General features: G+C 41.7%; 2 protein-coding genes across 18 annotated transcripts; one reads left to right on the top strand and one right to left on the bottom strand.

Moving 5' to 3' along the window:
• Nucleotides 1-31,378: 31,378 nt before the first annotated feature.
• Nucleotides 31,379-103,304, bottom strand: LOC106607303 (transcription factor COE3). 16 transcript variants are annotated; one of them, XM_014204193.2, is made up of 16 exons: nucleotides 102,617-103,304; nucleotides 102,196-102,352; nucleotides 101,770-101,833; nucleotides 101,310-101,365; nucleotides 99,438-99,511; nucleotides 97,606-97,674; nucleotides 64,201-64,282; nucleotides 60,469-60,610; nucleotides 55,997-56,127; nucleotides 55,641-55,767; nucleotides 40,212-40,300; nucleotides 35,458-35,523; nucleotides 35,060-35,231; nucleotides 34,764-34,949; nucleotides 34,372-34,539; nucleotides 31,379-33,128 (listed from the first exon to the last, which is right to left on the bottom strand). In XM_014204193.2, the coding sequence occupies exons 1-16, from the start codon at nucleotides 102,745-102,747 to the stop codon at nucleotides 33,097-33,099; spliced, it is 1,746 nt and encodes a 581-aa protein (XP_014059668.1). In that variant the 5' UTR covers nucleotides 102,748-103,304; the 3' UTR covers nucleotides 31,379-33,096. The 16 variants fall into 16 exon arrangements, with proteins under 16 accessions (XP_014059668.1, XP_014059659.1, XP_014059756.1 ...); XM_014204184.2 differs by having other exon boundaries at nucleotides 55,997-56,130; nucleotides 102,617-103,303; XM_014204281.2 differs by having other exon boundaries at nucleotides 34,450-34,539; nucleotides 55,997-56,130; nucleotides 102,617-103,303.
• Nucleotides 103,305-129,772: 26,468 nt separating this feature from the next.
• LOC106607298 (serine/threonine-protein phosphatase 2A 55 kDa regulatory subunit B delta isoform) lies at nucleotides 129,773-136,050 on the top strand. 2 transcript variants are annotated; one of them, XM_014204125.2, is made up of 10 exons: nucleotides 129,773-129,964; nucleotides 130,133-130,207; nucleotides 131,669-131,766; nucleotides 132,437-132,602; nucleotides 132,684-132,796; nucleotides 132,909-133,086; nucleotides 133,227-133,391; nucleotides 133,504-133,673; nucleotides 134,187-134,278; nucleotides 134,396-136,050. In XM_014204125.2, the coding sequence occupies exons 1-10, from the start codon at nucleotides 129,958-129,960 to the stop codon at nucleotides 134,673-134,675; spliced, it is 1,344 nt and encodes a 447-aa protein (XP_014059600.1). In that variant the 5' UTR covers nucleotides 129,773-129,957; the 3' UTR covers nucleotides 134,676-136,050. The 2 variants fall into 2 exon arrangements, with proteins under 2 accessions (XP_014059600.1, XP_045576996.1); XM_045721040.1 differs by lacking the exons at nucleotides 129,773-129,964; nucleotides 130,133-130,207 and adding an exon at nucleotides 130,884-131,137.
• Nucleotides 136,051-144,179: the final 8,129 nt, after the last annotated feature.

The raw sequence follows: 144,179 nt of genomic DNA, 5'->3' as shown, positions 1-144,179 counted from the left end.
GAATAAGATTCTATCAACTGTGCACAACTCTTAGGGCAACATACTCTGAGTATTCTAAACATTAGGAACACCTTCTTTATATTAAGTTGCACCCCCCCATTCTTGCCCTCAGAACAGCCTTAATTCGTTCGGGCACGGACTCTACAAGGTGTCGAAAGCATTCCACAGGGATGCTGGCCAATGTTGACTCCAATGCTTTCCACAGATGTGTCACGTTGGCTGGATGTCCTTTGGGTGGTGGACCATTCTTGATACATACAAGAAACTGTTGAGCGTGAAAAACCCAGCAGCTTTGCAGTTCTTGACACAAACCGGTGCGCCCGGCACCTACTATCATATTCCAATCAAAGGCACTTAAATATTTTGTCTTGCCCATTCACCCTCTGAATGGGACGCATACAGAATCCATGTCTCAATTGTCTCAAGGCTTAAAAATCCTTCTTTAACCTGTCTTCTCCCCTTCATATACACTGATTCAAGTTGCTTTCACAAGTGACATCAATAAGGGATCATAGCTTTCACCTGGATTCACCTGGTCAGTCTATGTCATGGAAAATACAGGCATTCTTAATGTTTTGTACATTCAGTGTATAGCCATTGTTTCAGTAAATTTGGTTGGGAATCATTGATACACAGCAATATTGAAACCTTGTCTCTGGTTTAAGTCAGGACTGAGACCATTACGGAACACTCAACATCTTTTGGAAATCCATTCTGGTGTGTCTTTTGCATTCAATTTGTGTAATTGTCCTGGGGTTAGGAATTCAGAAGTTTGAGGTGGGTTTACCACTAACGTTTTACATTTAAGTCATTTAGCAGACACTCTTATCCAGAGCGACTTACAGTAGTGAATGCATACATTTCACACATTATTTTTTTCTTCTCTGTGCTGGCCCCCCGTGGGAATTGAACCCACAACCCTGGTGTTGCAAACACCATGCTCTACCAACTGAGCTACAGGGAAGGCTGTTACCTTGGCTTTTCTCCTTTCATATTTCTTTTGATACTGACAAATTCCCCAGTCCCTGGCAGTGACAAGCATACCCATAACATGATGCTTCCACCACTTGACAAGTGGTGGATTTACCCAAACCTGTAATTTTTTAACTCAGGTCAAAAAGGCAATTGCTTTGAGGTGTTGTCTTGCAGTATTACTTCACGGCCTTGTTGCAAACAGTAGTGTATTAGTGTATTTTGGCTCACAAAACTACCTCTAACTTCCTTCATACTGGACACAGAGACATAAGAATGGTATCCACGAGTTAATCTGACTCTGGGGAAGTAGACAAAGAGCCTCATTGACAAAATCCCAAAGTATCCCTTTAAGGCGGAAAAATGTGAAGACTGTGCAAGGGGTGTGTAGACTTTCAATAGCAACTGTAGGAATCATGCCTCTACCTTTAAATGTTGTCATGTTTATTTGCTCTGTTGTTCATAAGAAAATGGAACCCCGTTTAACATAAAGTTTCTCTAGAACTCGGTTGAGGTGACATGAAACATGACGTGAAACTTGTTTTCCTACACTCTGACTGTCATCATGCACCACATCACACACATCTTGGTTGGTAGAGGTGGGAAGAGAGGGAGAGGGAGAGAGTGAGTGTGTCTCCTTGAAAACACACACACCATGGGTTCTCAGAATGTGCATATTATTCTCTCATTAATTATACATCCATATGTAACAGACGAGAGGATCTTAGTCTGGGTAAGCGGCACGGGGAACGTGTGGGGAGGGGGGCTCTTCAAAGCCCAAATGACTGGGTTCCTGCAGGAGTCTGAACCTCCCTCTGTGCACAGTGCAGGGTGAGATGAGACTCACCAGGACTCGCCCCTGTGATGTGGAGAGGAATTAGGGAAATGAACGTTTTTAGAATATCGAATAATCAGAGAATCATCAACACCCCGTCAGCCTTCAAAAGTATGGATCCCCCAAGACTCAGGAGACACTTTGAATGTGAGCCAAAGTCTCTCCTCCCTGCCATTAGACACAAAGGATAATGAGGGGGCTGCATTTCCACTATTGTACTTTATGCTCACAACTACAGAGGGGTGGGTAGCAACTGGAAAATGATCTACCCAAATCTCATTATGTTAGTTAGCTTGGCTTATGTGGTGTCTGCAAATGTGACTCCTTGTGAATGTGTTTGTTCCATACAGTCACCTACACAAAATTATGAACAGCTAATAAACTACTAGATTTATTTTTTTAATGTACAGTATTATATTTAAAAAGAACAAAAACTTCAATAGACATAAAATCATTGAATCCATTCATCCCCATCGATTTTAGTCCCAGCTAATCTGGCCTCTCCGATGTCCCTGTCACCTGCCCTTATGGTAGGTAATGACCTGTGACATCATTATGGGAAGTCTGTAAAGCTGTAAGTGGTGCCCCTCAACTTTTATTTAAACAATTGACATCAGTGTGCCCCTATCTAAACAGGGCCTTGACCCCAGACACACCATATTAAGCCCTTTATGAAGTATGGGGCTAGGGGACCGCTCTTAAATCATTGCTGGTCACCTGAAATGACCCTCATGAAACTCTCTCTCCAACACTGTTGAGGCCAGAGTTGTTTTACCTCTAGACTAGTGGGTTTATGTCTGTGGATCCAGTGTAACCTTTTTCTTGTTGGACAAGGAAACTACAAGTGTAGACTTACATAAGGCAACATAGCCTTGCTCATGATGTACAGAGTCTGTCAATTTGACATTAACTATAGTTGTTTGTCAATAATAAGTACATAAACAGTTATTTATATCTGTAGTCAGGAAATGGTGCCGTTTAACCACCAGAGTTACAGAGGTATCAATATGTAACACACAAACCACCCATGTAAATCCATAATTCACAAGCAAGAATAATGTATTTAAAAATTGAGGATAAAGCTTCTTCTCTCCTCTTAACATTAAGTCTGCCTTCGTAAGAACCCATCAGCTCGTTGACAGCGTGATTATTACCTGAAAAATTATTAAACAGTACCTACGGGCCTCGCTGAGACAAAGAACTCACATGGGTAGGCATCAATCATATATATCCCCTTTAGGTTTTACACTTATTCCCCCCAGTTTAGGCAAATTGCCTTGTTCGTGTGGCTTTGTGTAGCGGAGAGTGACAATAAGGTGGAAGCCTGGGGAGTAAAGGATGTTCGCTCTGTAGAAGAGAGACAGGGGGGTGACATGTTTTCACACAATGCCAATTTAGAGTGATTTCCCATAGATCACTTGTCATGTGCTCTCTTAGACCAGAATGAGAGGGAATGCTAGATGGCTAATGGAATTTTCTCTAGGATGCATGAAGTAAGGGACTAACAAGCTCACTTTACAAAAGTACAGTTCACATGTACACAGCTAGAGTTAATGTTCAGAGTACAAATATAAGTCAGATTTGAATATCTTGCATTTCTACTGTAAGTAATCAGAGTAATCCAAACATGCTTGTGGAGAGGACGTCTCTCAGCCAGTCTGGTAGTACAGTTAAAGATAATGCTACCGCTAAAGCACTAATGAAATCAAAGCTGTTAATGTGGCCTCTTAAGCTGTGAATGATTTGTGAATTCCACCATTTAAGAGAACATGGTATAATGAATCTACTCTGAATAGAAAGCAATTAAAAGGACAAATTGGTCTTATTAACCTCAAAGTCATCCTACTGACACAAATGGTGTGCAACATTCAAATTATTTTTATTAAAAAAATTGGAGCAGATTTGGTGTCTATTTGGCCTCTCTTAATCCTTTTAAATGAAAGAGCAAACGTTTAATTGTAGCTGTGACCTTATCTAATATAACCTAGATTATCCTTCTTCAGAAATAATTTCCTTAATGTAAAATACATGTTAAACTGATGTTTTTAAGTTAAAAGTTAGGTATCTGTATCTCTTTGTCTATTGTTGTTTGCTGAATAAAAGAAAACAAACGTGAGAGCTGTGGGAGGGGCCATGAGGAGGAACCCGGTCAGTAGGGTTCTCTTTGATTGACACGTACAACAGTGGCAGTCGATACCATTTAAAATTAGGTTGCCAACCTAGCCTACAAATGAAAGTGTATGATGTAGATGCACAGGTAGAGAGACAAATTGGAGTCATCAAGGTGACATACAGTTCACTTTCATAGCAGCCACATACAGTATTATCACTTTGCTCATTGTATAATTCCTTCTCGCATCTACGCGCTCAAATACACTACAAGTTAAAATGTCCTGCATTGCAGGAAAGTTCTCCTGCACCAAGGGGATCAAATGAAGAGCCAACATACAGTGCCTTGCAAAGGTATTCATCCCCCTTGGCGTTTTTCCTATTTTGTTGCATTATAACCTGTAATTTAAATGGATTGTAATTTGGATTTCATATAATGGACATACATAAAATAGTCCAAATTGGTGAAGTGAAATGAAAAAAATTACTTGTTTCACAAAATTAAACAAAAGAAAAAAAAGAAAAAGGGGTGTGTGCATATGTATTCACCCCCTTTGCTATGAAGCCCCTAAATAAGATATGGTGCAACCAATTACCTTCAGAAGTTACATAATTAGTTAAATAAAGTCCACCTGTGTGCAATCAAAGTGTCACATGATCTGTCACATGATCTCAGTATATATTCACCTGCTCTGAAAGGCCCCAGAGCCCGCAACACCACTAAGCAAGGGGCACCACCAAGCAAGTGGCACCATGAAGACCAAGGAGCTCTCTAAACAGGTCAGGGATGAAGTTGTGGAGAAGTACAGATCAGGGTTGGGTTATAAAATAATATCCAAAACTTTGAACATCTCACGGAGCACCATTAAATCCATTATTAAAAAATGGAAAGAATATGGCACCACAACAAACCTGCCAAGAGAAGGCCGCCCACAAAAACTCACAGACCAGGCAAGGAAGGCATTAATTAGAGAGGCAACAAAGAGACCAAAGATAACCCTGAAGGAGCTGCAAAGCTCCACAGCGGAGATTGGAGTATCTGTCCATAGGATCACTTTAAGCTGTACACTCCACAGAGCTGGTTTTTACGGAAGAGTGGCCAGAAAAAAAGCCATTGCTTAAAGAAAAAAATAAGCAACCACGTTTGGTGTTCACCAAAAGGCATGTGGGAGACTCCACAAACATATGGAAGAAGGTACTCTGGTCAGATGAGACTAAAATTTAGCTTTATGGCCATCAAGGAAAACGCTATGTCTGGTGAAAACCCAACACCTCTCATCACCCCGAGAATACCATCACCACAGTGAAGCGTGGTGGTGGCAGCATCATGCTGTGGGGATGTTTTTCATAGGCAGGGACTGGGAAACATGTCAAAATTGAAGGAATGATGGATGGCGCTAAATACAGGGAAATTATTGAGGGAAACCTGTTTCAGTCTTCCAGAGATTTGAGACTGGGACGGAGGTTCACCATCCAGCAGGACAATGACCCTAAGCATACTGCTAAAGCAACACTCGAGTGGTTTAAGGGGAAACATTTAAATGTCTTGGAATGGCCTAGTCAAAGCCCAGACCTCAATCCAATTAAGAATCTGTGGTATGACTTAAAGATTGCTGTACACCAGCGGAACCCATCCAACTTGAAGGAGCTGGAGCAGTTTTTCCTTGAATAATGGGCAGAAATCCCAGTGGCTAGATGTGCCAAACTTATAGAGACATACCCCAAGAGACTTGCAGCTGTAATTGCTGAAAAATGTGGCTCTACAAAGTATTGACTTTAGGGGGGTGAATAGTTATGCACGCTCAAGTTCTGTTTTTTTGTCTTATTTCTTATTTGTTTCACAATAAAAAATATTTTGCATGTACAAAGTGGTAGGCATGTTGTGTAAATCAAATTATCCTTTCTGGCGCAGGCGTTCCGCTAGCGACCCACCTCGACAACATCCGGTGAAATTGCAGAGCGCCAAATTCAAAATACAGAAATAGTCATAATAGACATTCATAAAAAATACAAGTGTTATTCATCGGATTAAAGATGAACTTCTTGTTAATCCAGCCACTTTTTCAGATTTCAAAAAGGCTTTACGGCGAAAGCATACCATGCGATTATCTGAGGACAGCGCCCCACTTACAAAAGCATACAAACATTTTACAACCAAGTAAAGGAATTACAAAAGTCAGAAATAGCGATAAAATTAATCACTTACCTTTGAAGATCTTCATATGGTTGCAGTCACGACAGTCCCAGCTACACAATAAATGTTTGTTTTGTTCAATAAAGTCCCTCTTTTGTTCAGTAATTCACTAGCTCAAAGGCGGTCAAAACATGCAGACGAATACATCCGAATAGTACCGGTAAAGATCGTCGAAACATGTCAAACAATGTTTAGAATTAATCCTCAAGGTTGTCAATTGTCTAAATAATGGATAATATTTCAACCGGACAATAGCGTATTCAATAGAAAGGAAAAACAATGAAGGGTGTACACTCGGTCATGCGTGGAAACCAGCACTGCATCATTCCTCAGTCCACTGACAGAAAGGTCTCATTCTTCTTCATTTTTCAGAAAACAAGCCTGAAACAATTTATAAAGACTGTTGACATCTAGTGGAAGCCATAGGAACTGCAATCTGGGTCCTAACCCATGAGATACTCTATAGGCATTCAATTGAAAATACCCACATCAAAGAAATCCCACTTCCTGGATGGATTTTCCTCAGGTTTTTGCCTGCCATATCAGTTCTGTTACACTCACATACATTATTGTAACAGTTCTGGAAACTGTAGAGTGTTTTCTATCCAAATCTACCAATTACATGTATATCCTGGCTTCTGGGCCTGAGTAACAGGCAGTTTACTTTGGGCATGCTTCTCATCCAGACGTCGAAATACTGCCCACAAGCCATAAGATTTATTAAACAAACCCCCCAAAATCCATTTTAATTCCAGGTTGTAAGGCAACAAAATAGGAAAAATGTCAAGGGGGGTGAATACTTTCGCAAGCCACTGTACTTGTAAAAGCTTCACTAAGGCACAGACAGCTTAAGGTAGGCATCAGGTAGCTGAGCAGTTAATCTACTGTAGCAGTTAAGTGAATTTGGGCCAGTAACCGAAAGGTCACTGGTTCGAGTCCCCGAGCAGTCTAGGTGAAAAATCTGTGGATGCGCTCTTGAGCAAGGCACCTAACCCTAATTGCTCCTTTAATTTGCTTGGTAAAATGTTACTAAATTATTAATTATATTATACTAACCATAAACAATACAAATGTGGGCTCCAGTTTCTGCATTATTGTAGGAAACCAGCCCTACCCGCTATCTTTTTTGCTGGCGATGTTATTGAGTCTGTAGAAAATGAAAGCTAGAGGGCAAATGGTGTGTCTCCTTTTTATCAGAACCTTTGATCAAAGCCTGTTTAGCTCTCCCCATGTAGTGCTGTAGGCCTGTGTTAGAGGCACTGCACAGTAGTAGCAGTAGTAGTAGTTGTAGTAGTAGTAGTAGTAGTAGTAGTAGTAGTAGTAGTAGTAGTAGTTCTGTGAAAATACACACAATGTGCTTTTTTAAGGTAACCAATGTTTGTTTTGGTATTTGGTATTTATTAGGATCCCCACTACTCTTTCTGGGGTCCACATAAAACATGACATAATACATATCACAGAACATTATTGGTCAAGGACTGAACTACATCAATTTAAAATGTCACACATAGGCTACATATCAGTACATATACACAATGTTTAGGTATAATACATAATACAGTGCAAATTACAATACAAGATATATAAAACTGCTGTGTCTCTTCACAGTCTCCTTCGTGCAGTAAGGTGCTCTTTCATCTGGTTTTAATCTGGTTTTATTGCTAGCTTGAGTTACCTGGGGAGGCAGAGAGTTCCATGTAGTCATGGATCTATTTAATACTATGCATTTCCCAGCCTCTGTTCTGGACCAGGGGACTGTGACGAGACCTCTGGTTGATGTCTTGTCTTTAACGGTAAGTGTCCAAACTGTGTGCCAACTGCTTGAACAGACAGTTCGGTACTTCAACACGTCAATACCTTGTACAAAGACCAATAGTGACGCAATCAATCTCTCCTCAACTTTGAGCCAGGAGAGAACGACATGCCTGTTACTGACACTTGCCCTCTCTGTACATCTAAGTGCAATACGTGCTGCTTTGTTCTGGACCAACTGCAATTTACCTACAGTATCAGTCAAAAGTTTAGTCAAACCTACTCATTCAAGGGTTTTTCTTTATTTGTACTATTTTCTACATTGTAGAATAACAGTGAAAACATCAAATCTATGAAATAACGCATATGGAATCATGTAGTAACCAAAAAAGTGTTAAACAAATCAAAATATTTTTCAAAGTAGCCACCCTTTGCCTTGATGACGGCTTTGCACACTCTTGGCATTCTCTCAACCCGCTTCACCTGGAATGCTTTTCCAACAGTCTTGAAGGAGTTCCCACATATGCTGAGCACTTGTTGGCTGCTTTTCATTCACTCTGCGGTCCAACTCATCCCAACCCATCTCAATTGGGTTGAGGGGTGATTGTGGAGGCCAGGTGATCTGATGCAACACTCCATCACTCTCCTTCTTGGTCAAATAGCCCTTATACAGCCTGGAGGTGTGTTGGGTCATTGTCCTGTTGAAAAACAAATGACCGTCCCACTAAGCGCAAACCAGATTGGTGTCACACTCTGATTTGTTTCACCTGTCATTGTGCTTGTCTCCACCCTCCTCCAGGTGTCGCTCATCTTTCCCATTATCCCCAGTGTATTTATACCAGTGTTCTCTGCTTGTCTGTTGGCAGCTTCTTTTGTTCGTCAAGCCTACCAGCTCTTTTCCTCTCACTCCTGTTTGTTTCTACAGCAGTTCCTGTTTTCCAGTTTTCACAGTTTTGACCATTCCGCCTGCCCTGACCCTGAGACTGCCTGCTGTTCTGTACCTTTTGGACTCTGATCTGGATTACTGACCTCTGCCTGCCTTTGACCTATCATTTTGCCTGCCCCTGTTCTAGTAATAAACTTTTGTTACTTCGATGCTGTCTGCATCTGGGTCTTCGCTAAAACGTGATAGTAGGAACTGGCCATGACTGATCCTGCAGACTCGGACCAGCTCCACAACGCCATCTCCTCCCAAGGAGATACCATTGGAAGGCACAAGGAGTTGCTTCATGGTCTTATGGAAGGCTTCCAGACTTTGGCCGAACGCCATGTCTGAGCGTTGAACACATTGCTGGAGCAATTCCGCGGGTTGTCTGTTAGGCAGCCTACTACAACGGTAACCTCTCAGCCCCTCAGTAACCCGGCTGTTAGCAGCGCCGTCTCCCCGGCCACCCCAGTTTCCCGGGAACCCTGCTTACCTTCCACGGAACGCTTCAATGGAGAGTCGGGCACCTGTCAGGCCTTTTTTGCTCAGTGTTCCCTCATCATCGAGCTGCAGCCATCCTCCTTCCCTTAGGACCGCTCTAAGATAGTGTTCTTTATCATGCTGTTGTCCAGGAGGGCTCTCGCCTGGGCTACAGCAGTATGGGAACAACAGTCGTATGCTTCAGTCTGGAGGAGTTTGTGGCGGAGGCAAAGAAAGTTTTTGATGCTCCATTGTCCGGGAGAGAGGCTGCCCGGAAGTTACTCCAGCATCGGCAAGACTCCCGCAGTGTGGCAGACTATGCGGTGGATATCCACACGTTGGCAGCTGAGAGTGCCTGGAACTCAGAAGCGCTGTTCAACATGTTCCTGCACGTATCGGAGGAAGTAAAGGACGAGCTTGCAGCCCGGGAACTACCGACAGATCTCAACTCGCTCATCGCCTTGACCATTTGGATCAATGGGCGACTGCGGGAACGAAGGAAGAAGATTCGATTTCACTCACCCGCTAAGGATTCCACCTCGCCATCCCGGAAGTCCCCGATGGCTCCGTTGTGGAGAGTACCCGAGTTCCCCCGAGAGTCTCCGAAGTCTGCCATTTCACCTCTTGCCGAGCCAATGCAACAAGGCAGAGCAAGGCTGTCTCCAGCCGAACGGCTATAGTATCATGACGCCAGAGAAGATGGCTGATGTTTTACATGCTCCTAATCAACTGTGTTTTTTGTTTGTTTTTTTGCATTGTTTGTAACTTATTTTTTAAGTTATTTTGTGAATGATGTTGCTGCTACCGTCTCTTATGACTGAAAATAACTTCTGGACATCAGAACAGCGATTACTCACCACGAATTGGCGGCAGCTTTTTTTTCCTTTAACGAGTCCGACAAGCCCGACGTGAAGGACATACAGCTTTCCTAGGAACAGGACCAAATCCCCGTAATTTGCGGGAAGAGAAGAGGGAGAAAAAGAGGGCTGAGGTCGTATAAACCCCCACTGCCTTCCGTTCTACTAGTTAACCTGCAATCATTGGAAAATAAAATCGACGACCTACGAGGAAGATTAAACTACCAACGAGACATAAAAAACAATGATATCTTATGGTCCACAGAGTTGTGGCTGAACGACGACATTATCAACATACAGCTGGCTGGTTATACGCTGTATCGGCAGGATAGGACAGTGGCGTCTGATAAGACAATGGGTGGTGGACTACGTATATTTGTAAACAACAGCTGGTGCACGATATCTAAGGAAGTCTTAAGGTTTTGCTCGCCAGAGGTAGAGTATCTCATGATAAGTTGTAGACCACACTGTCTACCTAGAAAGTTTTCATCGATAGAGACAGATGCTGACACTCAGACTGCACTCAATGAGCTGTATTCCGCCATAAGCAAACAGGAAAACGCTCATCCAGAGACGGCGCTCCTAGTGGCCGGGGACTTTAACCTCTCTAGGGTATGTGGGACGCTAGCTTCCCACCTGCGGAACACACTATACAACAGCCAGTAAAATAGCAGGGCAGCAAATTCAAAACAACAAAAATCTGATAATTCAAATTTCTCAAACAAACAACTATTATATCCCATTTTAACCTGTTGGGGCTAGGGTGCAGTATTTTCACGGCCGGATAAAAAACGTACCCGATTTAAACTGTTATGGCTAGGGGGCAGTATTTTCACGGCCGGAAAAAAAACGTACCCGATTTAATCTGACTATTACTCCTGCCCAGAAACTAGAATATGCATATAATTATTAGCTTTGGATAGAAAACACTCCAAAGTTTCTAAAACTGTTTGAATGGTGTCTGTGAGTATAACAGAACTCATTTGGCAGGCCAAAACCTGAAAAGATTCCATGCAGGAAGTGCCCTGTCTGACAATTTCTTGCCCTTCTTGATTATCTCTATCCATTACAGGGGATCTCTGCTGTTACGTGACACTTCCTACGGCTCCCATGGGCTCTCAGAAGGCGGCAAAAAGCTGAATCGTGGCTTTGCAGGCTCTGGCTGAAAAAAAGTACCGCGTTTGGATAGTGGCTGGTCACAGTACTGTGAGACTCAGGCTCGTGCCCGAGTCGACCCCGTGCTTTATTTTCTTTCGTCTGTTTACCTAAACGCAGATTCCCGGTTGGAATATTATCACTTTTTTACGAGAAAAATGGCATAAAAATTGATTTAAAACAGCGGTTGACATGCTTCGAAGTACGGTAATGGAATATTTAGAAATCTTTTGTCACGAAATGCGCCATGCTCGTGACCCTTATTTACACTTCGGATAGTGTCTTGAACGCACGAACAAAACGCCGCTGTTTGGATATAACTATGGATTATTTTGAACCAAACCAACATTTGTTATTGAAGTAGCAGTCCTGGGAGTGCATTCTGACGAAGAACACCAAAGGTAATCAAACTTTTGTAATAGTAAATCAGAGTTTGGTCAGGGCTAAACTTGGTGGGTGTCAAAATAGCTAGCCGTGATGGCTGGGCTATCTACTCAGAATATTGCAAAATGTGCTTTCACCGAAAAGCTATTTTAAAATCGGACACCTCGATTGCACAAAGGAGTTCTGTATCTATAATTCTTAAAATAATTGTTATGTTTTTTGTGAACGTTTATCGTGAGTAATTTAGTAAATTCACCGGAGGTTTGCGGGGGGTATGCTAGTTCTGAACGTCACATGCTAATGTAAAAAGCAGTTTTTTGATATAAATATGAACTTGATTGAACAAAACATGCATGTATTGTATAACATAATGTCCTAGGTGTGTCATCTGATGAAGATCATCAAAGGTTAGTGCTGCATTTAGCTGTGGTTTTGTTTTTTGTGACATTATATGCTAGCTTGAAAAATGGGTGTCTGATTATTTCTGGCTGGGTACTCTGCTGACATAATCTAATGTTTTGCTTTCGCTGTAAAGCCTTTTTGAAATCAGACAATGTGGTTGGATTAACGAGAGTCTTATCTTTCAAATGGTGTACAATAGTCATATGTTTGAGAAATTGAAGTTATAGCATTTTTGGGGTATTTGTATTTCGCGCCACGTGATTCCACTGGCTGTTGACTAGGGTGGGACGCAAACGTCCCACTGGCCCAGAGAGGTTAAAGATACACTTCTCGCTAACCTCTCTAGAGTAGGTGGGACGAAATCGTCCCGCACTATTCAACAGCCAGTGACACATCAGAGCGCCAAATTTAAAACCACAAAATGTCATAATTCAAAGTTCACAAACATAGGACTATTTTACATCACTTGAAAGATAAGACTCTTGTTAATCTAACCACACTGTCCGATTTCAAAAAGGCTTTACAGCGAAAGCAAAACATTAGATTATGTTAGGAGAGTACATAGTCCGAAATAACCACACAGCCATTTTTCAAAGCAAGCATATATGTCACAAAAACCAAAAACACAGCTAAATGCAGCACTAACCTTTGATGATCTTCATCAGATGACATTCCTAGGACATTATGTTATACAATACATGCATGTTTTGTTCAATCAAGTTCATATTTATATCAAAAACCAGCTTTTCACATTAGCATGTGATGTTCAGAACTAGCAACTAGCATACACATCGGAAACTTCCGGTGAATTTACTTAATTACTCACGATTAACGTTCACAAAATACATAACAATTATTTTAAGAATTATAGATACAGAACTCCTTTATGCAATCGCGGTGTCAGATTTTAAAATAGCTTTTCGGCGAAAGCACATTTTGCAATATTCTGAGTAGATAGCCCGGCCATCACGGCTAGCTAATTTGACACCCACCAAGTTTGGCCCTTACCAAACTCAGATTTACTATAAGAAAAATTGGATTACCTTTGCTGTTCTTCGTCAGAATGCACTCACAGGACTTCTACTTCAACAACAAATGTTGTTTTGGTTCGAAATAATCCATAGTTATATTGAAATAGCTCCGTTTTGTTGGTGCGTTCAGGTCACAAGCCGAAGGGTGACGCGCAAGCGCATTTCGTGACAAAAAAATTCAAAATATTCCATTACCGTACTTCGAAGCATGTCAAACGCTGTTTAAAATCAATTTGTATGCGATTTTTCTCGTAAAATAGCAATAATATTCCAATCGGGCGACATTGTATTCCTTCAAAGACTGAAAGAACAAAATTGAGAATTCATATGAACGCGCATCTCCAGTGTCACTGTCCCCAGGCAGGCCAGTAACCAACTCTGCTGCTGTTCTTTGCCCAGAGACTGCAGACATCTCATTACACTTTCTGGCGCCTTCTGAGAGCCAATGGAAGCCTTAGAAAATGTCACGTTACAGTACAGATGCTGTATTTTCGATAGAGGCTACAGAAGGACAATAAATTGTCAGACAGGGCACTTCCTGTATGGAATCTTCTCAGGTTTTGGCCTGCCATATGAGTTTTGTTATACTCACAGACACCACTCAAACAGTTTTAGAAACTTCAGAGTGTTTTCTATCCAAATCTACTAATTATATGCATATTCTAGTTTCTGGGCAGGAGTAGTAACCAGATTAAATCGGGTTCGTTTTTTTATCCGGCCGTGCAAATACTGCCCCCTAGCCCCAACAGGTTAATCCAACCACATTGTCCGATTTCAAAAAGGGTTTACAGCGAAAGCATAACATTAGATTATGTTAGGACAGCGCCGAGACAAGAAAAACCACACAGCCATTTTCCAAGCAAGGAGAGGCGTCACAAAAACCAGAAATAAAGCTAAAATTAATCACTAACCTTTGATGATCTTCATCAGATGGCACTCATAGGACTTCATGTTACACAATACATGTATGTTTTGCTCGATAAAGTTCATATTTATATCCAAAACACCCATTTTACATTGGCGTGTAATGTTTTGAAATGTTTTGCCTCCCAAAACTTCCGGTGAATGAGCACATCAATTTACAGAAATACTCATCATAAACGTTGATAAAATATTCTACAGTTATTCAAAGAATTATAGATACACTTTTCCTTAATGCAACCGCTGTGTCAGATTTCAAAAAAGCTTTACGGCGAAAGCAAATTTTGCAATAATCTGAGTACAGCGCTCAGATATCAAAACAAGCCATACAGATCCCCGCCATTTTGGACTCAACAGAAATGACAAAAATTACATTATAAATATTCACTTACCTTTGATGATCTTCATCGGAATGCACTCTCAGGAATCCCAGTTCCAGAATAAATGTTCGTTTTGTTCGATAAAGTCCATCATTTATGTCCAAATACCTCCTTTTTGTTCGCACGTTAGGTTCACTATTCCAAATATAAGGCACGTGCTTACTAAGTCCAGAAGAAAAGTCAAAAAAGTTATACTACAGTTTGTAGAAACATGTCAAACGATGTACAGAATCAATCTTTAGGATGTTTTTATCATAAATATTCCATAATATTACAACTGGATGATTCCTTTGTATTCAAAAAAGAAAAGGAACACAGCTAACTCTCACGTGAGCCCGCACCACTGAGCTCATGTCATTTTCTCACTCATCTACTTCCAGTAGCACTTGTTCTCTCCCTATTCACAGTAGAAGCATGAAACAACGTTCTAAAGACTGTTGACATCTAGTGGAAGCCTTAGGAAGTGCAAAATGAACCCTAAGTCACTGTATACTGTATAGGCAATCACTTGAAAAACTACAACCTCAGATTTCCACACTTCCTGGTTGGATTTTTCTCTGGTTTTTGCCTGCCATATGAGTTCTATTATACTCACAGACATCATTCACAGTTTCAGAAACTTCAGAGTGTTGTCTATCCAAATCTACTAATTATATGCATATCCTACCTTCTGAGCCTGAGTAGCAGGCAGTTTACTACGGGCACGCCTTTCATCCGGACGTCAAAATACTGCCCCCTACCCTAGAGAAGTTAATGCAGGGAAACTTAAATCTGTTTTACCAAATTTCTATCAGCATGTGCAATATGCAAACTGAGGGAAAAATGCATACAAAGCTCTCCCTAGCCCTCATTATGGCAAATCTGAACATAATTATATCCTCCTGATTCCTGCTTACAAGCAAAAATGAAAGCAGGAAGCACCAGTGATTCAGTCAATAAAAAAAGTTGTCAGATGAAGCAGATGCTAAGCTACATGACTGTTTTGCTAGCACGGACTGGAATATGTTCCAGGATTCCTCCAATGGTATTGAGGAGTACACCACATCTGTCATTGGCTTCATCAATAAGTGCATCGATGATGTTGTCCCCACAGTGACCGTATGTACATACCCCAACCAGAAGCCATAGATTACAGGCAACATCCGCACTGAGCTAAAGGCTAGAGCTTCCACTTTCAAGTAGCAGGACTCTAACCCGGAAGCGTATAAGAAATCGCGCTATGCCCTTCGACAAACCATCAAACAGGCAAAATATCAGTCCGGAACTAAGATCGAATCGTGCTACACCGGATCCAACGCTCGTCGGTTGTGGCAGGGATTGCAAACTATTACAGACTACAAAGGGAAGCACAGCTGAGAGCTGCCCAGTGACACTAGCCTACCAAACGATCTAAACTACTTCTATGCTTGCTTCGAGGCCGTCTCAGGAGGTTCCGGACTGCGGGCCGTCTCAGGAGGTTCCGGACTGGGGACCGTCGCTGCAGGCTCCATGCCATGGATCATCACTGCAGGCTCCGCGCCATGGATCACCACTGGAGGCTTTGTGCCATTGATCATCACTGGAGGCTCCGGGCCATGGATTATCACTGGAGGCTTCGTGCCATGGATCATCCCTTAAGGCTCCGGGCCGTGGATCATCCCAACATGCTTCGGGCCATGGATCATCCCTATAGGCTTCTTGCCATAGATTATCACTGGAGGCTCCGGGCCATGGATCATCACTGGAGGCTTCTTACATGGAGCCGAAACAGGTCTCACCGGACTAGGGAACGTCACCGGAAGCTCTGGACTGGGAAGGCGCACTGGAGGCCTGATGCGTGGGGCTGGCACAGGTGGCGCCAGACTGGTAACACGCACCTTAGGGCGAGTGCGAGGAGCAGGAACTGGGCGTACCAGGCTGGATAGACTCACTGGAGGCCGGGTACGTGGAGCAGGCACAGGATATACTGGGCCGTGGAGGCGCACTGGAGGTCTCGATCGTAGAGCTGGCACAACCCGTCCTGGCTGGATGCTTACTTTCGCCCTGCAAATGCGGGGCGCTGGCACAGGATGCAATGGGCTGTGAATACGCACTGGCTACACAGTGCGCAGAGCCAGCGCAGAATATCCTGGATCGAGAAGGTGAACTGGAGACCAGGAGCGCTGAGCTGGCACCACCCTACCTGGCTGAATGCTCAACCTAGCTCGGCAAATGCGGGGCGCGAGCACAGATCGCACCGGGCTGTGAATGCGCACTGGCGACACAGTGCACATCACCGCATAACACGGTGCTTGCTTAGTCACTCACTCCCCACGGTAAGCATGGGGAGTTGGCTCAAGTCTCCACCCTGACTCTGCCAATCTCCCTGTGTGCCCCCCCCAAAAATGTTTTGGGGCTGCCTCTCGCACTTGCCTCGTGGTTGGTATAGTGCCTCGTAATATCGCCGCTCCGCTTTCGCTGCCTCAATCTCCTCTTTAGGACGGCGATACTCCCCACCCTGCCTCCAGGGTCCTTTCCCGTCTAGTATCTCCTCCCAAGTTCACTGGTCCATTCCACACTGCTTGGTCTTATTGTGGTGGGAGATTCTGTCATGGTTGTCGTAGGATGAAGGAGCGGAACAAAGCGCAGCGTGTGTATCGTTCCACATTTTCTTTATTAAACTGTGAAACTATGCAATACATACAAATAAACTGAATAAACAAAAACAACAAACCGTGACGAAGCGTTACTACATACACTTACTCAAAATAAATCTCCCACGAACCCAGGTGGGAAAAACACCTACTTAAGTATGATCTCCAATTAGAGACAACGATGACCAGCTGCCTCTAATTGGAGATCATCCAAACAAAGCCCAACATAGAAATACAAAATTGGAACATAACATCATAGAAAATCTAAACTAGAAAAAAAAAACGTCACGCCCTGACCTACTCAACCATAGAAAATAACAGCTTTCTATGGTCAGGACGTGACAGTGTAGGTCATACTCACCGAAAGGTACAGTTGAAGTTGGAAGTTTACATACACCTTAGCCAAATACATTTAAACTCAGTTTTTCACAATTCCTGACATTTAATCCTAGTAAAAATTCCCTGTCTTAGGTCAGTTAGGATCACCACTTTATTTTAAGAATGTGAAATGTCAGAATAATAGTAGAGAGGATGATTTATTTAATCTTTAATTTCTTTCATCACTTTCCCAGTGGGTCAGAAGTTTACATACACTCAATTAGTATTTGGTAGCATTGCCTTTAAAGTGTTTAACTTGGGTCAAACATTTCGGGTAGCCTTCCACAAGCTTCCCACAATAAGGTGGGTGAATTTTGGCCCATTCCTCCTGACAGAGCTGGTGTAACTGAGTCAGGTTTGTAGGCCTCCTTGCTCGCACGTGCTTTTTCAGTTCTGCCCAAACATTTTCTATAGGATTAAGGACAGGGCTTTGTGATGGTCACTCCAATACCTTGACTTTGTTGTCCTTAAGCCATTTTGCTACAACTTTGGAAGTATGCTTGGGGTCATTGTCCATTTGAAAGACCATTTGCGACCAAGCTTTAACTTCCTGACTGATGTCTGGAGATGTTACTTCAAAATATCCACATCATTTCCCTACCTCATGATGCCATCTATTTTGGGAAGTGCACCAGTCCCTCCTGCAGCAAATCACCACCACAACATCATGCTGCCACCCCAGTGCTTCACGGTTGGGATGGTGTTCTTCGGCTTGCAAGCCTCCCCCTTTTTCCTCCTAACATAACGATGGTCATTATGGCCAAACAGTTCTGTTTTTGTTTCATCAGACCAGAGGACATTTCTCCAAAAAGTACAATCTTTGTCCCCATGTGCAGTTGCAAACTGTCGTCTGGCTTTTTTATGGCAGTTTTGGAGTTGTGGCTTCTTCCTTGCTGAGCGGCCTTTCAGGTTATGTCGATATAGGACTCTTTTTACTGTGGATATAGATACTTTTGCACCTGTTTCCTCCAGCATCTTCACAAGGTCATTTGCTGTTGTTCTGGGATTGATTTGCACTTTTTGCACAAAAGTACGTTCATCTCTAGGAGACAGAACGCGTCTCCTTTCAGAACGCGTTTCCTGACGGCTGCGTGGTCCCATGGTGTTTCTACTTGCGTACTACGGTTTGTACAGATGAACGTGGTACCTTCAGGCGTTTGGAAATTGCTCGCAAGGATGAAACAGACTTGTGGAGGTCTACAATTTTTTTCTGAGGTCTTGGCTGATTTCTTTTGATTTTCCCATGATGTCAAGCAAAGAGGCACTGAGTTTGAAGGTAGGCCTTGAAATACATCCACAGGTACACTTCCATTTGACTCAAATAATGTCAATTAGCCTATCAGAAGCTTCTAAAGCCATGACATAATTTTCTGGAATTTCCTAAGCTGTTTAAAGGTACAGTCAACTTAGTGTATGTAATCTTCTGACCCACTGGGCATGTGATACAGTGAATTATAAGTGAAATAATCTGTCTGGAAAAATTACTTGTGTCATGCACAAAGTAGATGTCCTAACCGACTTGCTAAAACTAGTTTGTTAACAAGAAATTTGTGGAGTGGTTGAAAAATGAGTTTTAATGAATCTAACCTAAGTGTACGTAAACTTCCGACTTCAACTGTATGTCAGAAAGTAAGAAAGTATGTTGAGTGTTTTACGTATGGAAGTCTAAATGTATGGAAATATACTGTAAATACAATATTATGTATTATGTTACGCTGTTGCTCTGTAATATGCACAAAACATATCTTTACTCACGTTTACATTCTAGAGTAATACCTTCCAGTTGAAGTTTAACAATGATGAGTCTGGCCTTTTGGCTCATGATACAGATCTAGATCCAGATCCTCTCAATGTCAATTACTTGTCAGTACTGCTGATGCACTTGGGCATCAGCTGTGAAAATCTCTGCAAAGTATTGATTTTTGACTTTCTGTGGCACTTCTTTACCAGGATTTGAGTATTGATAAGCTTTACTGCTCTTTCCCCAAGTGAAGAGGCTGATCTAAAGGCCTTGAGAGTACCCTACCCTGACTGCTCTCCAAACCTGGGGAAACCAGTATCGATCCACACAGTGTTGCAGCATCCCTCTGACAGTAAGGTTAATCTGGGGTCTGAAAGTTTTATTGCTGTTGACATGGGAGTGGTTTTAATGATGAATTCAAACCACATAGGATTTCCTGCTGTTGTACAGTTACAGAAGGGCTAAAGGTACAACCATGAAGCCGTGACAACCAACCTTGAACTAGTGAACTAGTGCAATTACAGGGCTATGACAGCTAATAGGTAATTACTAATAACATACTTTTAATATTTGATCATGACAGCAATATGCAGGCAATATACAGGCCGAGTAAGAGCAAATTCATGTAAGCTAGGCTTATTTTTGAAAATACAACAACTGTTATAAAGTGCCAGCCCAATTGCCACTATTCTTGTTGTGAATCTACTTTGAATGAATTTATGTAAGCTTGTTTGTTTAATCTTTCTCCAGTCATTTAGTTTACAAAGAACTCCAGACCCCCTGGCAGTCGTCTGCAACAGAATAAACGCACCATCGACTTCCTCTTTTTAATGATCACAGGGTTATCAGATCTTAATGTTGACACCTTCTCCATTGAATATTCATCCTGCTGGTGTTTTGCCCATTAATTTCTGATTGCTGCTTTGCTTTATACTATTAAAGAGCCAAAAATAATTTATAACCAAAGACTGAGCGTTCACGTTCAATGTGGATCCATTCAGGATCAAACCAGACACTTTTGATGTGGCTTTTTTTACATGTTAAACGAATGGACAATTTTGTAGATTCATGTTTTCATATATGGCAAATCAGTGATGCCTCATTGGTTCTATGTTATCAAAGCATCAATCATTGTGCTGCATTCACAGTGTCTGTCCATGTCAACATGAGAATGCGGTCTCTGAATAGTCATCTCACTTGACTAAACGTTGTTATGACATGGACGTCAATCAGTCAATCAAATGTATTTATAAAGCACATCAGCTGATATCTCAAAGTGCTGTACAGAAATCCAGCCTAAAACCCCAAACAGCAAGCAATGCAGGTGTATTCTCTTCATAACTAATGGTGTGAAACACAAGGAGAGGCTGATTAACGAATTGTGCGGTCCCCAATATTGCCAAAAGATACTATTTTATTTACCAGCAGTGGTCAGAGTGGGATGTACATTGGGCGGCAAAGGTGACCTTCTGAAACAATAGCTGCTCACCCACGAGATGGTCAAAGAAGCACAATGGAGTGGTATAGTAAGACCAGGGTGGTATTACATTTAACAAAGCACGGCTGAAGTGTTATCCAGACAACGTTTTTAACCATCCTGAAACCACTGTACTTCCTGAAACAGTTCAATTAAACTTGAAAGGGACTTTTAGTAAATAATCTTAACTGGAGCTCCTGAGTGGTGCAGCTGTCTAAGGCACTACATCTCAGTGTTAGAGGCGTCACTACAGACCCTGGTGTGATTCCAGGCTGTAGCACAACTGGCCGTGATTGGGAGTCCCATAGGGTGGTTTGGCCGAGGTAGGCTGTCATTGTACATAAGGATTTGTTCTTAACTGACTTGCCTAGTTAAATAAATAAATAGTGTTCTGTGTGCTATGTGATTGAACACAAACTATTATTTCTGACTGTTTATGACAGTAAGCTAGCTAACTCCTCTATCCTGCTTTGTGAAATACAACAGTAAGCAAGATGCGATGTCAACAATGAACCACAGCTGAGGAAACCTGTACATAGTTGTGAGACGTGCACATGGGACTGCTTCACAAGTGAAATGTGTGTCAGCTGTGCCTTATTTAAAAAATGCTGTCTATAACCCAAGGGGGAGCTTTCATGTTTTTGTTTTTCTATTTGCTTCTGTTTTGCTTTGTCCTACTGTCCAGTCTGTGTTCTAATTTAATTCCTTTAAAGGAATAGAGGGTGTAGGATAAAGGGATGGGGGTGTTGGGAGGGTAACTGTAAAGGGCTCCTTCTACCCCCCTAGTGGGCCCTCAGTTTTAGAAGGGGGGTAACAACTCTCTCTACATTCCGGGGGTATGGTGAAATAGATACTAACTATACTGCAGCGGCACAAGACAAGACAATGAAACACCAGTAGACACACCCATAAAAACAACTACGTCAATGTTAATACTGTTTTACTAATCATACTGTATAGTTAATGTGACTTGGTCCGAAATTAGAAGGCACTAAAATAACTTTTCCAGCGAACAGTAGGAATTACAAATATATGTTCCCATGGGTGCCAGTTTGGGTTGCCAGTTATTGTTGGAATGGTATTTCTAAATAATTATTTCCCCAAAATATGTCTCTTGAATTGTTTTCCTTCCCATGTTAAATCACTCTTTGTACCTTTCATTGGTTGTTTTATTTCCTGCCAAGTTAATGCTTTGTTCAACATCCAGGAAAAAGGCTCTGAATTTTGTTGGTGAGTAATTTGTTTTTCTTCATTAAGATTTACCTGCAATGTCAATTTTCAACACTATCTTTAATTACATGTTTTTGTAAATATATTTCAAGAAGTTTCAAAAGCCTCATCTTACCTAACCAGTCACTTCATTATTTTAAATGTTGTAGTTATGCATGCACATACTGCAGAAATTGTTTGTAATAGATGTGTTATTGTGTTCAGTTACCCATCTCAAGTATGGCTGAAATTTGAAGCGCCATTCAAAGAATAATATTAGTGCTTCTTTCTTACTGAAAACGATACTTTCCAATAGAGGGCAGTGCAGAATGGGAAGCAAGCATTAACATTCAGCGTTAATTCTTCCTGGGACATTGCATCTGTCATTTAAGCAATCATGTATTTAGTTATTTTTTATCAATATCCAATTTGATCCCATTGAGATAAATAATAATAATAATTTTCTGAGAGCAATGGCTATGAAGGCAGCCAGGTAAAGATTGCATGGATATTTTACAGTGATGATTAGATTGACAGTCATTTAATCCAGGCGATATTATATGATTTCTGCTGTTCTATTTTTGCAAACCAGTATTTCACTGACTCACACTAATTAATACATTTCTACTGAACGGTAGTACATTTTGAAGCATATTTGAATACTGTTGGACTCACTTACAGCACTCTGCCATCATCAGAGCACAATTCCAGCCTCGATGTTGAAGCAGGCAGGCAGCAGGCAGGCAGCAGGCTGTCGACCGGCAGATGAAGAATGAGTTTCAGTGTGTGGTTTCACACAGGTCTAATGATGCCTGTGGCGACTACAGGCTACAGTTGACCCATAACCAAGGCTGCTGTGACAGAGCAACAAGGGGTCCTATTTAAAAGGAGCACACTGAAGTGCACTGTAAGCACCCTCTTTGATTGTGGCTAAGTCAAGTCTATGTAATATGCTACACCACGCAACAGAGAGACGTAGAAGGTAAAAGTTGCGTGCTCTAGGTGTTTAGTCAATGGCACAGCCCAAAATTATGGACACCATTAGATTACTACTATGTTATCATCCGCTCTGTTAATCTCTGTGAAACCTCACATTTTGCCGTAATATTTGCTTCTGTGTGTGTGTGTGTGTGTGGGGGGGGGGGGTAAAGTGGATGATATTGAGTCTGACTTCATAAATCACCCAGACACTGATAAACTCCCCACACACCCACCCACCGCTAATGGGCAACCCTTAAGGAGTGTGAGTGTCTCGTGCTGCGTTTGATTCAACATTTATTAACCCCCTCACACACACACAAACACACTCAAGTTAGCTTCTGAAGGACCGAGGAAGGGGTCGGTGGCATTCACATCATTATTACAAGGCTGTGACCAAGTCAGGCTGAATTAATCATTGCTGATAGTGTTAAAATGTATTTTGGCTTCTATAACTATTTCCCACCATTTCCATCTCATAAGTTATATCCTGTCTCTAATGTAACTCCCTATTTCCCATCTAATATCCAGCCATCCCTCCTCATAAAAATAGTAATTGTCTGCCTCCACATCAAACATAGACATTCTGTGCTCCCACCTCACACAGTCAAGTTGGTCCCCCCACTTAAACATAGTTACTCCCTTTTGCACTTCATCACGTACCAGTGTAGTCACAACTCACATTGGCAATTTTTATACAATTCTCTGCTTAGAGTACCTATCATACAATATGTACATTATTCCAGAAGCCTCATTTTACACTGTACTGTAGGCTTACACATACCATTTGGATGTAAATTCTGTGCCTTGGAGCAGGGATACTCAACTATTAAAAGCTTCTTAAAGTAATTATGTCATTTTAAAATCATCTAAAAAAACTAAGCATCTCAATAAATAAAACAAAGATATGTGAAATCAGGTAATGACAAATTCTACTCTGAAGGAATTATGCGTTGAATTCATTTCCTCAGTCATTAGGTGCGTTTTTTGGTCACACTCCCTTCTAACGAGTCCTTGTGAGCATCAGAGAGTCGTAGCTTTCAGGAATAGGTTAATCATATTTTGTAGCTTAAACTGTTCAAACACTAGAGCCAAATTCATATGAAGAAAAAAATATAACCGATAAAGAAGAAAGCACACTACTTGTCATTTTGGAAGTGAGCATCGGATTTTGGCAGGGATTTTTTGTAAACCTTTTATTAATGTTCAGAATTGATCAAAGGGCCAGTCTAAATAGATAAACGGGCCGCCAGTTGAAGAGCCCTGCCCCAAAATGTTAGTACAACTTTAAACAAAACAGCACCCAGCGAAGGAACGGTAACGCCTTTGCGATTCCAGAGTATTGCACACGCAGATAAGCATTGTCAAACAGACAGATATTAGACTGGGCTGAGACTGCGCTACCCTATCAGGTTCCCTCCCCCTCTGTCTGGACGGCTCTCTGAGACCCTGACACCTAGGCACCATGCAGCCAGACCAGCCTCCACAGCTGCTACAGTAGCTGCAGCATTCTAATACCAACACACGCAGCCACAGCCCAGCACTACAAAAACTAACATCATTTCAAACATAGCATGCTTTGATGCTATTGTAATGATCTTTGGGATCTTGAGAGAGGGGGGTTCGGATTTTGCTTTTGTTTAGTTTGAGAAAATAAACTCCCCAAAAAGAGCCAGTTGAGGAAGACAACGGCAAGGGAAAACTCTGCTTTAAATGAGAGCAAGGAAGAAACCTTGAGAGGAACCAGACCTCTAGAGGGAAGCCTGTATCTTCTCTGCCTTGTTGGCCAAAAGTTTAGATTTTATGACCGATGTAGTTATGCCATGTTGTGGAGGCATAACTGGACACAGCTAGGCAGGGGCAAGGCCATGCAGATGTGGAGTTTGGCAGTGGATACAGTGTATCATCTGCAATCTCACACTGTTAATGTTAATCTCCAATAGGTAACATATAGTCCAGAACACTCAGCCTTGTGTGTGTGTGTGTGTGTGTCCGTGTGAACTTGTGAACGTATGTGATGCTGCATGCACCGCGGTGAGTGATGTTCTGAGACTGAGTGTATGTATTCCTTCACGTATTAACCTATGACTACAGCTTAGTTGTCAGAGAGCGGGAACCAGAGTGTCTCAGGCTGGAGAAAGTGCAGGTCTAGCCTTGTTCTGTTGATGAAGGGGTGGCACTTCAGAGGCTCCAGGACCCCCTGGCACCAGTCTCCCCAGTCCCCCAGACAGACTGGGAGCATCTGGGCTCCGTCAGCACCTCTGGCCCCCGCAGACTATGATCTATATGACGAGTCCAGGAAAGAGGAGTGGACTGGATCAGGGAGAGGGAAAATAAGAGTCTTGGTGCCAAGTACTGTCTGCAGCCTTGTGCAAAATACTCTTTACCTATTAGCAGTTCTGTATGACTACAGAAGACGTACTGTAGATATTGGCCAATGTCTAGTATCTTGTTTGTCCGTAATTATATTAGTTTAATTCTATTCTAAATTGAAGTGGGGATATGTAAAACATCTGTCTCAATGGCCCAGTAGTAGTCAATGACATTAGTATAACGTATAGTATTAATTTATACTGCATTGCGAAGTGTGTTACAGATAGGATTCAATGTTCATACAAATAATCATATATGTGTCAAACCGATATAGTCTCATCCTTAGTTAGTTATATGTGTTTCGACGGGTGGAGATGGAGCATCATCTTACAGGAAAGCTTTCACTGACTTGCCATGATGAATTAATATTAATTGATTCCAAATACACCTAGCCCCAATCAAACATGAGAAAATGTAACAACTCACTATATTTAAAATGTTTGAGATACTGTATGTAAAATAGTGATTAATTTACTATGATTGATGATTTATAATTAAGTCGCACTACAAAAGCCTGTGTGTTGCAATTGGATCTGACACATACACAGTTCTGCGTGTTAGGTAATTCGTTGACGAGGGGCCAAATTCATTTATGGAACAGTGGTATTGGCAGGCGTGGACACTGCAAAAGCAACGATAATCACAGAGGTTTGGTGCGGTGTGACAAGGACTCTTCAGGGAAAAGCCCTTACAAGCTGGCTTTGGTTGGCCATCGCTCCATTAGGTAGAGGCTAGAGGGAGACGTCTTCCTTAGGTCATTTCTCAGGGAGGTTATAGATTATACTATTTAATATAAAACGTAGACAATTTATGGCACATGTTCTTTAGAGGACGTAAATGTAAAAAAAATATATAGTGCTCTTTTCTTTGCTATTGGGGGAAGATTACGTGCCGAGTGCTGAGAAACGTTTTCATGCTGAAAAGAATAATACATTTCTGTAGGGTACAAGATGAGGTAAGGGCCAAGACACATCCTCTTTGGGGAGTTCAGGGATATGGGGTGAGAGTAGCTTAACGTTTGTGAAACTTCATGTTGTTTGACAGAGGACCCTGTCTCAAGCTGCTAGCCCTCTCTTCAGGTTTCTTTAAAACACATTGTTAATGAGCCTCATTGACAATCAAACTGGTGCTGTCACCCCCCGAGGATGCACAGCTCTCAGACCATGCCTGTTTGTCACAGTGTCCCCCACTCAGTGTCGACTGTAAGACCATGGCTGGCAGACAGTTAGTGGTTTGCACAGCGGTGCTGACTCAAATGGCATGCTTCCTGTTGCTTTGCAGCTGCCACCTCTGCTACTTCCATTACTTTCTATAGCATGCAGATGTTCTATCAACATTCCCCGCCAAGGGGACTGCAATAACTGTGAGATTCATGCTATGTTTCACAGGCATGTCAAGTGGCACAATTAAAGGGAGAAATACAGTACCAGGTTTTCCGCAGGGGCTTAAATATGTGTATATACATATATATACACACTACCGTTCAAAAGTTTGTGGTCACTTAGAAATGTCCTTGTTTTTTGAAGGTAAAGCACATTTTTGTCCATTAAAATAACGTAAAATTTATCAGAAATACAGTGTAGACATTGTTAATGTTGTAAATGACTGTTGTGGCTGGAAACGGCAGATTGTTTTATGGAATATCTACATGGGCATACAGAGGCCCATTATCAGCAACCATCACTCCTGTGTTCCAGTGGCACATTGTGTTAGCTAATCCAAGTTGATCATTTTAAAAGGCTAATTGATCATTAGAAAACCCTTTGCTATTATGTTAGCACAGCAATACAACTGGCCTTCTTCAGACTAGCTGAGTATCTGGAGCATCAGTATTTGTGGGTTCGATTACAGGCTCAAAATGGCCAGAAACAAAAAACTTTCTTCTGAAACTCGTCAGTCTATTCTTGAAGGCCAGCATCCCAGAGTCGCCTCTTCGCTGTTGACACTGAGACTGGTGTTTTGCAGGTCCAATTTAATGAAGCTGCCAGTTGAGGACTTGCGAGGCGTCTGTTTCTCAAACTAGACACTCTAATGTACTTGTCCTCTTGCTCATTTGTGCACCGGGGCCTCCTACTCTTCTTTCTATTCTGGTTAGAGACTGTTTGCGCTGTTCTGTGAAGGGAGTAGTACACAACATTGTATGAGATCTTCAGTTTCTTGGCAATTTCTCACATGGAATATCCTTCATTTCTCAGAACAAGAATAGACAGACGAGCTTCAGAAGAAAGTTTTTTGTTTCGGGCCATTTGAGCCTGTAATCGAACCCACAAATTCTGATGCTCCAAATAGATACTCAACTAATCTGAAGAAGGACAGTTTTATTGATTCTTTAATCAGGACAACAGATTTCAGCTGTGCTAACATAATCGCAATAGGGTTTTCTAATGATCAATTAGCCTTTTAAAATGATAAACTTGGATTAGCCAACACAATGTGCCATTGGAACACAGGAGTGATGGTTGCTGATAATGGGCCTCTGTACACCTATGTAGATATTCCATAAAAAAGCAGCCGATTCCAGCTACAATAGTCATTATATCTATACAGCATATTATCTTTTTTTCTAGGGGGGCTGTTTCATAAGGGTTAAAGAATCCACACGATTTTAACAGCCATTTTCCTGAGTTGAGCTGTTCTGTGAATCTTTGTGTGGCGGACCTGTTGCGACCCTCAACGGATATGGAAATGGGGGTAAGGTTTTATGGGCCAAACGGATTGGACACAGTCAAGCTCAGGGGACATGAATATTGGATGTTATTTCTGCTCTCTTTTTTATGTAATCCTTTGCCAATACATTATTAATAGATGATATCATATCCAGAACTAGTGGATAAAGCACTACTGAGAGGAACTATGAAAGGAGCACTATGTGTCAGAGTGTGGCATAAAAATGCAGTTGAAGTGACATTACTTTATCACTGTAGTCTAACACTTTCTGACCAGGGGTTTTTGTACCTCCTGGTAGAGTGTGCCCTTGGGAAGACAAATATAGTCATAACTCTGCCAGAGTAAATCCTGCATCCGTGGATCTGAAATGCATTCAATCATTCATATAGTGTCAAATGATACCCAAGAACAAGTTGAATGGATTTTTTTGCATTAGGATACTTTTCTCAACCTTCTATTCCACAGTAAAATAAGTAGAGCTCTTAACACAGACCAAACTTTATCTACACTGAACTAAAATATAAATGCAACATGTAAAATGTTGGCCCCATGTTTCATGAGCTGCAATAAAAAAAAATCACAGAATTGTTCTATACACACAAAAATGTTGAGCATACATTTTTTGGTCCTTGTTAGTGAGCATTTCTCCTTTGCAAAAATCATCCATCTTCCTGACAGGCATGGTATATCAAGAAGTTATTGAAGAGCATGATCATTTCACAGGTGCACCTTGTGCTGGGGACAATAAGAGGCCACTTTATAATGTGCAGTTTTGTCAAACAACACAATGCCACAGATGTCTCAAGTTTTGAGGGAGAGTGCAATTGGCACACTGACTGCAGGAATTTCCACCAGAGCTTTTGCCAGAGAATTGACTGTTAATTTCTCTACCATAAGCCACCTCCAAAGTATTTTTTGAGAATTTGACAGTATGTCCAACCGGCCTCACAACCGCAGACCACGTGTAAACACACCAGCCCAGGACCTCCACATCTGGCTTCTTCACCTGTGGATCTTCTGAGGGGGGTGGGGGTGGTGCTGAGGAGTATTTCAGTCTTTAATAAAGCCCTTTTGTGGGGAAAAACTCAGTCTGATTGGCTGGACCTGGCTCCTCAGTTGCTCACCCATGACTGCACCCCTGCCCAGTCTTGTGAAATCTATAGATTAGGGCCTAATTTATTTCAATTGACTGATTTCCTTATATGAACTGTAACTCAGAAAAATCGTTGAAATTGTTGCATTTATATTTTTGTTCAGTATATATTTCCTAGCAGACTGTGGATTGCAGATACATGGACTAATGGTCAGTCTAACCAGAGAGAAGCAGAAGAAACAATTGTCCACCTTTTAAATTCATGGTCTGCACTATCTTGGTATTGTACACAAGGCAACAAAGCCATTACATCAGCACCCCTGAAAATGAACACATAAGCACCTGAATAAGTCTTACATAGGGAGTGGATTTGTAAGGTAATATTATCTTTTAAGGTCAATTTGAATTGTTTTTCCTCATGGGAAACTTTGTATTGATAAAGACCAAACAAAACCCCTTTTCTGAATGCTTGTCCTCCATGGCCTCAATGAGGGTTTCATTCCTTTATGTCATCCAGCCCAATTCCCAGCATGCACAGCCATTGTGACTCTTTCAACTGGAGCTCTCCATTGACTGGCTCATTGTGCAGCCAGGCTTTTGTGTGGCGCTATCACCAGAGCACAATCTTTCACCTGAACACCGTAGGAACATCATAGTGATATGGCCAGGTATAGCATCTGAGGCACCCACGTCCGAGAGGAATAAAGCAATGGTAGAGAGAAAATATCTCGAAAAACAGGAGCTATTTCAGTAATAGCAAATAAAATAGTCAGTCTGTAAACATTGATTAGAGATATTCAACATTACCTTCTTATGTGTGTGATGAAGTGGCAGTATTTTTTAAATATAACAATATGCAAGCAGATGTTTGAAGCTAGGGCCCCTTGGCAACACAAGGCTAGTTAAGATCGATATTGCTTTCAATATTTCTCTCCTTTGACAGATGACCACTACTGAGGAAAGTCTTGATAAGAGTAGCAACATATGGATGTGTTGAGCCTTGGCCTCCTTTGATTGCATGACCTCTTGACCCCAGCCTGTGTTGGAGAACGTGGCGGCCACATGGTCCGGGTGTCTATCAGGCTCTGGTTATGGGGCGTTATTGACTCAGGATTTATAAATATTTAATGCACACATTAAGATCATGGTGGAGGGCAGCCATTAGAGTTCTGCAATAAACAGGCTCTAACCACGATTGAGTGCTTTAGCTATAGGGTGGCTTTTGGTACAGGGAGAGCATGGTGTGATTTCCTAGCACTCGTATATTCCTGCCTGGCATTACTTGGCATGATCCAAAATACTTGCCTACTATGTTTGTTATCCTGCTATTAAAGGTCTCAGATGCACATGAAATCATTGTTCATTGATAGACAGTGCATAACACTTGATTTATGCTCACACTATAAATTATTAGAAGTGTTTATACAGAGTACATGGATTCAGGTTTTCCTTTCACAAGGTTTTGAATTTTTTTGGAAAAAAAAACACTGAGCAAGAAAATAGATCTAAAACTGTGTTGGTCTAAAACAGATAATGCTACGTCAGCAAGCAGGCATGTGACTATTGTTATCAGACACTACATATTATTGAGGGAATGTTTTGATGCACACAGCGATCGTAGTTGAAAATGTAATCGTTCTCTGGTGTATCTGACCTCACACTATCAGCATCACCTGCATTATCTTATGTGCCATGAGATCTATGCACGCCGCTGGCATAATAAGCTGTGATTTGCTGATTCCTGCTCATCTTGCATTCGCTTAATTGTGCATTATAGGGAGGGCTGTCCATGGGCACTGATGCCTTGATGAGAAATTGACATTTTGTGACCTGGTCTCCAGGACCACTCAGGAAGCCAGATAAGATGTTTAGTTGTTTTAACGGAGAGGTGCTATTCTTCCCCGTCGCTTCTCTATCTCTCCGTTTGACCCACTTGATGAGTATAGATTTCACAGGGCCCCCTTTCAGTGCTCAAACTATGAGTTTCAAAACAATACCAACCCCTTATAGACAGCGGATAACCTTGCTCTTTGAATGCATTGATTCTTTATTAACGAGGCGGCCTAATGCAATGAAATGAGGGATTTGAATGGGGCCTCTTTAGGTTGCTTTGAATAAAAGCTCACACATGAAAGGCTACAATACATTTAACAGGCCATTTTAAAGCACGGCTGTAGGGAGAGATGCAGATATAAAGATCAATATGAATGTGCCTCAAAGTCAGATTGCTGGGCCAATATCACAGAACAGAACTGAGCAGAGATTTGTTTTGACTATTTATGAGAGCGTAGAATTACGTTTAAAAATAAATACTTTTTAAAATGTTGCAACCTGTTTCTGAATCTTAAAGGCTAGAAGTCCCCATGGACAGTGTGGGCAATCAAGGGCAATCATGAACAAAAGTGTTCTGTGTAATTTATCAATAACAATTGAAGAAATCCACAGGCATCAGCAAGTTTTTGTAGTTTTTTACTCCAAATTTTTTATAAAACATCACTTATTAATTTCTGTTTTCATTCCAAATTTTTACATTTTGAATTTTTGTTCCCTGTAAACACATTTAAGCTATGTGGCAGAGTCATAAGTTCTGAGTAAAAATGACTTGTATACATTCTACAAAACAGAAAGAAAATACAACCACAAATGGAGTTCCTTCCTCCAAGGTTGTCCCTCATGCACATTGTTTCTATTGTATCTTAACAACTATCATATGGGTCACAAACTATTTATTTGACAATACAACCAACAAAGTTTTCTCTGTATAGATAATTTAAAATCAATATAAAAATAAACAATGAAGTTTGACTTCCCTTTAAAAAAAATGGACAGAGAGTCTTGACAGAGTAACAAAACTTTGAAGATATGTGAAATATATGGACATTGCATTTTATCAAATACAAAAAAAAACATGAATGCAACAGTTCTTGGCTAAAATTCTCTGTGCTGCATCACTATTAAGGGCATGATGATTAATACATACATAATGAAAAGCAATATACAAAATTTCAGAGATAAATACAATATTTATAGTTGATATGTTACAAAATGTCCCTCAAGTGAGCGCAAGTGTGTATTGGAATGGAAATATGACAATGAACTACTTTCGACTTTAGATGGAGTTAAATTTTGCTTTAAATGTTGTTGTTGATCTAAAAGAACATGGAAAAAAGACAGGTGTATAAATATTTAGCACAATTTTGGCAATATCACAATAGTCTACAAGTTTATAACCACATATAAAACACATAACGGGATTTGGAGCTAGAAGGAAGAGGATGGCGCTCGTCAACAAGAAACAGACTTCACAGTAGCCTAGGAATGCATTAATATACAGTGCTAGCAAAAAAGTTTTTAAAAAAGTTTAAAAAAAACATGGCAAAACACACTTGCTTAAAAGGAAGCTCTAAACATGGAACAGAGCCAGGTGTTCTACGTACGTCAGCATACTTGTAGAATCCAAGATCATTTTCACTTTCGAAGATAAACTTCTAGCTACAATAAATTACAAATTTTATTTAAGATGTATGATTGAAACATGATACAATCTTACCCAGTCCCACCCATTTACTTGCATTTGATGTATTTTATGATTGATTTCTACATTATATATCTCATATATTTTCCAGTTGAAAATCTTAAACCTTCTTGGCCCCACTGTATTTTCTCACACATAAAAATACAAAAGGACACATTATAAAGACACACAAATGTGAATCTATTGAAAGAGAGTCAAAACAAAAAACAATTTCTGAGGCAAACAAGTTCATAGGTAAATGTACATCAGTGTTTACATTAAAACCAAATGGTGAGTCCACAGAGATCCTTCCCATATGGTTCACTGGACATAGCCAAAGCGAAAGTTCCACCAGATAGGCATACAAAATAAACACCCCATCGTCCTTTGTCTTCTTCGAGGTTGATCAAATGGAAAAATATAAGCAAAAAAAGCTAAAATCATTCAGTTCTTCATGAAATGCTTTGTCCACATGTCCAAATCTTAACTCTTGAAATAGTCTTTTCAAAGAAAATCATGTTTTTATCTTCATTAAAAACAGAATAAGCTGTTGACTATATCCTCAGTATTATAGACTACACCAGTGTCTTGCTGTGTGATAAAGGGGTGTCCTGTAGCGTGGTGAGTAGACTGGTGCTTGAGACGATGAAAGTGCATTTACATTGGAGGTACAACCAGACCGGACATAGCTGGAAAAAAAATAGCGAAGGAGAAATTGCATTAAGCACGTTAATCTTACCCAATGTATTCAATTGGATAAGCAAAACATTCAGCTATTTACATCAAATAACTTTAAAAAGATGTGATGTTATGATATTGTGAGACTGTGTGTATGAGTGTGTGCGTGTGTGCCTGTGTGATGCATTTTTTTTGTGTATGTGTGGTGTGTCTGTGCATGTGTGAGTGCACACATCTCTAACAGGACAGTTTCAAAAGCCTCCCTCTTGCTCTGACATTTCAGGTCCCAGCAGGCCAGCGAGGCTACGTGTGATATTCCTCCTGGTGTTGAGGTAATGGCAAACAGTGAACCAGACTCCCAGGAGAGATGGCCCTGGCCGACCGTGGAACAACAACATGGCCACTACCCAGAATGCTGTGCTACAACCCCCCTCTCCCTCATCACTCAAAGACTCTCCTCAGACTGACTCCCCTCACACTCAAACTATCCTCCATACTGAGGATGGAGCCACTACATTACACTTCTATTTCCACACGCACTACACTAGTCCCATTTCAAAATCATTATCCATGAGATTAGACAGAGATCAAAGGTATTTTCGATTATTTTACCCAGACAATCTGCTAGGATATCATTAGCAACTCTACCTTATACAGAGACTTGATATACTCAGTATTTCACACATTCTGAACAATTATGTGGCTAGTGAAGTGCCAAGATGAAAAATCATTGCACTGCTCTCAGTGTATTTGTAGTGTCATGGTTGGAATGCTTTTAAGTTTGCCAGCACAGATGACGGCAAGGCATTGCTCATTAATTTCTGCACAACATGTATTAATAAGTATGATCGTGTAGCAAGATGAACTTTAATTTCCCACTTCATTAAGCTCAATGTTATTAATCTTGGGGCACAGGCTACAGCTAAGCTTGTTTTCAAAGCAATCATGTTGGTCATGACACACGCACAAAACCTAATAAACATAATTACTAAAACAATTCTGGGAAGGCGGTTTTCTTAGGCCTCGGACTATATAATTTGCTATACTGGATGGGTTGTGTGTGGTGTGTTTGCATGCCTGCTTACATGCATGCATTTGTTCATGTGCGTGTGAGTGTTTGCTTGTGTGAGTGTGTGTGTGTACAGTACATGTGTGTGCCCTCATGCTTGCTTGTGTATTTGAATGTAAACTCAAAGGTGTAAATAATAAATTGTAGCCTGTTAAAATGCATATTTGTAATGATTAGTCCCTCACCAAACCGGACAGAGGCATGAGCCGCGGTATCTGCCCAGTAGTCCGAAGGGAAGGGATGAGGGGGTGAGGGGGGCTCACCTTGCAGTCCGTTGCCATTTGCGCTGGTGCAGGAAGGGGGTGGGGAGGCCTGGGGTCGGACCACAGGGGCGAAGGCGCTCTTTTGTTTAACTGCAGACAAGATATGGGGGGGGTAGTAAGAACATGCTATCGGACTAAACTGGGCTATATTCAGTGAGGTGAAACGTTTAGAACATTTCCAATAGAAATGTAAAGAATAGAGCTAACATGATTTCGATTCTCTACCTGACAGACAAGTATATCTGCCCTACACGATACATTTCTATCTGAACCTTGTGTAACTTTGCTCCCTCCTGAATGGCAGCTCTACTCACTTCCATATGGAGAGTTGGCAGAGGATCCATTGAGGAACCCAGGGGAGCTGGGCACTCCCAGGTTGGACATGCCAGAGTTCCCGTAGCCATTCATACTGTTACTGACGGTATTGTAGCTGGACTGCTGTGGGGTGCTGCTGGTGATGTACCCTCGTGGAGATGCACTGCTGGTGTTCCGGCTGTAGCCTACTGAATAGGAATAAGAGGAGGACAGGGTGATTAGAGGTCTATAGGATTCATTCATTCTTTCCTTGACAGTGAATGACTCTTGACCACTAAGCATTATTTCCACCTACCCTGGTCGTTTCCCTGTGACTCGGACACATTGACGGCTAGTTGGCTGCTGAAGGAGTTGACTCCCATCATGCCATGGGAGGCTGTGTTGGCGAGGGAAGGGATCTGGTTGTGGTTACGGGGAACGCTGTACAGGGCCTCAGCTATGTCCGCTGCCCTCTTCAGAATGATCTCCTGTGAACACGGAGATAGAAGTTTGAGTTATTGAGCTGCTCTTTCGTCCTCAGTCATCCATTATGATGGCTTCGTTTGATATGTTCTGTAAGATGTGTGTGTGTGTGTGTGTGTGTGTGTGTGTGTGTGTGTGTGTGTGTGTGTGTGTGTGTGTGTGTGTGTGTGTGTGTGTGTGTGTGTGTGTGTGTGTGTGTGTGTGTGTGTGTGTGTGTGTCGGTCTGCATACCTGGTTATTGTGGGGCATTCCATACAGTGCTTCAACAAGGTCAGCTGCTCTCTTCAGCAATACCTCCTGATAAAAAAAGAGGAAAGACATACATTATTGAAATGCTGATGACAGGTCAAAGGTCAATAGGACACTTCATGACACGGTTCAACGAGTACCATGACCTGTAATGTAACAACAAGAGGTCTATATTAGGTGGGTAAGTAAACGTGGCCCTATATTGTGAGGCACCAACATTGCATTAGGCCACCAATTCTTCTCTCCTCAGAACCACTGGGAACAAGAATAATGTCCCATCTCTTAATTAAACCACCATAGGCCTTAAAAACAACACCTCACCCTCTAATTCTGGGCTCACGTTTGCACAAGTTCAGCACTGGAGTCTCCTTTCTTCAGAACACTTAAGTGAATTAGCTTGGGTTAATCTAGTTCTGCCGTAATGACATTAAGGAATTTTTCAATTAACCTCTTTGACTGGCTGTTGTAAAGGACTTCACAAATGACTTCCCATTCAGCGAGAGCTGGGTGCTTGTGCCTCTGGGACATGGATGCATGGGATGTAGTCTTATCCATGTTTGCATGCTTGCCCCTGCTTCACAGTAAGGATTAGCCATGTTGCTTTGGCTCTTAACACTGAGAATGAGTTGGCCCTGGATCCTGTTCCCTGCTCGACTTCAGAATAGGTTGGCTTCTTAGTGTGCTTTTATCTGCTCTTTGAATTGAGCACTTAATGAAATCCTTCATGGAGCACCACAGTGCTTTGTTTAGTGTGATGCTCCAAGCAATATGTTTGGAAAACCACCTACTCCATTTAGAAGCCTTTATTCTCACAAGAAAAAAGCTTGAGATATTGATGTGGGATTTTATTTAAATGTGTGTTTACTGGCACCTGCTGTATTGCAGAAATTTGTTGACTTTCTGTCAGAACCCAGGTTAAAAGTGATGGAAATCTGTCACTAGAAACATCTCAGATTGCGCTTGTTTTCTTCCCACATTGCGTGTTTTCCTTCGCGGGCCTCAGTAATTTGTGTGAAGTGTTCCATCACTTGGCAATAGCAATCCGGGATTAAGACGGCAGCTGCCGTAAATGAATGTAAACACAGTCATCGCGCCTTCAAACAGCGGCCTCCAAGACTTGGCCTGTGTTTCCAAGGCAGCGTGTATGGAGCGTGTATGGAGTGTGTATGGCGTGTGTGTGTGGGCCTCCTTTCATCCTGAAGAGCCATATCTTCCTGATTTATCAAGATGAATCGCTGTAGAAGCCACTTCTAGCACGTGCCATGCTCTTATAGAAACATATAGCATGATCCACCACGTTACCGCATGGGTGGCTCTCTTTAAAATGGGCATTTACCTCTGAAATTGGTGTGTATGCTCAACGGTGCATGCATCTAGTTTGCATAGAAATAAAGAATTATGGTTGTCGTGAGGCAGGTACACTAAATGAGAGGACCAGCTGTCTTTATGTGTTCTCATCAGGCAGAACAGATTCCTCTCTCGCTCACTGAGTGAGACAAAGTGTATTTTCTTTTCTTCTTCCTGCAGTTAATAATTACCAATAATCTATTCTATCATATTTCAAGATCTTCTACATGCCTCTCAATTTCAAACAACAATTCAAGCAATTAAGACTGTCACGTTCGCAAGCGCCATGTTTCATTCTCTGAAAACCTCCTCTCCATCCTTGTCCATATGGTACTTTGCAGCAGCGACATAAGGACAGCTTGGAAAAAAAGACAGAGAAAACGATATTGCCTCTCATCCTTAATCTGTCGTTTACCGCGTGGCGTCTTAACTAACCAAGCTCACTCGCAGGGCTATGCTTAAGTGGTGGCCTAGTCACATCCCAGGATGATGGGAAGTGTGGTACCCAATCAACCACAGAGTTTGTTTTGTTTCCGACGAGACACTTTCACGCATATCGGCTCACGCTGTGAATACGATTAGCACCGAATGGTGTTCTGGGGGCATTTCCATGTAAATCTGGATATATAATGTAATTGCCATTCTTGTCATGGAGACAGACATATCAGAGCACCATGTTAAATTGAAAACAATTAAAGCCCATAGATGATCTTCGTTGTTTTGTGACCAAGGCATGACAGCTTTTCTGGTATTCCTTGTTTTACATGGTAGCTTAAAACTTGTGTAAAACACGTGATTCTCCACATGCTAGATTAGCAAGGATTGTGTATTTCTATTGATGTTATCACAGTTAATAAAATGGGGCCCAGGTTATGAGGCTTTGAGTGTTAATATCATTATAAAAATGTAAGGCAATTAGCGTGCTAGCGCTAGCCTGAATACATTCAGAAGGACAGGGCCATTAGATGTAGAATAGACATTCATTTAAAAACATAGCTAAATTGCTTGACATGAACACATTTGTAATATTTGTTTTCTGCTTGTGGATTACACCAAAAAATGGGAAAAGAATAGGTTTGTGTTTATGCAATCAACTTAATAATAAAACAATATTGCTTTTCTGCTTTTAATTTAGTAATGAATCTAATTTGTTACAGAAGAAAGGAGAAATTGAGTGTGGTACAGTGTGACATCCAGTCTATTTGTCCATTACTGCCACAGGGCACAAACTGGTATTATAAATTGTCTTCTTCATATGATGAATCGAAAATTGTTTTATAACAAGATCTTAAAAAGGAGGGTGAATTCCGAAGTCTCTGTTCACTTAACGCCATGCCCGCAAAGCAATCTCCTTTCGCATCACTTGACTGCACACACTTATTACTTTCATATTCACTCTGGACTCTGCATTGGATTTTTATATCGCTGCTCCTCCCATAGGGTCAGTTTGTCATCTGCAATGTTGTCTTAAAATTACGAGGTAAACTTCAATCAGAGCACGCTTCCCCCCTTTTTCTTGGTGTAGCAACAATATTAGCGTGCATCCCTTGCAATCCATGAGCACGCCCATATTGGCTTTCTGTCTCCTCACAATTACCACTTGTCTTACTGGTCCTGGGGAAAAGGATGGTGGAAATCAATAGCGCCGTAATATTATCAACTGGAGGGTGAAGTCATTGAGGGAGGGGTGCCCGGTGTCGATTTGCCTTTCTGCTAATGCATACTTCGCCTCCTCCAGCTTTATCTCCTTTTTATAGAGTCTTTCCGCCTCACCTGCAGCCCGTAATGGCTGTTCTCTTCACGCCGTCTCCCTTCTAGTTCCAAATGTACATGCCATCCACCCTGAGGCTTGTATATTGGGAGTGTGCTGTTGACCCCTCGAGGCGACCCTCAGATGGCAAGCTTAACAATGATGAATCACTCTGTAGAATCATTTACATGGCCCCCTGAACCCCATATTTGGGTCCATTAGAGAGCAAATCAAATATTTATATTATTTATTGGAAGTGCAGGGTTTCATCTCACTCTGAGATTGGGCCATGTGAGGGCTGGGGGGAGACCCTGCTATATTAAGTAAGCACACTGAGGAAACTCATCTCAGATTGAGTCAAAATGTGTTTTATTGCCAAAATGTATTTTGTTCTCCAAGAAGAAAAAATGGATGCTGTAATAAAAGTATGCATCACAATATTCCATGTTATGTTCAAATTGCAAATTTTACGGAGATGTACTGACTAAATTGAGTGTGTGAAGACAGAGAGACCCAGGGCAGGGAGACTTGCAGCCATAAAAGCTAAGTGAACCTTTCCTTTGGTCTTACAAATGTACTGTTGAAATTAGAGTTACATTTCATGTCCAGGTGTTGTTTTGAGTCTCCACCGGGACCAAACTCTAATTGAAACACTTCATATAGTGCACCAGAGACTGCTGGCTGCGATGTCGTATATCTTCCTATTGACTTGGCCCAGTCGTCCATACTACACCACACAGCCTGGTCTTTATTAAATTGTCCGTTGGACGTTAATGATATTGCAGTGTTGCATGCTGGGCTTTAATAGATAAGGTCTTAAAAGGCTTTATGGTATTATTAAAACTCTGAGGTGGTCACCAATTTACTGCGTGCCAAGGGACTCTGTGCAAACTAATCAGTCATAATATTACATTTGACGCATATGGAATGCCAGTTATACCAAATGGGAATTAGCAGGGTCGCAATCAGACAAGCCCAGTAATAGATTTTATCAGAGGAAATAGAAATGCTAAGGAATCCAAGAATGGCTGAAATTTGTGGCTTTGTTTTCATGTTGAAAAATACCAAAATGGCAGGCTACCGGATATGTGTCACAAGCATGTGGGAATCAAGAGCCTTTCAACTCCTTTACTGAGTTCTAAAGAAAACAGTGAGACCTAACGCATAATAACGTGTCGCTCTGGCCTTATTAGCCACACTAAGACTGGGGGGTTTACGAGCGTAGAGTCATGTAAACAACAGATTAAACCAAATGGAGCTGTGGAGAATGAAAGGAAAATATGAGTGGGGTAATGACGGCCCAGACGACCAGGAGATTACCATCTCCACAGACTACTGGAGAGGAAAGACATCTGATTGAGCTATTTTGCCACACAGAAAGTTTACCACACGCCTGCCTCCCTCGCTCTCCTCTCACTAAACAAATACATTCCCAAATCAATGCTACACGGACGCACCAGTGTGTGTGTTACTGTCTTTCTGTTTGGTTAAAAAGTTGAATCTTCTTTTGATGTTGTTTTGTTTCTTGGTCTTTGATGATGTTGTTGGGTTAGCAGCTGTGGTGTGTGTATGGTGTTGTTTGTTGTGTCTATATGGTGTTGTAATGACAATTTCTGTGAAGATGAGACATAACACTGACCTTTGGTAACCTCTCAGGGTCACCCGGGTGCCTGGGGATGACCTTCTGCAGCCTCTGGAACCCATAGTCGATGGTTGGCTCATTGAGGGCTGACCAAAAAAAAGACCAATTGTTAGACAATGTGAAGTGAAGTGAAATAACAGCTCTGTAAACCAACGTCTGCAATGCACAACAGCTAGCATGAAAACTCTATCACAAGTGTCACAAACCCCCTGCATCCAGTTAAATTCTCATTTAGCAAAATAGCCATGATGACATGATGCAGTACATCAGTCTAGAGCAGGTCTCATATCTCTTACAGGGCCCAACTTTTTTTTATCTTCATGGGAATATTGAGAGCAAATGACATAGTGGGGTGTGTTAATCTAACCGAGCTGTAATAATCTGTGAAAGTCCAGAAATTGATCTAGCGTGAGTTGCTGTCACTCCAGCGCTGCACCTACTGTACCACCCCGCTGCTCTGCTGAAATACTGCAGCAGATCACACAGAGCGATCAATCTCACCCACCCCTCAAATAGTAATCTGGAGCAGCGAGCCGTATTGGGCTATGAATCAGAGGCACAAAGTAAATGAATCATAAGCCAGACTTTGGTAAGACTAAGGCGTTTTATGTCTGACAGTCATAATGGGTAATTTAAGGCTTCCTTACAGCTCTCGCTGATTCTAAACAATCATGTACACCCGTAGGCCAAGGGGAAGGTAGGAGGGAGGGGAGGAGAAGGAACGACTTAATAGAGAACATCACTTCTCAATGTAGATATCATTTTCAGCAGAGTAACTCAGACGAGTGTGGCAGTGCTTCATAAATCAATGGCTTTCTGTGGAGACTAATAAGAGCTGCCTACCTCTATTCATTGTTCAGCCTGTAATTTGGCCCATCACTCATTACTCAGCATGTAATTTTGGCATTAACGCAGCAAGGCTTGCTCAACCTGCTGAACACGAAAGAACATGAAGGCTAACGCCACACGTACAGCCAGCGCCACTGACACACAGACCAGGAAGGCACTGGCGCCGGCAGACACACACACACTAGTACAGGCTACTGATCAATGGTACAGGGCTGTGCAGTGTGCACTACCAACATGATATCATAGGAAAATGTCATTCTGGCATGTTTTTGCAAAAAGGTCAAATGTTTTTCTCAATACATTGCAGTCAATGGGAAAAGATGAGTGTCACAGGGTTGATGTTTTTCTCAGTACATTGCAGTCAATGGGAAAATATGTCACACGACTGACGTTTTTCTCAATACATTGCAGTCAATGGGAAAAGATGAGTCACAGGGTTGACGTTTTCTCAATACATTGCAGTAATTTTTCTCAATACATTGCTGTCAATGGGAAAAGATGAGTGTCACAGGATTTACATTTTTCTTGTTTATCTAATGTCTGTCTCTCTCACTCTCTACCTCCTATTTACCCCCCATTTCTCTTCTCTCTCCCTCCCCCTTTTTTCACCCCCCACCTCCCTCTCCCCCTCCCCCTTCCATTACCTCTGCCTCCTTCTTTCCCTTATCTCTCTCTCAAATCTTTCTCCCTATCCTTCCTTCACCTTCTCTCTCTCTCTCTCTCTCTCCCATTCCCTCACTCTCTCTTCTCTCTTTCCCTCCACCCTCCATTCTCTCTCCCTCCTCTTTCCCTGCCTCCCCCTCCTCTCTACACTTTCTCCACCTCTCTCTCCCACCTCTGTCAGTCTGTTGACTCTCTCGCCCCTCCTTCCTCGTTCTCCCCCTCCCTCCTTCACCCTTTCCCTCTCTCTCGCCCCCTCTCTCCCGTCCCTCAATCTCTCCCTTCACTCTCTCTCCTCCCCCTTCCATTCTCTCTCAGTCCTTCTTTCCCTACATCCCCCTCCTCTCGTCGCTCTCTCTCTGCCTCTTCCTCCTCTCTCTCCCTCTTTTCTCCCACAGACAGGATGACAGACAGGCAGACACAGACAGACAGACAGACAGACAGACAGACAGACAGACAGACAGACAGACAGACAGACAGACAGACAGACAGACAGACAGACAGACAGACAGACAGACAGACAGACAGACAGACAGACAGACAGACAGACAGACAGACAGAGAGACAGGCACAGACAGTTTCAAGTCAATCAAAACATTTTTTTTTTAGGATGGATTGACCTAAGACATATGGAATTGTTTTAAGAAGGTCCAAGGATTTAGCTATTTGATTTAGAATTTTAAGACACCTTGAAGTATCCCCCCCAAAATATATTAAAAGAAAAGGCTTTACTGCTATTAGCCCATACAAAGGCATTGAACAACAGATTCATTCAATTGAACAACAGATATTCCCCCCCAGAAAATCTAAAGGAACTTTTTTTCTGAAGTGTCTGTCCTATATCTGCGAGATATAAGATTAATTTTTTTACCCCTTATTTTTGGCACTAAACAGTCTCCATATATACCTTCAGACGAGTCTTGTGAGGCCTGTGGGCATCCTAGAGCAAAACCATCTGTCCACCCCCCCCCTTGCCGGTTAACGTTAGGGTTATGTCTAGGCCCTAACCCTAACCCCTAGCTTCATGTTCACTCCCAGCTCAACCCTAACCGTAACCCTAACTCTAGCTTCAGGTCCATATCCTGGCTCAACCCGAAACCTAGCCTCAACCCTAACCCTAATCCTTACCTTAGCTTAATATGAACTCCCGGCTCAACCCTAACTCTAACCCTGACCCTAACCATAACCCTCACTTCATCTCCTTGTCTTGGCTCAACCCTTCTGTCGAAGTCAATCAACCCTAACTAAGAGCTGAGCCAAGATGTAGAGGTCTAGGGTTAGAGTTATGGCTATGGTTAGGGTTGAGCTGGGATGTGGACATGAAGCTATGGTTAGGGTTAGGGTTAAGTTTAGGGTTGAGTTTAGAGTTTGTCTGCCTGCCTGCCTGCCTCCCTCTCTGCCTGTCTGTGAGTTTAAATATCTCTCTCTCTTTCTCTCTCTGTTTGTATCTGTCTGTCTGTGAGTGGATATCTCTGTCTGTCTGTCTGTGAGTTTATGCCTGCCTGCCTGCCTGCCTGCCTGCCTGCCTGCCTCTGTCTGCCTGCCTGCCTGTATGTCTGTCTGTGAGTGGATATGTCTGTCTGTGAGTGAATGTCTGTCTGTCTGTCTGTCTGTCTGTCTGTCTGTCTGTCTGTCTGTCTGTCTGTCTGTCTGTCTGTCTGTCTGTCTGTCTGTCTGTCTGTCTGTCTGTCTGTCTGTCTGTCTGTCTGTCTGTCTGTCTGTCTGTCTGACTTTCATCAATTTACCCATTGCAGCTCTTTCACCAACTTTTTTGTTTTGAATGCGATGTACTGAGTTATGCCCCAATGCATATCTATACTTCAATATCCTGTCTGTGGAATTGGGAAAGTAGAGAGAGAAGTAGAGGTGGGAGAGACAGGAGGGAGAGACAGAAGGTAGAGGGAGAGAAATAGATTAGAGGGAGGAGGGAAAGAAGGAATGAGATAGAATGGAGAGAGGGGGAACGTGAGAAAGATAATATGTAGAGAGTACAGAGAAAGAGATAGAAGATACAGAAGGAGGGAGGGAGGAAGTGTCTGTGATGCCTTTCTCTATGTGTCCATATTGTGATGTTAATCTTCCCCCATTGAATGCAATTTATTCACTTGGGCCTCACCCCTGTGACACTCATCTTTTCCCATTGACTACACACTATCGATATAAACGTCAACCCTGTGATACTCATCCTTTCGCATTGAGTACAATTTATTGGCATAAGATTCAATTGGTTGATGCTTAATTTTTCCCATTGGTTGCTATGTATTGACATAAACATCACCCCTGTGACACTCATCTTTTCCCATTGACTGCAATGTACAGAGAAATATGTCAACCCTGTGACACTCATCATTTCACATTGACTGCAATGTACTGAGAAAAATGTCAACACTGTGACTCTCATCTTTTCCCATTGACTGTAATGTATTGAGAAAAACGTCAGCTACTGTGACATTTAACTTTTTTGCAAAAACATGCCAGGATGACGTTTTCAGACTGATCCACATAAAGTGAACTCCCAACAATCAAACGCACCACATGACACACAACATACACTCCTGGAAATCTGATTTGACATCTTATCATGCATCCCGGAACACCAAAGGTCGGCTTCAGAACATGAGGGAACGCCATTTTCTTTGTGAGGGAACGTCAGGATTTTGCCCTCTTTCTTTTGTTATTTCCTTCCCCCATCTATATGTACACACCGCAAGACACTACAAACTACACAAACACACACACAATACACAACACACTACACACCGCAGGACATGTGCAGGTGTGTGCGTTGTAGCCCTGCCAGACCCCGCTGCTCAGTGTGATGTAAATTGTGTATGTGTAAAAAGCACTCCATAATCAGGCCATCCATCATCACAGGCTGTCAGTAGGCTCTCGCAGGGTGATACATCACGCTCTCCTGTCCTACACTACAAACTACACACTACACAAACACACACAATACACAACACACTACACACAACACCGCTGTCGGGCATGCTGGGTATAGATACAGTAGCTACACCACAAGACCCGGGTAATAAAGCATCAGTATGTGATGTGTATTTGGAAGTATTTACATTTACAATTATCCTAAAGTAATGCAGCCTGAAATAGTTTGAAAAACAGAATGCACTGCACACGTTTTTTTAACATTTGGATATGGCATACACATTAAACATAATTGATTTTGAATTCTCTATCATTTCTGTTTGAAAACACTAAATGACTTTGTAAGGGGGAAAGGGGACCTAGAAAGTGAGCATCAAATACCAAAGATAGTAAACAAGATGTCTCTTTCTCTCTTGCTCTTTAAGAAGAGGATAAAAGCATGTCTCATGGTGCTGTGATTGGGGTGCAACTCTGGGCCATGAGAAGTGCATGTCGACGTGTCACCATCTCATCTATCATGGAGATGATCTTTGCAACAACCCTGCATAATGAAATTGGTGGCACAGACCCCCATCTGCTATCGATTTCATGCAAATGACGTTGACAGCTGATGGAGACTTGCGTTAGTGCTAAACGGTGCTGTCAGTTGATGAGTTGACAGTGCTGTAGTTGGACCGTGTACACACAGAGATAGACACAGACACTGTCAATAATCCTATAAGGGCTGATGACGACGCACACTGAGTGTACAAAACATTATGAAAGCCTGCTCTTTCTATAACATAGACTGACCAGGGGAATCCAGGTGAAATCAATAAGGGATCATAGCTGTCACTTGTTAAATCCACTTCAATCAGTGGAGATGAAGGAGACCGGTTAAAGAAGGATTCTTAAGCCTTGAGACAATTGAGACATGGATCGCGTACGTGTGCCATTGAGAGGGTGAATGGGCAAGACAAAAGATTTAAGGGCCTTTGAACGGGGTATGGTTGTAGGTGCCAGGCGCATCGGTTTGTGTCAAGAACTGCAACGCTGCTGGGTTTTTAACGCTCAACAGTTGACCTGTGTGTATTAAAAAAAATCCACCGCCCAAAGGACAACTTGACACAACTGTAGAGGCGGGTAATTATGAGGTGGAGAGATTGTCTGACCTCTCACCCCTTGCTTAACAATCAAACTTGAGGACAGTGTTACTATACACCACTCATACACTTGCCACTATACACCCTCAAACACCTCCAAACTTTATATCCTACCTTCACTTCCTCATCTCTTCCCATCACCTTGTTCTAACCCTTTAATAATGTAGCTCTGAACTCTACGATGCCCTTGGACTATCACCATAAATGCCAACATGAGCTTCATCTCCATATTTTACCAGCACAGTGCACTGTTGTGAGAGGTAGCTAAGGAGGAGAGAAGGGTGGGAGGAGTGTAGAAAGGGGAGCTGGCCCCCCGTGAAGGTTCTCAGCCACAGTGAGGAAACATGAAACCCTCCCCACACATCCCATAAATCCTGTTCTGGGTGGGGAGTCTGGCTGGGGAGGGGGAAGGCACTGGCACGTTCCAGTCACGCCCGCTTCCCGGCCCGCGGCCAATCAATACCACTTTCCTGTTTTAGAGGCGGGTAATTATGAGGTGGAGAGATTGTCTGACCTCTCACCCTTGCTGCATTACTCGGCTGATATGAAGATAAATTGCCTGATTTTGGGTAAACATATGCTGCAATTCAAACTGTCAGCACTGGTTTGCTCAGGGATAATTTGTATTGATCTTCTGGCTTCTTAGCCATTTTGCTTACTGACCTCATTGATAATTAGAGAGAAAGAGACACAGCGAGGTAAGGCAGGGGCTGCATTTGAATATTTCGCCAGGAATAAAAAGAGAGAATAAAGAAAGAGTGAGGAGAAAGAGTGAATGATAGACTAATAGCATTTTCTCTTTAAACTAGTTGAAGTTCAGCTTGAAAGAGTTGCTCAGCTCAATTACTTAAACATAACATTTTTCTCCTCACTTATGAGAAGCTATAATTGTTTTGTAAATTGTTTATAACAAAATGTTTATCATGTAATCCACATAATGAAACAAATGCTAATGCTAATCATGTTTAATTTGACAGCTGAAGGAGCAAGATTACGGTCCCTTTAGCTTTGAACATGATTAAAAAATAGATGCATAAGAGTTCATTCTTTGGAATCAAACTGTTTGGAAACTTTATTTCAGTAATTTAATATGACTGAATTAGTATACTTCACCAGGAATAAAGAGTGAGAAAGAAAAGAGTGAATGATATAGACTAATAACATTGTCTCCTCTCTTCTTCTGAACGAGTAATTCAGCTTGAATCACTTGACTTGTTTAGTTCAAATACTCCAACTTAATATTTTCCTCATCCCTTATGAGACGCTATAATTGTTTTGAATTTATTATAAAACGTTTAGAATTTAACAACGTTAATAAAATAAAATAATGTAAATCATTTCATAGTTTTATTTGATGTATAGTTGACAGCTGAAGGAGCAACATTACCGTCACTTTTTGAATAGGATGCACATGATAAAATGTTTTTAAAAATACCAGCAGAGTTAATTGTTTGAATGCAAGCTGAGTGGAAACTTTGTGAATATCTCAGTAATTTCCTCACTCTATTGAGTGAACGGTCATATTTCAGAACAACAAACAAATGGAATGCCTAGACTTGGTGTGCAGCTGTGGACATATCAATTCTCATTTGAAGCACCACACACACACACAATCTACGGCAGGATTTCAATGGAATTCCTCTCCCTGGGATGTGCACATCCGTTCATGCTCCTAACACATTCACTCCAGAAGCCCCCAAGTCCAGTGTCTTTGCTTAAAATGCAGAGTGGACAGCCGAACAGGCGCCAGAGCACGGTCTACTACTCCTTCTCCGTGTCCTCTAGAAATAGGACATGAGTAACCGCTCTAGAGGAACAATGTAACATGGCCGTTGTTGGCAGATGAAAATGCTTACATGACAATACGCCTGCATGCTCTCAGTATGTGGCAGTGTACTGAAGTCATGTACTGTATTTGCCTGCAGTAACAGGCAGTAGCAGGGGGAAATGTTTGAGCAAAGCAGTAAAGTGAAGGGAAATGGTTCCTTCTTAAGTCTGAAGGCTTGAATGGAAGCGTGCACAGAGTGCTAGCATTCCTGCCAGCCATTACTGGTTATTATGATAAATCTATCTTTCCAGGAGATAAAAACTAGCTGGAGATAAAAACTAGCCTTGTTGCCATTTGCCAGCTATTACTTTCGCTAATTATACTTAACTGCTTGGAGCTTATCTCCACTCCTCCTACACCATTGAGCATTTTTTTCTTTCCCCTAACACAAATTATACTGAGGTGGAGAGGGAGTTGGAAGGGGAGCAGATAAACAGAATGAGGTGAAGTTCATTCAAGTGCCAGTGATTTTGAACTTGTGAGAGTGTCCAACTCAAGCCTCATGGGCACCTGAGATCATCTTAAAAATGCAGTACCGATATGGGTCACACATAGTATCGTTATCACCACAGGAAATTACATCCTCTCACTGTCGTCAACAGCGTCAAACAGGGAGGGAAAAAGGCCAGTGTCACTCAGGGGTTATTGAAAGTAAATGGATGAATGGAAACAGGTGATGAAAGCTGCAGGGACAACATGAACGCACTCCGGTAGACATATAGAGGTCATGATGTTCAGCAATATCGATGTCCGCTGTGGAGACAGATCTAAAACAAGCATGCAGGCAGAACCCACCTTCAGACCAAACCAACCAATCGTAACTCACGGCAAACCCACGCAAACCAAACCAGTGCATTTACCACTGACCATGTTCTCTCCATCCAATCCAAGCTATCGCTGAGTGATTCCATCTCCAGTCTCAGGTTGATCAGAAAATTCAAACTTCAAAAGATCTGTAGTTAAGATAAATCAATAGAGAGAAATCAATGTCCATTGAAATTTCATGAACTTTGAGCAGATACAGACAACGGGAAAAAACAAGTTACAATTCCACCAGATATTGCTTCTGCAACAGATCAAATGTAATTAACACAGGTTAAATGGGAGTGATGTACTGTATCAGTTCACAATTATCATACTTTCGAAATTCCCTTTATCTCTGTATTGGAAATGGGTGAAAACACCTCTTCTCTTCCCTTCAATGACATCTAAAGTGAGTGTCCCACTCCTCTAAGGACGTAGAGAGGGACTTTCACACATTACCGTCCAACTGAAATCAAATGGCCTCACCTCACAGCTGATTGCAGGCACAAATTCATATTGTAAAATGAAGATCAATACATGGACGAGGCCCAATCGATGACAGCTAAATTACGGCCGCATTTTCCCCCTCATTCAAGATGAGTTGTGTTTTCCTCTCAAAGTCAATACCATGCAGCCTCTCTCATTCATTTCTCAATAAACTTGACGATGAATTTCAATCACAGGCGGTGGAGGTAGGGCTGGGGGTTGAAAGGGGATGGGGAATAGGGGGATGGGAGCTCTTATAAAGGCCGTTGGGTGTGGAACATAGTGAAAATGGGGCACGGAGGGGAGGGAGGGGAGGGAGGAGAGATCCTCGTCTATCAAGAGCCTCCTTCCTTCCCATCTATCTTTTTTTTGCTGCACAGACTAATACTGTGCCTTAGTGGGGACTACCCATATGGCGCACCATTACCAAACACACGTAACAATACAGTTGAACATCAAGTGGTGCCAATTAAATACAATTAAATCCAAATAGAGAAACACCCCTGTACTGATACTACGCAATGGCTAAAAAGCTGTCACTTATTTCAATCAATTTTCCATAGCTGGATTTCCCAGGTCTCTTAATTATTCCACTATGTGAAATATATAATGTCATTGTGCACTCCTCAAAGTCTACCTGACAAACTGCTTGACAGTGGGGAGTGGTAGAGTGTGTGTCATGTCAACCCTCTAATTGGACGAAAGGACCTTCCTCCTCAATCCTTGACGCTATCTGCACACGCTCACAAAGGCTTTCTGCCTGAGCCTGTCTAAGTAGGTGACAAGTGTCTCAGTCACTCCGGAGGAGCTAGAGCTGAATACCAGGCATGTAATGAGAAAGACAGACTGGGAGACAGGTACTGGGACATGAGCTATAGGTCGCTATTCATACAACATTTATATTACGGTGCACTACGCCCTTACACTAAAAGAGATCCCATTGAAAGACCCTCTTAAACAGATCTGTTTACATACCTCTGTGAATGTCTTGATTACAGCGTATCTTATAGTGTGTCTAGGCCACACCCCATCCCTTACTAGCTGCTACCAAACCCTGCCCTGCAGGGGAGGAAATCGTGAGGAAGCTCTGTATCTGATCTGCGCCAAATCCGGAACTTCAAAGAGCGTCTCGGCTGAAGGGCGGAGGGGAGCTGTAGGGTTAGGCCCGATACACAGACTGAACAGCACAAGGCCTGGACTGATGTGCTTTGATAAAGGAGTCCATTTGTACTGAATTGCATTTTTTTTGTCAAGAGCCAACAATTTCTGCTTGCAGTGGGGCAAAGGGTTTCATTTGAGATTTGAAGATCTCTTTGTATCTCTGCCCAGCTGAGTGAGGATAAAGTGGTCAGTCAAGGTACACATCAATATGTACAGCATTACATTTACAATGCATAGCATCTTGATGATCATCACAGTAAATATTAACCCTCAAAATAAATGTTCATAATCGTGAGTTTTGCAAGTGGTATAGGATAGCATTACTACTTGCAGAATATATACAGTATTAACACCTTCCGTTTCCATCCCCTACCAGACTGACATTTCTTGGTCTCTAACCGTATTGAGTGAATCCCCCATGACCCCTTTGTCCTTATGTTGATGAATGACTACCTTATACCCATGTTGTCCGATTCTGGTGCAGTGTAGTCGATACTGTCACCTTGACAAGAAAACTTTGTGATTCATCAGCCTTCAAGGATGTCTAGCCTCAACCCAAATCTGGCAAGAGACGCTCACTGCATGGGGCATCATCAGCAGCATCATCCAAAGTCCTTCACCCAGACCCAGTGTGTTAAATAGCAGCCCTCTGTGAGGTCGGATAAATGGTTCTCGTTACAGTCAGCCTTAGGAAAAAAATAAAACATTTGACTTGTACTAATAGCCCAGAAACCAAGCTGGTCACCAAAGGTCTGAAGATGAAGCACCCTGTCACTTCCCAGCTTGGGAAATTAGCAAATAATGTTCCCTTCCCACTGACAAATGTATGACAGCTACACTTTGCCAGTCATTCTCTCCTAACATTATGATGCATGTCCCGGATCCCCACTAGAGGATACAGGCGAAGTGTAGTGACCCTCAATTTACCCATGACAAATGGGGTCCCAGTAAATGTGCGATTTCTGGGGCAAGGTAGGGGTTCATTTGAACACAATCCCGGTATAGGGATGTCACTGATTAGGATAAATAGTAGATGAGTGTGTTAGCAGCAGTGCTAGCACTTCATATCACTAAGGGTCTCCATATGGGTCCTGGGAGGGTAGCTGTCATAGAAATCAAGTCAAGATAGAAACTGACGCAATTAGAGTTTCAAAGTTACTGATAGTTTTTACTGATAGTTTACTCTTTTGCACGGGTGTCATCTACTGTAACGTTAAAGTAAAAAAGCAATCACATAGATTTACTAAATTGAAGTGTGAAGCAAGTGTGAAGTATTGACCTAAGGACAGCTGGACCTGTCTCCCTTTGATTTTCTACAACCTTGCTGACAGTTTGATCCACTGGCCACCCTGACCAATGGATAACCAATACGTGGATCAGTTCAGGGCAAACCACCTCCATGAGACAATAATACACCATGTCCTTACCCTAAAGTAGAACAATGCTGTAAACTTTGATACATTAAAGGCCCATTGCAATCAAACATTTGATCTCTCTGTGTTTTATATGTATTTCCAAACTATGAGGTTGGAATAATACTGTGAAATTGTGAAAATGATGATAATGCCCTTTTAGTGTAAGAGCAGTTTGAAAAGACACCTGACATTTCAGCCTGTTTTGGTGGGATGGAGTTTTGGCCTGCCTGGTGAGGTGATTAGTTAATAGACCAATAAGAAAGAGAGTTCCAAACCTCTCTGCCAATAAAAGCACATTTTCAGTTTTCCCCTCCCCACTCAGACCACTCCCAGACAGTCCAAGCAAAATTCTTGCTTGAGAAATTACTCTTTGCTAAGAAGCTATTTTTGTTTATTTTTGACAATTTTAATTTAAAACAATCACAGTAAGCTACTTAATTTTTATCTAGAAATCATATGATATTGAGATAAAAACGGCTGCATGTGGATTATGAAGAAATTGTTGTATTACTGATAATAAATTATGGCCACTGTGATAAATACATTGCTAGCTACATAGCTTAACAAAGCATCCTCTGAAGTTTTGTAGCATTATGTGTCTCCGTAGCTGGTGTTTCCATGATTGAACATACTCGATGCATGCAGGATTATTGACGTACACTACGTGGTACTCACATCCTCTGAGTGAATTATTAGTTTTGGAGGTGGTCCAGAATACTAACCCAACAAGCCCCACCCTCTGCCATTAGAATTGACTGCAGTCTACTCTATGTTGACTCTTGGTAATTTGTGATAATTTCTTAAATTGAGCGAGTTAAATCTTCATAATTAGGGCCGGTCGGGCGAGAAGAGTACATGAAAAGGTCTAAAAGCTCTTCTCTCAACGGCACGCCGCAAAGTCACTCTTGAATCGCAGCTTTGATAAACGAACCTTTGATATGCACATGTTGCCCGACCACCGAAATGACACGAACACATTCTGTACCCTTTAGATGAAGCAATTATATTACTACGTGTCCTCTTCTTGTTGCCCGTCCATGTTGTACTTAACTGTCCGAAAGGTAATGTCCTTCTATCAACTAGCAATTACTGTACATATGGAGTCCCTGTTACTTCTGCTGTTTAGTGCCCGGAGCTCGCTAACAGTTTCATTCCCTCACATGTCAACCCTGGTACCATCAGGGTGATCCACTCTGGGAATAGCAGTAGTCTGAGGAACTAGACTTGTCTTATTGGTGGCTCTCTCTTTTAATTCACCAAACTAATCAATTGTACTGCCGTTGCCTCCGAGGGTAATTGTATCTTTCTACTAACTGGAACAGAGCAGGAACCAGGGAAGGAAGAAGGAAGAAAATCATCATAGATCCAGAAGGGGACATGTTTCCCCAGTAAAACCTGATGGTAATCATCCCAATCCGCTTAGCCCGTGTGACTAATGGGGTCTGTTCTTAAGGGACCTGGCACTTTCACCAGGGTGCTATAGAAGCCATTAAAGTCTTAACTTATACACCTTCCCAGGCTTCACACACACACAAACATGTGCACACATACACTCACACACTCAGCACACTGCACTCTTGTTTCATTAGCCCGGTGCCTTGTTGGCCTCTGCTCTGCTGGTAGGGAGGTTAAACACAGGAGTGCCAGACTACATGGTTGGAGGGGAAGGGAACGGATGGCTGCCAGGGGGGAGGGGGGGGGGGGGGGGTGATGAGAAACAGCTGCCCCGGAATGGAAGGGGTCTAGGGGGGGTTAAGGGGTCCAACCCCCCTTCACCCCCACCCCTCAACTTTTTTGGTGGTTCCGCTGTGTGCCCAAGGCCAGGTCTGTGTTGGGGGGCTGAGGTAGGGCGAGAGGGGAGTGAGAGTGGTTTGACGCGTCCTTCTCATTCTAACCATCAGATTTAGATCTGAATGAGGCTTCCAGGTCAGACAGGCCTTGACCCCCATGACCTCCGCCTTCTCACCAATGATGACAGATAATACCACCAGTTCTCTCTGTTAGCCAAGATAATCCACCTTTACATATGGTGTGACACTCTCACACAAGACACTTACACACACTCACAAATACCCTGAACTCTGCGTGCTTAAATTTCTCTCTAGTTCAGCCAAGTTCAGTCTAGTTCAGCTTTCAGTCAAATTAAAATATAAACGATATATACAAAAGTATGTGGACACCTCTTCAAATGAGTGGATCTGGCTATTTCAGCCACACCCACTGCTGACAGGTGTATAACATTGAGTACACAGCCATGCAATGTCCATAGACAAACAATGGCAGTAGAATGGCCTTACTGAAGAGCTCAGTCACTTTCAACGTGGCACCGTCATACCGTCATAGGATGCAACATTTACAACAAGTCAGGTGGTCAAATTTCTGCCCTACTAGTGCTGCCCCGGTCAACTGTAAGTGCTGTTATAGTGAAGTGGAAACATCTAGGAGCAACAACTGCTCAGCCGTGAAGTGGTAGGCCACACAAGCTCATAGAACAGGACCGCGAGTGCTGAAGCACGTAGCGCATAAAAAAATTGTCTGTCCTCGGTTGCGTTGGACTCCGGAGTAGTGGAAACGCGTTCTCTAGAGTGAGGAATCACGCTTCACCATCTGGCAGTCCAATCTGCCCAAATGCCCAAATGCATAGTGCCAACTGTAAATTTTGGTGGAGGAGGAATAATGGTCTGGGGCTGTTTTTCATGGTTCGGGCTAGGCCCCTTAGTTCCAGTGAAGGGAAATCTTAACGCTACAGCATGACATGCTAAACGATTCTGTGCTTCCAACTTTGTGGCAACAGTTTGGGAAGGCCCTTTCCTGTTTCAGCATACCACACGCCCCCGTGCACAAAGCGAGGCCCATACATAAATTATTTGTCGAGATCGGTGTGGAAGAACTTGACTGGCACAGAGCCCTGATCTCAACCCCATCAAACACCTTTGGGATGAATTGGAATGTCGACTGCGAGCCAGGCCTAATCGCCCAATATCAGTTCCGACCTAATTCTCCGACTAATGCTCTTGCGGCTGAATAGAAGTGTGTGTGTGTGGAAAGCCTTCCCAAAAGAGTGGAGGCTGTTAAAGCAGCAAAGGGGGGGACCAACTCCATATTGATGCCCATGATTTTGGAATGAGATATTCGACAAGCAGGTGTCCACATACTTTTTGTCATGAACTGTATATAAGAAATCTGCAAATTAGCAGATGCATATCTGACAAGTGAGTAAAAAATACAATTGTCAGAGTGAATTATCCTGACAAATTGAATTTAACAAAGCTAGGCAGCATCACTTTCTAATTGCAGTTCAGGGTGATATAAAGTTGCACTTCTAGAAATCCTTCCACCACGGTCCTCCCGAGTGGCGCAGCGGTTTAAGGCACTGCATTGCAGTGCTAGAGGCGTCACTACAGATCTGGGTTCGATCCCGGGCTGTGTTGCAGCCGGCCGCAACCGGGAGACCTATGAGGCAGTGCACAATTGGCCCAGCGTTGTCCGGGTTAGGGGAGGGTTCGGTGGACTGGGATTTCCTTGTCCCATTGCACTCTAGCGACTCCTTGTGGTGGCCGTGCGCATGCACACTGACTTCAGTCGCCAGCTGTACAGTGTTTCCTCTGACACATTGGTGAGGCTGGCTTCTGGGTTAAGCGAGCAGTGTGTCAAGAAGCAGTGCGTCTTGGCGGGGTCGTGTTTCGGAGGACGCATGCCTCTCCCGAGTCAGCACAGAAGTTGCAGCGATGGTACAAGACTGTAACTACCAATTGGATATCACGAAATTGGGGAGAAAAAAGGGTAAAAAGTACCAAAAATAAATAAATAATACAAATCCTTCCACCAAACACCTTAAGTTATGCAGTTCGCACTTCTCATACATTGAAGATTCCAGACCCAGAGAGCAGGGCCCTGGTTAATCCATCATTACTACCTTGACACTGGGGCCCTGTTCCAGTACTGAGAAAATTCCTACTTATTTCCAACCTAGCCACAGATTAAAATGACTGAATAGGTAAAAGCTATGTATGTCAGGGAAACCTTGTTTTTCATCTAAATGTATTAGATCAGCGAATACTTCAAGGAGGCAAGGAAGTAAGTATACATTTTCAAAGTATTTGAACAGACTTTGAGTTCCATCCAGAGAGGATGGCTCGTCAGGGCACTGAACCCAGGGAGGAGAGACTGAAAACGGGCATTAAGCCTGACTCACCGGTGTAGACAAATCTCCCAGGAGCCCCTTTGCAGAACTGCTTGGACTTATAGGACAGCGTGACCTCCACTACACCAGGGATGTGCCTGGGAGGGGTCTGGACACGGATTGCGTGGGGGGTGATGAGCTGGAAGACAGGGCACAGGAACCATTGAGTCTGACCAAGGCTACTAAGGTCTCGTAGCAACCTAATGGACATCATTACTATATAGTTGTTATGGTACAGGCTTGAAACAGTTCTAAAAAAATGATATGTTTTGTAAAAACAGTAAAACACTTCAAACCTAGGCTGAAATTCAATCAAATCAATGGCGTGACAGAACATTTTTGCATCGTCGTCAGACAACATATTGTACCTCACTCCAGACAAGCATGGTCCCGAACACGACCTGCAGGCCATCAAAGAAGTTGTCCCCAATGATGATGACAGTGGCCCCTCCTGTAGTCCATCCCTCACTGGGGCTGATGGCCTTGATGCACGGGGTGGCTGCTTAACACACAGAGAAAATAGCCTATTCAGTACCTACACCTCTATATAGCCTGATGTCTTTAACCCAATAGAAAGACATATCATGGAAATAAGCCTGGAGAGAGAAAAAATGATGGATTTGTCCTTTTAGGCACGAGAATAAAATCATTCAGCAGCAGCTTGGAGTGATGTAGTTAAGCAGAACCTTCAAATGGTCTGCTTCACAAAGGCTAAGCGCTGGACTTGTGAGTGGAAATGATCTGATGTAGCACATTGTGTCAGGGCAAATGTAACTATCAAAATGGATTAGGTGTAGCCTGCATGTACAGTAGAATTTCAAAGTTGAACACATCTCAAATGAGTCAAGAATAAGGCTGTTGTATGAAAATGACAAGCCAAAGCTGTGTTGTTGGTTTCATGTCATTCCGTTGTCTTTGTTCCCTGTGTTCTGGCATGTTGTTGAGAATGCAGTTTCACGTTTTTACAACATTAATAAATTCATGAATTATTCAGGCTCAATTTTTGCCTTTTGTGATCGATTCAATCCATTTCACATTGTTCCTTACAATGCTTTTCATCAGCCATGACTTTTGCTCCATAGCTGTGCCATTCATCAGAATGCTGGGTGTTATTATAATCTAATTTGAGCGAGCTCATGCCAAACTCTCTCTGTCATTTGATACATTGCCTTAATATGATGTTCACCCTGACACCATGTTTACAACAGGCATAGCATGACAGCTAACCATAAAACAACAATATTAAATGTAGCCTTTTTTCATCAATATTTTGTGAATACAATGCGAACTGCGCACACTTGTTCTTTTAACATTTTGTACTATTTCAGTTATAGGTATTTCATATGAGCACATTGCTGTGCTACTATTATCACTCCAGTTCAGTAATTACAATAAATCACCATATCAGTATATTGTAATGAACATTACATACAAGACATCTCCCTTTGTTTGCTTTGCTGTTGGGGCTGTTCAGGTTATGTTTGCTTTATCCCATAAAGCGCCCATGCACACACATGTGCACACACGCCACACTACGGGAAATCACACGCACGCACACACTATGGGAAATCTGACTTTAACAGGGGCTGTTGACTTCATGTTAATCGCCCGTACAGAATTTCATCTCTGAGGTCTGGACGAGTGACATTTGCTTTCCTTAATTGCTAAGCAGAGCATCTGAAAGAAGACCATCTCTCTGTGGGATCGCTGCGTCCCCTCAAAGGAGCTGACCTTCATCAGTGCTGCCGATTACGGCAAATAATTCCCCCTTCAAAATTACTGTAAACAAATTGACTTTGGGGCCAGGAGAGAGAGAGAGAGAGAGAGAGAGAGAGAGAGAGAGAGAGAGAGAGAGAGAGAAGGGGGTGATGGTGGTTATTGGGGGGCAGCTGCAGCCAGAAACCTACACACATACACACGCCGCCTCGGAAATCCCAACGTCCCCCTCCGGTACACAGAAAGGACCCATAGAGAGGGAGCGACCGGGGCCCTAAGCCGTCCACCCTTCTGCCTGAAAATTTGCATATGTCTCAATGCACAGACAGAGAGGGGAGCATGTGCTGAATGGGAACCGTGGCCAAGTGGATTACACAGGCAGCGCAGGCGATCTGAGGATAGACACGCACAATGCCCCGCAGCAGATGATAAACATTGCAGGGAGGGAATGAGGATGGCTGAAACAGGGCCTGACTGTGCATCACAAAACTCATACTTTTAAATTGTTTAAACCAATATTAGTTTATTTGTGAGCATTTATTTCTAAACATCCCTAAGCGCAAATCCAACATCAATTTTGGTTCCTTTACTTGCTAATGCGGCAGGTTAGCACTGGAGTAGAGAAAACTGATCCTAGATCTGAGCTTTGGGCCAACTTCCGTCTGAAGCGCTTGTAGACCTACTGAGCCACTCAAACAGGTCTGATGTGTCCGTGGCTGTGGCGTCCTTTGTTCTGCCTGCTGAAATGTGTTGTAATTGTGCTGTGGGATGTCCAGATGGTCGGCTGATAGTGCAGCTGATGGGATTATACCTTTTACCTCTCCCTGGGCCATCTGTTACCCCTTTCTCTCTCCCTTTCCCTCTCTCCCTTTCCCTCTCTCTCCCCCTCTTTATCTCTCTCTCAGTCTCTCGCCCTCTCTCTCTTTTCTCTCTCTCTCTCTCTCTCTCTCTCTCTCTCTCTCTCTCTCTGTCTGTCTCTCCCTCTCTCTCTATCTCTGTCTTTCTCTCCCTCTCTGTCTCTCAGACGGAGCAGACTGGATTCACTTGTCTTTATTGCATGAACACTAACGGTATTACAGCAACTTGGCATGCAAATGACTGGGGCGCTGCAGGCTCATTGCTGAGTCTTCCATACTCTCCAAGTCTCTACAGTGGAGGTCAAACGGAGCTAAGGAATGCGTGGCGTGAGTGTTTATGAGGGCGCGAGTGTGTTGGTGTGTGTGTATTAGTGAAGGATTTTCTGTATTCATGTCTAAATGCTTTTGTGACAGCTCAAACCTGCATGGTTCAGTTGTGTGACATTGACAGAAATTCCTGTTCACCAATAGGGGGCAGCACTTCTTGAGCAGCCTGACACTGTAACCCCAGCACTGAGACAATGAACTGAGAGGGTGCCTTGCTTTCGCAGACACACAGACAGACAGTCAGTCAGCCACATACCTGAGGCTCCTCACCCAGCGAACTCCCAGTGAAGAATGTGTTGCTAATTTAAAGCACACTCTGTCTGCCTGCCTGGTGTCAGAACTCTATGAACGACATGGATGGGATTACATTTTATGACCGAGTATCCTGTTCTCATGTGTCATGTCTATGAGTGTCTGGAGTGGGAGACGCAAACAAGCAAAGTTTTGGCTAAAGAGCTATGGTACATTGGTAGTATACACAAAGTGTTCGTTTTCTACACTCGGCTACATTAGGTTGGGATGGAAAATAGATTGAGATATACTGTAAAGAAAAATGTAGTATATTATAGTTAAATGAAATGTTCTCAAACTCAATAATTGAAAATTGTCAGGTGATTTAGGCACTCAAAAGCAGGACCGTTGTGTACACTTTACGAATAACTGTGTAGCTCACACAAACACTACGCTAAATTGTGTTATTGAAGGAAGCTTGTTTTACATGGCAAGCTTACTGTTCTTGTGCTTAGAAGAATGAGGAGGGGAAGAAAGGGGTGGGCAGTGGAAATTTGTTTGGAACACACACACACACACACACACACACACACACACACACACACACACACACACACACACACACACACACACACACACACACTGTCCTGTGGGATGGGGGGAACATGAAGGAGAGGGCTCAACCTCTTTAATTGCTCTCCTCATTAAGACTAAGGTTGCTAGGCGATCCACACCTACCCTGTCATAAATGTGAGACACAGACAAAAACAGAACGTCACTGAGCATAATGACTTCGATGCTCGGGGCAGGACTTTAATTATTTGATTTTGTTCTCCAGTAGTGGAGTCATTAATAAAGACGAAAACAAATAGCTTTTAAACAAATTAGCTTTTCCCCCCACTAGTTATATTAATTGTCTTGTCTGGATTTTTTTAACCCTTGTTGTATTAAACATTACATTTGCTTTTGGTGATATGACCATTAATGGTTATTAAACTGGAGAGAAGGCCGTTTCAGTCAGTGGTGTGTGTGTATATAAACTGTTTGCCTAGCCATAATTGCCCCTTGAAATCTGAAGATAAACAATTTGCACAATTGGCCTGCTCTGTTTTTTCCATAATCTTTCAGCTGTTATGCTCCCAGCTGCGAGAGGAGGCCAGGAGGGGTCAGAAGGTTGTGTTTAGTGCAGTTTACTTTTTGGATTTCCCATGGTTTGGGGGTCCTGCTTCTCTCTCTGTTGGCCATGCAGGCAATCAGTCTATCATATGGAATCAGTTGGAAGAAAAACAGTAAGTTCTGTTTTTCTCCTAGACCCTCCCCTCGCCCTGTCCTTCATCCCCTCATTTCTCCTCTCAACTGAAACTGCAGCTCCCAGCAACAGGAAATTGACCTAACTCTGAATTCTTTGCCAATTTCATCATGTTTCTAATAGGTCATTTTTTTTTATGTGCAGTTAACAATTGGTCAAGATTGGAAATAGTATATCATTTTATTATCATTAAAATGTCCATAATTACTAGCATTATTCGAATGATTAGTGCGCAATGCATGATATTGTATACTATTTCCAATCCACTACAAATAGTATGCATTTTGGGAGGCAAATAGTGATTTACAACACAGAATAAGAATAAAAATGTATGAACGAAAGGAAGATGGAAATGTAAAGTAAAAAGGAAAGCAAATAATATGATGTAAAAGGTGCCTACCATTCTCCAGATAAGGAGGCGTACCTTCTGAAGGGTCGAGTCTGCGAGCCCTTCGCCCATGCTTGGAGTTGTTGTGGACAAACATGTTGTCTGAGACAGCCAAGACGTGGCCGTCCACGTTGACTGTCGTCGAGACGACAACCTGCAACAAGAGTGAAGGTAGACCGTGTCATTTAGCAATCTGTAGGAAGGGGACACAATCACGTACAAAACATCAGCTTAATCATGCTTTATTGTTTTCAGATTCCAAGAACAACATTTAGCTCTCTCTATAATCACTTGTTTTGACCCACTCTGACAAATGTTGTATTGATGTAATTGACTCACAAAAGACATTGATCGACTCATCTACAGTGCCTTTAGAAAGTATTCATACCCCTTCACTTATTCCATATTTTATTGTGTTACAGCCTGAAGTCAAAATGTATTAAATTGAGGAGATTTCTCACCCATCTACACACAAAACCCCTCAATGACAAAGTGAAAACAGGTTTTTAGAAACGTTATCAAATGTATTGAAAATGAAACACAGAAATATCTAATTTACATAAGTATTCACACCCCTGAGTCAATACATGATATAATCACCTTTGGTAGTGATTACAGCTGTGAGTCTTTCTGTGTAAGTCTCTAAGAGGTTTGCACACCTGGATTGTACAATATTTGCCCATTGTTCTTTTAAAAAGTATTCAATTTCTGTCAAGTAGGTTGTTGTTGCTAGACAGCTATTTTCAAGTCTTGCCATAGATTTTCAAGCCGATTTAAGTCAAAACTGTAACTAGGCCACTCAGAAATATCCAGTTTAGATTTGGCCTTGTGTTTATTGACCTGCTGAAAGGTGGATTTGTCTCCCAGTGTCTGTTGGAAAGCAGACTGAGACAGGTTTTCCTCTAGGACTTTGCCTGTACTGAGTTTTATTCCATTTATTTTTATTTTAAAAACTCCTTAGTCCTTGCCGATGATAAGCATGACCAAAACATGATGCAGCCACCACCATGCTTGAAAAAATGAAGAGCGGTACTCAGTGATGTATTGTGTTGGATTTGCCCTAAACATAACACTTCGTATTCAGGACATAAAGTTAATTTCTTTGCCAATTTTTTTACAGTGTTATTCTCTACAGGCGTATTTTCACTGTCAATTAGGTTAGTATTGTGGAGTAACTACGATGTTGTTGATCCATCCTCAGTTTTCTCCTATCACAGCCATTATACTCTGTATCTGTTTTAAAGTCACCATTGGCCTCATGGTGAAATCCCCAGTTTCCTTCCTCTCCGGCAACTGAGTTCGGAAGGACGCGTGTATCATTGTAATGACTGGGCGTATTGATACACCATCCGAAGTGTATTTAGTAACTTCACAATGCTCAAAGGGATATTCAGTGTCTGCTTTTTTTTACCCATCTACCAATAGGTGCCCTTCTTTGCTAAGCATTGGAAAACCTCCCTGGTCTTTGTGGTTGAATCTGTGTTTGAAATTCACCGCTCGACCGAGGGACCTTACAGCTAATTGCATGTGTGGGGTACAAAGATGAGGTAGTCATTAAAAAATCATGTAAAAACCCTATTATTGCACACATAGTGAGTCCATGGAACTTATTATGTGTCTTGTTAAGCACATTCTTACTCCTGAATTTATTTAGGCTTGCCATAAGAAAGGGGTTGAATACTTATTGGCTCAATTAATTTGTAAACATTTCTTAAAACATCATTCCACTTTGACATTGTGGGGTATTGTGTGTAGGCCAGTGACACAAACGCCGGCTGTAACACAACATAATGTGAAAAAAAATCAAGGGGTGTAAATACTTTCTGAAGCCACTGTAGTTCTGGACAACTAAAACAACCCTCTTTTTTGGTTCAACAAACATTTCACCTGGATCAAATTCCAAGTCACACTCAGGCTGAGATTCAATCTGATTGCAGTTTATAGGCAAAGCGGCTCTTACAATCAATGTTCCCACGTTCGTGGAGATCCCATTCACGGTAAACGCTACATACTGTATGCCGTCTCAATCGAACATTGCCTTTAAAAGCCACAGTGCCTTTAACTCACGATCGGATGAATCCAGGCCTCAATATATCATAGTGCTTGTTTTTATTGTTGTTTTTTTCTCTCAACCACATCTCCAAACAGTGGACTAGGCCAAGAATGGAGAAAGTGTTTCCGAGCCGGAAAGAGAGAGCCCCTCTCAGGTTCTGTTTGCCGGTGAGTGACCTCGGTGTAGCCGTGGAATTTGGGGGGGTGTTTTTTTTGGTTAGTTGGGGGTGTGGGGTTGGGATGGAGGTAGGGGGGCTGAGTGGGGAGGTGAAAGAGCTCCATTCTTGCTCGCAGGTTCAGAGCTGGGCCAAGCTGGAGATGATGGATGTGGTCCTCTCTGGCCTCCAGCTGGTTTGGGGGGGTAATAAGCGGAGTGGAAGGCATGCAGAATACACAACATTGGCCGGAGTAACACCTACAGTGAAGCATCTGGTAAAACTATCTGGGGAAAACTGAATTCTGGCCATTGGAATGGAGACCGGAGAAGATAGCCAACAATATTGTAAGCCTTGGCGTACAATACCTCCCACCCTCAAATACTCCAACAATAATGTCAAATCATATTCATGGTATATAAGTCCTGCCAGTTGATTCCCTATAAATATGGTAAATCTAGATTTTATTAAAGATAAACAGATACAAATGCGGTAGAAGTTTTATGCAACACTCACTCATACACCTCCTGTTACATATGCCTGAGGGAACTCATATGCCTGAGAACTCAGTAGCTGTCATGGCTGGGACAGTATGTTCCAGTCTCTTGTGAATCTACTGTAGGAGTAATGTGATGGTAGAGTGAACACCTGAGCTGTCTGTGAAGGGATTGACTCTGTTAAGTCCAGTTACCCCCTCAGGGAAAAGGAGACGAGGCAGGTCTAGTGGTGACATCAGAAAGAGTCTGTCTGTTTCATGTCTGAGGGTTTGCTGGATGAGGCTAGGTTGGTGTGTTTGTCATAGCCCATGATTGGCAGGGAATGATGGCCCCTGTAGTTTGTGGCAAAGCAGATAGGATACCACCACTCCATTCAGTCCTGACCTCCTACTTGGGGTATATGGTTCTGGGGTAGGCAGATAAGGAGATCACTAACTTCAATGGCACCCCTTCACATTTAATAGATAATGTATTTTAGCATCTGCAGCCTCTTAGACATGGGAGAATTCCGGACCTCCAGATAGACGTCTCTTTGGTAATACTATAATGTCACTGCTGGCTACAGTGTTATGGAAAACACCTCTCAGATGGCTGCACAGTGAAGAAGTGTGTGTGTGTGTGTGTGTGTGTGTGTGTGTGTGTGTGTGTGTGTGTGTGTGTGTGTGTGTGTGTGTCCTACTGGGAAACCCTGTGTTAACACATGTGGTGGGATTGTCCTCCCTTCTGTGCTGTGGTTCGGGAAGCTGTCAGGACCACAATTGATATCACCTCTTAAATCCCATATCCTTATTTGTGTAAGATGGTGTTCTCCAATAAATATTCCTACATGTGTTCAGCAGCACACTGACACCCTCTGCGTGTGTGTGTGTGTGTGTGTGTGTGTGTGTGTGTGTGTGTGTGTGTGTGTGTGTGTGTGTGTGTGTGTGTGTGTGTGTGTGTGTGTGTGTGTGTGTGTGTGTGTGTGTGTGTGTGTGTGTGTGTGTAAACCTGAGTGAATTTAAACCAGTGTGTGTGTGTGGTTTTGTGTAACTTTCAGTTACCTGGAACCTGCGCATGTCTCTGGGATTCCCTGCATTCTTCAGACAGTTCTGATTGCACTTCAGGAAGAACTTCAGGAAGAATCTGAAAGAGAGCACAAAACAAACAATTGAACTACATCGTACTACTATGTTTTACAAAATAGTCCTGAAACAATTGAAGCATAGAGCCATTCAAGAATTGATATGGAATGGAATTCCATAAAATCAAAACAGGTCCATGCCACTCAACATGTCAACAACAAATCCATTTCACCAACATCAAACGGATAGATACTACTCAACTGTTTAAAATAATGCAGATATCTACTGTTGCTTTATAATACCCCTTAGTAGCAACCCTTTGTCATATCATCCTCTCACCTGAGTTCACAGCCTGTTCTCAGACCCATCTGCTACTAGCATGCAGGAAGTCACTTGATATTCCACCCATTTATTTAATCCCAGAACACCCCCTGTGCAATTAAAGTTGTGCTGTTCAATAGGAAGGCAAATGAGGCCCACCTGTGACCAGGTCTTGTTTGAAGAGCATCAGGGATAAAGGACCTAACAAGGTGAGAGCGCGCCACAAAACGTATAGTCCTGTCAGACAATTAGGGGGCCACTCCTGGGACCTTCGCTTCACGCCACACACACACGCACAAACGCACACACACACACACACACACACACACATGGTGGATGGGTGAGGCAATTATGCCACAAATTACAACCTGGCTAATCGTCTCTAAACAAATGTCATGTGAGAGACAGATCTGTGGTTGGTTAGTCTGTGAGCTTCTCTCTCTCTCTGTCTCTCTCTCTCTCTCTCTCTCTCTCCCTCTTGCTGCACTTCGCTTCAGCTGACAAGTGTTTGCTTGTGAGCGTCAAATGAACGTCAGATCACTGTGATATTATTGAAAATGCCTTCTATCGTGAGCTCTTCTTTTAAATATAACCTTTCCCTGATCCAGTAGATAACATTACAAAGGAGACAGGCGGAGGAGACTAACAGTCCCTGTCTTGGCTTGCTGTCTCCCACTACAAATGTATTCCCTATTAGCACTACAAGTGATGACAACAATATGTCCTAAACCTGACAGCGGGATCAATGATTATATCAGCAGAACCTACTGCAACACCCTTTAATTGACTTTCTTGTCATGTACAGTAAAAACATGCTACAGACTCATTAGGACTCATGTTTTTTGGCTCCCTTCACGTTTGATGTAAACACTCACCATCATTTATTGGTTTAATGCACAATTTCATGGTTTCCATTGAAAAGCTAAATTGGCACTGTTACAACTTATTGTATTACCATGGATTGAATTGATGTTGCTTTGCTCAACATAGAGCGTGTTGCCTAAGAAGGCCCTTTCTCAACACCTAGCCTCCTACTTCTTACTCCACAGTGGGATCTGGGCCAATGCAATACATCTGTGCTTTGAAATGACCCCTCTTACCCTGGCCACATTAACACATGCAGTGGTCACTTAGAAGTGTTCTCCAATAAGACTCCAATACCCTTAGCACCACTGCCAGACCAAAGGAGCATGAGAGGTGAGAAAATATTTTCACTCCTCATCCATGGGGCTATGGCTCTACAATCAATAAAAAGTTTTAAGCCACGCCAAAATGCTGATTGCCTGTTGGTGTGCGGCAAGGCCATAAAAAACCTGACTTGTCATTAGTGCATTTCGCCTGATTGTGTTCAGTGTGTTTTTGGTTGCAGCTGTTGGCCGATCATCAAAATGACCATTATGTACTCTAATTCCCTGACCTTGTTTTTATTTCCCCAAAGAGTCGTAAGGCAGAGCAGTAGACATCTGCGGAAAGCAGACCTGAAATACGACTTTTATTTGTCTGTCGCCTCTCATACAGATTGGATTAGACTAGTGTGTGTGTGGGTAAGAGCCTGTGTGTGTGTCCAAGATTGATGTGCTCTGTATGTTTTCACCTTGCGCAACAAAAGAAATATATGCAAAAGAAAATGAAAAAATAATAATTTTGTAGCCAAAACGTAAATGTTATTGAAGCGACATGTTATTTTTAACATGGGGCTTTTCTGTTCCTTTTTCTGTTGTGCTGTAATACGATTACAACGTGTAAAACTGCAGTAAAACAAAAAGTGAGCAATAAACAGAAAAGGACAACTTGGGAATAGAAAGCAGCCGTTCTATTGTGAACTCATTTATGTTTACTGTTATGAAGACGATTAACCACATTTCCAGCTAACAGATAAGCTTCATTTCAACAGTAGTCCATGTTAGTGGCAACAGTAAAGCATCATTACATTAGAGTTGGTTAACATTCTACATGAGCGTGCTGTAAATTGGTCCTTGGTGAAAAGGCAAGCAATTAAGACAAGCCTCTCTCTTTTACTTCTTAAATATCTACAGAACTTTGTGCTGGTGTTTTGCTTGGAGACAAAAAACGAGATTGTTTGATAGTTTTTTAATGGGATATCAAGGCGACGACGCCATTAGATGTTGGCAACGGAGGGCAAAGGGGGGGATCGAGAGAAAGAATGAACTGCAATTAGGTTTGATTAAAGCTATCCTTCTCAATAATCAGAGCTAGTGACAGGACAGGAGGACCCTCGTGGCCGTGGAGATGGAGGAAGGTGTAGAGAGATATTAAGGCCAATGAAGGGGATATTAACATAGCTAATTAAAGCAACTCCTCCAAAACCAGTAGACGAGCGAGGCTCTCAGTGGACCGCCATGGAGGAAATCATCGGCCCAGACAGCTATCAGTTGGAGCAGGGCTGCAATTCACCAGAGAGAGAGGAGAGAGAGGAGAGAGAGTGGGAGAGAGAGAGAGTAGCAGAGAGAGAAGGAGGGGAGGATGAAACTATGGAGTGTGAAGAAAGACAAAAGAGAGGGAGACAGGCGAAAGCCTAAAGAGATAGACTTACAGTACTGGAGAGCTATGCTCCTTTTGACACAACCCTCTCCCTGTCTGAAGTCTGCCAGTATAACTACGACCTGACATCAGCTTTTATCTTCCAACAACCCGAGTTACAGGCCCACAAATCAACGCTAAAACAATCCCTTTCTAACAGAGACTAGGGCAATTAATAGGATTCTCCTGCAGCCTGTACCTCCATGCTCGCCACACTGCTGAGGCTAGCTACTAATCATGCGATAATGATTTCTCTCCCTCTGGTCAAAGGGGAAATAGATTGTCTCTTTAGTAATGCTGCGGGCTCGGCGGTTTCCACTCCGTGTGCTTCACACGCCTGGTAATTGAGGAGAAAAAGGCAGACTTTGGCACTTTGACTGATTTGAGGGCTGCTAGACCCTCTTATCTCTACTCTGATCATTTTAGGCTGACACTCAAAGGGAGACCCGTCAGCCTAATTTTAGCTCGCCCCTCTCCCATCATCAAATAGAAGAGAAACGGAGAAAACAAACAGACGAAGTGAGGAGACGCTTCCTGATTTTAGGAGCTAAGCTAATTGGGAGGGGGAGATGTCACCCACTCCTTGACACCTCTGCCTTTGATTCAGGGAAAAATGAGAAGTAATGACTCCATTGTATTATTACTGTACTACCAATACTAACAGGGTATCATACTGCATTTATTTCACTGTGTTTTGTACACCACCCATTTCAGAAGTTCACCACTGAAACATCCATGAGCGTCAGGTATTGACAGTCCTTAGCTCCTGATTGGTGCCCAAGCAATAATGACTGCCATGAAGAGTCCATAGCCGGCGGCCATGACAGTGAGGTCATCATTGCAGGGCGATGAGTATCGATCACCACCCAACCATAGACCATCAGACCCCAGTATGGGCCTCACCATGGGCCTCAGTGAGGCTGGAGGAGACCTGGAACCAGCGTCTCACAACACACCACTACGATCTGCTGACAGCAGGTCTCCTCACTGAGATAGTAGTACACAGGTCAATAACATATTGGATTTCCAAAATGCCAGGGTCTTAATGTCAAGCCTTCTGCATCCCCACCAGCTCCAGTATGTAAGGTACTCTACTGTACTTCATCTACTGTACATCACTCAGGTCCCTGTTCTGACAGGCCAGGCTCCATTACACTGGTTTGTTCTTATAACATTCCATTATAAACAAGGAGCAAGCTTTTTGGTCTATGTAGGCTGTTCTGTACTAACACATCTTAATTTACCCGCTGATTAAAGACATTAACCTCTAAAATTCCAGAGAGATTTTTAGCAAGGGTGTCATTGCTGTCATACTCTGGTTGCTTGCTGTCTTCTCTCATCAACTACAGCTGTTTTTCTTCTCCTTCCTCGTAGTAACCACAGCGCATTAACAATATTTGCTCTAGCCCTGTACAAGCGCCCAGGGACCAGCCCCGCAGATCCTATCACTTCTTTATCAGGGAACAAGTGCCTTACTATCCAATGTTATTTGGTTGGGGGAAATTAACCACTTCCATTCTATGGGCTATTGCCCTCATCTGAGAATGCTATTGCTAAAACATTTCACTATCGTTGTTTTTTTGTTCAACATCTAGTATTCCCCATAACTTGGGAGGTGGGCTGTTGAGACAACAATAAACAATAAAAACCTCCCCATTCAGCCCTCTATAGTCTACACCCTTTCCTCCACCATCCCACTGTTCTCTAATGGCTAGAGTGGCATTGACAACATTTCACTTGAGGATCCCTCTTAATTTAGTTCATGGCTGCAGGACTCATTACAGCAGAGAATTCTCTCTCTCTCTCTCGCTCTCTCTCGCTCTCTCTCTCTCGCTCTCCCACGTCAAACACACTCCTACCCATCTTCAACTGATTCCCTTTAGCCTCCAGTCCAGGTCTGTAGCAGGCTAGATATAGATTCAGTGGCCCTGCTAACTATCCATCACTGGGTAACAGTGGACCAGGGCTGTGCTTGAGGTCTAACCCAGCACATACTACATGTTTAGCCTCAAGCTCTCTACCGTTACCACACTACAAGCTACTGAAGCTGTATAGTGGGCCTGCTGCTCTTTGTTTTACAGTGAATCTGGGTTCTCTGTACCATGGCTTTGAAGAAAATAAGACACAAAACATAAATTATTCTGCTGCTTTTTGTCTAGGGTGGCCTTACCGTGAAAAGGAATCTACAGCTAGTTTTCGTGAAACAACCAATACTATTTCTACTCTTCTTGAAATGTTGATATATTCAGTTTGATTTATCTAATCTTTAAATATTATGAATACATTATTGTTACACACCTTCTCGACAATACAGGTGATGATGGTGCTGACATTGTAAAATAATCCCGCACAACAATCCATCATCAGTACAGTTCATATTTCAGTGTAAACGGCTAGCCAGCTGGTCTAGCAGCGTGAAATAGGGTATTTCTAGGTTCTTTCTGCAAGGGGAATATGGTGCATTACTGGTTAGCATTCAGTGTTTGGGGCCTGAAGAAATATCAGTCAGCACCTCACTGCACTACTGAGATGGAAGATAAGCATATTCTGGAGTGAATAGCAGTATTTAAGTTGTTGGACGTACTGTAAGGGTGCCTGGAAGGCCCCAGAACCGGCCTACAATGAGACCCATGCACAGCCGGCTCCCCATGCCCTCTCCTCCACAGGCACCTTGGAGTGATCAGGCTGCAGACAGACGCAGTTGAACCCAGCAGCTGTACAGTGCGCCCAGCGTAGGGGCTTTGACCGTTCACTGACAGCAGAGCTGCATCGCATCCAGGAGGCTAGTGGTGGTGGTCGTTGTTTGGGGTTGTGTGTGTGTGTGTGTGTGTGTGTGTGTGTGTGTGTGTGTGTGTGTGTGTGTGTGTGTGTGTGTGTGTGTGTGTGTGTGTGTGTGTGTGTGTGTGTGTGTGTGTGTGTGTGTGTGTGTGCGCGCATGTTTGTGTGTGTAAACTTCTACATGTTCTTATTACTAATGTATAATACATGTATCTAAAGTGGCTGCCAGGACTGGTCAGTCATCATAAAGCAAAAGGCAGCCACTCTGCTACTGCTGCCACATTAAGTCTGTCTCAAAACACAGCCACAGTGGGCTGTCATTTAGGCAAGGCACAAAGAGAGAGAGAGATGGAGGAAGAGGGGGAGAGAAGGAGCAGGTTGGTGTGCTTAAAGCTAACAGGTAACCTTTATGTGCTCCTAGGACAAAGGCAGGGGGGAAAGAAAATGTCAAATTAACAGGGGCCAGTCTGAGAGACGTGGCTGCCATATTTGTGTGAAAGCCCAGTGCTGTTGGCAGCAGAGATGGCTGCTTTCTGATTCATCTGGGGCCGTATGGCAAAGCTTTGTCAGTCTGTGCGAGGTATAAATAATTCAGGGTGAGAGATGGCAATTACAGGGCCCTGCACAACCAAAATGAATATTTTATAAGGACTAAAACTGCCTTGGAATGAATCACACACACACACGCACACACACGCACACGCACACACACACACACACACACACACACACACACACACACACACACACACACACACACATACACACAAAGGTAGTACATAAGAACCCTTCACACAGCGGTTATACTGTTGACAATATGAGTATAAACCCAGAAAATAATAAAGGGGAAATGTTTGCTCCTGCTTACATGTGTGATTTATAATATTCTTTGGTTAAGGGTGGTTCAGGTCATGCTTGAAATATGTTCGTTTTTTACCATTTGGTACAGTATAAGCTTCCCTAGTACCACATTAAAGTAGTCTAGGCATTTTTGATAGTCCTCTTTTCACATCTCCTAGTGTACATGTCAGATAATAAAATATGATATTGAGGAGTCAACTATGGGCAATATTGACCCTTGAATAAGAAATAAAATAATTTGTGACTATACTGATACACATAGTCACTGGCTCCTGAGACCCAAAGTCTGTATTATGGTCTTTGTGTCCAAGAGAAAGAACCTAAATGCTAATGGAACAAGATTAAACCCAAAAAGCCGCCAAAAGCATTTACCTCTAAAGGGTTTGCCTGTCGGGTTTCCTGCAAAACTCTGTCTTTATAATTCTGAGACAAATAATTACATTGTTCAGGGGTCCTGAGGAGTGCAGTGAGCTGCTTGAATGGCCATTGTATGGAGCAAGCTAATGATACCTTAGCCTTTGTGAGAAAGAGGCCAGCTAGCTCTGTGACATCAGCGCTACACAAGTGCTTCTCTGTCAGGATGTTTAGGAGAGGATTTTGTCCGTGATGGGAAAATGGTATAGAGCATAAACAGACATTTATTCAGTTATTTTCTTTTTTACATCCATTTGTCCTCAGTGCATGGTGAGAGGGTTAATCATAAAATGTGGATTCCCTTCATGAATGTTTCTTCATTATTAATTTAGCTCTCATTTGGAGTATGATTTCTTAGGGGAGTTTATGTCATTGTAAGATGCTGATTCCTTCAGTCCAAAGGGGGATGAGAAGTCTCTGAGGGAAGAGAAATACCTTCCAGAGCAGGAGGCTAGCTGAACCCAGCATGAAAACACACATCGTATGTGTTGAGAAAGTGACAGCGAGGCAAATGCTAAGAGAAAGCTGCTTCCTACTGAACCGCACACTGTTACTGATCGCTAGCTGTTGTGAAGGCAGCTGACAAACTCCTAGAGTGCCACGTCTAACCCATTTGTGTGAGTTTCAAAGAGTGTGATTTGCAAATAACAAGAAACTGGGCATAGAGTGGGCATGTAAGTGTGCAGAAGCCCCCCTCCCACCTACTCCACAGAGGGAAACCCTGACGTGTCAGCTCAGTTCTTTGTCAGGAATACTGACAGATAAATAGACAGTGTTTTGCCTCTCGCTTCTCCTGGCTTGTGTACACAAGAGCATGTGTCTGCTATTCTGCTTCCACGTACAGGTTGACTTGCTTGAGGGGAGGAATCTGTTGACAGACACCCTGCTGCTTCTAGGGGCAATGACTAAAAACATCTCAGGCCGCTTCAGACATCCTTAGACAACAAACAATGAGGGTTGATGTGGAACTAAAACACAGATCTGGTGCTTCCGTCTAGAAGCACCACCACAGGCCTTATTCTTCACACAAATTACTACTAATGAGCTTCCTGAAACCTATCTGACTAATTACATTGAGGTGATTTGTTTCATTAGTTTGTAATAATTGGTGATATAAACATCATTGTGAACAGATTAAGCCATATAAAAATATAAATGTGTCACACTTTATTAGAGATGTTGAGGGCGATGGAGTTAATCTTGCTTACACTGAGTGCCAAGGCAAATATTTACTAAACAACTAAACATGTATCCAACAGCTGTTGAGTAACATTTAGACAGCGAGTCATGCATGACTAGAAACTACGTCAAATCAAAATTCCCGTTTGAGAAATAACAGATGCCTTTAGAAAATATCAAAAATTACACTTATCTGCCACGTTGCACTTCTAGCTATACCAATACATCCCAGAAGCGCCTAAAGACCTGAAATGTACCAGCAGTCACAGGAGAACTCACACCAGCTACCTACCAGTCTGTTGATATTCTCAATCTGCCCTGAGATGGATTAAACATTCAATTTGTTACTTGCTAGACCACCGCAAGGTTCACCACTTACCATACAAATGGAAAACATGACAGTAATCTATTAGGATGCTTGGTCTGACACTGTATTATGTTGTATTTGTATTATATTTACTTCAGGGAAATTACGATTCAAGTCATATTTATCTTCATGAGGAAATGTGTGTCTAAATGGAAATCACCTTTAGAACGCGGGTGGATGTAGTGCCATACTAATGTGCTCCCTGAACCGTGAGATTTAGTCACCCTGTATGGATGCACTATAGGCTGCCTCTACACATCAAACATGCTTTCCCGGTGTTAAACCCATAGCCCCCAATGCTGTTTGATAATTATTACGCTTACATTACTGTACAAGCCTCTGCCTGTGGAGCTAACATATACACCTCCCTCCTCATATAGTAAATTGCCATCTCAGTAAGCTGTTTGCAGTTTAGTGTCTGCTCTAGGAAACAATAACAAGGACCAAATTGGGAGGTTTTGCGTCCCAAGTAAATATGGCTGTTTTTGACAAGGAACCCATTATTATTTTCTTACATAATGTTTCTCCCACTTTGAGGAATTTAACTAATGCTGTTAATAATGTACAAATTAGGGAAACATTTTCTTTGAGATAGTGGTATATTAGTTAAATCAAGGTTACACAGTATGTTACATTACTTCTAATAAACATTGCTTTAATTCTACAAACCATTTTAAATGTGCCAATAACCCCAGATGAAACTAGGTACATTTACTTATACAGGACACTTGAATTATGCTATTAGATTAATTGATAGTGATTGAGCCGATGAAGGGACTAATCCCAAGATTCACTTCATCTCTCTCAGTGACATTTACATCCAGATGTTTAGAGTTTGGGGTAATCAATAAAGAGAGAGTAAAGACTGGCATTCACAATACTCCCCTTGACAAGCTCCAGCCCAATGTTTGTCAAGCAAATTAAACACACTTACACTTTTCACCTGCTTCTACAACGACACCACATATGGCCGTGAAGTTAAAAATAAGAAACTGTGCATACATTACCATGCATAATGCACTACTCCCTCCATTTAATATGCAAATTTTCTAAAATATTACTGGATACCTTCTGTTCAGAATGAATAAATTTGAATTGCAATTAGAATAATCTTGTATAATTAATGAAAACTGTCAATTTTGGTTCCGAAGTCATTTGATTAGCATGTTGATAGGACACTTATCAAGTTCAGTAAACTGTTAGATTAGGAAGATGAAAAAGGAAAAAAGAAAAGATTGTAAGAATATTTTTTCAACGTCTCTGACATTTTCCCTTGGCACTGTAAACAAAGACACTTGCTGGCAAACTTCCTGAATAGAGGGGTGAGAGAGAGAGATAGAGAGAGAGAGAAGGTGAGAGAGAGAGAGAAAGAGAGAGAGAGAGAGAGAGAGAGAGAGAGAGAGAGAGAGAGAGAGAGAGAGAGAGAGAGAAAGAGAGAGAGGACTCTTGAGATTCTCTATGAATACCAGTCGACAGATGAAAATGAGTGTATCGTCCAAGCTCTTGAATGAGACACTCAACTCTGCTCTGTGCACTTCAGCTAAGCCAGAGTTTAAAGACCTAATTTCTCAAAGCTCACATGACCATAATGATCGAATAAGGATCTAGCTGAAACCACTGCTGTTTGTGTCAGTGTTGAACATATATTTATTTCATGATCAACAAAGTAATGTGTATCATTGTTGCATAGTATGAGAGGTTCTGTTGCATTGTATGAAAAAGTACCATCAGTACTATCTACAGATGAACCACCTTGTGACCTCATTTTCCCCTCTCTTTCTCTGCTCATTAGCTACCCTGAACCTTCCTCTCTCCCCTTCTCAGTTTTGAAAAACCCAAATGAGTCCTAAATTGCCTGCGATACAGGTTAGCTCGAGGGAGGGTGGGAGGGGGCAAACATCTGTCACGTTATGGAACCCACTCTCATCCCCGGGTATCTCCTGCGAGGAACTTTGGGATGTTTAATTCATAAACGCTGTCATCCATGTAAACCTCCTGATTTCATAATGACTAACTCTTGGTGCTTTAATTAATTTAATAATGCCTTTCAGAAGCCATATATGAAAGGGGCTCTGAAGTGGTGCATTAATTAACTAACGCCGATGCTACCCTGTCAGGCTGCTGGTGGCTGGAGCATGGAGGAGGATGGGCACAGCTAAGAGGGGTCACAGGTCATGCCAATCATGCTCTTCCCCACACTTCGCGAGTCATCCTCCGGTCATGTAGCGATTCATTACTTGCTAGATTATACTAGGCCGATGGTTGATGGGTAGGCAATTTGTTTCACTATTGTATTAATGTTGAAACTATTACCTGCTTTTGGTAGTTTCCTGTAAAATGTGCTGTAGCAACCCAATCCAAATCACTCTACCAGTTCCATACATTCTACTCCCAACTCACCTCCTCCAGAAGATGTTTTCCTTTCCCTATTGAGTAAACATGAACTAGGGGACGCTTGTGTCTGTGCCTGTCCATTTATTACCATCAAATCAGCTGACTGAAGTATCTCAATATCTGTGGAGGCAATTATCTGTTTTGAGAGAATGCGTAATATGGGACTTTGTAATGGTATCATTTGGAGTCAAGGCACAGATGCGCCGTGCGGAGCCATACTGTAATTAGAGAGAAACGCTGTACAGGTTTTCCACTAATTAGCAAATTATGCTGAAAATAGCATCAAGCTAATTAACAGTTATTATGGTATTTTTGAAAGTATGACTTTAATTAGCAAAGTCCTGACGCTGGCAATTTCAAACTCGTCTCCGAGAAGATGAGGGATAAAAGAAAAAAAATATATATAAAATACGGGGCAAGATCAAGAAGATACCCAGATTATTATGATGGTGTCAAAGCCAAAAGAAGGGAAAAAAACAGAAAGAAAGGGAGTGAGGGGTAGAGGGGGCAAGGGGAGGATGGAGCAAAGCTTTTGTGTGCTGTGCGTCTGAATCTCCATCCAAATGAGGGGACATGTGTGCTGTGCCACGTTGCCAAGAGGAGCCCTGAGCGGGGTGCCCAGTGTCAGGTGGCAGCAGCTCGCCCCACTGCGACCAGGCAGAGACGAGGCTGAGCTCAGCTGGTGCCCACAACCACTCACTTATTCTACTCCGCTGCACATTAAAGCAGCCTGTGAGTGGAGCCAAGCAACAGCAGCCAACCTGAAAACACTGTGCATCCTTGAACAACTCCACCCACTGCCAGGCTGCCTGCCTCTCTGCCTGCCTGCACTCACTGAGAGTATAGGCCCTATAGGGGATAGCAGACAAAGCTGAAGAGTTCAGCTCCTTGGTGATTGACAGAATGATAAGGGTGAAAAAGGAAGAGACTAGGATATGCTATGGGTTGGGGGTTGTGGCAATAGCATTTAGATGTTTGCGTGTCTTTGGAAAGAGAAACCAACATGGGATCTCTGGACTGCATCACCTGAAGATGTGGAGAGATAGGAAAGGAGAGGAGGAGTAGACTTGGGGGTGTTTGAAGGCCCGATGTGGTGCGGGAGAGAGAACAGAGTGTGCCTAGCCCCAGGCAGCCTACAGCTCCGGCCCATTAGCTGGGCTGACCTTGCCCGCGCCTTTGTCTTTGTGCTCTTCTCCCGCTGATTCCCCCTTCTCAACCATTCCCTTTCTGTTGTCTCCGAGCAAGACTGGGAAGGAGGCCATGGCTTTCGGCTTTCTCCGCCTCTCCACACACCCCACCGCCAAACCCGCTATCCCCCTCTAGCCTTCAGCTCGCAACCCAGAGGCAACATCCAGTGACAGTGACACCCCCAGCCAGTGGCCACCTCTCGCCCCTATTGGAACTTGGCCGGAGAGTCCAGGGGCCATTAGACTCCCAGAGAAAGTCCCGAGAGAGGAGGTCCACATCGCGGCCCACATATGTGCAGCATCCCTGGGCAGCCTGCCTCTTTATAGCCAGTATCTCATTTGAGAGGATGGAGCATGGCTGCCAAGTTTTGAAACTGCCACATATGGCCTCCTCCATCAATCGGACTAATCAAGCATCAAGGGGAGGCAGAGCCAGTTTAATTGCCAGCCAGATATAGCTGCTCTCACTTGACACGGCACCTGAAATAGATACAGGTCTGAGGAGAGCTGACAGAAGATAAATGACTATGGCCACTCCTATAACAATGATATGAAAATACACTGTTATATAACCACCACTACTTTATAGCTACCGTGTCACTCCTACCACCATTACTATACTACAAAACAATTACTAGCAAAACAATTACTAGCAATTACTGTTATTATTGCCACCTATTTACTTCCTATTACTTCATATTGCTATTGAGAGGCATAAGTTATGTATAGGGGGTGACAAGCCCACATTTCCCATGCATACTGTAGTGTTCATTTGGAGTCCTTCAGGGGCTGTGCCTGCCTGTCTGCTGCCTGGATAGAACTTCCTGTTCCCCTGCACCCCACTGGGGGAGCAGCTAAGGAATAACTTAACACACAGGATGAGGACGGATATCAACACCAGTCATCCATTCATCTCTGGTTTCTGCTGTCACTCCCTCTTCCGTTTGTAAACACCTGAGACGTTGTGGTCTGAATGGGCTGTTGTCCAGTGTGTTTTTCAGCTGCCTACTCACATTCACTTCAAACACAACAACTGACAGATGTCTGTCTTCTCTGTGTTCCTAAACACTAAGGCTATGCGATAGCATCTGCGCTGAGTGTCAAAGTGGGGATATTCGCCCTCATTTTACCACAAATGCACTCAACGTAGAGAGAGGGATAAGAAATAAAGAAAGTAAAAGGGAGACTCAGACAGAATGTTCATGAAATGTCCCTCTCCTACAAATACATCTCAAATCACCTGGTGAGCTCCAACTCTGGGTGCATTAAACCTCCCGTAGAAGGAGAGTCCATAATGAATCAATAATGTTTCAGAGACCTAACAACAACAACAACAAAGATGTTAGAACGTCAACAGAAATTCTCATTCATGATTTTAAGTTTTTCATCGAGAGAAGTCTGTTACAGCTGTTACAGTTGTTATTTCTGCCCTGATTCGTTACCTTTCTAAACTGTTCCATTACCTTTCTAAATAAGGATGGGGAACTAAGGCAGGGTTAACTAAACAAGCCATCAGGTCAAGTCCAATGGCTTCATCTTGAAGGCATAGAGAGTTGAGATATAGTTTAAAATTGTGGCATTTTCAGAGTGTACCATAATTTCAGTGTGGTGTAATGTGTATTTAACTGTCCTCGTCTCTGTCTCTGCCTGCTTTCGCTGTTCACATGTTTAATTAAGAAGTACGCTCATGATTTCTTCTGCCCATCTGCCAAGTAGCTCCCTTCCTCTTATCCTGCTCATTCCTTACACTGACAAATCTCTTTTTCTCTATCTCTGCTCTCACTCCTCTCACTCCTCTCCTCTCCTCTCCTCCAGCTATTCCCCCACGTCTAAATCACTGGCTGTCAGACGCAACATGTGTGTCATTGTATCCCCATCAGCGTCTTTCATTGTAACCGCCATCACCTCTGAAGAGCTGCCTCTTATCAGTAGAGTGTCAGAAAGCCCCACACAGGCCCCCCTCCCCTCTCCCTGTTAAATGCTTTTCTATTAAGAGCAGTGTTGTGTACCTCTGATAGTGGCTGGCCCTGCACTTCATCATTCATAAATCCCTATGGGCATCAATGGACCTGCCTCTCCAGACCAACCAAAGGCTCTGTCATTCACCGCCACTGAAAACCTTGTAAATGAGAATATTAATCTGAGGAGGCATTCATTCAAAGAGACTAGGAAGTGGGCTATCAGGCGGAAGCACTCTCCTCCAGAATGGTCCACTGGAGGGCATTAAGCAAGACACCTGCACTTGGTTTGGTTATAAGGTTTTAGGGTCTTAAATATTTCAGGGTTTCTGGACTACAGCAAGCTGAACAAATACAATAATCTGCTGTGTATCATGAAATCTCCAGTTATCTCAGGAGGATTGTCAAATGGGTTTTTCATTTTCCACAAGCAGCATGTGTAAGATGGTGGAAGTGAAACATTTCCTCCTCTATGTTGCCTTGAAAACATCCTCTCATATGTTGCAAACTGTTGGAAGGCGTCAGAATAATTCCCCTGAAGTATACAAGCACCTTGTCTGCCCTTCATGCCATGAAGGGTGCATAGGATAAAGAGAGGAGAAAAATACAAACTACTCCTCCGTGTAATGAGTATTGTAGCTGCTAACTGTCAGTAGCTGAAAAGGTCCAAAACGGAGTTCCCTCCCCAGAGTGGTGAGATCCTGCTGTGGGCCACGGGACGATCAGCAGCGTCCCCACCAAGTCTCCTCATTATTCAGTAAATAGGTTTGGGCATGTCCTCAGTAAACAAAGCACTGACTGACAGTTGAGGGAGAGAGGGAAGTGGGAGTCAGCCTAGTTCCCAATTAGAGTCGCCTCAGGCCAAACTTTAAAGAGGAGATCAATCCAACAGATCGCTAAACTGATCCTGTCACAATGCTGGGGATATTTAAACTGCCGTGAGAGCGGCGCAGGGCAGTTCTCAGTACAGTTCGGCGGGGCTGGCTAATGACTGGCGCTAGACCCTTTCACTGGGATACACACCCCACAGTGAGATAGCGGTGATTGACGGCTGAAACGGGACCTCAGCTGGTGCTCCCTGCACACTAGGGGCCAGATGGTGAAATAGTGACAAGTGTTTTTTAGTATACAGCTCATTCTCTGGCGGAAATTCACAAATTGTCTCTCTCTTCCTTACCTGTGAGGCTGTTTTCAATCACGGATGCAGAGTACATTTCAAATTAGCCTGGGATTTGTTTTTCTTCTTTATCCCATACCTCTGAAGTTGGCAGACTGATTAAAACATGCGGGTGAAACCCGTCCACTTGAGGTAAAAAAGTAAGCTCTCTCTAATGCTGAGCGTAAAGGATTAACATAAGGAGGGTGAAAGTGGAGAGGGGGGTGCGAAGTAACTATAATTGCATTGTCATTTTATAACATCCTGCAACTCCAGCAGATATCTTTGACTACAAGTGAGTTGCAGACTCTACCAAACACACAAAGGTAAAGAGTAATGAGAAGCTACTACAAAAACAGAGGTACTGAACATTTAAATGAGCGTGTGATGCATTATGTATATCACTGAGGTTCCTGTGTAGGAATTAATTATGAGAATAAAACACAAAACAACATGCCCGATCTGTTGCTAAAATGCTGTGATCTAACACAAAGCCAATTCATTTTCCATGCTCTTGAAGATAAAGAAAACGTTTGGTTTTGCTTGTCTGTGTGTCTTACTGAGAGTCATTCACTTTCAACTTTATTTGGGGATTATTGTAAATCCCCGGTACAAATCATATCAAGAAATCAGGTAGCTGGGACATTGGATGTGCTCTGCTAATGCTCAAGGAAGATCCCCTGAGGGAGCCATTGAGTTGAGAGAGAGAGAGAGAGAGAGAGAGAGAGAGAGAGAGAGAGAGAGAGAGAGAGAGAGCAAGAAAGAGAGAGAGAGAGAGAGAGAGAGAGAGAGAGAGCAAGAAAGAGAGTGATAGTGAGGGAGTGGGAGAGAGGTGTGGGAGGAGAGAGGGAGTGTGAGAGTGGAGGAGAGAGACAGAGAGGGAGGGTGGCATCAGTCAAGCTGCACTTTATCCTGATAGATCTCCTTTACACACTAAGTTCCTTGTTAAAGAAGAGAAAATGGCACTCAATCCGGAGAAATCCTTTTCTCCTGCTGCAAGCCTGTCAGCTTGGGAACAACCAGAGCTCTCTCTCTCTCCCAGCTCCCACTGACACACAGCTACACTGCTGAATATAGAGCTCTCTATATATAATTTATACACCATACTGTACACATAATGAACCATACCAAGACATCGTGATTTCACTATCTGTCACTTACAGTGTCCATTTAACTAGTCACTTAAAACAACATATTAGTTGAATTTCATCATGGCATCTCCATCACAAATATGGCACAAATGGTAAACAAACTACGGCACATCCTTTTTTAAATGTTTTTTGTTGAGTACAAATTCCAATGACAGAGAGTATGGCTTCCTTCCGTCTAACAGCAAGCAAGGGTTAAACTTGACACCTTATTAGCAATGGCGTTGATATGCACCAATGTACAACACATTGATCAATGAAATGTGCAATCCTACAAAGTGCATTAAGTTATATTTGAAAGGTGAGAAGAAATGCCATTTTATTTGAAGTCTGAAGTGTTTGCTGTTCAGGCTGCATGTTCTCATCTCCCAAGATTACCATTTGCATGGTGTGTGTCAAGACTACTTTTCAGAAATCTCGGTAACAATTCAGATGCAATCGATGAGGAGTGACAGTTTATTTTAAAGGCTTAGCACAGGCCAAGAAAGGAACGACTCAAGCATCAAGTGGAGAGGAATGAATTTGTTTTGTATTTGATTTTTCCATTAAATTTATCACCACTCTAACCCACCCCTTCTCTCTCTCTCGCTCACTCAATTTCTCTGACTCTCTCTCCCTCTCTCTCCTTCTCTCTCTCTCTCTCTCACTTTCTCTCTCTCTCACTCTCTTTCTCTGTCGCTCGATTCAACAACAAGGCTGTAAACTAGCTGTCGATTTCTCCTCGCTGCTTTCCATGTCATCACTTTCATAAATGTTTGATTGTTCCACACCCTATACCCACAGTGCTTTTAGTGCTCATATGTAAAATGATGGGGTAAAGATGTCAAGAGACAAAGTCCTGGTGCCCTTTAAAACACTTCATCATATCTGGAGATTGTTGCGAAACATCCTCTTACAAAATCATTCAATTTGAGTTTTTTTCCAAATCTGATGGTTAAGCCATTATCACGTTGTCAGGGAAAACCACCAGTTTTCCAGCAGTACTTCGCTGAGCACACTAAAGAACTGCACTGAGACTACCGACCCATCTCTCTTATTACAACAGATCTCAGAATCCTCCCCTCCTCATATCCAGGGTTCACTGAGGCAGCCAATCAGCAGGACAGACCAGTCAGGGAGCCAGTGGCATGAACAGGACAGGAGCCAGCTGATGAAATTCATCCATACTTCTCACTTATGATGACATGATTGATTTTCAAATGTAGGATTGTCTTCCAGCCCTGCCTCCTCCATCCCGCCTCAATCTGTCCAGTCGTCCGCACTGCTACTGCCTAATGGATAAAGCCTCTGTCTGTCTCAGACACGGAGGTGAGGGTTGATGTGTGGAAGAACAACTGCAGCGAATGAAGGGTGAAATTTCAAAGAGCAATTTTCCTTCTGTCAATCAGCCGTCAAGAGAGCAACTTGACCACCAATCAGTGGAGTAGATTCAGGGTTCATGGCTGGTGAGGGAGTTTTGAGTGACTGTGCCATATCATAACATAAAACAGCCAAAAGGGGTTTTAAGGGGGTGAGAATAGATTTTTGGCCTATGATTTATGGGCAATGGCATACCTTCTCTGCCTTACTGACTAAATATATTGACACACTAATGCATAGCATATCTTCGTCTATAATTCATGGTTCAGAATTTGAAGAGTCCTATCATCTAGGTGCTTCAAAACACAGCCAATTAAACTTGACTTAATTATTAAAGGTAGAAAGTGAGGGAACGAAACATGCTTTAAAAAACTCCTACTTCCAGTCAATTACGATAAAACTTTAATGAGCCTGGATAGAGAGCCATAAAAACTGATAGCCCCTCTGTCATGAATTATATATCCATATCGATTTTGTTTCTTTGCCATACGAATCGCAGGTAATCGTATGTTACCACATGTAAAGTGCACTTCCCTGGCGAGGATAAATATTAACTATCAAATATATATGAGGTGTGTGTGCATTTCTGACTGGGCTCCCATGGAAAATGAAGCAGAAGATATGTGGAGGCGAGGCCCTTGGGGAATGGAATAGAGGGTACCATATCAGACAGAGAGAGACCATTAGCAGCAGCAGCAGCACACGCTTGATATGTTGCCTAGTTAGCGTCACATAGAGAGGAATACATGTATTTTATTATTTGTGGTTGCCATCATGTCTCTCCTAATAGACAGGCAATGTGGAGTTTAAACCACATTATCCTCCAGGAGACCATTGCAGTTACTCATGAGAGAAAGGGCTGATGTGCGTGTAAGCCAGGTCACCGCAGTCTAAATGAACGCAAGCAACGTGGGATGGAGGAAGGAAGAGTGGGGGAGGACGGGACGTAGTTGCAGGGGGGAATTGTTGATGGAGACGCCACTAAGTTGTATGTTATGATGTACACTGTACTGCGCTGTCTCTATAGATGTTGAACAACCACATAGCCAGTTTGTCCATCCCATTTTCATGATCCTCTTTCCAAGTTAGTCAACGTCCTTTCTCTTCTATCTATCTGCCTTTCATTGGATTACAACAACACACACCAACAACACACACCAAACACACCAATCCTGTTTAGTGGATCGCCCAATGAAAGCTTGTGTGTCCCGCTGTCGTTATCACAGTCGCTGTCTCGTTGGACACTCGCTAGAGGTGAAAGGGCACCGACATGATTACTGTGACACCTGGTAAATGGGTTATCCCTGACACAAGTGGCTCACCACTGGGTTAATTGATCAACTGCTGTTCGACTTCATTAGGCCGACAGAGCAGGCTTAAAGAAAAACACAGAGTGACTGTCACTCTGAATATGTTAATCACGCCTGGGCATGAAGGACCACTCCAGCATTCCTCTCTGTCTCTGCTTCCTAGCCTACTTAATCACATGTCGAACCATCACACCACAGTGAAACTACAGTTAAAACTCTTTCTCTTTGTATCAACTAAGGCTATCTGTCCACGTCTAGAGGAAGGAGAGACAGCGAGGTCTTGGGTGTTATTGAATATAAATATATAATTACCAGTGTAAAAAATTCATAATTTGTCCTTTTCACAAAGGCAGGGTTGTAATGTAGCGCTAGGTGAGCGCTGGACTTGACGTACACACTGGAGGTGAAGGTGTCAGGGGAGAGCTCACTGGAGCGAGAGGAGGTTTTTATTGTTGCCCAGCCTTTCCGCTTAAGTGCACATAGCTGGGAGGAAGCGGGGACCTCCAGATCTGACCCCTGCCCATGTATATTTAATAGGCCATCAGTTGGCCGGGGCAGCTCTCTGATCAGGATTCAGAGAGGGGCTTTGAACACCCCCTGTGTATTCCTGAGCGTGCAGCCTCAAGCTGCTCTCCCCAGCTGTGTCAATCTCACTGTACTGTTACTACAGGCTAACAGACAAGCCAATGGGCTACTACACTACTACCGTCTAATGACTACAGAGAAAAACACAACAATAGCAGTTGGTGCAAGGTGTGCTGTCTATGACCATGTAATGAGTGTAAAAACAAAAATAAATTGGTACATACCGTAACCTTTGCTCCATGTAGTAAAATTACACCAACCTAATTGTACACTTCATTTCCTTTATGAATGACTAAAAAGCAATCTCACGGTCACTGCACTTTGCACGGCTACAACAATTGTAAAAAATAAAAACAAGATGTCAAACAGAAGAGTGCCACTCGTATCTCTTGTCTTCTAACAAGGTGCGCATTGAGTCAAAGCATATCTGGGCAGCTTTGGGGATGGGTCATTTGACAGGCAATTAGTTTGCGGAGGTGCTATTGACAGGCTGGTCTCGTGTTTGTTCAACAGCTCTGGGTGAGTTCCAAGCTACTCTGCTACGTGCAAAGCACCACGGATAGGGAAAGAACTCCTGATCTCTGTAGAAGAGCGCTATGTGTGGGGGTGTTTTTTGTTGTTGGTGTATATCTTCATTTTTTGTATATCTTCATTTAAATAGTTTGAGGAAAATGTCGCTGTTTGATAGTGGGAAGAGGAATTTAATCTTATGTATACACATATGGACAGATAGAGTACTTATTTCAGGCCCCAGTGTCTGGTCTGGAGAGTGAAGTCACAAGATCTGCTGGTCGGCTACTGCGTAGCAAACTAGCGGTGCCACTTTCACCATGATCGTTAGTGATTTTTTTGGCGCCATTTATCCCCATTCAGCGATGTGGCACGCTTCAAATTCAAATACTTTCAGCTTCATGCGCCATCTGGCATTTTCCATGAATACGTGGATGATGTCAGCGCTATCACTATCTACTCCGAAACACACACAAGCCATTGCTTTTGTAAAACAAACCCAATCAATATCACTATTTTTACTAGGGATCGAAACACCTTCACAGAGTTTGGAGGATTGAGGAGGTAAACATTAACCCTCGCCCTGTCGGCAGAGCACTGTTCTGTGTTGCAGCCCAAACGTCTGAGCATGTCCCCACTATGGACACACTATATGAAATGTGTTATGCAGGTAGATGGACAGGCAATGTCTCAACTGGCTGCCATGGTCCTAGCGATGTGTTTTCTACTTAAGCAACAGAAATGCCAACATTATTATAAACTTTGGATTGTACTGCATCTATCTGATGCTGCATGGAGCTTCAGGAAATGAGCACTAGTCTACGGCTGGCAATGTTGAAGCATATTGTCCCATATAGCAGCATATGCTAAATAGCTCTTCTGCCACACAGATGCCTAGTTGTAAAATAGCTCCTCAGTATGGGTATCTGCACCACCCAGATGGGTCCCAAGCTGTGCCAAACCACTCCTCGTCAACTGCTATGAACTATAGCGTCACATGACTACCGGAGATACTGGGTCCTTTTCTGTATCGCCTTGGCACAATGGAGCCTCGCTGCCCTATGCATCATCTGAATCCTATGCCTATCAGGGCTGAGGTAGCTAGCCGAAAGACAAGAATGTCTAATCTGCTCCAAGTGTTGAGAGTTCCATTCAGCCAAGGGAGTACAGAACAAGACTTTTCTCTGGTTTAGTTTGAAAAGCTCTATTCTGAGAGGGCTGATTTGGACGTGCGTGTGGGTGTGACTGAGCGAGGCAGATTTCATGGGATATTTAGTCATGATTCCTTGAGTTATTGGTTTCCGCCCTGTTTTAATCGCTCCGGCCTGAGCCAAAATATCTCGGAGGATTCCCGGAGAGCACTTTTCTTCCACCATTCAACAGATTGGAATTTGTGTGTGAGTGCCTCACGTCATTTGAGGTGTCCTTCACAGCTTCAGGGGCCCTAATTCAAACCACATGGAGGGCAGCGTCCGGTTACGGACCTCTCCAGAAGGGCCACGCTCTCATAGACTGCTGCAGGATGGGAAATGGTGCGTCTCGATGGAAAAAGTCAACAAACAGATAGAAGCAGGAGTCAAAACATGGCCTGCACACACTCATTCACATTTCGATAAATATACATACACATGTACACATACAAAGACATTATACACATACACACACACACACACACACTGATATATAAGTTTACACTATGGGCCGGCAAGGGCTGCTTGCTTGACATGATGGAAGACTAAGCGCTAGTCTCTGTAATATTGCTTCTATTCTTCATTGACAATCATATATATTTTTGCTGTTCCCTACTGACTTCACAGGGCTGAACTCTATTTATGAATGATCTGACATATTTCTCGCTATTTTTCTGACAGGAGTACTCAGAGGAAATTTCAAGGCACCTTTCTCCTGACAAGTAGAAATATCAATATTTGAATAAATTGCAGATTTGGATCTCTTCACATGGATGCACTCGAGCAAGTGTGTGTGTGTGCACGCGCGCATGTGTGTGCAGAAAGGAGCTCTTTTCATTCTGTTTCCACAGTCTTATCCCCTTGAGCCCGCAGGCAAAAATCTGTATGCAGCATTTCATTAGGGGAGAGCTCCACTGAGTGACATGTGAAGCACACCTCGGTGTCGACCTGATGAAGTTTACTTCCCTCAAACGACAAAAAGCCACTTTGTCGAGAGGAGGAAAGGGTGATGGCAGAGCAACAATAAAAAATCATGAATGTTGTTTTACAAAGTGACAGGCCAATCTGTACACAAATAGACTACCTTCGAGAAAAATGCAGCTTCAGAGATATTAGGGGACTACGTGGTGCTTGGTTAGAACTGACACCATAGAAAATGACTGCCAATGTTTAAGTATGAGAAGAAGGAACACTGGTTATAAAAAATACTTTTAATTGGAAGAGTATACAGTTGTTCTACATACTCTTTATTTGGACGAGAGGTCAAAGTTGAACATCCACTGTACTCAGTCTTTCTGACTCCTTCTGCAGCTTTATGTATCTTAACTGAGAAAGTCCTGCCAATCTGTCTTACGCTGTTTAGTTGCAGTAGCTGCCATCCTATGTGCTTCTGTTGCTGATAGATCACTGGAGAACCTACCTTTCAACCCCCTCAAACACACACACACACACACACACACACTGCTTTCAACCCGTTTTTGAGGAGCCTGAGAAATGGCTTAGCCATATGAGGTTGCTCAGGTACCAAAAAGTTTGCGACCTCTTAACCCCAACGCTGACCTTCCTGACCTGCATGTCGTACTTTCCCATTTCCAACAGAAAACAAAAACAAATCTTGTCATGCGCCTCTGTGACTGAAAAAAAGTTCCCCACTATCGAGGCAGTTCTTTGGCTGTCGTAGACTGCATGACCTGAGACTTTTGGTAGTCTCGATTTGACAGTTGCCCAAGAAAGGTGAAGCCATGTGTGTTGTCCATCTCAGTCTAAACAATCTCCTCTTCCCCATCTCTCTCTCTCTCTCCTCATTCCTCGTGGTGTGCACAACTTAATAGACGAGCCATGGTAGATTCCTATTATGGAATCTCTGGAAAAGGGCCCGGACATTCTCTGTTATCCTGGATCTCCATCTGGAGGAGCCACTCACTCTGCCCCCCTCCTCCAATCTCACTGTGTTCTGGTGAAGCTACGCTGCTGAGATGGCTTTCACTCTCCACTGGATACAATGAGATTGTATTGTCAGACCAGGTTGACTCTATTCGAATCGACAAGCCATTTCAATAACAAAACACAACAGTGGCATTGAATAAAACATTCTCGTTAGTCTGAAACCATAGGGAAACAATAGGGAGGTCTCAAACTGTCCAAATATTATCTTGAGAGTGGGAGTGATTTGAGAAGTACTGAATGTATACAAATGAACACTTGTTCTTATATTGAATAGGTTTAGATCTTGCAAGGATCCTCTGAAAATGGTCAAGGTTTATCAGGTCAGTTATGAAGGCCCCAAAAGCAGAGGATACGGTTAACAGACTAATAAAGATTACAATCGGGTCAGCCAGTCAGTAATCCCCAGAATAATTTGTGAAAACAAAGCCCACAGGTCTATAGCATATACCTCAGCACATCAGAGTGATCGGCACGTGCATAGGGGCCGAACATAATACGGTGTGATTTAAACCATACAATGAGCAGAGAAAATAAATATGCTAAGAGCACAAGGGTGTACTGGCAAGGCCTCTCGGGCTATGTCATCACTCCCTTGTCTATGCAAAGCTTCCCACCCGAGGGAAGGGCCCGTTATTATGAGGGCTCAGCTTCCCTCTAAGAAAGCAAACTGGAGCTGCAGTCCAAACAAGGCCAGCGGTGAAGGAGCAGAGCAATGCCAGGCAGCTCAGGTTTAGCGTCGCCTCCGACCTGGCTGGCCCGGTCCCTGCATAGCCCTCCGTCAGCCTCTCCAGGACAAACAAACAACCAGCACTTACACAGGGACAACCAGGATAGAGATGGTGCCACAATCACTGAGGACGGAGCTCTATTGGATTTGCTTTATAACACAATGTAATGAGTTCCAGACTGGCTGCACCAGGGCTGGTAAAAGGTGCCGTGCTGTCCTGTTGGTCTGGCCTCAGTACAGCTCCAAACAGATGGGGAGGCATCCCAAAAATGTGTGCTCCCTCATGTGGTTTTCACTATCATTATATAACTGTAAACTTCTGGATGTCCGAGATTGGGGATCATTTCTTTCAGATGTCCGTAGGCCGGCAACAGGACTCGAAATAGCTGGATGGGAACAGTTGTTTTACAGAGGGTCTGGGGGGGGAGGAAGTCAGAAAGATTAGGACTAAGACATGACGCGGTAATACCAGGATCTGGAGCTGCTAGGGCTGCTCTATACTCTGGGCTCTAATAGTGAGCGTGTGGGAGGGAGAGAGCATGTCTGTGTGTGAGGGTGGGATAACGAGAGAGATGCCTATTCATATCAAACCACAGGAAGTCTTATTGTGTTAACGTGCAGAAATCAAGCTGTACATGGCACTTATACTTCCCCACTGCAATGTAGAAATTCATAAACGGGGCAGGCATTCCTCAATAAATGACTCCTAATCGAAGTGTCATCCCATTAAACCATTTCTATTAGTTTGTTTCACATGACTTGAGTAGATCATTTTTCTGTTGCAGCACAATGGTGTACACTAACCATTTTGTCGTGGTTTCAGACCAAGAACAATTTTTCCTTTCTTGGAATGAAAAAGCTCCTCACATTATATGGCACTGGTCCCTGCATGGTAAAGACAAAATCTGTTTTTTCTTCAACCGTATTGAACGTGTTGCTGAACAAGCAGAGGAGTGTTTTTATTGTAAATCAATAGCGATCAATCGGCAGCCTGGGTGTTGAATATGGATCAATATCACACCGGGCCGTAGAGGCGATCTGATTTCATTTGGCAAGAGGAGCGAGCAACAGGTTTCCATAAAGTGGTAATTTAAGACATAGGAACATAAGTCAGATGAATTGATATAGACTAGCCAGGACCTTTCTTGCCACTGAACCAGCACAAGGACATTTCTGTCATATATCATTAACACAGTTGGGGCAGGTTATAAAGGGGGAGGGGTCAAGAGGACCCCACCATTCCACAATGGAAAGGAGGCTCATATTAGAATACAATAGTATGGGTTAGAACAATCTAATGTTACGGTTTACATAAATATTAAAATAATGAGAATCTGACTATGCCACCAAAATAGATGTTGAAGCGTTTGTTTTAAAAGCAACATAGTTCTGTTTGCTAAGACTTCTGGGAGCGATTATATGATGAGAACAACATCAGATACATACAATAAGGTGGTTTTCATTTTAAAATATAAATATTTTATAGCAAACTGTTGAACGCATATTGAAATATTTTCATAGTTATTGTCAAATAATTCTTGTATTGTTTTATTTCAAACAATAAAAAATAGCTCCATAAAACAGAATACAAATGTTCTCAGACTGAATCGAAGATATGTAAAAAGAGGGGGTCATCCCTACATGTATCATATCTATGTGATTCGTGGACAGCGGGGCACTGTTCCAAATGACAGCATCGTAAAGAAACAAAAAACAGAGCTATACTTAGAAATAACTTGTCACTTTTAATAGATGACACTGGTTCAGGACTCTTTCTCTGGGGCTTTTCCCTCAGATCCATCCCAGGCAACCCTTGGGGCCATCGGAGCGGCCAGAAGACCTGCTCGTTTCCTTGAGGTAACTGATGACCCCATCCCACAATTCCCCATCTTTGTCCTGTGACCCCACGCCATGGGAGCAGGACCATGTCCGATGCAATCCTCCTCCGACTGCTTCCCATCTTAATCTCAGCCATGTCACACTACAAATTGCTACATTCACAAAATGGAAATAGATTGAGGTGGAGATGGAGGGAGGGAGAGATGGATGGATGGATGGATGGATGGAGGAAAGGGGGGGGGTAGTGGTGTGAGTGTGCATCGACAACCGATCCCATAACAAAAGTACTGGAGGAAAGAACGACTCGGGAGATCCTGGAAAGGAATCACATCACGGTGAACATATTGATCGGATTTACAAAACCTCCAGCCTAATGCGGAACAAATGGCATGGGCGTGAACTGGTACTTAACCATAAAACCCCAGCATTACTCCGTCTCCGATGAAATACCACATATATCCCTCACCAGGACCTAATGTGCTGTTTTAGGGCCAGATACGACTGAGGTTGACCCAACAGTTTGTTTGACAATTAGGGGGAACCCAATAAGGATTGAATGGGAGTGAGAACATGCCAAAAGAAAGAAAGGAGACCCTTTTTCAAAAGGAAGAAAAGCATGTAAAAACAGTGCGCTGGCCGATCTAAATGCGATTCATAGGATGCGAGGATGTTTGAAAAAACTTTTTCATCATTAAAGCTTTAAGAAAGCAAACAAAGACTTCTAAACAGCTACAGAGTTTAATTATAAAGGAGAGCTGTTAAATATTTGAGATAGAGTGACATGTTTTATTTAGGTTAGATTTAGTTTTCAATATTGTACAATTTTCATTGTGTACTGTGTTACACTTGTGCTTCATGGAAATTCATTTCAAATGAATTCATCGTTATAAATATTTTTCAAGTATTATGTTTGATTGTAGTGGTATTTTAGGGCAGCTTAATGTAGAGCGTTACCATGATATTCCACAGAGTTATTGGACGTAATAGGAGACAATGGAACTTCATCGAAGCAGAAAAACACAAACAATCAAAATTGTTATTTAATAAGATCACTAATTTTACAAATAAAATATGTGTGTGAGTGTGTGCGCGCGCATGTGTGTGTGTGTGTGTGTGTGTGTGTGTGTGTGTGTGTGTGCGTGCGTGCGTGCGTGCGTGCGTGCGTGCGTGCGTGCGTGCGTGCGTGTGTGTGTGTGTGTGTGTGTGTGTGTGTGAGGGCCAGTGTTTGTCCAGCCTTCATTCCATCACACCAGCTCTGGCCTTGTTTCTGTCAGCACAACGAACCAGGGGAGTAGAATGAGGGAAGAGAAAGGGAGAGGAGAGGAGAGGGAGAGAGAAGTAGGGGTGGAAAGGGGGGAGAGGTTGTCTCTGCGGACAGATGGACTGCTCTTTCTCAACACATGTGGAACCATGTTTCGTCTTTCACTGCCGTCAAGCTGGAGCCGAATCCGTCGCTCTGTTGGTCCAGACTAGTTTCTTGTACAGCACACCTCTCTCTCTCTCTCTCTCTCTCTCTAACACACACACACATACACACCTCCTTCTCTCTCTGCACACATGTTAAAGTCATCACCCCTGCTCAGCACTAGTAAAACACAACACCCCCGTCTTCTGTGCTGTTGTCAAGTCTTGCCATTAGCTGATGCCCCTGGGGAATCCTATCCCAGTGAGGTGGGTCTCCCGCGGGAACACCAGGCACCACATTACCTTCAGACGCCACTCATGTGAACCCAAACATGAGAGCATAATTTGGAAAATATAATTTATACTGTGCGTCTTTGTAAGTGTCTTGACATTTACAAACTGCGATAAAACCAACATGAGGGAGGAGGGAATAAGAAACAGAGCAGAATAATTTGAGGTAATGTTTTGCTTAGTGAACAGTATTACCCAATCCTGGATGTTGGAACAGTGGGAAGGAGTTTCTGGCTCCAAGGTTGCAGAGAGGGTCTGGGTTTCATTTTTCAGCAAGTGCAAGCCAACAGAGAGCTGCCAAGTACAGCTTTCGCTCTCAACACTTCCTGCTCTTCCTACTCTGGCTCAAAAGGAGACAGGTTTCACTCAAACATCACTCTAGTCCAGTCAGGGGTGGCCAGTTTCTTCTCTCCTTTCACACAGGGTGTCAAAAACTCACATCTGTCATATGAATTACATTGAAAAGAGCCGTAAATAAAACGCGAAGAAGGAAATAATATCATTGAGGCATGAACATGAAAAGTGTTTGTGGATGTGGATGTGTGTACATGCGTATATGTATGTGTGGTTGCATGCGTTCATGCGTGTGTGTGTGTGTGTGCATGTGTGTGTGCGTGCGTGCGTGTGTGTGCGTGCATGTTTTTCCCTAAAGGCAGCAACTTTAATCGACTGCACTATAGTACTTCAAAACTGTATGCTCGCCATCCATGAGCCAAATACAATTTCTCTACTGTATGATGGAAGAATCCATGTGCTACACCTCCATGATTAGGGCTCCCGAGTGGTGCAGTGGTCTAAGGCACTGCATCTCTGTGCAAGAGGCGTCACTACAGTCCCTGGTTTGAATCCAGGCTGTATCACATCCGGCCGTGATTGGGAGTCTCATAGGGCCGCGCACAATTGGCCCAGCATCGTCCGGGTTTGGCCGGGTAGGCCGTCATTGTAAATAAGAATTTGTTCTTAACTGAGTTGCCTAGTTAAATAAAGGTTAAAATAAAAATAAAAACAGCACAACCTGTGCATTGCTCTGACCTCTGCATTGTTTCATTCTCACTTGTGGGTGGATGGTGAATTACATGACATATACAGTGCCATTTATTACCCTTGTGAAAACATGTAATTTACAGTAGGTAGTTAATAAACCAGAACTCTCTTCACAGGTTATCAAAACACTGCCTATGAAAACACACTTATTTTATCCGTGTGTAATTAAAATGGTCTCTGAAATCCTTTTTGACAGTCCAGGGCTTTAAATGACATCAAAGGAGACAATGAATTAAATGTTGCTTAATGTCCCCTTTTCGCTGATTCTCATTTACATAGCATTTCCAACGCAAAAAGCTGACCTTATAAATACTGGCATTTGTTCAGCTTGGGAGTTAATCACACTTTTGCAAAAACCAGATGGGAACACACCACCACACCAATTTTTGTATTTCTTGCGTAGAGGGAAGAGAAACCATATGTGGTCCAACGCAAAGTTATTTTGTTACTGACAAACATCTCAGACAACAAGCCACTGCACTCTGGGATATGACCTAGTAGATGTTCCGCAAATGAACGATAACGCACAGTCATTTAGAAAATACAGCGCACTAATGAGCGACATAACGAAAAGCTAAGCAAAATTTGCATTAGGCCAAAAACTGAATTGCATTAACACATGAACAGGTGCGGAGAGGCCTTTATAAATGAGCTAAATTAATAAAAACCCTCCCACAGCACAGCCGTGTGTGCTGATGACTGAAAAAAAAATCTAAAGGAAAAAAACAAGTCAATGTTATGAATTATTCAGTAGCTGGGCGGCCTCCAGAGGTCAAAGCTCTTTGACCTTTGTGACAGGAAGTGAAAGGGAATGCAGTTAAAGCTGGAATAAGCAGAGCTGACATCTTTTGGTCTGGTCCACGGTCCTCCTTTCTGAATGGGAGTGTACATTAACATGGACGTTAAGCCATGTGAACATACATTAGATTCAAAATGCATGTATGGGCAGCGTGAGCTCTGAAAACCCATTCCCTCCTGTGCTATCCTCACCTAATCTGCTGCATCTCCTCTGTGAGACAAGCAACCTTTTTACTTTGGCAGCCAGAATGAGTCGTTTTCTTTCTTTTTTTCCAACAGGATGTTCTTATTTTGTATTACAAAATGAATGTGTAAGCCTGGACCATGTATCTAATCTTTCACACAGGAGAAGACAAAATCAATATTCAGGAGAGTGAAGATAGATACCAGGGCGGAAGAGTCATCACAAATTGAATTATGTTTGGCGTACCCTGCCCTACACATACTGTAAATGGGGAAACCACCTAATCAGATATTGGGCACCTCATCACTATAACTCTAGAGACTCAAATTACTGCCTGTATATACCCATGCCCCCACTAACTTTAAGGCGCCACTAGCTTAAAGACATCCCTTTCAACAACGACTTCATAATGTGAAGATATGATTAAAACCAACTGTGAAGTACTGTAGTCATAGCAATAGTGATACAATTACCGACCAAATTCAATCAGTGTCTTTTTGTTTCTGCAAGAGCCAACATAGTTTCCAACGTTCCTGATTAGAAGAGCAAAAAAATACACACTAAAAACAAATTGTTCTATATAGTGCCAAATAAGGGTTATTTGGCTTATAACCAAAGCAGAACCCTTTTGGGTGCTATATGGAACCTTTTCCTAAGGTTCTATAAAGAACCAATAACAAAACGTTTCTGGTTATGGTTGCAACCCTTTTGGGGTCTATACAGATCTATTTTTTATATGTTCTATAAAGAACCTTTCTCAATCTCAAAGGTTCTTTGCAGATCCATACAGGGTTTTTTATTCTGGTTCATTCAACAAGTTGAATCAGGTGTGCTAGCTCTGGAATGGATGGGGGTGAGAACTGAGAACTACTGACTTAGTCAACACAAAAAGAGTTGTGCACAAACCACACCCCAAAATATTTGAATGAGCCATCAACCCTACATTTTAATTATCAAGAGGAAAGATCCATTTAAGAAGAAATAATAATTGTTTGAACTGCAAAGAACAATTGAAGGGCTCAATGGGTTCTTTGGGTCAGTATGGTTGTACATAGAACCCTCACCTTCCCCAAAAGAACCTTGAGGAACCCTCATTGGTATGTGTGTATGTATGCAAAGACTGACAGAACATACAGATGTAGGATCTTAATTTGATCACCCTGATGCAGGAGAACTTTCCTGCAATGCAGGAAATGTAAAACGTTTAGTGTATTTTAGGTTTAAAAAGGCTTCTGTTGTTTCAGACTTGATTTCCCTTAGGAAAAATGTAACAACCTATACAAAAATGTCAATTATAATCCACATAATAATTCAAATTTCCTGTTGCTGCATGATTATTTTCCTGCTGTAGCAAACTGTCTCAAATTAATATCCTACATCTGTAATAGACTTTCATTTTCAGCACAGAAGATAGGGTCAGCCTTTCCCCAGCAGTACAGAATGTCCCTTCACACACACACAAGTTCACACACATGCAGACACACACACACACACACACACACACACACACACACACACACACACACACACACACACACACACACACACACACACACACACACACACACACACACACATGACACACACACATAAAAAAAGTCCCTTTCTTTCCCCAGAAAACAAATATGAATAATGTAATGACATCAAAAGTCACTTGTGAAATATTTAAAGCTCCTCCAGCCCTGAAACTCTGTGACAGCTGTTAGGCTTATACTGTATCTAACAAACTTTTTTTTAAGAATTCTTTCCCTTAAAAAAATTCCTGAAAATCTGCATCAAACTCAGAGAGAAAATAGGGTAAACAGATGTCTGGCTTGACCACAGGAAAATTGGACACATTTGGAATGATAGGTTTCCCAAACTCAGTCGGATATGCCAGATCCATGGGAACGCCAGTTAATGTCTTGATAGATGCCAGCTAGCTGTGTATGCTTTCCCCTTGTACCATCTGGGAAAATGTTACAGCGAGGAAATGCCATCAATGATTCACTCTAAATCTGTTTCTTAAAGGTTGGGCTATGCTACACTTTCTCTAGGAAATGTGGCAGAGCTGAAGATGTGTTATACTGTAATGTAGGCAGCTATCTAAGACATGACTGATTCAACAATCAGTCTTTTTTTCACACAGTCAACTCTCAGCTCTCTTCAATTTAAAATAATGACTTTTAGCCAGAAGCAACTGCAGCACAGGTGCCACTCACAATTTGCATGAGAAACAGACAGATGTAACAAAAGACTGTGTAACATATTGAGGCTTCACAAACTCTCACCCATATGTTCACTGAAAAGTACTGTATCAGGGTGGTAAACTGGGTGACATGTGTATGCAGTACAGTAAACGTCAGTGATTTTGTGTTAACTCCGAAACTCCACAACTAGCCTTGCTGCAACCCCCTCTAGTCAGTGGGAAGTCAATGGGAAGTAGTGTGGGACTGGGAGGGTGAACTGATCTGCTCATAGTTACGACATGGAGACAATGGGAGGGCCTAATGAGGAACATATGCTTTTGTGATTCAACAGACCTGCTCATTGTGCGAGGAAAACGATACTCTACTCCCATTCACTCCCGTCACAATAAAAATCTGAGCCTTTTTTTTCAGAGCTGGTTGAGCTTACAATATCCATCCGCTTCTCTTTTTTCCTGCTTTGCATTCATTTTGGCTATTGTACTTATGTTCCCAGTTTTGTCCCACAGATTGAGGAACAATAGAGTGTGAAACTTAACTCAATGAAGGCAGTGAGGCAGTACAAATCAAACTTAAAAGCAGCAGAAATCAGTGAGATGTTTATCTCTCATACTTTATGTTTCTGTGTGAACACTATCCAAAAACTACACTAGTCTAATAAATCAGATAATCAACTTCATGACAGGCATGATGATTGAATTATAAAGTGTTTCCTTGGGCTGCTCAATTTAAATCACATACATAATACCCATAACATAATGTTACATCCAGTCCTACATAATAGATGAACACCAGCTCTCCTAGTAGAGAGAGAGAGAGAGGCATCTAGAGAGGCAGTAGCTGTGGTAATCCAGCCAGGCAGGCATCCATGGCAGCCCCTACTTCCTGATGCATGAGAAGCTGCTGGAGTGGCGGCAACAACTGTTCAGCCCTATTTGATTACTAATAAGAGAGTTGTCCCCTCTGTCAGATACCAGGCATTCTCCACTAAGTAAACAGTGATTCCGTCTAGTCAAACATTAGCATTGCTGTCTCTCCCCACTCCATGGTGAGAGTTAGTTAGGCTCTATGGTGAAGATATTCCCTCCTACACACTCGTGGGCACGCACAAACGCACCCACATTCATTTTTAAGCCGTGAGATAGAGGAGTCTGAATAACAGTTATACTGTGTGGAAGGAATGTAATAGCCAATATGCAGTTTATGTTCTCTGAATATCCAAATCCTGTAATCTATGTGACATACAGTAACCTAAAGGTTCAAAGCAAAATCTCTGGCACAAACTCTTATCACAACAGAGCCCTAACCACCTTTACACACAATCTTAGCATTGCCGAACCTGAGAGAATAGTAAAAACTAGATAACAACCACTTTGATAGACAAAGAGAAAATGAGAGCCAAATATCATGATAAACACCTTAGATAATTAGGTGAATACCCCGCCCAATGCACCTGTGATTGAACACCCCTCTCCAGGTGGTGACTGCCCCTCTGAGCACAGGTACCTGGGAAAGACCCCCCCTCACCTGTTCACAGAACAATCAGCCACAGTTCCCACAGAGTGGACCATAAGGTTGGAGTCAACCCACCTGGGCACCCCAACACTGCGGAGTTCTCACTCACTCTCTTCCCAACAGAGTATAAGCCTGAATCTAACACAGGTCACAATCACAGCAGCATGGAGGAGACATGGAGCAGATCCTACCTGTCGATAATCACAGGGTCTGACGGAGTCTCGTTCCTGTTGCCGCAGCTCTTCTTGTCACAACACCGGCTAGGGGAAGAAAGAACGTTTGAGATCACAACGGTGGCTGTTACTGTTTAGAGTGAACATTAGACCCTTAAAAATGTATATTGCTTTCTGAGGCAAAACGTCATTGTGTTCAATTTGGAAACAAAAATGAATAGAGAAATAACATACACTAAATCTGTCCTTTCATGGACGCTGATAGAATAACAACATGTTGTGGTAAAGTGTTTGCCTTAGTGCTTGAGAGGAGGGAAGTAGAAGGGAGGGGAGGGGGGATTGGGCCAGGAGGCAGGAGGCAGGGGAGTCACTTTTCACAGCTTCAGCTTTTGTTTACCTCTAATTGCCAGGCTGCTATTTCTGGGGGAGATGCAAGAGGCCACCCTCAAACCAATATTTCTGCGGGGCATTTATCAATTACGGCCTCAAAAGCACTAATTTATCCTCCATCACGTTTCCACCATGTTTTCTCTAAACCTACACTATACCTCCAGTTCTTTCGTTGGAGCTTTAATTCAAACTGAAATTAAACACAACTATACTGCTGCTTCCCATTTGAAATGAAAATGTATATGGGTATAATGGCTGCAGGTCTAATTGTTATTTGATGCCATATGGCAAGGAAAGAAAGACAAAGCATTTTTCACAACATGCAGACAAGAGATAGTTTGAGTGGATATTACAATAATACTGCAAAAATATACTTAATGCTTTAGCAGAGCAAAAGACAACAGAAGAATACTCTCGTGGAGCAGGACTAGGATACTCATTACCTCATGCCTTCTTGAATGATCATAGCTTTCACTCAGTGAGTAGGTTAGACTTCTTATGCCTCTACAGAATGCAATTTCTCTTTGACACTGACAGTAAAAATTACCTCTAGAACGCACCATATTCCATGTTAGATTTGGGCGATATTTAGGGAGACCTCTTCTACGTTTTGTGCCTTTAATGACTAGATCATTCAAGACTGTGCAATTTTGGTGCTTATTTATGATATATCAATAAATAATCATAGTATGGCAAAAAAAAAAACAAGGCTTTGTTTATTCATTTACACTTAATTTTCAACATATTGATACAGCCTAACTAATAAAACTGCACAGTTTATACTCAAATAGAGTATAGGCTAGTTTTGCACATCACGATATATCCTCTTCATGATATATAATCAATGTCAAATATCACCATATTCGATTTAATGATATATGGATAAACCCTATTCCACGTGTCACAAATAAGTGATGGATGCATGTAAACAATTTTGTGTGAGTGATGAGTTTATGTAGACTTATTAAAAAGGCAAATCATTCTCAGTTCTAGGTTAATGCACTTGCTTTCAAACAACTTGAACAATGCGACAGTACAACAGAAGAAAGGTTAACCGACAGTATCCGAATTCAATTCTCACAAATCTCACAATGAGCGCAACAATAAACAACATAAAACGTTGTTCCTTTTAGTATCAACGACACCACTGAATAGCAGCAGAACATGAGAGCTTGAGATTTACCTCGTTAAATGACGCAAAAAAAGTTCGCAGGTGGGATCAACCAAGGCCTGACTCCATGTTTTGAGGCGCAGACTCACTGGCATCAGACTAATATTAATATATTCACCAAGAGACCCTGTAGGCTACAACTTCCCTGGGTACCAGTCTGTTTGTATTCCACTACTTGTAGGCCTTCTCCGTGTACGCCAATATGATAAACAAGTATGGGGAGAAAATATAGAAATGTACTGTATACTTCTTTAACAACGATGAGCTTGTGGAGAGAAAAAAAACTTACCTGCACATAATTTCGTGCGTAAGAAGAACTCTGCACATTTCAGGGTTTTTGTCTTGACCCTCATATATAATCGCCTTTGAAAAAAATAAAGACACAAATATGTAGGCTACATTAAATACATATAATGAGCAACTGTATATAATCATCTTTACAGTAGCCTAAATATAAACGGCATTTAAAACCGAATAGTCAAAAACAAGTGCCTCCAAAAAACAACTAAACTACTGTTATTGGTAAAAAAAATCAATAATGTCGTCACTGCTGCAAAACTAACACTGTGATACATTTTCAATAAGTGTCATGACGTAGGCCTAAGCCTATGAAATGAATAACATGTTACAATGTTGGTCCAATGATAATAACAGAAGGTGATGATGGTGATAATGATGATGATAATAATAATAACAATAATAATAATAATAATAAGTATAATATGTATAATATAACAACGTATATATTTTTTTGTTATAACATTATATTAAGAACCGTTTTTAGGGGGAGTTTTTCATAAGGGACGATCCAATGACGTGTCATCAATATGGTTATAATCTGCAGATATTTGGGGGAAAGTGTTAATGGGCAATCTGTTGTTTATTTTTGAGCTGCTAACAATGATCTTTCTGTGGATAAAAAGCGGTGTCTGGCGGTGCGGTTGAGTAATTTTTGAGCATTGGCTGAAACAGATGGTGTGCAGCTATCAGTTGTGCCGCTCTCCCTCCCTCGGTTCCTCCCTCCCTCTATTCTGAAGAGTCGCTTTGCTCCCCTTTATTGAACTAGACTACCTAGCGCAAAGACAGACGCATGTTATACGGCACTGTAACGTGCCTTGTTTTTAGTAGGCCTATAGCACTTCTATATTATATTGAAGACAGTTTGAATGTGTGGCCTATGATAAGGAGAAAAAAATACACAATTACACTCCGAAATGTTGACGTCCTATTCTTTCTGGGAAGGAACCCCACTTGACTTTTTGACAGCTTTGTTTTTGTTTGATGAGCACCGGGCGATTATATATACTGGTTTGATTTATGTCGATATTTGCAGCTGCAGAAACGGAGAAATCCATAAACTGCTTGTTCTGCGTCATTGACTCGGATCATTCGCAGAGGAATTTTCACTCGGAGTGGTGGAAGCTTTAACGGCTCTATTTAAATGGGTCTGCTGTAACCCTCGGTAAATTAGTAGTAATAACAACCACCATGGTGGAAAAGTCTAAAATAATAACTTTTTCTTTTTTCCCTGGTTACCATCATGTGATGAGATTTTGGATTTAATTTCGTGAATTTTTCTACGAGTGAAAGTGTTTCAGCTACGTGAGCTTTTTCAAAAACTCTTCCCAAACATTAGATATGTTTAATATGGGTCATGGGTCAAGCTTAGCAACATGCCTAAAAATCACAGATTAGAATAAGGGACTCAACAAGACAACACGACTACTTGTAACTCCATATCAATACAATAGCCCAGGCCTACTTTATTTTACAATAGCCTATCATATCTTATATGTAAAAATAAATAGGCAAAACAAAATCCATTATATCATTATCGGCAGAAAGTAACGACATTACAAACCAACAATCATAATTTATATTGTATAGGTACACAATTGTAGGCTAAGTTAATGGTAACTTAGTGCTTGATTAATTTGACTTATGAGTCGCGCAAAAACAGGATATAGGCCAACACGCAATCTATATATAAAGCCATTTCAGTCAATGCATGATTGCATAAAGAAAACCCATCTCATAAGTTATATTATGCATGTGTGATGAATTGCACAGGTTGTGGAGATTTGCAGAATGCAGGTGATGAATAGAAGCAATGTCTCTAGTGTAAGCAAGCTGTATGAATATAAGAGTAAAGATAGTTTACCTGCTTCGTCATGGAATCGATTAACCGTATGAAAAGATCCTGTTCTGTTCTGACGCCTGGGGAAAAAAACATGACAAGCTAAGGCAAAGGTGTAGAGCTGTGTAAGATGTACATGAATGCCGATGATAAAATTAAAAATCATTAATATAAAGTATATATATATATATATATATATATATATATATTTTTTTTTTTACTCAGAACATTTATACATCTATAATCTGCATCATAAATAATTTTACTTGGACATTTAAACAATGATTTAGAAAATAAATTAATTGTAAAGGATAATAATGATGATAACGATGATGGTGATGATGATGACAATAATAATAATCATCATCACCATCATCATCATCATCATCATCACCATCATCATAATTATTATTATTATTACTATTATTTATAGGCTTTATCTTTTGGGTAATATTGAATTTATCTAAATAATTGTTTCACTCACCATTGCTGTACAACAATTGTAGTTTGTAGTGTATCCCATTGTTAGTTTTTTCACTGTTTGGTTCCTGAAAATAATCAACATTGAGATGATGGTCAGCTGAAAATAAAGCATCTATCTATCTATCTATCTATCTATCTATCTATCTATCTATCTATCTATCTATCTATCTATCTATCTATCTATCTATCTATCTATCTATCTATCTATCTATCTATCTATCTATCTAGCTGATATTTCATCATTTTAAATGTATAATTTGTCAAAAATAAGACTTACAACCACGCTCCTGTTATCGACGAATGGGGTTAAAAATCGATATTGCACGTGACCTGCTTTATTGACCCACAGCCATCTCTAAGTACGTCAAGTTCATTTCAAAGTAAAGATGATCAAATTCAATAAACGATATTCTCATGAAGCGCTTACTTTATCTTTCTCCACAAAGTCCACATAAGCTGTCCTTTCGATCTCCACGGGTTGACCCTGTCTGTCATACAGTGCCAGGACGAAATGGAAAAAATTGGATTTTCTGAGGTTGGAAGGTGGCTGCTTTTCATAATGTGCCCGTGCCAAGCCAACACCACTGCAGGGAGAAAACAAGAGACCATCTCGGTTAAGTATCAGACACGGGAGACAGATGATGGAGCTAATGAAAACAGTGGAGATGTGGAAGCACGTTTGAGTACGAGAGATTTCTTGATTTGTCACAATAAGGGTAATCTGATGTAATGAAAGAGGGGAGAGCCGAAGGGGGACATTGGGAGACCGTAATTGATACAGAGTATTGAGGGGATTGAGGGTCGATATGAGAAATGCGTGAGAAAATCAGATGATTTGGCATGCGTACCTTTGGGCGGCTGTGTTCGCATCCACCACCCCAGCTGTGTGCATCCATGAGCGGACAGAATTCAGCCCACCCAGCGGTTCCTCCTTCATCGTTGTCCCACCCCGCGATATAGTTTCCTGAATCCCAAACATTTGGAACAATTTACGTGCAAAGAGCCTCCTGTGAAATTCGGTAAATAAACGTCCAAACGTGTTATCCTTGAGGGTTTACGGGATAAGTCGTAAATGCCGTCTGAGCCTTGCAAGGGGAAAACCAGGTCCACAGGTCTCGCCTCCCTTTTCAATCCGTCCTGGGTTGTAGCGATGTGAACAATTCTCAAAGTACTCTACTTAGTCGGTGTGGAATCCACAGACTGGAAAAGTGACTTGTTCAACAGACTATGCTTTTTTTTGTGGCTATTGTTCCTTCTTTTTGTTGTGCTTATTCACAGAAAAATTCGATAGCTGTTGTTTGTGTGTGGATGATGCTCTCAAAGTAGCGACATCCCTGAAGCACCACATCCAAAACCTTCAGGACACTTGAATAAACCACTCCTGAAATTGAAAGGTGCTGCTTCTCCAAAAGACAAGCACACGCAGAAGCTGGTCACCGTGGAGGTGTTCCCGGTACACAGGAGAGGTGGATAAGGGGCCTTTCGCGTCGTTGCAGGATGGAAGGGAACATGCAAAACTAAGCCCTCTTTCCCCGAGGACTGAAATCTTTCCCGGGAGCCAAAACTCTAAACCCACGGGAGAGGCTCAGTCAGAAAATGACGCTCATGGGGCGTAGCTTTTACCATATATGGAGCTCTGACGATTCCTGTCAAGCAGTGGCGCTCGACTGTTCGAGTATTAGCCTATAGAAGCAACCTGAGAACACTCGCTCTACTTTTCTCTTGCAATGTGGTGAGTTGATTTTTTTTCTTCAATGATATGAATTCAACGAGGTGTGACCGTCACACAACATTCATTCACTATATTAAAAACCTATTCCTGTTATGGTCATTTGTCTATTGTGAACGCGTGTTTATGGTAGGCCTACACTATATTTTTTTGAAGATTTGTAATTAGACATTTTCATATTTTTATTAGGTTATTTATTGGGAGTATAATGACACATAAGATTGATATGGCCGTCAGTGAATTCACTAATGTGGGCTATGCTAACAAAAACATTTAATAGGCATATGGTATGCCTATATAAATCATGCTTTAGAAAATAATATTTTGAAATTATTGTCTTATCTTTGTTTAATCTCACATTTAGCCTATATTGTTTAATCAAAGCGACATCGACTAAGAATCTCGATAGGAATAAGGTCTAGTCCGTAAACTGAGTGTGTTTCACTGCTATGCAGATATTAAAATATTAACAAAGCCTCCGGATGTCATTCACTCCCATGCAGAGAAAAAGTTTGTAGCTTTTTTTGGAAATTGACCACCACTCATTTACGTGTGTTCCAAATAATATTAATCAAGAAAGCATAAAGAGTGTAATTTCATTCAATTTATATTCCCTGACCTCTAATGTGACGAAGATCCGGATTGCCTTGTATAAAACATACTCGGACCATTAGGTATCTTTATTTTCATCTCGTGACAGTAGAAGTCATATGTAGTGTAATGGTTTGATTGATTGGGGGAGAGACAATGTCCGAGCCTTGGATTCAGAAAACCCTTCACATTATTGAGGGCAAATAGGTGAAGGGGGGAATGGGGGCGGAGGAGAGAGGAAGAGGTGTAGCCTACATCCTCAGAAATCTATCCATCTGGTGCTGAGGGTTAATAGCTGCTGCCAAAGATAAATGAAGAATAATCTGTTGCTTTCACCTCTTTTCAAGATCTATTGCCTTATTGCCACTTTGTATAATAAGATATATCCTTATATGTGCGTCAAAACAACACATATTTTTTAGAAGGCATGAAGGTAAATGCCCCATTAACACGTTTTTTTGCTGTAATTCTTGGCACTTCCATGAACACAAATATAAAACAGGCTGAGGAGCGGAACGGGACAAATTTGTCTGTTCATTTGAGATTGTCAACCTATCTTTCTTTACAGAACTTTGGCCTAGCCATACTGTGTGTTTTTTAACGTGGCTTCAAGTCGTTTATTAGAACTTAACCCCTAATTACACGCACCAATGCGATTTAAATCAGATTATCAAATTAGTAGACTTTGAGACAAATCCTCTTAGATCTGATATTGTTGACTGGAGAGGGAAAATGGATCTCCACACCCGTCACGTAGGTAACGATGATGTCCTGTAAGGGGGCTTTAAACCGTATTTGACAACAAATGCAGCTGCCCCGCTATTTCAGAAGACATTAAAGGAAAATGAATGCAAATCTGTGTTCAAAAGCCATCTGGACGTGGCGAGGGGCCGTCAGCTGCTCCACACACATGCGAGGAGCCTAAATCCGTCTCGACTCATTCTCCGGGATCATCTGCACTGTGGGCTTAAATCGTGAAAAATGCGCTCGCCATCATTAGGAAAATATTACAATCACACGTTCCAAAAAAAAGAATGTTCTTTGTTGATCTCCTATTTTATTACAATGTGTAAAGTTTATGGATGAAGAATCTGATATTTATTATTTCTCTATTATTTCTATCAATCAATTTGTCTTAATCAACTTTTCACATAGGCTACAACCATTTTCTGCATATTCGAACAACATTTATTGTGGCATATAGGCCTACCACATTGAAGGTAAGTGAAGACAAGATTCCTCAACAAAATCTTCATCAAACATTATTGAGAATATGGCCTATTTTATTGATCATATTAAAATGATCACATTATAAAAATGTGATGACCAAGATATGAATCCCCAAAAGCTAACATGGTGATGAAGCTGAATTTCTTCAGATCATTGGCGCGTGGCTCTTTTGTTCCATTGACTTCCAAGACCGTGTCAAGGGTGACGTCTTCTTTTTTGCTACGAATTTACGGGGCGAGGCCCTCATGATCTCAGTAAATTTACATGTAAATGGCGACATCAGCCGATGCACGTGCCACAGGCCAGCGGGCTTCCCAGATGTCAAGACAAAGTTAGACGGCCACTGCCCAGCTGTCCTGAACGGCATGGACTTTAGGACAACTATTATAATCACATGCATTGATTAGCCATCATGTTTTAACTTGATTGATTAAAGGATAAGCCACCTTTGTGAACTTTCAGCATTTTTATTATAAAAAATACACATTTACAAAATCCATGCATTAGTTTGTGATAAAACAGCCTAAAGTGTCAAATATAGGCCCAATAAACATCCCACCTATGAATTAGTTTAGAAATAGAAATATAGACTAACCGATGCATAATATGCTCATTTATTTTACTGAATAATTTTATGTTTATAAAGTTGAAATAGAAAATTCGTTTAAAAATTGCAAGGAGTTCACATTTACATCGGCCTGTCCTTCATTGCTTTATTGGTTAAATACATATAAAACCGAAATCTTTATAGACATGTCACTTGTAGCATAATTATTTGCCTTACATTTTGGACTTCATGTAGACGACATAAAGGAGTAGGCCTAACATATGCAGATAACCTAATAAAAACATTGGGCATAAGTCCTATATTATGAAAGACAATTAAATAATAATTCATAAGTAAATATGAATTGAATGGCATAACGAAAAACGCATATGGTCTACATTTAGGCCTACATTTCAGACATCTGGAAACCAAATTCCGAGCGCGTTCCCCACATTTTTTTATTAGTTTAACCTAACAAAATGTTCAGCATTTTAGAGAGAAATTAGATGAAGATATCGAAAGACTGGGAGATGCAACATAGGACAGAGTTAATAGACAGCGCCCCTCGTTGGTTACAGTGGAGATCATGTGTCGATTGGGGGCAGCTGTTCTCCTCAGTGATGCAATTAATCGAATATTCATTTTTCACGCCAACAGAATGAGCAGAGTTTGAATCGTCCCGGACAATTTTATGCAAAGGAGAATGGATTCGATTAAATTCATTGTAATAGTTTGTCTTTCTTTGAATAGGCCTACACATTATTGTTCGTACACACCTGTTTAGTACAGAAAATGGAGGCATCTGTAAGAGGAGTCTATTTCAACACAACATCCAAAAACATATGACAATTTTATTTTGTCACGCGAAAACATGGGCTTTATAAAACTTCGTAAAATGTGCACTGCCAGTTCGATTGAATCTCAAATCTGAGAAATGTATTGAGACTATTTGAGTGTAAAATGTATTATTATTGTTATTATTATTATTATATGTAGCATTTTACATTGACACAGCGAGGTCACATTTTCCTCACCAACTTTAGTTGAGAGTGGTCTTGTTAATTATGTGCAATGGTGAGTTCTGTCATTCGCCGCGTGCACAATTTGCATTTCCATTCTGCTGGAAAGGATGAGAGAGTTGCTGTGCGGTTTAGAGCCTAGCGGCGCAGTCTGCGGGCGATTCACATTTTAAAAAGGCGAGAGAAATTAAATAAGAAAACGAGACCACTTCAGGGCTATTAACATCTAAAATATCCCATGGAAATTGAGCCCCAAAAAACAGCATGACCATTCCCTATTTACACCGCTATAAAATCCCATCTTGAAATATTCCCATCACTAGAATTAGGCGTAGGCCCTGAAATTAGGCCTCTGAAATTGTCACACAACAAAGTTGTCCTTTCAGCTATTTCGATTTCTTTATGAACAATAGTGTAGATGGTATAGGTACTAGGCAACTTCAAACCTGTTTTTACTCATCTGCAATAAACAATGAAAAACTCATACTCAAATAATAACTTCCATTGCCAATCGAGAACTTAGACATACAGTACATGCCAACAAAGCATTTACAGTCCTTTTGCCAAAGAGATGCTACCATGTATTGTGTAGGGTTCCCTCTTAGAATCTAGAGATCCTTGTTTTGCTCATTGAGCCACTTGATTGACTAGCTGTTCTATGGTGATATTGCCCCACCTACAGGAGTCTGCAAAATTCTCCAAGATTATAGAAAGGAATTTAGAGTTCAGTTTTCAGAGAAGATTCACAAGGCACTCTATGAACGCTCATAATAGGAGGCTATTCGGATACTCTGTATCACCAGACCACTTATCACCACAGATATACACAGACCGAACAACATTCACAGTCATTTCAATTTAGAAAAAGTAACCATACTTGAAATGTACTGGGTGTGCAGAGGATGTGACAGTATGGCTCGCTAGAAGTCAAATGTTCTTCAGCTGATATCCACAGGTTGCTCTTCAGTTAGTTTATAGTCATGGGCATCTTGTTAGATTAATTCAATCTGGGGAAATAATAAAATCGTATGAGAACTTCAACCATTAATCCTAGATGTTTTCTTAAATCTACGTTGAACCTTCTGTCAAATGATGCATTCACTTTGTCTTTCATACTCAACCATGGTTGCACTATTTCATCGATAGCTGTTTGGTGGCACATGATACTCAATTCTGTGATTGTACCTTTGTGTTAAATGGTGAGATTAACTTTAATTCAATAAAGCTTTAATAGAAAAACACAAAGACACACAATGGAAAGATCTCACCCTTATCAGAGAGCCATAATACAATTCAAAACAGCTCAAATGATAAACACCTACAGCTGAAATGAAAGCTGAAATATAAGTGTTTTTATGACCAGGAATGATAATGATAATGTCAGAAGACAGAGACGGGGTCAAGGTGAAAGCAGCACAGCAAAACTAAAAATAATCCCACCTTCAGTATTCTCCTGCAGAGTGCAGATGAGTGTTACTGGCTAGGAACCTTTTTGCTGCAACAAAGGGGTAAAACAGTGGAGGTAAATGAAATTACAACACAAGCCAGTTTTTGCAATCTATGTGTAAGAGCTGAGTCCCTATTTTCCAACCTATCCTTTCCCCTTGCTATTGGATGTGGTGCAAATTGTATAATGCTGCTCTTTGTTCTACAGAGTCAAGCCACATGAATAGCCGTCCTGAGCACACACACAAACACACACTGACAAACTGATCATCTTAAAAAAGCAACGCCCTGGTGCTCACTTGGCCTACTTTCCACGGCATGCAGCAGCAGTAGCAGCAGCAGCAGAGGGACGTGGGAAGAGAAGGAAAAGCATTCAGGAGCTCTCTGGGAAGAATACTTCATACCCCATGTATACAGTCATTGAACACTGGCCACCTCACATTCTGTTTATATACTATTGTTTACTCACTGTGTATGCATATACTGTATTCTCAACATAGCTCATCCTAATTTGCCAACTACTGTCCATACAATTTTTTTCCAAATTACAGTGCCTTCAGAAAGTATGCATACCCCTCGACGTATTCCACATTTTGTTGTGTTACAGACTGAATTAAAAATGTATTAAATAAATACAAATCTCACTCATCTACACACAATACCCCATAATGACATAGTGAAAACATGTTTTTAGAAATTGTTGCAAATGTATTGAAAATGAAATACAGAGGTATATAATTTACATAAGCATTCACACCCATGAGTCAATATGAGTCTTTCTGTGTGAGTCTTTCTGTGCATTCACACCCATGAGTCTTTCTGTGTAAGTCTCTAAGACACTGGTTCTCAATCCTGGTCCTGGGGGCCCAAAGGGGTGCACATCTTTTTTTTGCCCCAGCACTACACAGCTGATTCAAATGATCAACTCATCAAAAGGCTTTGATGATTTGAATCAGGTGTGTAAGTGCTAGGGCAAAAACAAAAATCTGCACCCTTTGGGTCCCCAGGACCAGCATTGAGAACCACTGCTTTAAGAGCTTTCCACACCTGGATTGTGCAACATTTTCCCATTATTGTTTTCAAAATTCTTTAAGCGCTGTCAAATTGGTTGTTCATCATTGCTAGACATCCATTTTCAGGTCTTGCCATATATTTTCAAGTAGATTTAAGTAAAACATCTAACTCGGCCACTCATGAACACCACTGGCTTCTTGGTAAGCAACTCCAGTGTAGATTTGGCCTTGTGTTTTAAGTTATTGTCCTGCTGAAATGTGAATTCATCTCACTGTGTCTGGTGAAAGCAGACTGAAGCAGGTTTTCCTCTAGGATTTTCCTGTGCTTAGCTCCATTCCGTTTCTTTTTTATCCTGAAAAGCTTCCCAGCCCTGAACGATTATAAGCATACTCATAACATGATGCAGCTGACACTATGCTTGAAAATATTGAGAGTGATACTCAGAAATGTGTTGTATTGTATTTGCCCCCAAAATAACACTTTGTATTCAGGACAAAAAGTTAATTGCTTTGCCACATTTTTTAAAATAATTACTTTAGTGCCTTGTTGCAAACAAAATGCATGTTTGGAATATTTTTATTCTGTATAAGCTTCCTTATTTTCACTCTGTCATTTAGGTTAGTATTGTGGAGTAACTACAATGTTATTGATCCATACTCAGTTTTCTCCTATCACAGACATTACACTTTGTAACTGTTTTATAGTCACCATTGGCCTGATGGTGAAATCCCTGAGTGTTTCCCTTCCTCTCTGGCAACTGGGTTAGGAAGGATGCCTGTATCTTTGTATTAATGAGTGTATTAATACACCATCCAAACTGTAATTATTAACTTCACCATGCTCAAAGGGATATTCAATGGCAGCTTTTTTTAATTTGTATCTACCAATAGGTGCCCTTCTTTACGAGGAATTGGAAAACCTACCTGGTCTTTGTGGTTGAATCTTACATATTATTTTTTATGTGTGGTGTAGGGATGAGGTAGTCATTCAAAATCATGTTAAGCACTATTATTGCACACCGAGTCAGTCCATGCAACTTGTTATGCGACTAGTAAAGCACATTTTTACTTATTAACTTGTTTAGGCTTGCCATAACAAAGGGGTGGAATACTTATTGACACAAGACATTTCAGCTTTTCATTTTTTTATTAATTTGTAAAAAAATTGAAAACATCATTTCAATTTGACATTATGAGGTATTCTGTGTAGGCCAGTGACCCCAAAAATATCTAAATGTAATCAATTTTAATATCAGGCTGTAACGCAAAAAAAGTCTAGGGGTATGAATACTTTCTGAATGCACTGTATATACTGTCTATACACATCACATATACAGCACCAGTCAAAAGTTTGGACACACCTACTCATTCAAGGGTTTTACTTTATTTTTACTATTTTATATATTGTAGAATAATAGTGAAGACATCAAAACTATGAAATAATTATTCAAAGTAGCCACCCTTTGCCTTGATGACAGCTCTGCACACTCTTGGTATTCTCTCAACCTGCTCCACCTGGAATGCTTTTCAAACAGTCTTGAATGATTTCCCATACATGCTGAGAACTTGTTGGTTGCTTTTCCTTCACTCTGCGGTACAACTCATCCCAAACCATCACAATTTGGATGAGGACGGGTGATTGTCGAGGTCATATGATGCAGCATTCCATCACTCTTCTTCTTGGTCAAAAAGCCCTTTTTAAATGAGTATTTATTTTTTAATTTAACCTTTATTTAACTAGGCAAGTCAGTTAAGAAAAAAATCTTATTTACAATGATGGCCTACCCCGACCAAACCTGGAACAATTGTGCGCAGCCTGGATTTGAACAGGGGACTGTAGTGACACCTTTTGCACTGAGATGCAGTGCCTTAGACTGCTGCGCCATTCGGGAGCCCTTAGACAGCTTGGAGGTGTGTTGGGTCATTGTCCTGTTGAAAAATTAATGATAGTCCCACAAAGCGCAAACCAGATTGGATGGCTTATCACTGCAAAATGCTGTGGTAGCCATGCTGGTTAAGTGTTCCTTGAATTCTTTATAAATCATAGACAGTGTCACTAGCAAAGCACCCCAACACCATCACACCTCCTCCTCCAAGCTTCACGGTGGGAACCACACACGCGGAGATCATCCGTTCACCTACTCTGCGTCTCACAAAGACACGGCGGTTAGAACCAAAAATCGCACATTTGGTTTCTTAACAACAATTCGACCATGAAGGCCTGATTCACGCAGTCTCCTCTGAACAGTTAATGTTGAGATGTGTCTGTTACTTGAACTATGTGAAGCATTTATTTGGGCTGAAATCTCTGAGGCTGGTAACTCTAATGAACGTATCCCCTGCAGCAGAGGTAACTCTGGGTCTTCCTATCCTATGGCGCTCCTCATGAGAGCTTGAAGAACTTGAAGAAACGTTCAAAGTTCTTGAAATTTTCCATATTGACTGACCTTCATGTCCTAAAGTCATGATGGATTGTCATTTCTCTTTGCTTATTTGAGCTGTTCTTGCCATAATATGGACTTGGTCTTTTACCAAATAGGGCTATCTTCTGTATACCACCCCTACCTTGTCACAACACAACTGATTGTCTCAAACACAATAAGAAGGAAAGAAATTCCACAAATTAACTTTTAACAATCAATCAATGAAATGTATTTATCAAGCTCTTTTTACATCAGCCAGTCACAAAGCACTATACAGAAACCCAGCCTAAAACCCCAAACAGCATGTAATGCAGATGTAGAAGCACGGTGGCTAGGAAAAACTCCCTAGAAAGGCACGAACCTAGGAAGAAACCTAGAGAGGAACCAGACTCTGAGGGGTGGCCAGTCCTCTCCTGGCTGTGCCAGGTGGAGATGACCTGTTAATTGAAATGCATTCCAGGTGACTACCTCATGAAGCTGGTTGAGAGAATGCCAAGATTATGCAAAGCTGTCATCAAGGCAAAGAGTGGCTACTTTGAAGAATCTCAAATATAAAATACATTTTGATTTGTTGAACACTTTTTTGGTTACTACAGTGAGGGAAAAAAGTATTTGATCCCCTGCTGATTTTGTACGTTTGCCCACTGACAAAGAAATGATCAGTCTATAATTTTAATGGTAGGTTTATTTGAACAGTGAGAGACAGAATAACAACAAAATATTCCAGAAAAACGCATGTCAAAAATGTTATAAATTGATTTGCATTTTAATGAGGGAAATAAGTATTTGACCCCCTCTCAATCAGAAAGATTTCTGGCTCCCAGGTGTCTTTTATACAGGTAACGAGCTGAGATTAGGAGCACACTCTTAAAGGGAGTGCTCCTAATCTCAGCTTGTTACCTTTATGAAATGCATCTGTCCACAGAAGCAATTAATCAATCAGATTCCAAACTCTCCACCATGGCCAAGACCAAAGAGCTCTCCAAGGATGTCAGGGACAAGATTGTAGACCTACACAAGGCTGGAATGGGCTACAAGACCATCGCCAAGCAGCTTGGTGAAAAGGTGACAACAGTTGGTGAGATTATTCGCAAATGTAAGAAACACAAAAGAACTGTCAATCTCCCTCGGCCTGGGGATCCATACAAGATCTCACCTCGTGGAGTTGCAATGATCATGAGAACGGTGAGGAATCAGCCCAGAACGACACGGGAGGATCTTGTCAATGATCTCAAGGTAGCTGGGACCATAGTCACCAAGAAAACAATTGGTAACACACTACGCCGTGAATGACTTAAATCCTGCAGCGCCCGCAAGGTCCCCCTGCTTAAGAAAGCACATATACATGCCCGTCTGAAGTTTGCCAATGAACATCTGAATGATTCAGAGGACAACTGGGTGAAAGTGTTGTGGTCAGATGAGACCAAAATGGAGCTCTTTGGCATCAACTCAACTCGCTGTGTTTGGAGGAGGAGGAATGCTGCCTATGACTCCAAGAACACCATCCCCACCGTCAAACATGGAGGTGGAAACATTATGCTTTGGGGGTGTTTTTCTGCTAAGGGGACAGGACAACTTCATCACATCAAAGGGACGATGGACGGGGCCATGAACTGTCAAATCTTGGGTGAGAACCTCCTTCCCTCAGCCAGGGCATTGAAAATGTGTATTCCAGCATGACAATGACCCAAAACACACGGCCAAGGCAACAAAGGAGTGGCTCAAGAAGAAGCACATTAAGGTCCTGGAGTGGCCTAGCCAGTCTCCAGACCTTAATCCCATAGAAAATCTGTGGATGGAGCTGAAGGTTCGAGTTGCCAAACGTCAGCCTCGAAACCTTAATGACTTGGAGAAGATCTGCAAAGAGGAGTGGGACAAAATCCCTCTTGAGATGTGTGCAAACCTGTTGGCCAACTACAAGAAACGTCTGACCTCTGTGATTGCCAACAAGGGTTTTGCCACCAAGTATTAAATAATGTTTTGCAGAGGGGGTCAAATACTTATTTCCCTCATTAAAATGCAAATCATTTTATAACATTTTTGACATGCTACCATTACCTACCATTAAAATTATAGACTGATAATTTCTTTGTAAGTGGGCAAATGTACAAAATCAGCAGGGGATCAAATACTTTTTTCCCTCACTGTACATGATTCCATATGTGTTATTTCATAGTTTTGATGTCTTCACTAGTATTCTACAATGTAGAAAATAGTAAAAATAAATAAAAACCCTTGAATGAGTAACTGTGTCCAAACTTTTGACTGGTACTGTGCATATATATATATATCCACTGTATTTCTGGATGCTAACTCTAATTTATCGAGTCTGGATTGCTAATTGGACTCATTCTGTCATTTCTTGATTTCTTTTTTAGATTTTGGATTGTTTGTGTATTTGTATTGTATTTGGAGACATTCTATTGCACTGTTGGAGCTAGTAACATAAGCATTTCACTGCACCTGCTATGACACCTGCAAGTCTGTGTACACGATCAATAAACTTTGATTTGATTTGAATGTGGTGTACATAAACAAAATCTATAGGTGGTCAATATTTGCCCCAGATACATACTGTACTCACTAGCTTATTTGTTTGCTTCTTTGAATTTGCATAAAGATTATGTCGATTCTAAAACAAGCTAACTCCAACAGTGGGATTGATTCATTCCTGTTGGATTTTATAGTATTATGACATATTCTCACCATCTGTTATTCCATATGAAAGCCTATCAATCTGACTAAGAGTGTCCTTTCAATTTGATAATAGAGATCAATCTTAAGCATCTTGTTCATGTTGGTCAATTCTGAAAAGTGCAAAAAATCTGCGATACAGAATACAGAAATAGGTTTACACGTTCTATGGTCTGTTTGCACTAAAGTAACCATCCTTGTAATTCACAAACAGACTTGCCCAAACTCTGTTAATCTGCGTCTCCCAGTACACCGTCTAACCAAATGTCGACATCTGTGAGGGTGTGCATAAGGAAAAGCTCCTTTGAGAAACGGGATGATAATCTTAGTTCCCCTTGATTTTAGTTGGCCCATGGGGCTATGAAAGACAGATGCAGAAATCCTGTGTAAACATACCAAGCTAACTTTACAGTGGAACTGCAACATAGAGGGAAACAGTGCATTTATGTGAGTCCATTAAACCACTCATTAGACACTTTGAATGTTTACTAAACTATAGTTTTTGGATACTTTGGATGCAAACATTCAAAGTGTCTAATGAGGGGTTTGAGTCAGACAGTTTGACATGAGATAATCTGTGTGCTGTTAAGCTTTGTCAACAGTCCACATTGATTAACAAGAAGGTGCAGAGACTGCATTAATGCCTGTACAAGGCTACACAAGGACACAATAGACCCATAAAATCCAATAAACGAATTAACAGTGAACTTTGAAAAAAAAAATTCTAAAGAAAAATCCTTTGCATCTGTTTCTATCAGGTGCGTCTGTCTTTCGCAAACCACGTACACACGTGCGAGCACGCACGCACAAACATACACACACACACACCGACAGGTTGTTTAAGATGACTTTTTCTATCATAATATTCATACTGTATGAAGCACTTCTCAGGCTGTTAGTTGTAGTTGTTTCAGCTCAACATATGCTGCTTTCCAAATTCATGTCACAATACAAAGAATGTGAATGCTGTTGCTGTGACATTACATCTTGGATTAAAGGGACATATTTAGGTAACATGAAAGAAGAAAGAAACGGTTTCATCACAGAGATCATAAAATGGTGTCGTGAGTAGTCTTTTGTCCCGCACCATAAGAGAGTTCTGTCACTAAAGGGAAGGACAAAAGCAAGAAGGCGCCACGGGTATAAGGTTTCCCTGAGCAACAATGATGAAAGTTTCAACTTGCAGCACATGGGTGTAACTTTAACTGGAATAATGTGGATCAAAGACTCACAAAGTGGGTGGAAATGCTGGAGGAGTGTCTGTGTTCGAGTAAAGGATACGTTCACCAGAGAGAAAGAGAGACTTCGTTTGTGAAACGCAGATGGAGAAACTGTACTTAATTACCGAGACAGACTGTGTTTGTGCTCCTTAAGCTACTTAATTCAATTAGCAATATTATTAACATTGTATAACATTTGTGACATCATTTACACTGGTGTTATTTAAATGATTTATTCAAGTAAATTGGTGACAAAATAACAGTGCAACTTATTGTACTTTATACAACATTTTAAAATATATTAGCATCAGAAAAACATGTAGCTACAGTATGCTGCCAAGCACATTACAGTAATGACAGAGTACAGCACTAAGTACAAACACCATCTGATAAGCCACAGGTTTATCAAGCTGCATTTCTTCAATAAAGAACCATTCAAAATGAGTGTTTGTTCCCTGAAATCCTGTCAGAAATGTGGTCTTGAAGTCTGTGGTGTACATGAACTCATCAGGGTGGACCAGTTCAATGTGGAAGTGTAACCTTTTCACTGCGATTGAACCTGCACATACAAGTGTTATGAAATGTCCCTGTGGCCCCCTGATCTTTTGACATGGATTTGAAGACTTGCTACTTTATTAACTACTAAGCCCTTTATGCTTGTCCTATATTGTGGCATGTTACGAGCCAATACTTCATTGTCTAGCATTATTGAGAGTCAGGGTACACACAATCTCCACCATTTCCCCAGAGTGAGGTCATGGCGGTAGGAAGAAGAGAAGATCCAAGTGCAATTTAACCCCTCTTTTTTCTTATCTGTTGTTATAACAGAAGGATTCCAATAGGCCAGGGGATGGATTGACCTTTTTCGGGTGCCGTTAATTCAAAATTAAAACAAAGATATTTTCAGGACTTCAGTATTTGCTTTATCTTTACGTGATATAGTGACCATTTATGTTGATTGTCAAACAAAAAAAAAGAGGTCACAGTCCTATTGATTAATTGTTAGCACTAGAAACAACTTAAAATGTTCCCTGTAAGAAATTGTCTTAAAAGTAGGTGAGATGAAACCAAATGTATTGGTTGCTCAATTGCATGGGTGGAATATGTTCATCTGAACATGTCATATACATAATGGTATTTAAAGAGTGTCTTGATTGGTCCTCCCTGTTTCTGCAAAGTTTCTCAATGAGTCAAGTACACTAGCAGTTGATTCTTACCATACATACTGACCCATATGAATTGAAGGCAGTAAGTTGTTGACATTGTTTTAGACTGATCTTTCAAATGGCCTGTATGCTATAAGAGGGCTATAGCTGTAAGGACTGTGAATAGTCAGTGACATAACGCCATCTAGTGGAATACAATATGCTAAAGGCAATTACAGTCTCTTCTATCTTGATGAAACTACAGTAGAGCATGAACATACAGTACCATTATGGAGTTTTACAAGTTTCACAATGTCTTGTGTGTGATTTAATAAAGCAGAAGAAGAGTACATACAGCAGCTACAAGTGCAGGTAATTATATACCCTACACATAGTCTATGTAGTACTTGCGCATCTTGTGTGACCAACTGATCTTGTTAGGTAATATGAAATCAAATGTTATTTGTCACATGCAACAGGTATGGACTAACAGCGAAATGCTTACTTACGGGGTCCTTTTCCAACAATTCTAATATATGCCATTTAGCAGACGCTTTTCTTCAAAGTGAAGTCATGCGTACATACACTCACGTTCAAAAGTTTGGGGTAACTTAGAAATGTCCATGTTTTTGAAAGAAAAGCACATTTTTGTCCATTAAAATAACATCAAATTGATCAGAAATACAGTGATGACATTGTTAATGTTGTCAATGACTATTATAGCTGGAAACGAGAGATTTTTAATGGAGTATCTACATAAGCGTACAGAGGCCAATTATCAGCAACCATCACTCCTGTGTTCCAATGGCACATTGTGTTTAAAAGGCTAATTGATCATTAGAAAACACTTTTGCAATTATGTTAGCACAGCTGAAACTGTTGTTCTGATTATAGAAGCAATAAAACTGGCCTTCTTTAGACCAGTTTAGTACCTGGTGCATCAACATTTGTGGGTTCGATTACATGCTCAAAATGGCCAGAAACAAAGACCTTTCTTCTGAAACTCATCAGTCTATTCTTGTTCTGAGAAATGAAGGCTATTCCATGTGATAAATTGGCAAGAAACTGAAGATCTCATACAATGCTGTGTACTACTCCCTTCACAGAACAGAGCAAACTGGCTATAACCAGAATAGAAAGAGGAGTGGGAGGCCCCGGTGCACAACTGAGGAAGAGGACAAGTACATTAGAGTGTCTAGTTTGAGAAACAGATGCCTCACAAGTCCTCAACTGACAGCTTCATTAAATAGGACCCGCGAAACACCAGTCTCGGGACTCCCGAGTGGCGCAGTAGTCTGAGGCACTGCATCGCAGTGCTAGCTGTGCCACTAGAGATTCTGTGTTCGAGTCCAGGCTCTCTCGCAGCTGGCCGCGACCGGGTGACCCATGGGGCGATGTGCAATTGGCCCAGCGTCGTCTGGGTTAGGGGAGGGTTTGGCCGGCAGGGATGTCCTTGTCCCATCGCGCACTAGCGACTCCTTGGTGGGCCGGGCGCAGTGCACGCTGACACGGTCGCCAGATGTACGGTGTTTCCTCCGACACATTAGTGTGACTAGCTTCCAGGTTAAGTGGGCATGTGTCAAGAAGCAGTGTGGCTTGGTTGGGTTATGTTTCGGAGGACACACGGCTCTTGACCTTCGCCTCTTCTGAGTCCGTACAGGAGCTGCAGCGATGAGACAAGACTGTAACTACCAATTGGATACCACAAAATAAAAAATAAAAAACACCAGTATTGACGTCAACAGTGAAGAGGCAACTCCGAGATGCTGGCCTTCTAGGCAGAGTTGCAAAGAAAAAGCCATATCTCAGACTGGCCAATAAAAATAAAAGATTAAGTTTGGAAAAAGAACACAGACACTGGACAGAGGAACTCTGCCTAGTAGGCCAGCATTCCAGAGTCGCCTCTTCACAGTTGACATTGAGACTGGTGTTTCGCGGGCACTATTTAATGAAGCAGCCAGTTGAGGACTTGTGAGGCATCTGTTTCTCAAACTAGACACTCTAATGTACTTGTCCTCTTGCTCAGTTGTGCACCGGGGCCTCCCACTCCTCTTCCTATTCTGGTTATAGCCAGTTTGCGCTGTTCTGTGAAGGGAGTAGTAGACAGCGTTGTACGAGATCTTCAGTTTCTTGCCAATTTCTCGCATGGAATAGCCTTCATTTCTCAGAACAATAGACTGACGAGTTTCAGAAGAAAGGTCTTTATTTCTAGCCATTTTGTGCCTGTAATCGAACCCACAAATACTGATGTTCCAGATACTCAACTAGTCTAAAGAAGGCCAGTTTTATTGCTTCTTTAATCAGAACAACAGTTTTCAGCTGTGCTAACATAACTGCAAAAGTGTTTTCTAATGATCAATTAGCCTTTTAAAATAATAAACCTGGATTAGCTAACACAACGTGCCATTGGAACACAGGAGTGATGGTTGCTGATAATGGGCCTCTGTTCGCCTATGTAGATATTCCATTAAAAAGCAGCCGTTTCCAGCTGCAATAGTCATTGACAACATTAACAATGTCTACACTGTATTTCTGATCAATTTGATGTTATTTTAATGGACAAAAAATTTGCTTTTCTTTCAAAAACAAGGACATTTCTAAGTGACCCCAAACTTTTGAACAGTAGTGTACGTTTTAAGTATGGATGGTCCTGGGAATTAAACACACTATCCTGATGTAGCAAGTACCATTCTTTACCAACTGAGCTACAGAAGACCACTGATTCAAAGAAATAAATAAAGAAACAAACAGAATATTATCTTACAAGCTGTTATAGCGACCCATAGGGCTCTTTAGTAGGTCTGCAGCGAGGACAGTTTTGAAGGCAATGCATATATTTACTCTGCCGTCAAGGCCAATTTAACAAGCCAGACCAATATCAAATCCTCAGGCCTCATGTATCTCTCAGTTTCTCCTCTCTGCTTGCAAGAGGAGAGTAGAAAAAAACAAAAATTGAGAAAGAATATGAAAAACACAGAAGCCAAACAAGAGTCAGTACTGAATAATTGATTGTGTTTGTCTTTGCTGTTGTATGTGAAGACCGAGGGTTGGACAGAGCTCATGCCCATGAGCTGACCAGACAGGTCCAGTCGATTGCGTCTGAGACTGACCAGGGGCAAGGGGGAGGGGTTGGTGGAATGGAGGACTGGGGCAACAGTGAATCCAGAAGGTTTAATTGATCTCTGTGATACTCTATTGTGTGTTTTCATTTAGCTGCTCAAGTGACCAGAGGCTTCTTCACCGGGGCACAAAACACTGAATATTGTATACATTAGCCTCCACAAGTATACCGTTAGTCTCTCTCGACAAACATTCATACACATCTAGCTTGAGATTTTTAATGGCTCATGAGAATAGCATACCAAGGTGGTTTAACATGATGGTTAAAATTTACTTGATACTGATCAGATGCTTTTTTCTAATTGCACAACTGTATGGTTTAGTCAAAAAAGGAAAGTATGTTATGACGCTTGGTTGCATTAATAGATAATAGAAACACCTACCTAAGGGAATCGTATGTGTATGCAGTCATGTAGTATGAAAAGATACCCATTGACGACTATGGAGTGAGACAAGGTTGTTGCTGAGGGGCCTAAGTAACACACAGTAAGCTGTGTTCTAAGAGAAAAACAATGTACATTTACCTTTATTGTGAGTGTGCCAGTAATGAGGCATATTGTTCTGGGGAAAATGGCAACTTCTCCTGAGGCGCCATGTCTACTGAATGTGGCCCTGATCCTTCACCAATCAATCTCTCTAGGTTGCCCACAGCCAGAGAATGCCACGACACCACATGTTTGCCTTGCATCATAGTAACAAGTTAACACACAGACAGCAGAGTAACCATCCTCAAGCAGCCTCCAGCTTTCCTATAATTAATTCCCAAAGGCATGGGGAACTATCGAAGTCAACTATCAAAGAGTTAAATGGAGGCGTGGAAAAAAGTCAATACCTCTCGTTATACCTTACAGAGGTGAAGGAACCCCATATGCACGCACACATATGCACGCACACACACACACATGCACACACACAGACACATAGGCTTTTGAAAAATGAAACCCTGGACTATTATAGTAAACATTATTGCTGCCTTGTATGAAGATGTGAAATTGGTGTTTTTAATTTATGACCCATCAAATGAGTGGAGATTTTTGAGTGAAGAAATCAATTAAAATAACTTAGAATAATGTATCCAAATGTCCACTAGATGTCCCTTGTGCACCATGTAACACAGTAGGCTGTATCTCTCCAAAGTGGGACTCAAATGAATAAAATGTTTTGTTTTGATAGGCTTAAAGTAACTGTTCAGTTAAAATCTTGTTTAAAAGCTCATAATCTGTCAACCCTCATTCTACTAATTTATTTTAAATTACCAACTGGGGTAATTTTGACCCCAAGAAAAAACTTCGGGAAAAGCAACAATTACAGACTAATCTAAACTTAATTCTTATCAAAACGTCATTAGACATGTAAATAATGTTATCAAAAAAATAACAAAACCGGAATGTTGTTTTAGCAAATATACAGTCAACTTGCATATTCTGTAAAACTAAAATAGAAATGTTTTCCTTAATAATGTGCAGCTTTTTTCCAAAGTAGGATCCACACTAGTACTAAAGAGCGGAAATTATTATTATTGTTTTATTGTCACATACACCGGACAGATGCAGTGAAATGTACCATCATTTGATTGTAGTATCATTTAGTTTTTAGAATGTTTAAGTAAATATTAATTTGACCTTATTTATGTGGTACAAACGACTGTCATTTAAAGGGGCGGTACACTAAAGTTTTAAATATAATTCATTTTATTGACATTCATCCTGAAAGAGAACGACCAAAAATATGGATTTGCTTTCTTTATTTAGTTACCCTAAAACCAACATTAGCATTGCTGCTAGTGAAACAATGGGAGTGGTAGGGCCTATGTCAGGAGGCTTCAAAAAGCATGCGCAAATCTTCAAAGTTTCTTCAAAGCAAATGTTATAGCAACCTAAATATCATATCAACTTGCACATATAGAATATTGGAGGATATTATAGGAAATCTGGTATTTAAATAACATTTTCCATATAATAACTATTTTTCAGAGAATAGACATAAACACAGCACAATGTGTACATTCAGAGGGTAGCTGGTTTCTGTATTGCAGTTCTACCAAGTATTTATACCACTGACAGACTTTTATTCACTTTTTTGACCTCAACTAAGCATGTACAGTACCAGTTAAAAGTTTGGACACACCTACTCATTCAAGGGTTTTTCTTTATTTTTACTATTTTCTACATTGTAGAATAATAGTGAAGACATCAAAACTATGAAATAACACATATCGAATCATGTAGTAATCAAAAAGGTGTTAAACAATTCAAAATATATTTCAGATTTTAGATTCTTCAAAGTAGCCACCCTTTGCCTTAATATAAGCTATACACACACTTGGCATTCTCTCAACCAGCTTCATGAGGAACGTTTTTCCAAAAGTTTTGAAGGAGTTCCCACATATGCTGTGCACTTGGCTGCTTATCCTTCACTCTGCGGTCTGACTCATCCCAAACAATCTCAATTGGATTGAGATGGGGTGATTGTGGAGGCCAGGCCATCTGATGCAGCACTCCATCACTCTCCTTCTTGGTCAAATAGCCCTTACACAGCCTGGAGGTGTTTTGGGTCATTGTCCTGTTGGAAACAAAATGATAGTCCTACTAAGCGCAAACCAGATGGGATGTCGTATCGCTGCAGAATGCTGTGGTAGCCATGCTGGTTAAGTGTGCCTTGAATTATAAATAAATCCCCAACAGTGTCACCAGCAAAGCACCCCGACAAAATCACACCTCCTCCTCCATGCTTCACGGTGGAAACCACACATGCGGAGATCTTCCGTTCACCTACTCTGTGTCTCACAAAGACACGGCGGTTGGAACCAAAAATCTAAAATATGGACTCATCAGACCAAAGGACAGATTTCCACCAGTCTAATGTCCATTGCTTGTGTGTCTTGGCCCAAGCAAGTCTCTTCTTATTATTGGTGTCCTTTAGTAGTGGTTTCTTTGCAGAAATTCGACCATGGAGGCCTGATTTACGCAGTCTCCTCTGAACAGTTGATTTTGAGATGTGTCTGTTACTTGAACTCTGTGAAGCATTTATTTGGGCTGTAATCTGAGGAGCAGTTAACACTAATGAATTTATCCTCTGCAGCAGCGGTAACTCTGGGTCATTCTTTCCTGTGGCGGTCCTCATGAGAGCCAGTTTCATCATAGCGCTTAATGGTTTTTGCAACTGTACTTGAAGAAATTTTCAAAGTTCTTGAAATGTTACATATTGACTGACCTTCATGATGGACTGTCATTTCTCTTTGCTTATTTGAGCTGTTCTTGCCATAATATGGACTTGGTCTTTTACCAAATAGGGCTATCTTCTGTATACCAACCCTACCTTGTCACAACACAACTGATTGGCTCAAACTCATTGAGAAGGAAATCAATTCTACAAATGAACTTTAAACAAGGCACACCTGTTAATAATTGAAATGCATTCTAGGTGACTACCTCATGAAGCTGGTTGAGAGAATGTCAAGAGTTTGCAAAGCTGTCATCAAGGTAAAGATTGGCTACATTGAAGAATCTCAAATATAAAATATATTTTGATTTGTTTAACACTTTTTTTGGTTACTACATGATTCCATATGTGTTATTTAATAATTTTGATGTATTCACTATTATTATACAATGTAGAAAATAGTACAAATAAAGAAAAAACATTGAATGAGTAGGTGTGTCCAAACTTTTGACTGGTACTATACATATTTTCTTTCAAGGTGAGTGGTGAGAAGAGAATCGTCCAGCCCATTGGGTGTCTCATTACATCCACATATGCCATGTCTTGAAATATGCAGACATACAGATTAAAAGTTTGCATTGTAATAGTTCTGGCAGCCAACTTTCTAGCTCCACCCATAACTACTGGACATTATTGAGTCATTGTTAGTTTACACTTAAAACATTACTCTGCCATTGTGCTGTAGAATTTGTGAATTTTGTCTCTTCTGTAATACATTTTGTACATTAGTTTACACTGGATTTAGCGTACATTTTAGTTAACTGTACTTTCGTTAGTTATGCTCCAACATTTCCTCCATCTTATACCAACATCAGTTATTTTTAAGACTTCCAATAGTTTATATTCTAACAGATTGTCAGTTGGATATGATCTCTGCAAGGTTTTGTATATCTTACCTATCATATGAACATCCTTCTGTGACTCAAATAAGATTCTCTAAAGTTTGCTCTGATGTCCATAAGATTTCAAATTGAAATGTTATAATATTTAACTTTTAAGTTGCATGTATCTGAAAATATCTACATTGGTCAGTCCAAAATTGCTTTTTAATTCTGTCATGGAAATAAAAGTATTTCCTGTTACTAAGTCATTTACGATTTCCATGCCTTTAGTTTTCCTAGGATTGTTCCATAGGGTTGTTTTAGGGAGTGTTCCTGTAGAATACACTAGTATGTTGTATAGAATATACAAAAGTATGTGGACACACCTTCAAATTAGTGGATATGGCTATTTCAGCCACACCCGTTGCTAACAGGTGTATAAAATCGAGCAAACAGCCATGCAATCTCCACGAACAAACATTGGCAGTAGAATGGCCTTATTGAAGACCTCAGTGACTTTCAACATGGCACCGTCATGTCACATCTTGATCTGTTTCACCTGTCTTGTGCTTGTCTCCACCCCCCACCAGGTGTCTCCCATTTTCCCCTGTGTACTTATACCTGCGTTTTCTGTTGATCTGTTCCCAGTTTGTCTTGTCAAGTCTTACCAGTGTGTTTTCCAGTATATCGAGGTTCTGTTTTCTAGTCCTCCCGGTTCTGACCATTCTGCCTGCCTTGAGCCTGCCTGCCGTTCTGTCCCATATTGACGCTGTCTTGGATTACCGACCCATGCCTGCCCTGGACCTGCCATTTGCCTGCCTCCTGTTTTGTAATAAACATCTGAGAATCGAACTGTCTGCCTCCTGTGTCTGCATCTGGTTCTTATCCTGAATTGTGTTGGTCATAGAATGTCACCTTTCCAACAAATCAATTCATCACATTTCTTCCCTGCTAGGGCTGCCACGATCAACTGTAAGTGTTGTTATTGTGCAGTGGAAACGTCTAGGAGCAACAACGGCTCAGCCACGAAGTGGTAGGCCACACAAGCTCACAGAATGGGACAGTCAAGTGCTGAAGCGCGTAGCGTGTAAAAATCGTCTGTCCTCAGTTGCGGCATGATGTGAACAGTACGAACCTGTGTCACTACCAAAGTCTAATGGTTTTAAATGACTGTTTTGTATTGTCTGGAAACTCACTTGTAGAATTTGCTTGCAATAGGTCTCCTAAAAAAGAGAATGCGTAAATGGCTGCGTAAATGTACGCAGCCTGTTGTCCAAAATTGATGGGGTTAGGATTTGAGCTAAATCAACTGATGCTGATGTAATTGTTTTTTCTGAAACCTGGCTCAGCAAGCCTGTTCTTGATAAGGATATTTGTATAAATGGTTACAATGTGTATCGCACTGATCGAGTTAAGAAAGGTGGGGGTGTGGCTATATATGTAAAGACTAAATTCCTTGTAAGTGTGGCAAAGTCTGAAACTATTGGTAAACAGTTGGAATTTCTTGCTTTGAATATTGAGGTTTCAAAGGTTCTCTCTCTATATATGTTGCCAAAAGTCAGCCTCGAAACCTTAATGACTTGGAGAAGATCTGCAAAGAGGAGTGGGACAAAATCCCTCCTGAGATGTGTGCAAACCTGGTGGCCAACTACAAGAAATGTCTGATCTCTGTGATTGCCAACAAGGGTTTTGCCACCAAGTACTAAGTCATGTTTTGCAGAGGGGTCAAATAATTATTTTCCTCATTAAAATGCAAATCAATTTATAACATTTTTGACATGCATTTTTCTGGATTTTTTTGTTGTTATTCTGTCTCTTCAAATAAACCTACCATTACAATTATAGACGGATAATTTCTTTGTCAGTGGGCAAACATACAAAATCAGCAGGGGGATCAAATACTTTTTACCCTCACTGTATATGCAGGGGCAATCAACAAAGTGAGGGAGACCAGGTGAGTCCAATGAGCGAAGCTGCGCGTAATGATGGTATCAGATGCGTATGGTGACGGGTAGCCTGGCACCCTCGAGCGCCAGGGAGGGAGAGTGGGAGCAGGAGTGACACTTACAAAAAAATTTAAGCTGATGTTGGGATTTTACTTTAGAAATAAGGCCTGTTTTTCTTTTGAAGCCAGAAGGAGGCTAGTATCAGCTACATTTATGCCTATACTAGACTATGGGGTATTTTATATATGAACGCTTCCGCTCAGCATTTGAGATCAATTGACACCCTTTACCATGGAGCATTGAGATTTATTTTAAACTACAAAACCCTTATCAACCACTGCACTTTAAATACCAGGGTTGGCTGGCCTTCTACAGTCAATCATAGGCTCAGTCACTGGTATACTTTTATTTACAAAGACATTTTACCATTTTATTTGGGCATTTTTATCATCTCCGCATATGGGATTCCCACCATGAAGCATGGAGAAGGAGTTGTAATGGTGTGGGGTGCTTTGCTGGTGACACTGTCAGTGATTTATTTAGAATTCAAGGCACATTTAACCAGCATGGCTACCACAGCATTCTGCAGCAATACGCTATCCCATCTGGTCTGTGCTTACTGGGACTATCATTCGTTTTTCAACACAACCCACCTCCAGCCAGTGTAAGGCCTATTTGACCAAGAAGGAGAGTGATGGAGTGCTGCATCAGATGACCTGATGACCCGACCTCAACCCAATTGAGATGGTTTGGGATGAGATGGACCGTAGAGTGAAGGATAAGCAGCCAACAAGTGTTCAGCATACAGTTGAAGTCGGAAGTTTACATACACCTTAGCCAAATAAGGTTTAACTTGGATCAAACGTTTCAGGTAGCCTTCCACAAGCTTCCAACAATGAGTTGGGTGCATTTTGGCCCATTCCTCCTGACAGAGCTGGTGTAACTGAGTCAAGTTTGTAGGCCTCCTTGCTCACACACGCTTTTTCAGTTCTGCCGACAAATTGTCTCTAGGATTGAGGTCAGGGCTTTGTGATGGCCACTCCAATACCTTGACTTTGTTGTCCTTAAGCCATTTTGCCACAACTTTGGAAGTATGCTTGGGGTCATTGTCCATTTGGAAGACCCATTTGCGACCAAGCTTTAACTTCCTGAATGATGTCTTGAGATGTTGCCTTAATATATCCACATAATTTCCCTCTTCATGATGCCATATATTTTGTGAAGTGCACCAGTCCCTCCTGCAGCAAAGCACCCCCACAACATCATGCTGCCTCCCCTGTGCTTCACGGTTGGGATGGTGTTCTTCGGCTTGCAAGCCTCCCCCTTTTTCCTCCAAACATAATGATGGTCATTATGGACAAACAGTTCTATTATTGTTTCATCAGACCAGAGGACATTTCTCCAAAAAGTGCAATCTTTGTCCCCATGTGCAGTTGTAAACCATAGTCTGGCTTTTTTATAGCGGTTTTGGAGCAGTGATTTAATCTTTGCTGAGCGGCCTTTCAGGTTATGTCGATATAGGACTTGTTTTACTGTGGCTATAGATACTTTTATCTGTTTCCTCCAGCATCTGCACATGGTCCTTTGCTGTTGTTCTGGGATTGATTTGCACTTTTCGCACCAAAGTACGTTCATCTCTAGGAGACAGAACGCTTCTCCTTCATGAGCGATATGACGGCTGCATGGTCCCATGGTGTTTATACTTGCGTACTATTGTTTGTACAGATGAACATGGTACCTTCAGGTGTTTGGAAATTGCTCCCACGGATGAACCAGACAAGTGGAGGTCTACAATTTTTTTCTGAGGTCTTGTCCAATTTCTTTTGATTTTCCAATGATGTCAAGCAAAGAGGCACTGAGTTTGAAGGTAGGCCTTGAAATACATCCACAGGTACACCTCCAATTGACTCAAATTATGTAATTTAGCCTATCAGAAGCTTCTAAAGCCATGACATCATTTTCTGGAATTTTCCAAGCTGTTTAAAGGCACAGTCAACTTAGTGTATGCAAACTTCTGATCCACTGGAATTGTGATACAGTGAATTATAATGAAATAATCTGTCTGTAAACAAATGTTGTAAAAATGACTTGTGCCATTCACAAAATAGATGTCCTAACCAACTTGCCAACACTATATTTTGTTATAACAATAATTTTTTGGAGTGGTTGAAAAACGAGTTTTAATGACTTCAACCTACGTGTATGTAAACTTCCGACTTGTGACCAATGTTCAATGACTATGTACATACTGTAGGGCAGCATTCTCTAAGGAGCAGGGTTAAGTACAGGGTGGTAGCCGCCTAGTAACAGTGACACTAAAGTTCAGGGCAGGGTACTGGGCGCCTTGTTCATACTGTCTGTGCGGATGGATCGTTTCCAGGTTGTCAGTGATGTCCTTTACAGACACATTTTTACTTGAATTGCATTACAAACAATTTAAAGGTAGGCCTAGGTTACATTTCAATGTGCAACCATACATTGCACTTCAATTCAGTCATCAACATTAAGGGTGAGGATCAATCCAGTTTTTCTGTTGTCTCAATGAAGTTGCAAGGAGTAGGGCCGAGCATAAATGACTCAAACATAGACAAAACTGTCTACAGTTAGGGATGGATGGATGGGAGGATGGAACTGAGCGAGTGGGAAATGGAGTCCCTTGAGAGGGCAAGAACGAGATGTATATCAGGAGAAGTGCAGTATTATCATAAGAAGACGTATATTTGGATTACAGAGGAGGAATGGAGGGAAAAAGAGAGGCAGAGGAGGTCGACGAGCTAGAGGGAGGAAGAGGGTGAGCTTGAATTGGTTAAAAAAATTTGAAAAAATGTAGATGATTTGTTCAAGAATAATGGTGGTAGTGATAAATGTGAAAGTGGACTGGAGGGGAAGATTCTCTGTGTTTGTGATGCTCGTTGTTTGGTGTGATGCAGACAGGGTGTCCTGAACGGAGAAACAGAAGAGTCGTTGTCTGTTTTTTTTTGTTTGATGTCGAGTCGTTGCTCGACAAAGTGATGTTAGGAAATATCAGTTATCCCGTACAAGCTTTTGTACCGAATTCATTACGTTGTTACAAGGTGGCAAGCTTATGGGCATGTGGCAGCAGTGTTTAGGAGGGTTCCTAGGTGTGAGAAGTATGCAGAAGGGCATGAGATAAAGGTATGTGTAACATTAGGTTAAGAAGCAGTATCTTTTAATTGTAGGGATGCCCATGGGCCTGGGAATCAGAAATGTCTGGTGAGAGAGAGGCAGGTTGAGGTTACCAGGGTTAGAGTAGTGCAGAAGTTACTGCATGCTGAGGCAGTGAATAAAGCAAAGGAAGATGGGTCAAGGGATCCTGAGAGGAATGGTGTGAGTAGTAGATCTGTACCAGTACAAAGGGATAGGCCAACAAGTGATATATGGTTCAGTGAGATTGGATTTTTCTTGTGTTTTATAGCAATGATTATCAACCGTACTGCAGGGATGGAGCATACAGTAAGTTGCAGAAAATTGAGGTTGTGGTGGCAGCTGCAGAGAAGTATTTGGGTGTAAGAGATTTGAAGTCAGAAGAGTTATATGGTGTGTTGAGTGGTGGTGTCCCATCCTTTCAGGCTGTTGGCCTGAGGTATGACTCAATAGATTTAGTGGAGTAGGGTGATGGGTTTAAAAGAGTGTAGGGTTATGGTAGGGTATTTGTTGGTTTATAAGCAAAGTAAAAGGGAGATATACTCCAGTCTAGTTGGTGGCGGTAATGCAACATTTATTGGATGCCAACCGCAGTTAAACCTCATCAAAGAGGATGGATTGATGGATGGTGGGGGTCAGGATAACATACCTGAAAGATGCTTGGAGGCATGTCGAAATAACGTCATTGTGTCACGCAATGTGCGCCATTTTGGATGGGGAAAAAAAATCACAGACGATTTCCGTGATCTGATCCCGACTCTTCACCTTGCCTGTGGATGTTGACTATTTTTACCCCACGCAAGTTGCATTGGTTGAATAAGCAGTGTTCAGTAATAGCCAACTCTGCTAAATGAAACAATGGCAGGTAAGCTACTTTTGTAGCTAGGAAAGGATCCTCATACCACTCACTCGTTGCTGTGTGGCCTGAATGCAAGTTTTAACTTGGCTAGCTAGCGTTAACTGACAACACATCATTTGACTCTAAATGGGTTGGTGAACTGCCGCTAATTATTCCAATATTGTTGTTATGCAGGAGTTGCCGGTGGAAATGATTTTCAGTGGTGTTTCTCACAAGTGAAGGGGGCAATAGATGAAGATGTTGCGGAAGGTGAGTAGCTAATGGTAGCTAGCTAAACGTTAGCGTTTGAGCTCAAATGTGATACTGTTAGCTAACTTCCGCCAACTACGCCTTTGACTGACTGTCTTTTCAAGAACAAAGATGTCATGACACTGCATGTATATAATGAGCACAGCTGGGCAACGCGGAGTTTGTTTTTCTAACTAGCTACCTTAGCTGGCTTCTCTTGCTTACGGTCGGCTAGCATTAGCAAGCTAACGGTATAACTACCAGTAACTCCCCAGTAACTTATGTCCCGCACATTTATGTAACATATAATACGAATTAGGCAGTCAGAGAACGTATTAGATATTGTAATTTATGTAGGCTAGTAAGATAAACGTACTGTCGTAAACTAACGAGTCATCTTGCTAGCGTAGTTAAGTTAGCTAGTGTGGGTGCGATTTGTCAATGACGTCAAAGGTCTGCGTCGGTATACCGTTTTTTAAATTGAATTTCTATACATTTTAAAGGATACAAATGTGTTACAAAAATCTATGTGTCCTTCTTAAAAATTCGACACAAAACATCACAAACAGATAAACACAAGAACAGAAACACCTACAGGGTTTTTACATTCAAATACATTTGAATAGCTTAGTGTATCAATTGATTTCATTTCCTTCATATTGTTACAGAGCATAGTATTCAGTGTTGTAAAGTAATTATTTAATCTACCTTGAAAAATATTGAAAATGTTATTGGATGTAATATTTCGCAATAATTATATTCAAATGAATCTCATACTTTTTGTTAGTGGATTATCTTATCAAAAAACTAAAAGAACCTCACAAGCTTGCAGATGGATGCCCCTACCAAATCTTTTACCCAAATCCAGCTGAAGATCCACCCAGAACATAGTCACATACACACATTGGAAATACAAATGCCCCAAGTGATTCTGGCTCAAATTGACAAAAGGTACATTTCTCATAAACATTTCTAATATATTTACTGACACTATAAGTTGCTTTAAAGAGTGTTTCCCTCACTTTATTTGTGAGCACATATTTGTATGATAAAGTACTGGTGCTTTTATGACAACTGTGAACTAGAAGGGGAAAAAACAAGGTCAAATCATTACGTCCGTGATCTGCAGGTCCTTAAGTCAGAGCTCTAAAAAGTTTCGGAGAAAATTATTTTCCCAGTCGGTGCTAGGTTTTTTCCCTAAGTTCCCAGTTGTTTTGAACGCGGCATACATTCTGATAGGGAGAGAGTCACATTTGTGTGTTTGATTCTTTCAAAGTAGAGGTAGAAATGTACAAACTGCTCTGTCGACTACATTGCATAGTGTGCACCCATGAAAGTTTTACCGGGATTGTTTTTTGTACCAGGTGTTGTCATTTTGCTGATGTGTGTCTATTGTATAAGGATAACCCTTAAACCAACTAACCCTTATACACTTAATCATGCTCCAGAATCCAGATTTAATGGTACATGTCCTCCTTTCAGCTGATATCATCTCAACGGTTGAATTCAACCATTCTGGAGAGTTTCTAGCAACTGGAGACAAGGGAGGCAGAGTTGTCATATTTCAACATGAACAGGAGGTGAATTTTATAATTAACAACTACATTTATTTTCATAAACACTAGCTAAGTTTCCATCCAATTGGTGACAGATTTTCATGCAAATATTCTAAATCCGCATTTTCCCACCAGAGATGATTCCATCAAATTGACTTGTTGCGGATAAAAGGCTGTGCGTGATGACGTAGTGCACATAGAAATTACTTTTGCGGTTAAATTCCCATTCCCATGTTTCAACTCTACTGATGGTTTTGTCACAAAAAAAAGTTGCGTTTATAGCGAATGTGCCCACTCTGGTATTGGCACGTGCGCTCTACAGCTCGCAGATACCGTGCAGGTATAGCCTAGGCTACATGAGATTATTATTGATAAAAGAGCAAGATTCCACCTCCATTTCTTGCGTAATACATTTTACCGACACAGAGATCCCACCTTGTCTAGTGTATTTTGTTTTGTTGACGTTTGGAAAATTGACCGCCAAATTTGCTGTTTTTGTCAGACCTGTAATGACATTTTTTTTCTCCGTCGTTCTTTACTCGCATAAAAAGGTTGGATGGAAACCTGGTTACTGTCATACATTTTGGAGTCAGCTATGATGGGTTTTATGGAAAGAAATTATGAAAATTCTAATTATAATATATGTTTAATATCTAAGTTTGACACGCAGTGCACATCTACTTTTCTCTTTCAGTGTAAAAATCGACCACACCTGCGAGGGGAATACAACGTCTATAGCACATTTCAGAGTCACGAACCTGAATTTGATTACTTGAAAAGTTTAGAAATTGAGGAAAAAATTAACAAAATAAGATGGTTAGCCCAACAAAACTCTGCTCACTTTCTGCTCTCAACAAATGGTAAGAACATTTTGCTTGAACCTACTAAGCTTTTGGATAGGTTGTCTTCAGCCTCAACATACACATTTTTGTTTTATACAGATAAAACTATCAAATTGTGGAAAATCAGTGAACGAGACAAGCGGGCTGAGGGTTACAACTTGAAAGACGAAGATGGACGTCTCAGGGATCCCTTTAGAATTACCTCCCTGCGGGTTGGTTTAATGTTGCTTAACCTTTAAGATTTCAGCAAACACTGTACAAGAACAAACACACGCAGCATGCTTATTGCTTTCACCTCTGAATAAATTTGTCCTGTGTTTATAGGTACCAGTGCTGATGCCCATGGATCTCATGGTAGAAGCAAGTCCTCGGAGGGTGTTTGCCAACGCTCATACATATCATATTAATTCCATTTCTGTAAATAGCGATCATCAAACGTACCTCTCCGCTGATGACCTAAGAATTAACCTATGGCACTTGGAAATCACTGACAGAAGCTTTAGTATCCTTTGTCTGAAAAGTTATCTGTCCTGAAGTCTTCAGCATCATGACTTTTAGATGCAAATGTTTGCTTTGTCCGAACTGGCCTATATGAGCCTTTTAGACTCATTTCAGTTAATTTCCTTAACAGTGTGTTCTCAGACATTGTAGACATCAAGCCTGCCAACATGGAGGAACTGACAGAGGTTATCACAGCTGCTGAGTGCCAGCCAAACCAATGCAATGTATTTGTGTACAGCAGTAGCAAAGGCACCATACGCCTCTGTGACATGCGAGCAGCAGCACTCTGCGATAGGCACACTAAGTGTGAGTATCCGTAGAGCCTTGTTCTCTGCATTCTAAATGATGTTCATTCACAGATACATGAGCTTAGATTGTCTGTCATTTTGAGTATCTCTCTCCATGTTTGTGATTGTAGTCTTTGAGGAGCCTGAGGATCCAAGCAGCAGGTCGTTCTTCTCTGAGATCATCTCGTCCATTTCTGACGTGAAGTTCAGTCACAGCGGGCGCTACATGATGACACGGGACTACCTCTCCGTCAAGGTGTGGGACCTCAACATGGAGAACAGGCCAGTCGAGACATATCAGGTACTAGGGCTGGGGAATTATCAGGGACCTCACAATACAATATCGCTATACTTAGGTGCCAATACGATATGTATTGCAATTCTCACTATTCTATATGTATTGTGAATCGATGTTCCGAACATATTGCTCACCATATGTCTGCTGCATAGAGACGAGAGAGCCATGAGAAAACAAGTTTTGATCAGTCATGAAAATAAAGTGCAAAAAAATTTATTCCATATTTAAAAATAAGATGAAGAACAAGCTATGAAGGACAAATACTGAAGTTTTGGTGCAGGTACAGCCAACTAGTGCAAAAATAAAATTGTGATATTGTAAAGAAAATAATATCATGATATGTAACTATCCATTTTTCCCCCCAATCACTATAAGGTACCTAGCTTGCTCTTCTACAACAACTAACATAATTTTCAGTGTGGTCTGCTTACCCACAATTATCGAGTTGGGTGTAAGAAAATAGTTGGAAAGAGGCAATTATTTTCCAAATACACTAATCAACGTTCTCCCGTCCAGGTTCACGAATACCTTCGCAGCAAGCTCTGTTCATTGTATGAAAATGACTGCATATTCGACAAGTTTGAGTGCTGCTGGAACGGTAGCGACAGGTGAGAAACCCTAGCACTTTCTCTGTTTAAGGCAATCTGCAACTACTATGTTGTTCTTTGGACAACTTTTCTGCCAATATGTACGTTTTAATTATTAATGTTTCTTTCATTTCTCAGTGCAATCATGACTGGCTCCTACAACAACTTCTTCCGGATGTTTGACCGCAACACCAGGAAGGACATTACACTGGAGGCCTCCAGGGAGAGCAGCAAACCGCGTGGCACACTCAAACCCCGCAAAGTCTCCACTGGAGGCAAGAGGAAGAAAGACGAAATTAGCGTGGACAGCCTGGATTTCAACAAGAAGATCCTGCACACCGCCTGGCACCCCAAAGAAAATGTAATCGCTGTGGCGGCCACCAACAACCTGTACATTTTCCAGGATAAGATCAACTAAAAAAGAATTGGGCTCCATCCTGAGGACAAGGCTTTACTGTTCCTGCGTAGTTAAGCCTAGTGGTTTATCCGTAACAGAAACTAACAGCCCTATCGTCCTCCTGGTGGCACTTTTCTCCTTTTGCTGCTGCAGGAGGTTGATTGGTCTGCCTGTTTTATTTTGAGTCAGAGGTTGATTTTGCCTTGGGTGAATCGGTGCCAGGGCATAGATCGGACCCTGAGAGCCCACCTTACGTTGAATCAATGGAACGGCACTCCCAAGAGGTCAAACTCTTGAACATTGGTGTTTGTGTTGACATTTTCAGCCTTTATTTCATAATCTAACAACCAAACTATGGAAAGCCCTGAAAATGACCTCTTGTCATTGTTATAACACCCTCTTTTGGGCCCTTCTAAAACATGGTATTTCCTGGGTTTTAGGCCTACCTGTTAACATTCCCCCATTGACCATGCATTCAGGCCAAAGCACTTGCAACAGGTCATGAATTTGGAAAGTGGACCTTTTTTCTTTTCTCTACCCACTCCCTCCTATCCCCAATTTATCCCCCAGACATGGTAATCTCACTGACTGTATCTATTCAAGTACACCTTTATGGTGTCATCCACTTAATAAAAGTAACTAAAACTACAGCTATGTGTTTTAATATTTAGAACTGTATTAAATCATGTTCTTAATTGCTTTGCATGTTTTTATGTTGTGGAGGTAGAAAAAAATTCTGTCACACTGCGGTCTTTTGAGTAGTTCTCTCAAGCTATCTTCAAAGGAACTACTCCAAAGTTTCAGAACCACCATTTGAGACCGATCATGTGCAAGTGTCGAGATATTTATTTGTGTTGCTCTCATTTAAGATACAGGCTGGAAACTTCATGGGAGGAGATGCAAGACAAAGGGAATCTGCAGCCTTAATACCTACGTCTATCAATGACAGCTACTGGTTATGTCCCCAAATGTTTTACAAACCTTATGTGCATTATTTTTAAATTCTATTTTATAGATTTCTCATTACTGCTGCTATTTGTGGCTGTCTGTGATAACACTAGGTATATAATTAGAGAAAGAGTACTGCACACCATACAGCTCTATTGATATACAGATTACCTCCAAAACATGGAAAGTTGATGGTTCTTCGTGTAGTAAGAGGACATTCCGACAAGCCTCTTACATGTGCCCTTAAATCATTTATTGGGATCAAAAGTGCATACTTTGTTTTCCAAGTTATCAATGCAAAAATGAAGGTTGAATTGACATGTACTGATTACAACATTAAAAACAGGAACACTGGTAATAAAGCATTTCTCTGTTTAATAATTAACATGGTGGCAATGTATTCACTTGTTTATGTTGACCAAAGTTAAATAAAATAAAATCATGTTCATCTGCATTATGCCTCCATTAATTTAAACAGGTGAAATGAGTCTGATGGCATACTGTAGATGTCTATTCAGTAAGTTGCAGTGTTCAGAGAAAATTATGGAATGATTTCAAATGCAGCAGGTAGCCTAGCGGTTAAGAACTTTGCTGGTTCAAATCCTGAGACTAGGTGAAAAATCTGTCAATGTGCCCTTGAGCAAGGCACTTAACCCGAATTGCTCCTGTAAGTCACTCTGGCTAAGAGTGTCTGCTAAATAACTCAAACATAAATGAATACTGAAAAAGTACAATGTAAGTAGCAAAGCGATCAAGTTCTCAAAGAAAATTAGTGAAGGAAATATTTCACAATTAATATTCATTCACATGAATCATTCCCTTGAGCATAACAATCAGGCAAACCACAAACTCGACATGCAAAAGAAAATGAGATAAACATGAATGCCGATTGGCAGCCATCAATATAAAACAATATTCTAAATACTGCGAGGAACAAGGCAGCACAAAGCAGTTCCTGATTCAAGGCATTTCTGGGAGAAAGAAGCAGTACATAGCAGTCACCAAGGTGAAGAAGATAAGTTTTGAGGCAATCACCTAAAATGGAGAATGCTACATCAACCTCTTCTCCCTTGATTCTGAAGTTGTCCCATTTGAAGGCATGCCAGCTGTATGATTCTGAAGTTGTCCCATTTGAAGGCATGCCAGCTGTATGATTCTGAAGTTGTCCCATTTGAAGGCATGCCAGCTGTATGATTCTGAAGTTGTCCCATTTGAAGGCATGCCAGCTGTATGATTCTGAAGTTGTCCCATTTGAAGGCATGCCAGCTGTAGGATTCTGAAGTTGTCCCATTTGAAGGCATGCCAGCTGTATGAGTCACAACTGGGGTGACGTGTCAGAACGCAGCATCAGCGTCAGTAGGTGCTGAGACGTCTCCCAATGTATATCCTGAGACGACAGAATAGCAAAGAAACGTCATTAAAAATGTTCATTTGATTAAAGTAAAAATTCATCATGGCTGCAAATTTTAACCGCCAGAAGGCGTTTTTATTTATTATTATTTTTAATGGCTGCTGGGTAATTTCATATGCATTCGTAGGCATAAAATTGAGCTGATGCTGCGCAGGTACACTGATTTGCAAACCAAATGAATGGTCTAGCGCAGTGGTTCCCAAAGTTTTTATAGTCCCGTACCCCTTCAAACATTCAACCTCCATCTGCGTACCCCCTCTAGCACCAGGGTCAGCGCACTCGCAAATGTTGTTTTTTGCCATCATTTTAAGCCTGCCACACACACATTATACAATACATTTATTACATATAAGAATGATGTTTTAACCCAGCTTGTGGGAAGTGACAAAGAGCTCTTTTAGGACCAGGGCACAAATAATAATAATCTATAATTTTGCTCTTTATTTAGCCATCTTACATATAAAACCTTATTTGTTCATCAAAAATTGTGAATAACTCACCACAGGTTAATGAGAAGGGTGTGCTTGAAAAGATGCACATAACTCTGCAATGTTGGGTTGTATTGGAGAGAGTCTCAGTCTTAAATCATTTTCCACATACAGTCTGTGCCTGTATTTAGTTTTCATGCTAGTGACGGCCGAGAATCCACTTTCAAATAAGTACGTGGTTGCAAAAGACATCAGTGTCTTAACACTGCGATTTGCCAAATCAGGTTACTTTGAGCGCAGCCCTATCCAGAAATCTGGCAATGGCTTCTGATTAAATAACATTTTCACATAACCGCTTGTTGCAATTTCGATGAGGCTTTCTTGTTCAGATATTGGTGAATGGACTGGAGGCAGGGTATGAAAGGGATATTGAATATAGTTGCAGAGAGTCCTTGTAATCCTAGATTCAGATCATTCAGGCAAGAAAAAACATCACCAAGATGGGCCAATCGTGTGAGAAACTCGTCATCATGCAAGCGGTCAGACAAGTGAAAATTATTGTCAGTAAAGAAAACTTAAGCTCGTCTCTCATTTTAAAAAAACCTGTCAATACTTTGCCCCTTGATAACCAGCGCACATCTGTATGTGGTAAAAGCGTTACATGGTTGCTGCCCAAATCATCGCATAATGCAGAAAATACACGAGAGTTCAGGGGCCTTGCTTTAACAAAGTTAACTATACATTCATGTACATACTACCTCAATTGGCCCGACCAACCAGTGCTCCCGCACATTGGCTAACTGGGCTATCTGCATTGTGTCCCACCACCCGCCAACCCCTCTTTTTACACTACTGCTACTCTCTGTTCATCATATATGCATAGTCACTTTAACCATACCTACATGAACATACTACCTCAATAAGCCTGACTAACCGGTTTTATTTCTTTACTTACCTACACACACACATGCACGCACGCACCCACGCACGCATGCACGCACACATGCAAACACTCCAGAATGTTATGAAGAGTGATCAGATGAATTTGCCATGCAAATGAACTGAATTCCAAAAAAAACATTTCCACTGCATTTCAGCCCGGCCACAAAAGGACCAACTGACATCATGTCAGTGATTCTCTCGTTAACACAGGTGTGAGGTGTGAGTGTTGACGAGGACAAGGCTGGAGATCACTCTGTCATGCTGATTGAGTTCGAATAACAGACTGGAAGCTTCAAAAGGAGGGTGGTGCTTGGAATCATTGTTCTTCCTCTGTCAACCATGATTTACCTGCAAGGAAACACGTGCCGTCATCATTGCTTTGCACAAAAAGGTCTTCACAGGCAAAGATATTGCTGCCAGTAAAATTGCACCTAAATCAACCATTTATCGGATCATCAAGAACTTCAAGGAGAGCGGTTCAATTGTTGTGAAGAAGGCTTCAGGGAGCCCAAGAAAGTCCAGCAAGCGCCAGGACCGTCTCCTAAAGTTGATTCAGCTGTGGGCTTGGGGCACCACCAGTACAGAGCTTGCTCAGGAATGGCAGCAGGCAGGTGTGAGTGCATCTGCACGCACAGTGAGGCGAAGACTTCTGGAGGATGGCCTGGTGTCAAGAAGGGCAGCAAAGAAGCCACGTCTCTCCAGGAAAAACATCAGGGACAGACTGATATTCTGCAAAAGGTACAGGGATTGGACTGCTGAGGACTGGGCTAAAGTCATTTTCTCTGATGAATCCCCTTTCCGATTGTTTGGGGCTTTCCGGAAAAAAGCTTGTCCGGACAAGACAAGGTGAGCGCTACCATCAGTCCTGTGTCATGCCAACAGTAATGCATCCTGAGACCATTCATGTGTGGGGTTGCTTCTTAGCCAAGGGAGTGGGCTCACTCACAATTTTGCCTAAGAACACAGCCATGAATAAAGAATGGAACCAACACATCCTCCGAGAGCAACTTCTCCCAACCATCCAGGAACAGTTTGGTGACGAACAATGCCTTGTCCAGCATGATGGAGCACCTTGCCATAAGGCAAAAGTGATAACTAAGTGGCTCGGGGAACAAAACATTGATATTTTGGGTCCATGGCCAGGAAACTCCCCAGACCTTAATCCCATTGAGGACTTGTGGTCAATCCTCAAGAGGCGGGTGGACAAACAAAAACCAACAAGTTCTGACAAACTCCAAGCATTGATTATGCAAGAATGGGCTGCCATCAGTCAGGATGTGGCCCAGAAGTTAATTGACAGCATGCCAGGGTGGATTGCAGAGGTCTTGAAAAAGATGGGTCAACACTGCAAATATTGACTCTTCATGTAATTGTCAATAAAAGCCTTTGACACTTATGAAATGCTTGTTATTATTCCATAGTAACATCTGACAAAAATATCTAAAGACACTGAAGCAGCAAACTTTGTGGAAATTAATATTTGTGTCATTCTCAAAACTTTTGGCCACGACTGTAGTGTCCAAAACGTCTTTCAAGCCGTCAGGCATTCCCTTGGCAGCAAGGGCCTCTCGGTGGATGCTGCAGTGCACCCAAGTGGCATCGGGAGCAACTGCTTGCACATGCCTTACCATTCCACTGTGTCTCCCTGTCATGGCTTTTGCACCATCAGTACAGATACCAACATATCTTGACCACCAAAGTCCATTTGATGTCACAAAGCTGTCCAGTACTTAAAACATATCCTCTCATGATGTTCTGGTTTCCAGGGGTTTGCAGAAGAGGATGTCTTCCTTAATTGACCCCCCATAACCGTAGCGGTCATATACCAGGAGCTGTGCCAGACCCGCCACGTCTGTTGACTCATCCACCTATAACGCATAGAATTCACTGGCTTGTATGTGGAGCAGTAATGTTTCAAAACTTCTCCTGCCATGTCACTGATGCGTCGGGAAACAGTGTTATTTGATGAAGACAATGTCTGTATAGTTTTTTTGGGCCTTTCCCCCCAGCATTGTCCCAGCCATATCCACGGCAGCAGGAAGAATTAAGTCCTCCACAATAGTATGGGGCTTGCCTGTCCTAGCCACTCGGTAGCTCACCATATAAGATTTTTCTAGCCCCTTCTTATTAATGGTATCTGTTGCTTTTACACGTCTTACTACTCGAAAGTCGTTTTTATTCTCTAAAAAAAAAACTCCCATGGCTTATTTTTGAAATTGTCATTTTTTGTTTCTAAATGTCTGCGCAAGAGTGAAGGTTTCCCGTGGGAGAGTAACGGTTAATGTGATTAGATGTTCATTATTTGACTAGGCTACCTGTATTTGACATTGTGTTGTTATTTCGCTGAATACTAGATGGTTTAATTTGATTTTTGGCAGTGAAACGAGCTACTCAGGTGAGAAAAAACTTCACCCAAATGTATAGCCCCATTGGAAAATATAAATGTACTGTTTTGTACTGTTATTTATTTATTTTTTTAAATGTGAATCACATTTTTATTTGGCGTACCCCCCTGATGACATTGCGCGTACCCCAGTTTGGGAATACCTGGTCTAGCGAAATGATTTGTAGATCTGACACAGTTGCTGTCTCAGATTATGAGCCCAGCGAGTGTCGCAAATGATGTGTGTAGTACCTGCAGATAGCCACGAGGAAGAGCAAGAGAGCTATAAACCCATACTGTTTTTTGCCTTAAAAAACCCTAACCCTAGCCCTAGGTATAACCTAATTTAGCTTTAACCCTAACCCTATCCCTAGGTAAAACCTATTTTAGCTTTAACCCTAACCCTGAACAGATAGTAACCCTAGCCACAACCCTAATTCTGGGGTAGGGTAGCCTAGAACACTTTTACAAACTATTTTAGTAATAATATGTCAGTAAATACCATTATAGTATTAAATAACATTTGTTATTTTTGTATCAAAACCTACGTAAGCATTTGCTGTTTTATTAATTTGTTATTCTGTGGTATGTATTATTGCAAGGAAGAACACTTGATAACAACCCACATTTGATTGTATTTTATATTTCATATGTGGTTTGAACTGTTCGTGACCTAGTAACCTCTATGTGAAAGTCGAGCAATTGGCGTGGGATAGTTGGGACTGGTTTTAGACTGATCTCTACAATTAATAAGAAAAAATACACTATTTCTCAGCTGCATCTCCAATGACTTTATGGTCTGCTGTGAAACAATAACTTTTAATTGCTAAATATTGAATAAGATTAGAAGAACATTGCCATAAGATTCTTGATAGCAGTTCAGTAGTTTGTTTCTCTGCAGATGGCAGTGAAGGTCGATATGGTAAAGTGAATTCCTGGTCTCTCTCTCTCTCTAAGACAAAGTACCTTTTTATATTTAATAAAAACATGGTTTAAAATCAATGGTTTCTTTTGCTGAAACCTGAGCGGGCTGTTTACTCACCGCAACCATATTAGTCTGGCTTATTGGTCTATCGAAAATTGGCTTTTTGTTTAAATTTATGTCATGAATGGACAGATAATGTACTTTGCATTTGAAAGGCTCTGGAATAAGACAAACTTAATTTGAATAACTTGTGAACTGTGGTGGTGTTCTCTAATGCTAGGAGGATCGGTAATATAGGGAGCTGTCATAACAATTATATGCCAGCTACCTCAAGGTACTGGATCTTGGCAGGATAAGTCGGTTGAAGTTGGGCTTTTTGCTTATTGTGAGGACTATTTTATTACAAATTGCCCCCAGATCAAAGCTGTCAGAATCGATAGTCATTTTAATGTATACTTGCTTTGATTGAAATTAAATTAAACTAGCTAATTAAATATAGCTTCAAACAATGGGAAACTTGTCATGATGCAAATACTGTCCCTTTGGAATGAGAAGGTTTACAATGGATCATTTTAATCCATTTATAGAAAAATATCTTTCAATTCTTTCTGGGTGAAAATAAGATAGTAAGATGGATCCTTCAAGGCAGTTCATTAGTTGGTCTGCAGATGGCAGACCAACTCTCTCTCTCAGCAGCACTTGGATGGGTGTCTCTCTGTGTCCTCAACTTGCAGCAGGCAGCCAAGTTTGCTGTCACTCAGTCAGATTGGGGATTTCATTTTTTCCCTACCCTTTCCCATAGCCACGGGAATTAGGGGCGCTGATGGTGCTGCAGTACTCCCTGAAACATATTTCTAATATTTTACTGAGTTACAGTTCATATAAGGAAATCAGTCAATTTAAATGAATGAATTAGGCCCTAATCTATTGATTTCACATGACTGGGAATACAGGTATGCATTTGTTGGACACATATACCTTTACAAATATGGGCCTCACAATGGGCCTCAGGATCTTGTCACGGTATCCCTGTGCATTAAAATTTCCATTGATAAAATACAATTGTGTTCGTTGTCCGTAGTTTACGCCTGCCCATACCATAACCCCACCGCCACCATGGGGCACTCTGTTCACAACTTTGACATCAGCAAACCGCTCGCCCACACAATGCCATACAATAGGTCTGCGGTTGTGAGGCTGGTTGGACGTGCTGACAAATTCTATAAAACGACATTGCTTATGGTAAAGAAATTAACATTCAATTATTTGGCAACAGCTCTGGTGGATATTCTTGCAGTCAGCATGCCAATTGCATGCTCCCTCAACTTGAGACATCTGTGGCATTGTGTTGTGTGATAACTGCATATTTTAGAGTGGCCTTTTATTGTCCCCAGCACAAGGTGCACCTGTGTAATGATCATGCTGTTTAATTAGCTTCTTGATATGCCACACCTGTTAGGTGGATTTCTGGGATCTTTTATTTTAGCTCATGAAACAAACATGGGACCAACACTTTACATGTTGCATTTATATTTTTGTTCAGTGTATATAATGAGCACCCAGATGCTGCGTAGGAAACACAATAATATCAGACAGAGACAAACTGGCCCGGGGATACATTTTTGCGGGCTGCCTCTGCGTTGGCTACTATTTTGCAATATTAATATTCTCGGAGCAGTCTTGTTGATACAAAATGTTTCAATATTCTCAGAGCTGCCTCATTCCTTTGTTGATGCAATAATAATGACACTGTCATAGTACACTGTATGGTGACTTCATATAGCCTATAGTAGGGGGTCTGTAACCTTTTTCATATGAGTGACAATTTACAATTTATCCTACAATTTCTAAAGATCTGCGTGCCAGTTATGATTTCAAATAAGCATTGTAGGCTACTAATCTGTGCCAAGAAAATTTCTAATTTCCCACAAACAGAATAGCCTAATTCTAGCTGGCTACTGGACAGAGACTCTGTCCTTTCAGCCACACCCCACGGAGCTCCACTACGCCTAACTGTACCGAGGCGCTGTCCATTCAGTGGTGCTGAATCATGGGCGCAGCCTTAATGTATAGATTTTTCTTCATGCCATGGTCGAGTTTGTTTGTCTTTATGCGGCCTCGTCGATTGTAGGCCTAAGTAATTCCTTTGATGTATGCCTTTTATTTCAATGCATATGTAGGATTCACCTGGCAAAGTTAGCATTAGTAGTCAGCTGTTTTATGCTCCGGTTACTTTCACATTGATGTCGGTATTTGAAGTCAGCCTTGATAGCGTGTACTATGCATCTATTTCATGTTGTACTGTATGTACTGTTCTTCAAGCAGGCTAAATGAGTCATGTAGCCTATGTATAATGAGGTTGAGTAGTACATTGTACACGCCATTCCATATACCTTTAAACCTAATAAACCTAATATTGGGGGGCCATTTTTGTTTGTTCTCCAAATAGCATTTTAGAGTTTTAAAATTGTGTAGAAGTACAGTAAAT

Source organism: Salmo salar, chromosome ssa01 (genome assembly GCF_905237065.1).
Source record: "Salmo salar chromosome ssa01, Ssal_v3.1, whole genome shotgun sequence".
Taxonomy (NCBI): Eukaryota; Metazoa; Chordata; class Actinopteri; order Salmoniformes; family Salmonidae; genus Salmo; species Salmo salar.
The sequence above is the reverse complement of the archived record's forward strand: the minus strand, read 5'-3'. Positions and strand labels throughout refer to the sequence as shown.

Excerpts from the sequence above, each read along its gene's own strand:
- LOC106607298 (XM_014204125.2), top strand. Across the intron at positions 130,208-131,668 it reads AGATGAAGATGTTGCGGAAG|CTGATATCATCTCAACGGTT; the intron begins GTGAGTAGCTAA and ends TCCTCCTTTCAG. Across the intron at positions 132,797-132,908 it reads TTAGAATTACCTCCCTGCGG|GTACCAGTGCTGATGCCCAT; the intron begins GTTGGTTTAATG and ends CTGTGTTTATAG.
- LOC106607303 (XM_014204148.2), bottom strand. The coding sequence starts at position 102,747 with ATGTTTGGGATTCAGGAAACTATATCGCGGGGTGGGACAACGATGAAG. Across the intron at positions 101,834-102,195 it reads ACTTTGTGGAGAAAGATAAA|GAACCAAACAGTGAAAAAAC; the intron begins GTAAGCGCTTCA and ends GATTATTTTCAG. Across the intron at positions 101,366-101,769 it reads ACAATTGTTGTACAGCAATG|GCGTCAGAACAGAACAGGAT; the intron begins GTGAGTGAAACA and ends TTTTTTCCCCAG.